The 144,179-nt window shown below is 41.1% G+C and overlaps 2 protein-coding genes across 2 annotated transcripts; one reads left to right on the forward strand and one right to left on the reverse strand.

Annotated features, from left to right (window-relative positions):
- Positions 1-4,281: 4,281 nt before the first annotated feature.
- Positions 4,282-6,644, reverse strand: GSX2 (GS homeobox 2). The gene is made up of 2 exons (XM_082726807.1): positions 5,791-6,644; positions 4,282-5,128 (listed from the first exon to the last, which is right to left on the reverse strand). The coding sequence occupies exons 1-2, from the start codon at positions 6,362-6,364 to the stop codon at positions 4,788-4,790; spliced, it is 915 nt and encodes a 304-aa protein (XP_082582933.1). The 5' UTR covers positions 6,365-6,644; the 3' UTR covers positions 4,282-4,787.
- A 33,413-nt stretch (positions 6,645-40,057) lies between these two features.
- Positions 40,058-100,104, forward strand: CHIC2 (cysteine rich hydrophobic domain 2). Its single transcript, XM_082728679.1, has 6 exons — positions 40,058-40,706; positions 64,166-64,220; positions 64,364-64,519; positions 94,874-94,930; positions 95,097-95,156; positions 98,645-100,104. The coding sequence occupies exons 1-6, from the start codon at positions 40,588-40,590 to the stop codon at positions 98,693-98,695; spliced, it is 498 nt and encodes a 165-aa protein (XP_082584805.1). The 5' UTR covers positions 40,058-40,587; the 3' UTR covers positions 98,696-100,104.
- Positions 100,105-144,179: the final 44,075 nt, after the last annotated feature.

A 144,179-nucleotide genomic window follows, 5' to 3' on the forward strand; every position in this document is an offset into this window, starting at 1 on the left:
TTTGATATTTCCAGCTAGCTTAGAATAGCAAGTTTTTGGATTCTATTACATCTAATTTAGGGGAGAGATGTGGGCATTTTTTTTTTTCGGAGAAGCTTCATTTTCAGTAATGTGAGCCTAAAGATTTATAAAATAGATTTATATTAAATTATGTTAATAGAAGCCTAGTAAATGCACCGTTTAATTGCATGGAAAAATGTTCCCTTTTAAGAGGTCTGTCACCTTAACAGGTACATTCAAAGATTCCCTGTGAATAATGAAAATAGGAACAATTGCTTTGATGCACTGAGCTGTATTCATCGTCTAGGACAGCTTTAGGCTGTGTTTGGAGAGGGTGGGAGGAGTTCCTTTTAAAGCAGTGATTGCTCCTTTAAACCCAATTTCCTCTAGCAAATAGGTTCTATTCGGAGTGTCATTCTTCTCTCTCCCATACCCTTAAGATCTCTCTCCCGGGTCCCTCTCCTTTTTCTCCTCCCCCCCCCCCCATAGCTCTAAATACCTTTCCACCTCCCTCAAAGAAATCTCCCAAGGAGTGCCATGAAAAGTGAGTAGAACCTGCAGGAAAGGTAGAGATGGGAGGCAAAACGAAACAAAATAAAATAAAATCTGGTGCAAATAGCTCTTTCCTTTCCATGTATATGACCACCTCCCAGTGGAATTCTCTCTCTCTCTCTCTCTCTCTCACACACACACACACACACACACACACCCTCTTGCTTTCTGTGACCACTTTCACTTAGAACAATCATCTTCCTGGCAATTCTCTGACCAGTCAGAGCAAACCCAGCGAGCTGCATTTCTAATACTGATCAGAACTGGTAGACAGTGGAGGTAAGAAAAGAGAAGAGGGAGCCAAAAATCAAAGACTTCCCATCCTCAACTTTTTCTTTCTCTTAAAATACCTTCAGATATCCTTAGGGGGAGTAGGGGAGATGTGGTGTAAGGGGGAGGAGAACCAAGCTAAGATGATCAACTTAGAATACTTCTGAATAAAGGAAGTCTATCATTACCTGCATTTCTATCATCTGGGTCTGTGGATACCCCAAGGATAGGATGCTGGGTCCCTTCTGCCCTGAGCATGGTTTGCACTCAAGAAGCCTTGCCAAGAGGTGCCTGGGTAAGTGGGTTAAGCTTCTGCCTTCGGCTCAGGTCATGATCTCAGGGTCCTGGGATGAGCCCCGAGTCCGGTTCTCTGCTCAACAGGGATCCTGCCCCCCCACCCCCCACCCCTGCCTGCCTCTCTGCCTACTTGTGATCTCTCTCTGTCAAATAAACAAATAAATCTTTAAAAAAAAAAAAAAAAAAAGCCTTGCCAAGTGCTACAATCAATGCTAAGTCCTTGGCCTTGGACTTGTGTTGGTCACTGAGTGGGAGGGTGAAGGGGAAAGGTCTCTGTTCCTCCTTTTCTCTCAGAATGTCAGCACTGGGCTTAGGGCACAAGGGCAGGTCACCCTTCCCACCCAGAACCTCTTCCCATTTGAAACCATCACGAGAACTGCTTGCCAAGAGTTGGATTCCAGCACACTAATGGCCCCTGCTGCTGACTTCTTTTCTCTGTACCAAGATCCTAATTTCTAATTCTCATTTTCATTCTCTCTCTCTTTCCATGATGTGTTTATAGGCCCCTAAGAGGCCATGTTTTGGGAAAAACTACTGAAAAGCTACCATCTGGTGCTTTCCTAGTAGAGAAATTGTCAAGAATGACCCCACACATCTCTTTAAATAAATCTGTGGGTATTTCACTTAAAGTGTTTGATTGATATCAAGATTGCTTAGCAGACTATGTCCTATATGTTGCCCTAGGAACTCTTAACGTGAGGTCAGACTGTAGATCTTTAAAATCAGAGATTCCCAAGGACTCCTTAGGATTTGCAAACTTCAAAAACAGCAAATGATTACCTTGGGTGGACGGAAGGGTGTAAAACCTACCCTAGTAGACGGGAGACCTCATGGTTCACCGTGAAAGTGAGACGAAGGTCCACTGGGCGCCGAATATCCTAGAACCTCCCTGAAACCCCCTAAGAAGTTTTTCTCAGGAGAATGTCCAACGTCTAGCTATGTATCTCTGTCTGAAACTTTTTGCCTCTGGTCGGAGACGAATTGTTAATTGTCTCTCCCCTAAGGAACTTCCCCCCTACCCCCCGGAGACAGAAAGGAGGGGGACTGACACCATCCAAGCAGCCCAAAACCTGGCAAGAAGGGCTGGTGCCGCGTGTCCTTCTCCCGTGGGGGCGGTGGGGCTGGACGCCGAGCTGGGTCGGGTGTGGCAGGTGGGTGGTTCCGCGCTCCGGGCGCAGGGCCTGGGGTGCGCGAGCCAGGCGAGGCACAGAGACACAGAAGCTCGGGTTCCGATTGGGCTGGGACTCGGGGAGGACCAGGGCCCAGCGCTGGGCGACGTAGGGGTGCCCACCCCCAGCCGGCTGTGGTTGGGAGGAGGACCAGGGAACAGAGGTGTCGGCCCACCGCCCAGCTGAGGATTCGCTTTGGGCAGGAGCGCGGAGAGCTGCAGCCGGGGCTCTTTGTCCTTCGCGTGATTTCCCGAAAATGAATTCTCTGTAAATGCTCTCGTTCTTTGCGCCTCAAAACTCCTTTCCTCCCACCCTTATATTTGTGGGCGGAGAGTCCTGTTTATTGGGAAGGGGGGAGAAAAGCAGCGGGAAAGGCAGGAAAGGCAGCGGGCGGGTTACCTCCTCCCCTTTGCGGCGGGAAGCGCGACGGGCCCAAGGCTCCGCGCGTGAGAGAGTCCGGGAGGCTCAGCCTCCCAGGCCGGGGTAGGAGCGAGCTGGATGCCTGTGACCGCTGCGTAGGACCAGGCCCAGACCGGTGCACAAAGCGGCGACAGCTCCCTATTCAGTCCCTCCCGCCTGCCCTGGCCGGTACCGGAATAGGAGTTGAAGACCAAAGTCCTTCTCTGAGCCTCCCGTGTGTGTGTGTGTGTGTGTGTGTGTGTGTGTGAGAGAGAGAGAGAGAGAGAGAAAGAAACAGAGACAGAGACAGAGAGAGGAAAGAAAAGGAAAGGAAAGGAAAAGAGAAGAAAAAAGAAAAGAAAAAGAAGAAAAGAGAAAGAGAAAAGAACTAATGAACTCTGGGTAGGGAAAAACCATAATCACATCCTCCACCCCACCCCCACCCAACGTTCCCCTTTGCCCAAACTAGCTTCCTGACCTCAGTTGTAGAGCCCCATCTCACCTGGTAAGATTTCAGTTCCTACCTACCAAAAGTAAATCAGATCTAGAGAAACCTGTGTGTTGTAAACAGTTCCTATTAGCTTGAACCTCTTGGGTGGCATCTTTACAGAAAAATAATCAGAAATAATACCAGTGAGGGTTAGAGGGCTCAGCTTGCCGGGAACGAGACCCAGTTTCCACATTTCCAGCTTCACTTGTCTTCCTTAGGTGACAGGCCCTGGCTGCACAGAGCAAAGAGCCAGGTTGCCCTGCTGAAGGCAGAGTAAATCTCCAGGAACAGGTTTGCAGCAATTAACTCTGCAAGATGAGGGAAAGAAAGGGATCGGGAGGGAACAGATTTAGGTTAAAGTTAGGGAGACCAAGGAAAACTGCAAGAGTCCGAAGGCACCTCTGAGCTATTTTGGAAAACTGAGAATATAAATCTTTGGGCAGAATAATCCCCTGTCCCTGCCCTCATGTTTTCTCAGCACTGATGGTATCAGCTGATTTCTTCAGTAGAGGAACAACCGGGAACTAATGTTTCCAGTCACTTGCAGCATCATTTGTAAGTTTCCTTGTGGATTGCTTCCAACCTGTTTGATAGATTGTTGCTCTTCCTAAAACTGTTCGAATTCCATCACATAATTCCGGTTTTAGTACTAAAAGAGCTTTAGGGGAAAGGGGACGAAAGGAGAACTGCCACAGAAAATAGATACTAGGTAAGGAATATTGACATTTCCCTGCTAAATAAATCAACAAGTTTGTCATTAATTGTCAGTGTCACTTTAAATGGAATGACTTGTCCTTTCAACTGTGAGCAGCTTAGCTTTTGAGAATGGGGAGTTAGTATTCCGTAGGCAACATCATCACTGAGGGGGTGCCATGAGCTCCCTCAACCCAAGCCCCACATTACTAGTTTTTAGTCAACACTTCCCTCTATATTCTCAGACACCTTCCCTCCCCCCATCCGTGCTTTCTCTAGGTATTGGCAAGGGGGAGACGGGGAAAGATGGTGAGAGCAAACACCACAAATTGAAAACCTTGATTTTGTTTCATTTATTTAAATAAATATAAATATAAATTTTATATAAAACTATTCACATACAAAGGGACTTCTGCAACTTGAATTCCAATCTCTCCCCAGGCAAATTTTCAGGAGGTGAGACCTACAGGATTCAATTCTCTAAATTATTTGCAATTGAATACTTTCATTTAAAAAACAACAACAGAAAATAATCAAGAAACCCCCGTTCTCTTCTTAGGTTCTGAAAGACAGTGGGGAAGGGGAAAGGACATGCGCTTTCAAAAACCCTCATACAGTGTTAAACTTAAACCAACCGTGTTTTTTTTTTTTCCCCCTGCTACTTGACAAAGCAGAGTTGAATCTAGATTATTTACATTAAAAAAACAAAGACCTATAACTTTGAGTGGAACTTCAAACAAACAGGTCAAGGATGAGACCTGAAGGGTCAGGCCGGGCATGTGCGCGGGGAGAATGCTCAACTCCGTCCTTCTGCAGATGGGACCACAGCATGGGTGAGGATTTGGGCCCCTGGGTACCGGTCACCTTGGTGTTGTGGGGTGGCCAGGAGCGTGTGGTGAGAGGGACGCGGGCCTTCCTCATAAGGGAGAAATCTCCTTGTCATCGTTGGCCGAGGCCGGAGACAAGGAGTCTTCATCCTCGGAGCGCGCGTAGTGCGCCTGGCTGCCTACGCACTTGCAGCCCGCGTGACTGTTCCTCTGGGTGCCCTTCCCTTCTTTCTTATGCTTCACCCGACGGTTCTGAAACCAGATTTTCACCTGCTTCTCGGACAGGTTCAGGTATGTCGCGATTTCGATCCTCCGGAGTCGAGACAGGTACATGTTGGAAGAGAACTCGCGCTCCAGTTCCAGAAGCTGCGTGCTGGTAAACGCCGTCCTCATTCTCTTGCCATTGGGTACCTGGCCGGCGTCCGAGCCCCCTGCAGACCGGCCAAGAGAGGCAGAGACGTAATTCTCGGGTGAGGCGATCCCACCCCACGTGCCAGCCCTTGGACAGGACGCCTCTCCAGGACCCACCCGCGAAGCTCAAGCACCTGTCCCCATCCCTCTCCCTTTCCTATTTCATGGCACTTCGTTACTCAGCGGGGAAGGACAGAGACCCCCACAGCAAGTGAAGGCCTTTGATGTGTGAGATGTGAAGTCAGAAGCTTAAAGAGGGGTGGGGGGCATTGTCCGGTCGTCTCCCTTCAAGCCTAGCAGAGAGGCAGGCTGGCTTGGCCAAAAGCATGGACATGCTTTAGCTAGCCCCGACGACGGAATGCCACACTTAAGTTCAAACATACCCACCCCGAACCTCAGCCAGTTTAGCCTTCGGTTTCTCAACCCTCAAGTTTGAGGTCCCAAAGGCCCCGATATTACGCAAGACTGGTCCCCGGAGTGCACGGACGAGGCTGCTTGGAGAGGTTGGAAAGCTAACTTCCACCTTGGTGGAACTTCTGGGGACGACTCCACAGTTACACGAAAAGCCCCTCCTCCCACTCACCCCCCGCCCCAGGCTGCCACTTCCTCCACTGGAGGCGGAAAGTTTGCTCCTGGGAGCCGGGAAGGCGCGGCGCGTAGGTGCCCAGAGCCCCCGCCCTACCCATGGTGAGGCAGTGGAATCTCCGCGGGTCCCCCACGTTGTAGGTGGTGGCGGCGCAGACAGGTGCGTGGTGCTGAGGATGCCCCAAGGCTGCCGCGGCTGCCGCCGCAGCCGCCGCGGCCGCTGCAGCGGCGGCGGAGCCCGGCTGCTGGGGCTGATGGTGGTGATGGTGGTGCTGCGGCGGGTGGTGATGATGGTGCGCGTGACTCACGCGAGGACAAAATTGCGCGTCCCCGGGACCCGAAGAGAACTGACCCTTGAGCAGGGGCAGGGCCCCTGCGCCCCCCGGGGCCCCCCCACCGCCGGCCCCTGTGCTCCCGGCGCCTGCGCCCCCGCCGCCGGAGCCCGCGGGCCCGCGAGAGGAGTGCAGGTGCGAAGTGACGCAGAGTGGGCAGACACAGAACGCGCCACTCTTGCGGGACGGGCAGCCGGGCCCAGACACAGACATCACCAGCGGGGACGGCATGCCCAGCGGGATGAAGAAATCTGGCCCCGGGTGCGGCTCTGGCAGCGAGGGCGCGGGACGCGAGGAGTCCTTGATGATGAGCGAGTCGACATAGAAGGAGCGCGACATGTTGGGAGGGGGGGTGGCTGGAGGGCCGGGCCGGCGGTGGCGCCCCCTCCCCTCCTCTCCGGTTCTGAGCTCTGCCCCGGGCGCGGCGCGGACGCAGGCGGTCAAGCCCTCGGGGACGCGGAGGTGTTCGGCGTCTGGGCTGCGAACAAAGGGGTCCCTGGAGAGGGCTGGTCCTCACGTCCCCCGCCCGGCGCCCCGGCTCCGGGATTTTATAGCCCCCACCCCGGCACGTGATGCTGCGGAGTACCGCTCGGCTCAGGCTCCTCAGCAGCTCCCCACCCTCGGGATAGGCTGCCCGAGTCACAACAGAGGCGGCGAGGAGGGGCGGGCGCGCGGCAGGGAAGAACTCGAAGGAGGGGGATGGGGGAGACTTTGCAAAGTGTAGGTTTTGTTAATTTCGCGGGGAGGCCGGCCTCCTCCCCCTCTTTCTCCACGCTTTCTCGAGAAATCAGAGCTGCATCCTCCATCCTACCCCTTTCCCTGGCCTGGGCCCCAGCCAACTCTTACCCACTCCCGGCCGAAAAGGACACCAGGTGGGGACCTTGAGGCCTTTTTAATAGGGATGCCCAGTGCTCCCTGCTCCTCTGTACCAGCCGCGGCTGAGGCCGGGAGAGTGTGAGGCCTGCTGTTCCCAGCACGATTGTGTGGGCGGTGGACTGGCTCCAGCCCAGTCCCGCACCGCGGTTTGGACCACGGACACACACACACACAGTCCCCCCTCCCCCCCCCCCCGCCGCCCCGCCAGCATTTGGACTTGGCCAGAGTCATTCAGGTGGTTAGTTCGTGACCCATCCGACCCGGGGCGCAAGAGTGAAGCCTCCTACCTAAGAAGCTTCAGAGAGCTTTTCATTCTAATCCTTGAGACGCTCCAAAATGCCTTTGCACTTGGGGCCTTCCTGGAGCTGCTTAGATCAAGGACACTTCCTTGTGCTCCTTTATAATCGTCGATGTAGCCTTCGGCGGAGAGACCCGTCCAGGAGTCACTCTCCTTTCTCCAAGCCAATGCAATTCCAGGACAACCCTGGAAACTCCATCCCAATGATTTTGGAGAGAGGACCCAAACCCCAGCCCTCCTAGAGACGGAGCAGGCTTGGGGAAGGCTATGCTCTGGGTCCTGTGATTTTCTGCGCCTGTTTTACAGACCTTGAGCAACTGGCAGGCTAACCGGGAAGCACTCCCCCCCACCCCACCCCGCAACTCTTTAAAAGCTGAAAGAGGCTGAAGGAATTTGAGCCACTCAAGGAATCCTGCCTCAGGATACGGAGAGGTGGTTTGGGAAAGGAAATCCGAGGGGCACAGGCTCCAGCAGAAGACTTGCACCTTGGTGGCTGCCGAGATAGAGGTTATTGATTTTTGGAGAAGGTGAGAGGGCAGAGGTGAGAGCTTTCCCTTTTTTGCCCCTGTAGGGAAGTCCGGTTGGAGCAGGGAGGGTGAGCAAACGCTCCATACAAATCTGACCCTTTTTCCAAAACAGCTGACTTCAGGCCTGCGTTCACAATGGTGTTAAGAAACTTGGGGACAGGACTCCCTCCACCTCTGAGAAACCAGTGCCCAAATCCTAGGGGAGCATCAACTTCTCAGTGCAAGGCATAGGCTCTCTCTCTGTCCTCTGTCTGTCTCTCCCTTCCCCCTTTTCATCTCTGGGACCATTTCTTTTGCCTACTAGAGAGGTGTAATTGGGTTGTAGGGACGCCCCGCTCTGGGGAGCCCAGGATTTATGGATGGCAATTAAAGTTTTATGAATTGCAGCTGAGGCTGGTTATTGAGCTATTTGAATGTGATTAGAATTCAATTAGAAAGCGGTTAGTGGACGGTGGGTCTCCAGAGTGTAAACAGACAGCTATTCCAGAAATGTGCTAATCCAACATCTTGTGACAACAATTAAGGAGTCTCAGGGCTTAACTCAGGGCAGCTCAGCTGTAACTACTTTTGTACCACAAGGTTTGCCGAAGCAGCCACCCCAGACACTCAGCCTCAACCCGGCCTGCCCACCCATCCTCACTCGTGTCAGGAGAACGCCCGTAGTCCCAGAATCACTCAAGCCCCAACAAGAATGGGAGCTCAACCACTAAGAGATGCTTAAAAGCTGGGTGTTTTTTAACAGGCCTAAATTGTGCAAACAGGTGACATGATTTCCCCATTCACTTTGCAGATGCGTGTGTATATGTGTGTGTAATTTATATACTTTATGCTTATGTGTATTTATTCACTTTGCAAGTGCTCAAAGAAAGTAATAGCTTTCCCCTTTCCTTTTTCCCCTTCTGGATTGGGTTGAAGGTCATCAGAGGAGGTCTGTTTTCGGCTTACAGTTTGGGTCACTGTGTTCCCAGTGGTTCTGGGTATGCTCACGGGAAGAGCTCCTATGCTAATTGCTGGAATTTGTGCTTATGCAAGGACCATTTGGTTTTAGAGAATCCTAATTATGAAGCGTGAGCAACTAATTTATGTCTAAGTATGGAAACGTCCGACTGGAATGCTAAGGAATTTTGAGAAACGTGAGAGGCCCACGGGGTGACTTAGGGCTGCAGGGGAGCAGTGGCTTGGGGCCAGATTTGAGGCGGAAAGCAGACCCTGCCTGAGAAACTCGCCTGTGTGAGAGGACTTGGTACATTGCTTGAGCCATGGTGATGAGCACAGGATGACATATGGAAGTGTGAAGTCACTATATTACACACCTGAAACTAACATAACATTGCATGTTAACCAAGTGGAATTAAAATACAAACTTTAAAAAATTTAAAGAATAAATTGCTTGAGCCCACCAAGAGCAAAAATCTGGGGGTCACGTTCTATATTGAGGCTCTCCTTAGAGTCTCCTCATTAATTCTCTTTGGATCGCTTTCTTTCTTTTCTCCACTCCAGCCCCATCTTCAGAAGTTGGCTCCACTGTGCCTTGCCACCCCTGTTCCCAAAGGAAGCCTACCCTCCATGCCCCTGAGCAGCTATGTGGCTGGCCTGCCCAGTCAGACCCTTCCCTAGGACAGCAGCTCCTTGAACCTGCTCAAAGCCAAAGGGGACCCCTGAGCCGTCTGTCAGTGTGCCCCCACAGTGCCCCCGCTGCCACGCAATTTTATTTCTCAGTGATTCTGTCCGATAAAATTTCATCGTCCATTAAGTAATCCCTGAAATGAGAGCTCTTATGAGCCTATAATGAGCTCTAATTGCCACGACTCGGGGAGCCACGTGGAAGGATTTATTCGGTATTAAGCAGTCGGGTACAGAGTACAGGCTGTTACCTAAGCCATTACTTTCATAATTCAAGGAGAAAATTAGTTCTTTTAAGGGGCAGGGGGATCCTTTGATTTCCTCCTTCTTGCTGGGATGACAGAAGATGGCTTTGTCTTCCTTGAGTGCAAGGCAATGTCACAAATATGAAGGTAACAAAATTGTCCCCCCCATCCACCTGAACACATGCCCATGGGGTACCCCACCCTTACCCTCCAAAGAGAAAAAAAAAAAAAATCAAAGCATTTCAGAGGTGCCACTTTCTTGCCCCTGCACTCTCCCACTTGAGCATGGATGAGCAGTTTCCTCCTACTCAGTCTTGAGATTTGAATCTTGGTTGTAGCTTTCAAGAGGTCTTCCAATACTTCCCCCACCCGGGATCACACCTGACCTGGACCCCACATTCCCCTCTTGCTTCTCACTCTATTTCCTTTCATGGGCAAAGTCAGGGAAAGCAAAGGATGTGGACTTAGTGTAGCTTATTCCGCAGTCCCTAGAGTTCTGACCTATTGATGTGCTTAGCTGTTTTACGAGCTGTAACTCCCACATTGCCCTTTCCTCTGCGCACACCCCAGCCCCTGGAACAGCACCCCCCCCCCCCAATCCCTAGTCCTTTTTCTCTTGTTTTTAGAGTTTGCCCACACGGTTCTCCTGCCCCAAACGGAGGCGGCGAGCAGGGCGGGACAGCCCAGGAGTTGGCGGGGCGGCCTCGGATTTATTTGCTCCTCTTACATTGATTTCATATTAGTTTCCAAAGCGATGAATGATCTCAAAGCTGGGTTTTGTTAGCCGAACACAAACAGGAGACAGGACTTACTTGCCCCCAGCTCCCTTTAATGAGGTCATTATCAAAGCGTGAACAAGTCTATGAATGTTTTATTGAAAGCGCATCGTTAACTTGTATCCATCCTTTTCTCCGAGTGGCATTGTGATATTGCTGTCTGTGGCACATCTTACCCGATATAGCCCGAGATTTCCCCATTCTCTGTAACCAGGCAACCCTTTCTGAATACCCAAAAATTGAAAAGAACCGCTTAGTCTTCAAGAAAGTCCTCAATAATAGTGGAAAAGAACAAAGATCCAGGAGACAACAAAATGCCACAGGGGTGACTTTTCATGAGCAATTATCTCTCATTAATCAGAAGAACAGCTGCAATATTAATTTTCTCTCTTTCTTCCTCTCTTTTCACAGTCCCCAACATTTGAATAATCATAAATTTTGATTTTATGAAGGAGTCACATTTTCAGGGGCTGGAGAAAAGCAGCTACCTAGGTGAAGACAAGGAGAAAACGCTCTCGTTTTATTTATTTATTTATTCATTTTTGTTTGGGTAAAGCTGCCAACAAAGCAAAATGAAAAAAAATTAAAAATAAAAACAAGAGGGATATACTAGAGAAAATGGTCCTCCCCCCTTTCTTCTAGATGGCGGCTTAGAATCGGGTCTCCTTTCCCGCGCCGCTTGCTGACAACTCTCCCTCCCTCCCTTGCCCCCCCCCTCCCCCGCCACCCCTGCCCAGACCCGTTCCCCAGTTCTGCTCTGAGCAGGGCGGAGGGAAACGTCGCCGGCGTCTGGCGTGGGAGTTTCAGCCGGGTTTCTGCCGGTTTAACTTGCAAACGTGAAGCCAAGCGTTGTCGATCTGACCAAAGAGACACTCTTTGGGCGTAACTCGCATTGTGGCCATCAAAAGCCCGCCAGCCTCGGATGAACTGAGACGTGCATTCCGCAGAAATGGGGCGCTCGCTCTCTTTGCAGGGGCCGGAGAGGCGATTGTTCACGGGATGTGTAGCCAGGGTGGAAAACGAGGATCCCCAGATAAGGCTGTAACCTGCAAACCGGACTGGGAGTGGGGGAACTAAAAGAATCTCATTAAATCCGAGGTTGCCATTAGCAAATACACACTCTTCGAGAACCCAAGCCCTTCTTCGAAAGCCTTGAGTCGGGATGAAAGCAGGGCCGTTCCGAGTCGGTCCCCGCATTCCTGCGCTGGCAGAGGGAAGAGGGGCTCTGGCGCCCGGCTCTCCCGTGTGCTGCCCGAATACTACTGTGAGCGCGGCGCAGGCGAGCCCGTTCCGCCGAGAGGGCAGCCGGCGGGCCCCGTGCTCACCCGCCACCAAAAAAATGGTCTTGCTTCTCCCTAGTGTTTATTCAGAGCGGATGGGCCTTTGAGAAACCTCAATTCGCCTTTGTGCTCACGACAAGCGCCAGAGTTCAATACGGCCCTCGGAAGAGGGGGCTGGGAGGAGGCTTCTGGGAAAGGAGTGAGGAGTCTGGCTCAGAATTTCGGGAACAGCCTGAACGGTTTTGATGACACCGAGTCCCAGCCACACAGCCCCTGTGCTCCCCACTTCCCCTTAATTCATATTCGCCCACTCCCAAATCCTTCAGCCTAACAGGGCATCCCTCCCCACACCCTTAAAGCGCTCCTCTGTCATCAGAATAAAATTTATTGAGAGCCTACTCAGTGCCCAGCGTGTGCTAGGCCCTGCGGGGAGCACGCCTGAAAAGGCCGAGACTGTATCCAATAGAATATTGTTTCATTTCAGTAACAATGGCCTGAGGTGCAGAACAATTATCCGGATAATTGAAGCAAATGCTCCACCTCCCTCCCTCCCTCTCCAGTCCCCTTGGCGCTGGCCTTTTTTTTTTTTTTTTTTTTAAACTACCTTCTTCAAAGTTGGTGGTTTTTGTTATGTTGGGGAGGGTGTTGCTGGGAGCATAAGGGGAGGGCTCAATCGTTCACACGCAGATGAATTCCCCACTTCCCTCCGTCTAAAGTTTGTTGAAAGCCATGTCCTGAAATAGCTGCTTAGTAATGGAATTCAAGACAGTCTTGGGTTTTTTGTTTTTGTTTTTGTTTTTGTTTTAAATGCTATGAAAAAGAGAGTGAACCTTTGTAATTTTTAGCCATCTAGCCTTTTTGGTGTTCGACCTTGGTCATCTACAAAAATCACCCGGACAGTGCTATAAAAATAGGGATGCTTTCGAGATTTTGATTTAATGGTAGGGGCCCCAAGCTGAAGAATTAAACAAAAATGCTTGCTATGATTCTGATGCAGGTAAGCGTTCAGAAATAAATGATAAATCCTACCCCCGCTAATCCTGGAACCTGAAGAGAAGAACTTAACCCTCTCTAAGGCTGGTTCAGCAGTTGGTCTTTGGAAAGTGTGTATGGTGCACCTACTGTACGCAGGCTCTTGGCAGACAGGGAATGCTGTTGCATGAGACAGCTCCCTTGGGAATTTCAACAACTCAACTCAGTGGCGGTCAATGGCAAAAGGTCGCGTGAAAAGGAGAGAAACTACCATTTGGCTCTAGGACTGGGTAGAACTGAAGCCTGAAGGTGACTGGCAGAATGAGTGGCAGTTGGCCTGGGAAAGAGGGTTGGGAAATGTGTTCCGGGCCACCGAAGGGCACACACAAAAGCTGGGAAGACTTTCTCTTGGTTAATTGCAAGAACTGAAAGGAAGCCAGGGAGATTGGAAGAATCTCAGTTTCTGAGCCTGTGAGATGGGAAAATGCCCGCCACTTTCTAGTCCTTGTGAGGACTTGAGGACTGCTTGGCGCTGGGCCTGGTGCCTGGTAAGAGCTGTCAGTGGCTCTGGTTTTTATTATTATCTGGGATCTGCAGGTCCATGTGCCCTTGAGGCCCGGGAATGAAGTATCAGAATGCTGGGCTTTGCAGAGGGAAACCAGGAGGCTGGAGTAAGCGACCCAGCATCTCTCTGAGATGGCGCACCTTTTCTGAGCTGAGTTTCTACTTCCAAGGCTCCTTTACAGCCTGGAGCCTGCACCCGGAAGGTGCCCAACTCCGGGTTCCTCTAGCCTTCAATTTCTGGGCGAACCTGTCTCCTTCAGCAGCCCCATCAACCTGGGCCTGCGAGGGGAATTTTCCCACGTCCCACTCTCCAACCCCTTTGAAGGCCTGGTGTACTGGAAGCACCTACTTGGGACCTTGCCCTAAATTTCAACACTCCTCTGGCCTGGAGAAACCTTCTGGCATTGCTGGTCTGTTTGGTTTGTTTGTTTGTTTGTTTGTTTGTTTGTTTTTAACGTCTATTTATTTAGTAATCTCTAAACCCAACGTGGAGCTCGAACTCAGGGCCTGGAGATCAGGAATCTTGTGCTCCTCCAACAGAGCCAGGCAGGTAGCCCCTTTGTCGTCTGTGCCATTTCAGTATGCCAGTCTTCATAGCCACCATTTCCTGAGCTCCACGGTGTGCCTGGCTCTGAATGAGGAGCCTTGCCTGCATGATCTCATTTGATCTGACAGGTAAAATGCTATTATGATGGCTGTTTCTTGTATGAGAATCCTCAGTCTTAATGAGGTTCAAAGACTGACAAGGCCAGATAACTAAAGATGGTAGAGCCAGGATTCAGATGCTGTCTATCTAATGCAGGAGTTTGGAATTTGGGGCACTAGGTAATACTGTCTCCTAATGATACTTAGCATTTATTGAGCACCTATTATGTGCCAGGGTATCAATTAAGCTTTTTAATGTATCTTTAAATATTCACAATGACCTTGTGAGGTAGGTACTTTTATTATTTACTCATTTGGTTTTTGTCCACTTCTTGGTTAGTGTGGTTTTCCTATATAGTGAAGATCACAAAGGCCAGTTTAATGTGGTCCATATGACGGGGCACAAACTGGTAGTGGGGTGAGGACAGGGAATGGGATTGTTTTTATTCCCCTACAACCTGAACATAGAAAGTGCTGAAAGACATTTAAAGTGGGTAAATGAAACAGCTTATTCCTTTACTTGAAACGCTTTGACTGTAATCAATACATAGGTCCACTGATTGATTGGGTACGTGCCCCTCTGCAAATGCCTGCAAGCTGCCCCTGGAGAGAAACTGGGTCTGTTTTGTTTATTCACCGTCTGTGTCAAACACCCAGCCTAGAGCTGGCATATATCAGGAAATAAATATTTGTCGAGTGATTTCTCATTTTACAGATAAGGAAACAGGCTCAGAGAGGCTACACAAATTGTCCAAGGCGCAGAGCTTCCAGGTGTCAGAGGAAGGATTCAAACTGACGTCTTTCTCATACGAAGACCCTGCTCTTCTTTCTACCCCAGCCCACAGCGCCCTGTGCTGTGCCCCCTGGACCACGAGGACTGAGCGGGGGAACCCGGGCTGCGCGTCCGGGGGGCCGGTCTGAAGTCGGTCCTCAGTCAACCCCGAACTCCAAACGTGGGTGAAGCCGAGGGAGATCGCTACCTAGATTGACATAAATAGCGCTGGAGGCGTTCCCAGCGCTTCTGCCACTGGGCGCTTTCGCTGCGGGAGCTGGAGACCCACGTCGTACCCCTTCCTGGTGTCTTGACCTCCTGGGTCCCGGTCTCTCCTTCTCCCTGATTTATTTCTCATTGGAAAACGAAGCGACTCTAAGGCATCCTACTGAACCCACAGCCGGAGAACACCGCGACCAGCCGCGGCCCCCAGGCAGACACCTGGCATCCACGCTCTGCGCTGCGTCCTCGCCGCGACAGGCGCGCATGCGCGATCGTGTGTGCGCCGAGGGGAGATTTAGCGTGAATCTGTGTGCGCAAGCGCGTGGGAAGTGTGCGTGAGCGTGAGAATGAGTGCGTACGTGGCAGTGGGATACGGGGTGTGTGGAAGCGAATGCGTGTGTCGACAAGTGCGTGAAGAGTGCGAATATGAGTAGTAGTGTGTGCGTGTAGGTGTGCACTCGTGTAAGTGAAGCGTGTAGGTGTTTCAGAGCGCGAGTGGGGATTGTCAGCACGACTGTGGATATATCAAGGGGCGGAGAAGAGAGGCTGCGTGTGTGAGAGAGGGTGAGTGTGAGAAAGCGTGTGCTCCTGTGAATCTGTGCGTAGGCGTATGTGTAAGGACGTGCGCGCACCAGGGTGTGTGTAAAGAGTAAGAGCGGGGGTGTGGGAGACCGCGCGCATGAAGCTTGCCTGTGAGTGTGCGTGCGTGGGCCACGGGCGTGGCGCGGGGCTCCGGGAGCCGGACCTCCTCCCGCTCACGCCCACCCTCCCAGTGGGCGGCCGCAGCAGCACGGCACCTCTCTCAGCCGAGCAGCGATGCCACCGAGAGATGGAGGGAAAAGGCGGGGGGCAGGGGTGGCCCCTCCCGGGGGAAACCTGCGAATAAGTGGGAGGGGCTTTGGGGGCATCACCAGGAGCCCCCTTTTCACCTGTCCTCCAGTTTTCTTCGTTCACCCTCTGGATCCTCTTTCTGGCCATTTACCCAACAAGTGTTCATGGAGTACCTACATTAAACCAGGCTCTGCTTTCCACGCTGGGGACACCAGAAGAACCAGACAGCTTAGGTCTCACTCATCACGGAGCTAACACGGGGCTTTCTGTTTCTGTGTAACTTCTTTGCAGAATGCTGGTGTTGTACACATAGATTTTGGTCTCTGCCCTCAAGCAGAGGGGACACGGAGAGCTTGGAAGAGAGATTATGATAGCAGTGAGACAGTATGTTCAAATAAGTGCAGAGGCATTCCATCTCCTCCCAAACCACAGCCCTTCCACTGCGCTCTTGAGCTTGGGCTGGAGGCTAGGCAGTCCTGGGTGTGAATGCTCCTCCTTGACCATGGAAATTATAAAGGCACTTTTCTTATCAGGTAGCTCCCTGAGGTGAAGGAGTTGTCATGACAACCCTTGGCACAGTGCCTGGCACAGGGTTAAGACTCAATACGTACAAACTTCAGCGATGCCGTTGCTGATGTTCTGTTGGCCTGATGGAATGCTGTGGAGCAGGGAAGATGTGCTGTAGCTTTGTTGTTGTTGTTGTTGTTGTTAAACATTTATTTATTTGTTTGAGGGGGAGGGGCCTCCATCTCCCTACTCTGAGATCATGACCTGAGAGCAAATCAAGAGTCCCGTGCTTAGCCAACTGAACCACCCAGGTGCCCCCATGTGATGCAGGTTACACAGTTTGAGAGATTATCTACAGATTCAAATTAATTTGTCCATATTTATGTTATATCGGGCTGTGAATATCAGATGCTTGGTCTTTTTTTTTTTTTTTTAAAGATTTTATTTATTTATTTGACAGACAGAGATCACAAGCAGGCAGAGAGGCAGGCAGCAGAGAGCCTGATGTGGGGCTCCGTCCCTGAGATCATGACCTGGGTGGAAGGCAGAGGCTTACCCCACTGAGCCACCCAGGCACCCAGATGCTTGGTCTTTATTCTTCTCTATTAACTTCTTACCCTCCTGAACCAATGTTATTACTCAATGCTGTTGTTAAGGGGAAAGAAAAAAGTATTGGGAGAAGATGGCAAGAACCTGTCAGAGCCAAATGTTCTTTCAGGCAGCCTTAGAAGCATTTTTTGTCCACCCATGTGCCATTACAGTGAAAGGGAATATTTTCACAGTGACAAAATCCATGCTGTAGTTAAACCTTGTAAATGAAACTTCCAATTAAGTATGACATAGGAAGTATGTTTCCTGATTAGCTATGTGCCACCCTGGAACAAGGTAATTTATAAACAATTACGGGACATGGTACTTTTGTTTTGTTTTTAATGTCATAATGTCTTACTAAGTTTTGTTTTGTCTTGTTTTGTTTTGGCATTCAAACTAAGACCACAAGTTAATCTTGTTTTAAACCCAAAAGGAGTCTCTTTAATGACTGAATTTCCTTCTTGAGACTTTTTTAAAGAAATAAATATATTTTTAAAAGTGTTGAGAAAAAGAAGTCTTGAGAAATATGAGACTTGGCTGCAGCATTGAGGCTCTCAAACTTGGCAGCTGAAAATGAATTTTGCCATTATCTGGCTGACCCATCCATCTTGTGTTACAATCAGAGGAACTGAGGTCGAAAGAGAAATAGTGTTACCAGTGGTCAATCCCTTCCAGCAGTCACCTAGTAGGACCATCTCAATTTTGTTCTGTCCACACTATCCACACTTACACATTTGTAGGAAGATGTCCTGGCCATTAGGAAGAGAAAAGTGAGAGGATTACCAGCTCCCTTCCAGACTGGCACATCCCTATTGTGGTGTCTCAGTCCCAAACCCTTGGAATCCCCCTCAAATCCTCTCTTTTTCTCTGTACATTTAATTTGTGGGGAAGGCTTGATGGTTCTGCCTTTAAACACATGCAGAAACTGACCACTTCCAACATCCCCACAACTATCACACTGGCCCAAACCACACTCTGGTCTCCTGCAGAGCCTTTTGACTGGGTCCTTCCATCCATCCTTGCCTGTACGATCTGTTTCTCAATTTAGCATACAGAGGAAGCCTTTAAAAACCGAAGTTAGATTGGGTCAGAGTAAGAACCAAAGACCTCACAATAGCTAAAAAGGCCCTCCCTGGTCTTAACAGTGGCTATCTCTCCGAACTCCTCTCCCATTGACCCACTCCCTTGTCCTGCTTTCCTTTCTTGTCTGACCCTCTCCTGCACTGGCCTTCCCCTCTGCTGAGAACACTTCCCTACAAGTCCCCTTGCTTACATTCAGGTCTTCCCTCAAATGTCACTTGCTCACTCTTTTTAAAATATTGAAGCCCCAGGTGCCTGGGTGGCTCAGTGGGTTAAAGCCTCTGCCTTTGGCTCAGGTCATGATCCCAGGGTCCTGGGATGGAGCCCCACATTGGGCTCTCTGCTCAGTGGGGAGCCTGCTTCTCCCCTCCCTTCTCTCTCTGCCTACTTGTGATCTGTCTGTCAAATAAATAAATAAATAAAATCTTAAAAAAATATATATCGAAGCCCCTACTATGCCCTTTGCACTCCCAACCCCCTTACCAGGCTTTTTTTTTTTTGTTGTTCTCCATAGCGTTTACCACTTTCCAACATATTATATACTGTATGGAGTTTATGTGTTTATTGTCCGAATCTGCCTTTGAGAATGAAAACTCCTGGAGGATATTTATGTCCCTGGGGTCACTAAAGACAGTGCCTGGCATAATAGTTGCTCAGTCAATATTTGATGAGGATTCAAAAGAAGAAAGCCAGTGTTCTTGGTAGATGCCTGAACACAATTCTATCTTAGCTCTACGTAGCACTTTGGTGTTTACAAAGACTTTAAAATCTGTTATGTCATTGGATGTGCATAGTTATATAAACCGGATAGGACTTTCTTATTACTGTTATTTCCATAATGAGATATTCAAAGGTTAAAGGACTTGTCCAAATCAGATCTAGGACTGGGAATTAAATCAGATTGCCATTTTTGATAGAAGACAAGTTCTCTATTCTAAACCTCTTGGCTAAATGAGGAAAATATAGGTTACTGGATTTACTCGAATCCTAAATTCTTGCCCTGGGATGAGGGCTGGGTCCTTCTTCCGCTGCTTGCCTTTGGGATTATGTTCAATTCCCAGCTAAATAAGTGATGTTTGGGGGAACATTCCACAATGGCCTCATCCTCTTGTTTTTATAATTTGCACAGGGTTGAAAACAAGAGATATTGTCTTGCTGTTAGCTCAAGCTCATTTGGAGTCTGGCCTGAATCTCTTGACTTGGCTGGATGCCCTCCCTCATCTGACTGCTCTGGGCGAACCAACATACTGTCTTAGTCAGTGCATTACAGTTCCTTCCTCATGTTTGTGTTCTCTGTCAGTCCATCAGATTTAGCTGATGAGCTCATTGACTAAAAACTGATTGAGCAAGACAATATCCCTCATTCTCTAGGCACACACAGCACCATTGTCTTCCCCAGATACTAGTAATAATTGACATCCTCTTATGAGGACATTAAAATCTCAAGAGTCATTCATCAATGACTGCTGTTAGAGCAAGAATTTATCATATTGAACTATAAAGGTAGCAGAAAGAGGTTATATGATTCAGAAAATAGATATAAATATGTAACTACCAATTCTGAACAAGTTTTTAAAAAAATATTTAATTTATTTATTTGACAGAGATCACAAGTAGTCAGAGAAGGAGAGAGAGAGGGCAAAGCAGGCTCCCCACTGAGCAGAGAGCTCCATGCGGGGCTGGATCCCAGGACCCTGAGATCATGACCTGAGCCGAAGGCAGAGGCTTAACTCACTGAGCCACCCAGGTGACCCTCTGAACAAGTTTTTAAGATAACATATTTTCAGGGCATCTGGCTTGCTCGGTTGGAAGAGCATTTGAGTCTCGATCTCAGGGTCATGAGTGTAGAGATTACTAAAAATAAACTTAAAAAAAAAAGATAACACCATTTCCTCAAGGATGTTCACATGTAGCAAAATATATGCGTTTCTTCTCTATTATCTTTCAAATACCTACCATGAATTATTACCTTTTTATGTGAATAAGGAAAATTTAAACATTTTAAGATAAGAAAAGGAATAGAACAATTTGTTTATTGAAATATTAATTTGGTGTTTGGTTATTCGTGGATTAACCCATGCCATCTCCACTTAGAATGTAATACATGTCTCGATTTTACACTGTTTTTCTGTTCCAGGTGCTCTAAAGCACCAGAGATGTTTATTACAAATGCAGAAGGCATGGCTCAGAGAGGAGCAATGGCAGCCAAGTTTACTGCATCATTGCTGTTCTCCAGGGGGCTTTTTTCTTTTTTTTAACCTTGGGGGGTGGTGGTGGTGGTTGTTTGAGACTAAGCAAGTTACTGGAGTTCCAAACAATGTACCTAGGGACGATCATAATACCGTTTATATTTCCAGAGAATGACCCCTAGCCAGAGAAGTATTTGTGTATTTAGTTGCCAAAAAAAGGCAAAGCATATCAGATGAATGGCTACTTTTAAAGATATGGCCTAAATCATACCGTTGGATGAACTTCTGGAAAGCTCATCATAGAGCTCATGGGGCTACAGGTGCTATTGAAATGTACCATTCTTTATCAAGCGCCTGCATGAGCTAGGTGTTAGGGTCCAAAGATGACTCAAGCCTCAGCACAGCCCTTAATGAATGCTAATAGGTGTGTGATAATGGAATGCAATAACCTATGGACTCATGGAGGAGAGAGCCATTCTGTCCTCCAGCTGGTATCAGGAACTCCAGGATTGGGCCTTGGAGCTGGGTGTAGGGTACATTCAGATTAAAAACAACACAACAACAGCAATAGCACAGCAGTGAGAGATGAGACTTCTAGGCCCAGGGTCCATGAACGAGCACAGACCTGGAAGGTACATTCTTTGGCGATGCAATGGCTGCCTGAAGCTGGGAAAACAAGCAAGGGCTGCCTAGCAATAGAAGCGGAGGGTTGGGGCGGTTGGTGAAGGAGCAGGAGATGGGAGTAGATGGATAGTCTTTGAGGGATGCTAAGTAGGAAATGGAAAAGATTAGATTGAAATCATCCTACAGGAGGGACTGGAAGAGAGAAACCTCAGAGGCAGTTAAAGTCTAGGAGTCAGTCTCGGGCACCTGGGTGGCTCAGTAGGTTAAGCCTCTGCTCTCGGCTCAGGTCATGATCCCAGGGTCCTGGAATCGAGTCCCGCATCGGGCTCTCTGCTCAGCAGGGAGCCCGCCTCCCCCCCCCCCCCCCGCCGCCTTCTCTCTCTCTCTCTCTCTGCCTGCCTGCCTTTCTGCCTACTGTGCTCTCTCTCTGTCAAATAAATAAATAAAATCTTAAAAAAAAAAGTCTAAGAGTCAGTCTCAAAATGATGAGGGTCACACAAATCACTAATGGTGGGAAAGGAGAGGAGAGGAAAGGATACATTCAAGACGGCCAAGGGTCCTCGGTTGTTCTTTAGATGGGACGCGGGTATAGAAAGAGTAACGATTCAGTGGGGAGCTGGATTTCTGGCTCAGGTATCTGTGTTAGTGAGGGTACTGTTAACAAATAGAGCGGTTACAGAAGATAAGCACGTTTCATAGTTTCAGATGGGCTGGTGGGTAGAATGGGTGAAAGGGAAAGGAGGTGAGGTTTTTGATGCTTAACACCATTTTTAGTGTGTAACAGCAGTTGGAAATTTTTGATTGTGTAATAGCAGTTGGAAATATAGAGCTGAACTTCGCAGAACCTGGGGTTGGAAATAAACATGACACCAGCCTATAGTATTTAAGCTATATATAATTGTTGGAACCTCAAGGTGAGATGACATTACTGAGGGTTGAGGTGATGGTTAGGACGGCCAAGCTCATTGTCTTGTCATAGTAACTTTCTGAGTAATTGGCACATAGTAGTTAATGTTTTTGTTACATGCGGACTCTGTTCCAGGTCTCACTTCCCTGCTCTCGGGAATTATCTAATCTCTTGGTCAGTCTATCCAGAGGTAAGCAATCGAGTACCTACCACTTGACAATGGTTCTGGAATATAGTGGGTTTGGAAGGCAACCCAGGTTGGAAGGCAGCTTGGGGTGAATACAAGATTAGAGTTAAAAATAGCCTCATTTAGGGGCGCCTGGCTGGCTTAGTTGGTTAAGTGTAGTGTGTTGCTCAGGTCATAATCTCAGGGAATGAGCCCCCACATGTGCTGAACAGGGAGCCTGCTTTTCCCTCTGCCCCTCCCCCACTTGTGGATGTATGCTCTCTCTAATAAAAAAAAAATCTTTAAAAACATTTTGGGGCATCTTGGTGGCTCAGTCGGTTAAGCATCTGCCTTTGGCTCAGGTCATGATCCCAGGGTCCTGGGATCAAGCCCCACATTGGGCTCCCTGCTCAGCAGGAAGCCTGTTTCTCCCTCTCCCACTTCCCCTGCTTGTGTTCCCTTCTCTTGCTGTGTCTCTCTCTGTCAAATGAATAAATTTTAAAAATCTTTTAAAAAAATTTAAAATAGCCTCCATTAGCCAACCAGTTGCCTTAGAAAGTTGGCCTGAGCACTCAGTCCCCATCCGATCTAATAGAAACAGAGTGAAGTAGGGAAATCTTGATGTTATCTTCAGGTATCCTGTCTTGTTTTCATTCCAAAAGACTTCTTTTCCTACGCACACCTGAGATATTTTCTGATAGATTCAACCTTATCTTCACAGGACCTGCTGACAACATGCCATGAAGTAGGGCTGACAGCAAGGATCTATCAAGTAGGGCAGCCAGATGTTTATGGCCTGGTTCTGGCTTATTAGCACAGCATTGTTCAGATTCCCAGTCTGAGTCAGAATCCTAAGTGACTGTGCCAGGTCACAAGATGTTTGTGTTTCCTGAAGGATTTAAATGCTTGCAAAATAGCCTGTCATATATCCACCTCCAGAAGGAAGACTGCTCATCTTTGAGATCCTATGAAGATGGGAAAATGAGGGAGAAATGGCAAATCGATGCACCAAATCATATACAGTGTTACCATTTATCATCAGCTAGAATTTGGTATTTGTTCTATTAATTTTCCTATCAGTTACCACATCACCTTACTGCCCTCATCCTGTGACATTCTAGATCAACTCTCTGCTTCCACCAGGCAGACCTGTTTGTGGTCATAGCACACACAGCCCCTTACATGGGGCTTCTTACCCACACCTTTCCCCACTTTAAGTGCTTCTATCTTTTTCTCACTCATCCAGTTTTAATCTTTAAAATGCTCCTCAAGAGACTCCTGGGTGGCTCAGTCAGTTAAGAGTCAACTTTCAGCTCACGTCATGATCTCAGGTTCCTGGGATTGAGTCCTGCATCAGACTCCTTGGTCAGTGGGGACCCTGCTTCTCCCTCTGCCTGCCCCTCCCCCTGCTTGTGCTCTCTCTCCAGCAAATAAATTAATAAAATCTTAAAAAAAAAAAAAAGAACGGTTCCTCAGAATGGTAGCTTCTTCATATGACTTCTTCCTAATGGTAACAACTCAAATTATCCAAAATTCCTCAATGTTTACACATATCCTAACTATAAGTTTTATCTCTACATAGTATATTCTATTTCTTTAGGACTTATGAATACCCTTAATTTTTCCAAAGCAATTTTTTAAATTAACATATAATGTATTATTTGTTTGAGGGATACACGTGTGTGATTCATCAGTCTTACACAATTCACAGCACTCACCATAGCACATACCCTCCCCAATGTCCATCACCCAACCACCCTATCCTTCCAATCCCTTCACCTCCACCAACGCTCAGTTTGTTTCCTGAGATTAAAAGTCTCTTATGGTTTGTCTCCCTCTCTGGTTCCATCTTGTTTCATTTTTCCCTCCCTTCTTTTATGCTCCTCTGTCTTGTTTCTCAAATTTCTCATATCAGTGAGATCATATGATAATTGTCTTTCTCTGATTGACTTATTTTGCTTAGCATAATACCTTCTAGTTCCATCCACATCATTGCAAATGGCAAGGTTTGGGTTGTTTTGATGGCTGCATAGTATTCCATTGTATATATATACCACATCTTCTTTATCCATTCATCTGTTGATGGACATCTAGGCTCCGGAGCAATATTTTATAGACTAGCCCTCAGAATCACCTGGATAGATTGTTGAGTTGAGTGGACTGTTCAACAAAGTCAATTTGAAGTTTTTTGGATGATGGGAGTAATAATGACGATGATTCATTCACTGAGTGGTGTGGCAGACACCATAGTAAGCATTTTGCCATGTTATTACATTTGATTGTCACAATAAAGAGTGAGGAGGAGATCATCGTCATTTTACGGATGAGAAAATTGAGGTTCAAAGAGGTTAAGCATTTGCTTGAAGTCACATGATTAGTAAAGAGCATAACTGGATTCAAACCCCAGTCTTTGAGGCTCTACAGTTCATAATCTTGCCATGTTTTCAGTGTCTGTTTTTTAAAGGACAAAAACAGTTTCTGGTATTTTCTTCATCTCTCTCCATTCCTCCTTGTACAGGGCTGTGTACCGAATGCTGTAATTAAATCTGAGGTTTCAGGAACACATGGCTGCTAATTTCCTTCAGTGGATGAGAGTTTTGGTAAGCACAGATGAGGAAGTAAAGGAAAGTAGGATCTGCCTCACCAACTGTTAAGCCAGATCTCATGGAGAATTGAAAAAAATCACTGCTCTTCATGCCCATTTCCTCAGAACGGCCTTACTTAGAGTTTTATGGCTCCTCTTTCCCTGTGAGAGCAAAGCTCTCAGATAAAAGGCCCTTTATTAGAAACCAGTTCTTTCATTAATTCAACAAATATTTGAGAGCTTACAATATGTCAAGCACTCTTCGAGGCACCAGGGAGAAGTGGTGAGCATAACAGATAAATTTTGTCTTAATAGGGCTTCTGTTCCAACAGTCTTATATTAAGTTTTAGTGAGAGTAATTCTCATGTGGATGTTTTCTTCCTGATGCTTATTCCCTGGTTTGAAGACTTCCTCATTTTCAGGATTGTGCTTGAACTAGAAGTGGGTATAAGCCAGTATTTTCCAAATTTATTTATGGTGGACACCTGTTATTGCTGCTGCTGCTTTCTCCTCCTCCTCCTCCTCCTCCTCCTCCTCCTCCTCCTCCTCCTTCTTCTTCTTCTTCTAAGATTTTATTTATTCATTTGAAATGGAGCACAGCAGGGTGAACAGCAGAGGGAGAGGAAGAAGCAGGCTCCCCACTGAGCAGGGAGCCCAATATGGGGCTCCATCCTATCATGACCTGTGCCAAAGGCAGTTGGTTAACTGACTGAGCCACCCAAGCACCCCCTGTTAGTTGCTTCTACAGCATGAATAGTGTATGGTTTCAGCCTTGGAATTCTGGGGAAGCTGACACTATCTATGGCTCCATGAAGGAACGTATGATCCAGGTTAAGCCAATCAATATGTTATCCCTTCCACAATGATCAGCTTAGTGAATAGCATGTGACCTGAGAAGGTCCAATAAGAGCAAATCTCAGAAATTTTAAAGAATACTGATTCTTTCTAATGCTCAGGAGATTGTGATGTGTACATATAAGAACTGGATCTTCTGCAGTCATTTTGCAGAGAAGAGGGAAGAATCAGTTACACAGATGTAAGCAGAGTCCAGAAATGGATCTGGAGGGCTCTAGACTTGAGCCATCAGTGAAGCCAATAAACATCTTCATTTTTTGAAACAGTTTGAATTCCCTTTCGCTAACTGCAACTTACAGTATAGCTGTTTATACTAAAACAAGAGAAAAAAGAATGGAAAATGAAAAAACACTTACCTTTCCCTATTTTTTTTTCTAGAAACATTTTATAAGACTAGGTTTTCTCAGAATAAAATCACATTGGGAAATGCAGATTTTGACAGTTGATAGCTATTAGCCAATGTCCTAGAGAGGATAAAATATGCATCCCTTTAACCCTCCTACGCTGTTGGTGGGAATGCAAGCTGGTGCAGCCACTCTGGAAACAGCATGGAAGCTCCTCAAAAAGTTGAAAATAGAGCTACCCTATGACTCAGCAATTGCATTACTGGGTATTTACCCCAGAGATACAAACACTGTGATCCAAAGGGGTCCCTGAAGCCCAATGTTTATAGCAGCAATGTCCACAACAGCCAAAATATGGAAAGAGCCCAGATGTCCACAGCTGAATGGATAAAGAGGACATGGTTTATATCTACAATGGAATACTATGCAGCCATCAAAAGAAATGAAATCTTGCCATTTGCAATGATGTGGATGGAACTGGAGGGTATGCTGAGCGAAGGAAGTCAATCAGACAAAGATAATTATCATATGATCTCACTGATATGAGAAATTTGAGAGGCAGGGTGGGGGTTTGGGGGGGTATGAATGGAATAAATGAAACAAGATGGGATCGGGAGGGAGACAAACCACAAGATACTCTTAATCTCACAAAACAAGCTGAGGGTTGCTGTGGGGTGAGGATGGTAGGGATAGGGTTATGGACATTATGTGCTATGCTGAGGGCTGTGAAATGTGTAAGCCTGATGATTCACAGACCTGTACCCCTGGGACAAATAATACATTATATGTAAATAAAGTAATGCATCCCTTTGACTAAGTTTTTTCTTTTTAAGATTCATTTATTTATTTGAAAGAGAGAGAGGGTGCAAGAGGTGGAGTGGGCAGAGGGAGAGGGACACAAATAAACTCCCTGTTGAGGGGGAGCCCAGCAAGGGGCTCTATTCCAGGATCCTGGGATCAGGACCTGAGCCAAAATCAGGAGTCAGATGTTTTACCAGCTGAACCACCCAGGTGCCCCTTGACCAAATGTTTTTGCGAAATAATTGTATCTACTATTATGTAGTCGAAGTGCAAAGAAATCTTCACTGCTAATCTTCAAAAATGGCATGTGGTAGAGGTGCCTGGGTGGCACAGTAGGTTAAGCATCTGTCTTTGGCTCAGGTTATGATCCTAGGGTCCTGGCATCGAGCCCCACAATGGGCTCTTTGCTTAGTAGGGCATCTGATTCTCTCTCTCCCTCCACCTGCTGCTCTGCCTACTTGTGCTCTCTCTCTAATAAATAAAATCTTTTAAAAAATGGCATGTGGTTAAATTTTTTAATATGGTTGTTCAGTCGGTGTTTAAAACACCTTTCAGATAGTTAAGGAAAAGAAGAGAGGAAAAAAAGAGGTCATTATGATTACAGTTGATAGAAATTATGTATCTCAGGAAAAAGAAAAGATGGAAGAAATCAAAAGAGAAGGTTAAAATCAATAGTCTGGAAAGGGAGCCGAGCAGAGAACCTGATGTGGGGCTCGATCCCAGGACCCTGAGATCATGACCTGAGCCAAAGGCAGAGGCTCAACCCACTGAGCCACCCAGGTGCCCCCACAAGGAGATTTCTTACGTTTAAGTGGACAGAAAACTGAAAGACAGGCTCAATACAGACGAATATAGTCCAAACTATATTAATGAAGTTGTTTCTATGTTATTTTAATTATGGTCCAGAAACAAAAGGGGGATTAAAAAGGATTGAAGGACTATTCCCTAATGGTATGAGCCTAATCTGGCTCCATTAAATCTGACTGAATTGCTCTGATCAGCATGACCGTCAAAATGTTGTTTTTGATCATTTTAGGAATGAGAACAGAAAGTAATCTGAGCCTTTGGCAATGGCATTTATCAGAATGGTATTTGACGCGTGTGGGATGTTAGGGTCCTGAGCTATCTAACATTTATAAGCTCATTTCAATAAGCTGAAAAACCCCTCCATTAGTGAGCACTAATTATAAAATCAACATGTGAGAAATATTACATTCCTGGGTTGATTGGCACCGCTTGTGGTTGAGCTAAGATTATCATCTAAAGAGCTTTTGATTTTGGGTTCATTTGCCAAGTTACATCATTCTTGAAGCATCTCAAATTGGGCAGGACAGGGTAGACTCGCATGCTGATGCCGCAGGGTGTAGACGGATCCCGATGGCCCTGGTTTAGTCTACAGTCATGCTCTAATCATGAATGATCAGCTGCTCTGTGATACCAACAAGAAGGTACCCCTGCTTATGTGACATGGCCTTAAACATCAGTTCTTCATGGTTGGCAGTGGGGTGGCAGGAAGGATGCTGTGGGAATGAAATCACAGAGATCTAACAGACCACAGGCAGAATAAGATCTCCCAGCCCAAGTGGGATCACTTGGCACACCAGCCTTGCAAGGACATTTGGAGGAAGTATCTCCTTGTGGACAAACCTCTCGCAGGCTAATCACTATGCTAATCCACAACAAAATCATCTGTCTTTTCCTTAGATGATACATGTATTGCCCCCGCAGTGAACCTCTTATCAATGATATGTACTGTTCCTTTGAATCTCAGAGAACAATAAGTCAAATTGACTGTTCTTTCCAGCTTGGCCATTGAATTTTTTTTTTAAGATTTTATTTATTTATCTGACATACGGAGAGAGAGACAGCGAGAGAGGAAATACCAGCAGGGAGAGTGAGAGAGGGGGATGCAGGCTTCCTGCTGAGCAGGGAGCCCAATGTTGGGCTCCATCCCAGCACCTGGGATCATGACCCGAGCCAAAGGCAGATGCTTAACCGACAGAGCCACCCAGGCGCCCCTTGGCCATTGAATTTTTAAGTTGCCCAGCACCTGCGTAGGTCTGAATGAATGACTACTCATAGACCCTTTCCACCTCCTTCCCATATGACTTTGCTCAGAAGGGCAAAGAGAAAAACAAACAAACAAACAAAAAAACCCAGGAGAGAAATGGTTGCCATATTTTCTTGTCTTTCTATGTGGATCTATAAATGCTCAGAACATGACCCGGCATGATGAATTGTTCCTGTGAGTGAGGCAGCTAGACAGGAACACCGTCTTCATTTTCTAGATAAGAGAATTGAAGGAAGATAATTTAGCGTAGGCTGATTACAATGCAGCCTGAAAATGCATATCTACCGCTCTCTATTCTAGCATTCCATCCACCCTGATTGAAGTAACACTGTCTTCAATAATAACAACTAACACTTATTGAATACTCACCATTCTTTAGGTGTATTATCTCATTTAATCCTCCCAACAACTCTATGCAATAAGGGCTATAATTAGCTCCCCTGCACAGAGGAGGATAACAAGTATTGAGTCAACCCAATTTCCTGTTGCTTAAGTATCATCCTGGGAATGTTAAGTGTTTGGGGAGGTAAATGAGCTTTTTTATAACCACTCAGCAGTTCCTCATTATACTGTGTAAAAACAGTTAGCCTCATTTTCTCATTAGTTTATATTTTTTCCTTCTTATTTATCTTTCCTTCCTGGTAGTGGAAACGTACCCACAGAAATAAAAGGAGTCTTTCTTTGATCTTCACTGTATCTCAGCCTTTCAAGAGCCACTTGAGCTCGAGTAACTCATTTAACCTGTTTCCTCTTAAATTTATAGAATAGAAATAATATCCCACTGTTTATTTCATTGAGGTGTTATGAGGGTGAGAGGAGACACAGATGAAAATGTTTTGTAAATTGTTTAGCACCATGTAAACACTGATATGGATACTCTTTTTCTGTGTAGATGGTCTTTTCTCTTTGCCTCACTTTTCCCCTTATTTCTCTGAACAGAGATTGCATTCTCTTAACATGTTTGTATCTGAATGTCTTCCCATGGTGCAATTAACTACAACAATAAAGATAATAGCAAGATTTCTGAGGAAATTCACTTACAACTATTTTGTACCTCTAAGTATGTTAGTCTCATGGTAGTAAGGCATATTTCATTTTCTGAACCTCCACAATAACTTACAGCTCATTACATCTTCTAAGGACACACTGGTATCTTTATTTATTTATTTATTTGACAGAGAGATCACAAGTAGGCAGAGAGGCAGGCAGAGAGAGAGGAGGAAGCAGGCTCCCTGCCAAGCAGAGAGCCCGATGTAGGTCTCAATTCCAAGTCTCTGGGATCATGACCCAAGCCGAAGGCAGAGGCTTTAACCCACTGAGCCACACAGGTGCCCCTCACACTGGTATCTTTAAATACACCATGCCCAGAGTTATTAGTTAATCTCCCAAAGCCTAAAATTGTTCATGCATCTTCTTAAGTGCTTAATGTCACTAGGCGCAACACAATACCTTGCATATTGAAGCCCTAAAGTTAATTTGAGAGGATTCTACCTCCAAATTTTAGTTCCATGTAAAAGTAACTCACATTTTTTTTTTACAAACATAGTTTTGCTTTTTATTAAGTTTTTATTTATTCATTTGACAGAGATCACAAGGAGGCAGAGAGGCAGGCAGAAAGAGAGAGGAGGAAGCAGGCTCCTTGTTGAGCAGAGAGCCCGATGCAGTGTTCCATCCCAGGACCCTGGGATCATGACCTGAGCTGAAGGCAGAGGCTTTAACCCACTGCGCCACCCAGGTGCCCCAGTAACTCACATTTTAAGAAGAGGTTGAAACACAGTAGCCAATGACTAGAAAAGAAATAAACTCTGAGGAGCTCCCGGGTGGCTTAGTCGGTTAAACAGGTGCCTTCCCCTCAGGTCATGATTCCAGGGTCCTGGGATTGAGCCCCGCATCGGGCTCCCTGCTCAGCAGAGAGCCTGTTTCTCCCTCTCCCTCTATCTGCTGCTCCCTCTGCTTGTGTTCTCTCTCGCTCTCTGTCAAATAAATAAATAAAATCTCATAAAGAGAAAGAAACTTCAGAAGTGTGAGTGTAAAAATCAGACGTTCAGAAAGAAAATGGTATGAGAAAATATTATAAGAAAAAAATCAGAATGTGACTGAAAACACACCATAGCAAGGCTGGTGTATATGTGTTGGGGTGGGGTGAGCAGTGAGAGAGAACACAGAGGCAGGCTGTCCCCCACGTTCCCCAGTGTCCCCATCCAAGTACGAACCAGGCCTGACCCTGCTTCGCTTCCAAAACCAGCCGGGGTCAGCGCGTTCAGGGTGATACGCCCCATAGACCCCCATTCCCACATGAAGCTGGGTCCTGGCTAACTTCGATCATGTGAGAAGTCCAGCCTGACTCTAACTACTAAATCCAGCTCTTCACTGTACCATGTTCGAAGAAGTGTAGACAGCTCTAAACATGGGTGAGTAAGAAGGCCATTGGCTCCCAGTAAGAGTTCCAAAATGATGGAGAACAGGTTATCATCACACCCATTCAGGAGCAAAAATTGGTTGCGCCCCTCAGGCCTTAAAGGAGAAGCACAATATTTCAAAAGTTATGTACTGAGTGTCTATATAAGTATGGAATTATGGCATCGCTACAGAGGCATAAAATAAAACAACTTAACTAAAAAAAGTACCAAGGAAACTTTGGCACATGGACACACACACACATGCACATCTCCCCCCAAACCTTCAAAATCAATATTTTGATCAATCTATTCAATCTATTTTTCTTTGTCTTCCTACCATTTCTTATGATATCCGGAAGGAATCCAGAAGGAAGAGCGAGTTCCTGTTTCTTCTGAGTTGGCTATAATAATCATCTCTTACTACATAACTGAGTACCTCAAAACTTAGTGGCTGAAAGAAGAGTAAATAAATGCTGGTTATTTCTGGCAGTTTCTGTGGGTTAGGGATTGGTAAGTGGCTTAGCTGGGTGTCTGGCACAGGGTCTCTCATAATATTGTAGTCAGCATGTTATTTGGGGCTGCAGTTGGGACTGAAGGCTTGATTAGGGTTGGCGAATCTGCTTTTAGGATGGCTTAATTCACAGGAGTGTCAAGAGGCCTCAGTTTCTCTCCCTGTGAGCCTCCCGGATATTTGAGTATCCGCATGACATAGATGACTTCTCTCCAGTGGGAGTGATTTAAGGGAATAATATGGGGGTGCCTGGGTGGCTTAGTGGGTTAGAGCCTCTGCCTTTGGCTCAGGTCATGATCCCAGGGTCCTGGGATCAAGCCCTGCATTGGGCTCTCTGCTCAGCAGAGAACCTGCTTTCTTCTCTGTCTCTGCCTGTCTCTCTGCCCACTTGCGATCTCTATCAAATAAATAAATAAAATCTTTTAAAAAAAGAGAATAATATGGATACCTTTTATAAGGTAGACTAAGAAGTCACATACTCTCATGTTTACAAATCCTATTGGTCACACCAATCAGCTCTATTTGGAGTGGGAGGGAGCTACACTAGGGGGATACTAGATGATGAGGCTCAGTAGGGATCATCTTGGAGGTTGGCGGTCACACTGGTCAAATCACTGCTTTTGAACCCTAGATAATAAAAGGGCTATTCGCCAAACAAGGCTGGTAGGAGTCAGATACAGTCTTTGCAAACAGTCACGAACTTGAAACTACCTTCTTGAAAGAAAAATGGTTGAAATAAATAGGCATGTTTGGCTCAAGTAAAAAAGATTTCAGGTGGGGACATTTTCATTTATTTGCAGGACTATCATCTAGAAGAAAGAGTAAACTTGTCTTCCTAGAGATTGGAATGAGAATTAACAGATGAAGAGGTATTGAATGACTCTTGGATTCCAGGCAATATTCAAGGGATTGGAAGGAAAAAAAACAAAAAAAAATCCAAGACATGGTCTTAGACCTTAAAGAATGCAATCTTTAAAAACTATGGAAGAACATATTTTTGCATATGCTCAATATATTATAGCTATTTAATGTAATTATTGAGATGTTCAATAAAGAAGGAAACACCACATGATTTAGCCTGAAGCAAGTTTTGGAGCCAATGTGGACAAGATGACTTCTGGGCTGCATTCTGGTTCTGTGAGCCTATAATTTTAGAAGTCTCCAGACACTTGTGAATTTTAAAAATGGCAATGGAGAAAACCCATTAGCACTTGTATGTCATGTTTACAGCATGGCTTGTTTTTTTTTTTTAAAGATTTTATTTATTTGACAGAGAGAGACATCACAAGCAGGCAGAGCAGCAGGCAGAGAGAGAGGGGGAAGCAGGCTCTGCTGAGCAGAGAGCCCGATGCATGTCTGGATCCCAGGACCCTGAGATCATGACCTGAGCGGAAGGCAGAGGCTTAAGACACTGAGCCACCTAGGCACCCCTACAACATGGCTTTAAATCAGATGAGCAGCCATAAATATTATTCTAGGGTAATCTGAGAATCCATATGGATTTTAGTTTATTATAAAAATATTTGGGGACAGACACAGTAAATACGTATATACAGTATGAAATCATCAAGGAAAAATGGAAACAGGATGATTTCATACATGTAGCCATCTATTTAATGTTTATAAGGCACTAACTATATTTATAAGGCACTGTTGTAGGTATTGCAAAAATAGAGGGAAATAATGTGAATATTTCTCTGCTGGTGTTTAAGACTGTAGAGCAAAATGATAAGCTCATGAGATAAAGAAACATACTGTTTAGGCTCAAATCCTGGTTCTACCATTTTCTAGCTATCTTGGCCCAAGTTACCTAATTTCCTTTGCCCTCAGTTTGCATATATGTAAAATAGGGATGAAGATGGTACCTATGTTATAAGGATGTCTGTGAGGCTAAATGGGTTGATAAGTACAGAATTCCAGGAGAAAAATTTTCCACATTGCTTCTATGGGCCCATGGCAGAGTTTTTCTGGTTTCTGTTTTGCAGCTCCTCCTGGTTGGATGCTGTGCTCTTGCCTTAAATCTACCCATGGCCAAGTCTCTTATCACGTGAGTGTTAGAACTCTTGCCTTCAGCTCTTGAGAATTAACCTCTGGTCCAATAACTCCCTCCCTACCCACTTCTCTCTCCCAGCTCCATGGTATAGGCTATGAATCTGTCAGTCAAGCTTTAGGCTTCATCTTTTTTTCTGGCAGTAAAACATTTCTCCTCTCTTTTGAATTTAATATTTACTCTATTACTATTTTTTACAATAGACTATTTTTTAGAGCAGTTTTAGACTTTAGGAAAAATTGAGAAAATAGTCCAGGCAGTTCCCTATACTCTCTATTTTCTCTGTTATTCACATCTTCAGGTATGTTTGCTAAATTTAATGAACCAATATTGACACATTATTATTAACTAAAGTCCACAGTTTATTTATTTTTTTTTAAGATTTTATTTATTTATTTGACAGACAGAGATCACAAGTAGGCAGAGAGACAGGCAGAGAGAGAGAGAGGAAGAAGCAGGCTCCCTGCCAAGCAGAGAGCCCGATGCAGGGCTTGATCCCAGGACCCTGGGACCATGACCTGAGCGGAAGGCAGAGGCTTTAACCCACTGAGCCACTCAGGTGCCCCCATAGTTTATTTCTGATTTCCTAAGTTTTTACCTAATTTCCTCTTTCTGTTCCAGCATCCTGTTCAGGATACCACGTTACATTTAGTCATCATATCTTCTGTGGCTCCTCTTGGCTCTCACAGTTTCTCAGACTTTCCTTGTTTTTGATGACCTTGACAGTTGTCAGGAGGACTGTTCAGGTATTTTGTAGGATGTCTCACTATTGGAATTTGTCTAATGTTTTTCTCATGAGTAGAGTGGGGTTATGGGTGTTTGGGGGTTAGATCAGAGAGGTTAGGTGCCATTTTCACCGTATCATAACAAAGGTACCTATTATCAACATGACTGACAGCTGTTTTGACCTTGATCACCTGGCTGCCATCGTGTTTGTCGATGTCACCACAGTGGTTAGTCTTCCTTAATTTCCATACCACAATCTTTGGAAGGAACCCTCACCTAAAGAGTGGGGAGTTATGCTCCCCTTTATTACTGCTTTTTAATGGCTATATTTGATTTAGGACTTTTTAAAAAGATTTTATTTATTTATTTCAGAGAGAGAGTACGTACGTGTGAGGGTGGAAGGAGCAAAGGGAGAGAGAGAGAATCCTGAAGCAGACTCCCCGCTGAGCACAGAGCTGTTAAGGGGCTTGATCCGAAAACCTTGAGATCACAATCTGAGCCCAAACCGAGAGAGCCACCCAGCCGCCCCTATTTGATTTAGGATTTCTGTATGTTTGCAGAGTCGAGGGGTTCTGGGTTGGCTCTGTCAAATTGCTGGTTATAGAAATTGATTGAGTCCTTCTCTATGATACCGTGACACTCTACTCTTTGGTTCCTATCTTGCATCATTTCTGCAGCATCTCACATGGATGATTACTACCTCCCTCTTTTCCCCCCTTTTGTTGCACTTGTAACACCATACTGTCTCAGTTTGCCTTTTGCCACTTTGGCTATTTCCTTTCATTTTCCCTTGTCAGTCCCTCCTCCTCTCCCTATCTGGAATCAATCGAAATTCCTTCATTCTAGATCCTCATACCTTCTCACTCTCTCCCTAGGCCATATCACCTCTTGGCTTTTGAACCATCTCAGTGATTTCTTTCTTTCTTTTTAAGATTGATTGATTGATTGATTGATTGACTGATTGATTTTAGAGAGAGGGGGGTGGCGGGAGGGGCAAATGGAGAGGAGAGAATCTCAGGCAGAGTCACCACTGAGCGCTGAGCCCAGCATGGGGTTCAATCCCATGACACATGAGATTAGAACCTGAGCCAAAACCAAGAGTCAGTTGTTCAACTGACTGAGCCACGCAGATGTCCTGCCGTCTCAGTCATTGCTATGGGACTTTTATCGTCTATTGACTGATGGATCCCAATGTATTTATTTCCTGCCAAGACTTCTGATTTGAGCCTCTTGCTCCCCTTTTCTGTTCTCTATATTATCTGTCTAACCATTCATGCATGCACACTTCTATCCATCTATCTTTCTAATATCTTTATCTATGTTCTACCAGTCATCTCCATTGGGTGTCTCACATTCCACAAACTGAATCCATTATCCTCTTCTACAAACCCAGGAGATCTTTAGGTGTGGCTGAACTCAGGGTACTTAAACATGATCATCAAGACAAAGTCATGTTTGCTTCATTCCTTGGCTCTGCTTTCCTCAGGGTTGGCATCATTCCCAACCATTTTCTACCATTGCAAGAACAGCACAGATCCTGGTAGATCCATAGAAAAAGAGTTTTTTCCCCTTCCCCATAGTCCTATTAAAAGTCCTGGTACTGAATCTCACTGGGTCTTCTGAATTGTGTGTCCAAACCAATCACTGTGACCCAAGGTTATCCTATGCTCTCTGAATTGCTAGCATTAGGCCATGAGCTCACTCTTATGATTGGGGATATGGTCAGCTTAACCCAGTCACATGTACTGAGAGTGGGGGAGGGAGGTATGATTTACCACAAGTCATATTGGGAATGTACTGTTTCCAAAAGAAGTAGGGGATGTATTCTGGGTAGGTTGGACTACTGGCGTCCCATTTGGGAATTTTAAAATGCACTGGCTTTCTTAGGCACACTGCCTCCCTTCACATATGAACTTCAGACTCTTTACCAAGGCCTTCAAGTCTCTCTCAACCTCCTTGACCCCATCTCAGTTTGGCTCTGCCTTCCTTACGATGGTCCAACCATGCTGGTTTTAGTTTAAACCTGATTTAGGTCATTCTCTTTTCTGCCTTAGAGTCTTTAAACATTGTTATAGACTGGATGTTTGTGTTTCCCCAAAATTCATAGGTTGAAATCTTAACTTTAGTGTGATGGTATTGGGAAGTGGGGACTTTGGTAGACGATTAGGTCATGCGGGTGCAGAAATAAATTTCTGTTGTTTATAAGTCTATGATATTCTCTTACAGTGTCCCAGACTGTTGCTACCAACATGCTGGTCCCACTTCCTGGAGCTTTCTCTTCTCCTCTATTTCCTCATCCTCATACTTTTGAATGAATCATCAGGTTAAATGTCATTTCTCTAGAGAAGAGTTCCTGGTTTCTCAGAGTGAGTTAGGACCATTAACTATTCTCATGGTCCCCTGTACTTCTGCACAGGACTGACTACAATTCTAACAGTTAATCATTTTTGTAATTACTGGTCAGTCCTCCACAATGGGCTTTATGCTACACGAAGGCAGGAATTGTGTTTTGTTTAATATCTTATTGCTAAGCCATAGTTCCTGGCAGAGAATATAGCACATGGGAGTCATTCAGAGCATATTTACTTAATGAAGGAATGTGTGGAAAAGTGAGGGTTTACATGCTGTCAGAGTCAGCTTGGGCTGTCATGACAAAATACCATAGAGTGGGTGGCTTGAACAACAGAAGTTGATTTCTCACCACTCTGGAGACTGTAAGTCCAAGATCAAAGCCCTGGCTTATTTGGCTCCTGGTGAGAGATAGCTTCCTGTTATGTAGGTGGTAATCTTTTCTCTGTATCCTCACATCAAGGGGGGAGAGGTGGGGAGAGCAAGCTCTTTGGTCTCTTCTTATAAAGGCACTAATTCCATCCTGAGGACCCACCCTCATGACCTCATCCAAACCTAATTACCTCCAAAGGTTGTACCTCCCAATACTGCCATCACAATGGAGGTACCTCCACATATAAATTTGTTGGGGACACAGTTCAGTCCATAGCATTACCTCATTTGACCTTTGATAACTTCACGACATAGATTCGATTTCAGGATGAAGAGAAGGAGGCTTAGAAAGTTGAATCTGGTGCTTGCTTCGGCAGCACATATACAAAAATTAGAACGATACAGAGAAGATTAGCATGGCCCCTGCGCAAGAATGACACGCAAATTTGTGAAGTGTTCCATATTAAAAAAAAGGAAAGGAAGAAAGAAAGAAAGAAAGAAAGAAAGAAAGAAAGAAAGAAAGAAAGAAAGTTAGTTGAATCTGCCCAAAGCCACTTAGTTAGGTAGTGACAGAACTTGGAAGTTTTCAAATCTAGGAATATCTGCCTTAAAAATCAACGGAAGATCTGTTGCCTCCTGAGGCTCCTGACGCATAATTATTGTTTGCTTTTGTCTGAAGGGAAATGTGGTAAGTGTGTGAAGCAGGAATGAAGAGGGGACGGGAAATGGAGAAGAGTCTATACGGTAGAGAGCAGGGGAATGCCTGGACACTGAGGGAAAATCAACTGAGAAATGGGAGTTTGTTCCCAGGAAGAGACTAGAGCGGGAGTTTGACAGGAAACTGGACCCTGGAGGGTTTGGGGTGGAGTTTGGGATTATGATGTCAACCATCATCAGGGAAATATTCGACTCATCTTCTCTTATCGTCTCCCCCTCATTCCCAGGTCCCACACCCTTTTGCTAGCTCTGACAGGTTTTTGAGAGCAGGGAAAAGAAGAGCAAAAGAGGAAGAACAAAAATAAGACAGCCCCCACCTTACACTGAGGCCGCAGGAGATACAAAGACCACTCTGTTGAACAGATCTTAGAATAAGAACATTTCTCCCACACAGAACCAGTGTTAAGATAAAAGGTGACATTCTCACAGTCCTCAGAAGCCTAACTAACTCGCGACATTCTGGAGCTAGCGCTAGTAACAACACACCTCAATTCAGAGAACATGGATTGGGCTCCTTTTCTGAAGCAGGAACTTGGGAAAATGCTGAGGTGGAAGGAGCTGTGGGTAATTTCCTCTGCCCTTGGGAAGTTGTCAGCTATGTGATGATTTAAATACTTTGGGGCACCAGTCCCTTATCTTGGCCACTGCTTCCACAGAAAGGTGAGTTCCAGTTACCACACCACGTTGGATGTAGGCCAGGCCTGGAACATACTGATTTTCCTTCCTCTTGTTCCCTTTTCTTACCTCCCATTTGCATGCTCTCCTTTAAGAGAATGGGGCCACTGGCCTCTTGCGTCCTGCAGAGAAGGAAATTCAGGAGCTTGGCTTACCAGTGCATTGAAGTCGAAGCCCTAAGTTTGACTTTTAGATAGCCATTTGGCCATGAGAAAGTCACATAGCGTCTCTGAACTGAAGGAAGAAATTACATCCTCCTTGGTTACCTCACTGGGTTCTTGGGGATTATTATATGATTTGTTAGGTATGTGCTTTACCATAAAGCATTAACCGTAAAGCATAAACCGTAGAGCATTAAACAATGCAAACAATTGTGCTCATCCTCATAGAGCTAATTAGGGACCCTAGACATCGTTTATTGCTACCCCATAGCTGCTGTGTGCCAGGCCCTCTCTAAGCATTTTATGTATTTGCAGAGCAGACCAGTGGGGCTAGGTTCTTTTATCCTCATTTTACACATGAGGAACAGAGAGGTTAAGTGACATGTTCAGGGTCACATAGTAAGGGGCAGAGTTGAGACTCAAAAGCAGGCAGACACACTTTGGAGCCCATTGCTAACCACCAAACTAAACTGCCTTCTGTGTGCTTTGTTAGTACCCTCTGTGAACTCCTCTGGGACCACTTGACGGAATTATAATTGCTCACCTCAGTGATAAATAAGCTACTAGATTAGAGGGACTGTATCTCATTCACACACACAGTACCTGACACATAGTCAGAGCTCACTAAATATTTGTTGAATGAATGAATGAATGAATGAATAAATGTCCTCTGGGGAGGCATACAGCAAGTCTGATACAACTCTTGTGCTTTCGCTTTGTCTTTTCTTGGCTAGCTACCCTCATTTCCTTCAAGTATTTCCAGTAAGAAAATGGTATTTCTTGCTATCTTCATTGTCCTCTTTTGCATTTTCTCAAGGTCAATACTGACCCATCTAAAGGGAAAAGTTAGAATGTGAACACTGTACTTGGAGAATGGTCTGACCAGCACTGGATCCAGGGTGGCTATCCTCTCTGGCCTCCATCGTGCATAATCATTATCCAGGACTCTTAGGAGCTCACTCTGGCTCCTGAAGTTTTTGTATGTCTGGACAGTTTCTTGACTATGAAACTTAGTATCCAAAGTGACCCCTAGGCCTTTACTAGTGGTCTAAACAGGTAAGTAAAATCTGTTATACTCGTCCTTTCTTCCCTTCCCCTGTTCTCCCCTCCCCTCCCTTCTCCACTCTTCCCTTTGGTGGGAGGAGCTGTAAGGAAGGAAAAGGGATTCCCTAAAGCTCTAACGGAAGCGAACAGGTTATGGTTGTTGAGGGAGTTGGGGCAGAAGACTGCATCTTTTAATCTGGAATCCAGAGAATGTGTCAATTTTGTTTCGTGTCATGACTACAGTGAGTTTTCTTCTAAAAAACCATAGTATCACTGGCTTAATATATTGGACTATATTTAAGGGGATGATAAGACACAAGGTTTGAGTTTGGACATGTTTTGAAAATTCCTGTATTAAAGTGAACAAACATAATTTGCAGTGTTTCTGTTGGGCTCCTCAAACTGGGAAAGTGCAGACTCTGGTTCTCATCAAGACTAAGGAAACTGACAAAAAGCGAGATTCAATTATTAGATAAATAGGCAGACACACACTATAAATTCTCTATTCCAACCAGTGTTTTTATTTTTAGTTGTTCTGATCAGAGATTACTTGAGGTGACTAAGCGCTTCATTGGACACTCCGAGCTCCGTCCTTTGAGTCGGGGTCAACGCCTCCAAGCTTTCCAGCCCTCCCTTGAGAGACCTCGACCCACTTGGTGGTGGGCGGGACCTCGCCCGCGGGAGCGCGCTCCCGAAGCGTCGTCGGCGGCGGCGTGGGGAGCGGAGGCAGGAAGCAAGGCGCCCTGGGAGCGCGCGAGGCCTCACGTGCGCGCTCCCGCCCGCCAGCCTGCGCACACCGGCGCCCACGCGCCCGCCCGCTCTCCCGGGAAGTCTCGCGATGCCGTAGCCGGCTGCTCCCGCTGCGGCTGGCTCTGACTGTTGCTGTGGTTGCCTGAGTTGCTGCTGCTGCGGCGGCGACGGCGGCGGCGGCGGCAGTGGCAGCGTTAGCCGCGGCGCTGGTGGAGGTGTCGGCCTTTGGGCGGATGTTGACATTGTGTTGTTGTTATCGCTGATGATAATGGCGGCGGCGGCGACGGCCGGGACCCCATCTCCTCTGTAGCCGGAGCCGAGGCAGCCAAGACCGATTTCCGCGGCCTCTGAGCCCGCGGCAGCGACTCCCCTCAGCCTCCGCCGCCTCGCCAGCCCGTACCCCCGGCCCCAGCCCTTGGAGTCAGGCCCCTTTGAGTAGGGGGTCTTGGAGGCTCAGGATGGCGGATTTCGACGAGATCTATGAGGAGGAGGAGGACGAGGAGCGGGCCCTGGAGGAGCAGCTGCTCAAGTACTCGCCGGACCCAGTGGTGGTCCGCGGCTCCGGTCACGTCACCGTGTAAGGCCCGGAGGAGGGGAGGGCGAGGGCGGGGAAGTGCAGGGCCGGGGTGGGTCCCCCCACCCGTCCCCCATGGTCCTGGGGAGCCCTCTGTCCGCGGTGTCCGTCTTGTGTCGGGGCCTTCGGGAAGAGTAGGCTACCAGGAAGTGAGAACTTGCTTTAATTTTATTTGTTTCGGTCTCCGAAGTGGGGACAGACACTGCCCTTTCTCCCCAACCCCCCAACCCCCTTTAGCGGCCCTTTTAGGCCCGGGCGATGTCACGGATCCCAGGAGGGATGCTTTTTCTTTAGGGTCTGCCCTTTGGGCCACCCCTTCAGCTGCGGAGTGGAAGTACACGTATTTATGAGGTGCCTCCCCCTTGATGTCTCATCCACTTACCCTGTGGTTCTCTCTCCTCGTCTGTGCCTTTGAGCCTATTGACACCGGGCTGTGGCCAGATCTGGGCCATATGAGACCCCAGTGACAATTGGTAATGAGTGGTTGACTGTCGTGCCTGTGCCTTACAGCACATTCACAGGTCTTCCCAGTTTCTTGCAGAGGCAATTTCTGCGGAAGTAATGCAGGTTCCTTTGATCGTGTATGATAAGAATGTTTGAGATATGCAGAGCGATGTGTGTTTACAGCCAGTTTTTAAAAAGAAATCTATGTGATGGACACGCACTGCTCAGGTTACCGAGGGCTCTCTGTAATCTAAGTCTCCTCTGGGCATGAACTCTCGGATGGTTTCTTCATTCGATAAGGGTTCCTGTAAGTCTGATTTGCAACATTTAAAAGTCCAGCATTATTCAGACAATAAGGAATGAGAGCTTTGTAAAAGGTCATGACTAATAGAGGAATGTGAAGACTTGAACCAAATAATGAGCTGTCCGGAAGCAGGAAGTTTTGTAATGTTTCTGTGAGAAGTCCAGAGTTTTATGCAACTTGAAGTGTTTATATTCTTCATTTTAGATCTCCTGTTCAAATCCTAGATCAAACTTCCACGCTTGTCAGGTATCTCCACACTTCTTTTTAGTAAAAAAAAAAAAAAAAAAAAAAAAAAGGCCAGCAAGTCTGAGACTGTCTGGAACAGTTTTCATTATACTTTCGGTGTAGGGTGAGTGGGATGTGCAGTGAGTAACTTTCAGTGAAACGGTCTAAGACTCTCATATGAGATTGTCAGCAAAATCCTTGCATTTCTCACTACGTGTTATGACCAGCCGTATTGTTGTTTGGATATGCTTATGTAATGCTTTGATTTCTTTAGCACCTGTTAAGTTTATGTTCAGGTGACTTACAGGGTAAAAACTGCACTGCATAATCACAACGCCATGGGAAGACTGTGGGATTTATCACCACAGTAGCAGTTACTTAGTGTTTTAACTGTCACCTCCAGCAGAATTCAGAAAGATCATGGATATTAAATCTCTTTTTAACATATATCACGGAATTTTTTTAGTCTCATAGCCTGCCATGTAATTTTTAAGTTTGACTCTTAGGACCTTTTTACCTGAGGAGTATAAGGATGCTTAAAGAAGGGGGTTTTCAAACTCTTTCATGCTGTCTCGCTGCCTTTCCTCCTGCATTCCTCTTGTCAAAGAACAGCTGGCAAAATTTTGTTATTTAAAAGGTGCAGGTATAGTTCTAATGTTTCCTCTGTTTAAGGAAAAGAAAAACTAAGCACTTGACTGGGAAAATAGAATATATAATAGATGAAGTACTCAGAACAAAATAGGTGATTAGTAAATTTGATTGTAGTTGAGTACTTAGGTTGACAGGGTGGGGAAGAATTATTAGTAGTTTTCAGTCTTACTGCCCTTTAGAATTACCTGGAGAGATGAAAAAAACAGAAGAACAAAAAATGTTCTCCCCAGGCCAGGCCAGTTGAATGCCAGTTATCTAAGTGAGGGCCCCAGGCAAGGATACCCATCCCCCCAACCCCCGCCCCGCAAGACAAGTCCCACTGGTGACTCTCCTGTGTAGCCAGGGATGAAAAGCACTATTCCAGAGTATGAGGAGGAATTATGTGTCATCAGTAAGCAGTATGCCTTTCTATATTGGAAGTTAATTCTGTGATCTCTCAATCACTACCTCTCTTCACCATTACGTTGATTTGAGGCTCTGGGTTCAAATCTGCCCTTTGCTACTTGGGTGGATTATTTATAAGTCTCAGTTAAGACAGAGATTATAGTCCTTAACTTTTAAGATTATTGAGGATTAAATTAGACAGTTTGTACCAAGAATTCATCATCACATTATGTGATACTGTGCTCAATAAATATCAACCTTTATTAATTATCCTCCACACTTAGTTTTTCACTTTGAGAAACATAAGTATAAGGCATAGAAATAAAAAATCAGAACTACCATTTTCAGACCTAACAGTGATGGACTTTAGTTCTGTTTTTCCATCGCTAAACAGCTTATATATTTAAATTGGTAGGTGGAGTATTTTGGTGAAAATTAGTAAGAATCTTTATTGAAAACCTAACCCTGTTTTGTGGTGATATAGATAAGTAGAGTAATAGTAATACAAACTTTTTTTACATGACTCTGTCATGTATAATTCACAGGTATGCTATGCCAATTGGTAGCCCAGTTAGTGCCTAAAAAGGTTTTTGAAATTGGTGTTTATGGATTACTATAACTGTTGAGCATGGTCATTTTTTCTTGCCTCTAAATATAAATGGGAAGAACTAGTAAAACAGTTACGGTAAAACTGCTACTACCCCACCTGTTTTTTTGTTTTTTTTTTTAACTAAGGTGCTCTTTAACATAGTCGTCCCTTATTGGTCTGGAAGTAAATGATAGTGCCAACTGAATCATCTGTAATCCAGATCAATCTGAAAAGATACAGATTCAACCACTTATGTTTTTCATAGATTTCTACTTTTGAGTGGACCTTTATAGTTGAATGTTTTTGCTCTATTTTCCCTTCCTACTTCAATGTATCCTATTATAGTATTATTTTATTTTAGAAATCACTGTATTCTCATATGACATGATTTGGCATGTCATTATAGTGTTGTGGGAAGTAAGTTTCTTTCCATTTTCTACTACACAAGCAGGTCAGTTTGGGGGCATAACCAGATTTTATAGATATGAAGATATAAAATAATAATTTGTCTAAAAGTCTGCTTTAATGTGTGTGGGTTTTGTTTTGTTTTGTTTAAGATTTTATTTATTTATTTGAGAGAGAGAGAGACATAGAGAGGGAACACAAACAGGGGAGGTGGGAGAGAGAGAAGCAGGCTTCCCACTGAGCAGGGAGCCCAATGCTGGGCTCCATCCCAGGACCCTGGGATCATGAGCTGAAGGCATACAGACGCTTATCGACTAAGCCACTCGGGTGCCCCATTTAATGTGGTTTTTAATACAGATATTTTCATTTTAGTTATTTATTTTTAAAGCAGGCTCCATGCTTAGTGTGGAGCCCAATGTGGGGTGTGAATTTATGATCCTGAGATCAAGACCTGAGCTAAGAGTGGGATGCTTAACCACGAGCCACTCAGGTGTCTTGCAAATATTTTTATATTGGCTGCAAATGAGACTTATACTTTGTACTTCCATCATGATCAGTATTCTTTTTTGACATCCATTCTGGGTGAGTTTATTAATTTTCTTTGTTAGATTTACATGTAGCAGTATGGAGCAATGTGGCAATTCCAGCAGGGAGATAAACAGAAGCATATTTTGAGAAAAAGTAGTATTTGAAGGAAGAAGAAAATAAGTTCCTTTATTCCTTAATATTTATGTACATGTAATTTAAAAGACTTCAGTTCACACTTCAGTTAAAAGATTTCCTCTGTGTGTGTGTGTGTGTGTGTGTGTGTGTGTGTGTGTTTGAGAGAGAGAGTCTTACTATGTAATGAGGAGGGGAAAATTGATTAACTTATTAGGTGGTGTAGGCCAGATTGGTTAATATTTTATAATTGTGAATTTTTCTTAACCTCTCAGTAAATTTGTACAACATATAGTGATCATTATTGAAGACTGAGTTTTCACAATGATGATAGTGCTAAAGGATGTTAATCAAAATATTAGAATTTAAATCTGGTTTTTAGGCCAGTATTCCCTCTCTGATCTATCACTATAACTGACATTATTTATTTCTGTATCACTTCATGCCCTCCCATATCACGGTCACTCTTGGGGCTTTCCTTTGACTTCTAACTTAAGCCCTGTCATAGAGCCATGTTACTTTGCTAGGGTTTTTTTTCTAATAATGTTATTCTCTTTTAATTTCACTAAATTATTGTATCTTCATGTACTCTCTTCTGAGATATAATCTTCCTACCATCTCCACAAATAATTCCTCATCCTTCAGCACAAGTTTTTACCAATGACTGTGGAACTCACTCTCTTTGCTTGTCTTCATCTCAGGTATGCTGTGGAAAATTGAAAGATTTAGAAATGTAGCTTAAAATGAAAAACTAGGAAACTACTTTGGGGTACAATAAGATCTTTACATAGGAGATATCACAAGAACACCTTGACCTTTCATATGGTAGATTTAATAAAAAATGGTCTATCTTGAAATGTATCAGTATTTCAAGATGGCTATCAGATGCTGTACTTAGCAATAGGAGATCTGAACATGAATCGCTTTGATTAAACAGTTTTTTTAACTTTACAATTTTTACCCCCCTCAGCATGATAGAAAAGACATATTCCATTTTTAAAGATTAAAGTTTTTGTTTTAAGGAATTTTAAAAAAGATTTTATTTATTTATTTGACAGAGAGAGAGCAGAAACAGGGGGAGCAATAGGCAGAGGGAGAGGGAGAAGCAGGCTCCCGCTGAGCAGGGAGCCTGATTTGGGGCTTGATCCTAGAGTCCTGGGATCATGACCTGAGCTCAAGGCAGATGCTTAACTGACTGAGCCACACAGGCACCCCATGGTATGAGATTTTTGAAGACCTTTGATGTTTCTCCAGAAAGCTGTAAAGTTATTTGAGGGCAGGAATTGTGTTTATTGGTCTTATTTCTCCGCTGTTAAATACAGTGTCTGGAATATTGTAAGTCCTAAAATGTTCTCTAAATAAGTGAGGTAGTTGCATACATCTTTGGATCTTGTCAGAATTGCCAAACGAGCAACTGTTTTCCTCCCTTCCTGCACCTCCTACTGAAGGTAAACAATATTTTACAATAGAACTCTTATAAAATCATATTCAGAAGATAAATGAGTTCTCTTTTTTTTAAAGCAAAACTTGATAAATATAGGGAAATTGTAAAATTAAGACTTTTCCCCCCAGAAATTTTTCTTACTTTTTATCATTTGGCAGGAAATTGGTTTGATTTAGAATATAGCATTGAACGTACTTTTGATAATACAAAGAAAAAAATGATTAATAATTGGATCAACTACTAAAATTTCTCAGTGGGTAAACTTTCTTGAAGAAATGAGGAATGTGGTAATAAACTGAAGTTTCAAACTTTTACTGTATTTGAGTTTGAAATTTATGTGGTATTTCAGTCCAAATAGTTCAGTGTTGGATTTCTGCCCATTAACAGTTGTAAAACTGACTAGTACTTAAAATTGTATGTGACTAGCTAAGTGGAATACAGAGACTAAATGGTGAAAAATAAGTTATATGAAATTATTTATGATGGTAATTACTCAAATACTATTATTCCAAGTAACACTGCTCTGAATAATAATATTTCTCTAAAGAATAGTATTTTTTTTTTTAAAGATTTTGTTTATTTATTTGACAGAGAGACAAAGCAAGAGAGGGAACACAAGCAGGGGGAGTGGGAGAGGAAGAAGCAGGCTTCCTGCGGAGCAGGGAGCCTGATGTGGGGCTTGATCCCAGGACCCTGGGATCATGACCTGAGCCAAAGGCAGACACTTAACAATGAGCCACCCAGGCGCCCCTAAAGAGTAGTATTTTTACTTCGAGATCTGCTCTTGAACTCAAATTTGAGTTTATATTCCTAATAGGTAAAAGGCTCAGGATATTAGACCAAGTGTATACTCGGAAGGGAATCTTTTAAGTCTCTATAAAATCTGTGATTTTGTTTTCTAAACTAAAGCTATTTAAGATTTTATTCTGAATAAAATTATGCTTTAAATATAACATGTAGCAGTAGATACTTGTAAGTACCCTTTAGTATCTTTTGTGTAAGATTTTTTTGTGACTTTTCATTATTTGTTTCAGAATCCATTTATAAAATGAGATCTTTTTTTTTTTTTTTTTTTAAAGATTTTATTTATTTATTTGACAGACAGAGATCGTAAGTAGGCAGAGAGGCAGGCAGAGAGAGAGAGAGGAGGAAGCAGGCTCCCTGCTGAGCAGAGAGCCCGATGCGGGCTCGATCCCAGGGTCCTGGGATCATGACCTGAGCCGAAGGCAGCGGCTTAACCACTGAGCCACCCAGGCGCCCCTATAAAGTGAGATCTTAAACCAGACTTTCAGTATTCAGGCAGTCTAGCTTAATCCCAATGCAATTAATTTCTTAAACTTGCTTGATTACTAGAATCAGTAAGAGCATTTTAAAAGATACACATTTTAGATTCTTAGCTCTGACATCCCCAATCAGAATTTTTAAGAAGAATTTAGGAATTTTTATTTTTAATAAGAGCTTAGGCAATTCTCATATCATACCGGACACATTTAGAAGCAATTGATGGTATTTGGAAAGAGCATGGTCTTTAATGTTAAGCAGATTAGTTTTAATTCTCAGGTACTTCCCTAACTGTAACCTAATTGTAACCATTAACCTTCTGAGCTTTAGTTTTCTCATCTGCAAAAGGGATAATGTCTACCTCAGAGATTAGGTGAGGGAGTAAAGAATAATTTATCTAATGTCATGGACCCACAGTAGACATTAAGCAAATTATTACTTATTACATATTTTGTTGTTTATTCCTTCATGCACAATTTTTGGCTAGTCTTGACCAGTTTCTTGGAAATCCATCTAAAAGGTAACATATGTTTCCTGCTTTTAAATAAGACCCTGAGCATAAGTCAGAATTATTCGATTGAGTTGAAACATTTAATGAGAAACCAGTATTACCAGGTTGGTATACAGTGATATTCTTAGGGATCATTGAGGTATTTTGGGGTTTGAAGATCTCCTCTAAATGTCACTTCCTTTTAACTTTCACATGTGTGGGCTTTTCCTTTGTTTTACCTTCTTCCTATCTAATGGATGAACCATAGGTTGGGAATGAGGCAGCCGGCATTATTAGAACTGCAATAAAGTGAGAGAAGTTGGTTCTGAGTACTGAATTTAGATGCTTGAATTTTAATACTTGGGTTTTAAGATACTTGGTTCCTCAGAGAATTTTTTTTTTCTTTTTTTTTTGCGTAATCCTTCCTTATCAGCTGTCTTACTGAGGTTTCCTGGTAAGTATTATAACAGGCATTTACTAAATTTTATGTTAAGTATTATTTGAGACACAAGATACACATAGTTATGAATAAAACAAACATGGTTATTCTGCCCTCATAGAGCTTATAGTTAAGAGACAAATTATGTTTGAGCAAATTGCTTCGAAGGAGCCTGATAGAGTTCTGTGACTGAAAATAATGTGATTAGATAGAAGCTCTCTGAGGAGTAACATTTAGGAATGATGAAAGGGTTCTGTGAAGAGCATCCCAGGTATGGGGAACAGCAAAATAAGTCTGGCTGGCCTGAGGAACTGAAAGTCTGCTTGCGTGTTGTGGCCAGACTATAGTGAGTAAAGGGAATAGTGCCTTGACATGAGGTTCATGAGCTCAGTAGGGCAGAAAGGATTGTCGAGAGAATAGAGTGAAACTGGGGAGAGGAGTTAGGAGGCCGTTGAATGGTTTAGAGAAGACGTGATCGCGGTGTTGGTCTTTAGATAAAGAAGATGTTCTAGTTCTGTCTGTAAGTCATCAAATTTCACAGCTTTCCAGTGAGGTCTGGAAAGACAGCAGTGGCTGCTTGTGCCATCCCTTTCCCATTTCCATCTCATTCTCATTCCCATCTCATGTTTTGTTTTGTGTTTTTTGCTTTGGCATTGTAGGGAGTCAGGTCTAAGAACTGTGGCTGCCCTTACTGTTGACTGGAGACTGTCTCCATGACATACCTGCATTTCCTGTTCTGCTACCATAGGGCAGTTAGCACGCAAAGGAACAGCGTGTGCTGGAAGTGGAAAGGGTCTTTCCCCCAAGATCAGACATTTGAAGTGAGGAACTTTGTAAAGTCTTACCCTTTAGTTACAAGATGTGTGGTGTTTAACAATGATCTGTTTATTAGATTTGAGGGAGGGGCTGTGCTTTTTAAGTCTTTACACTTTAAAACTAAAGCGAATACACAAGGGCTGAGATTTTCTCACAAAGTCCTAGACAAATGATTTTTTTCCGTAAGCTCTTCTCCATCCTGCCATCTACGTAAAATCCTACCATCTAAATAAACCTAAACTTATTTAGGTTGGAGTTGGTTTGACTTGGGGTAACGTATCTTTGTTTTTTTTTTTTAATTGTGTTTGTATGTATGCTTCCTGCTAGAGCTTCTTTTTTTTTTCTCTTTGATCTTGTGTTGTAGTTGTAGTGGAGTCCTTGGTTAGTGTAATAAAGGAATTACTGTGTACTCAGCCTTCTTTTTCTGCCCTTTCTAAACTATTGTAGATGTCTCTTAAAATTGGTATTTTTGGTAGCTTATAATCCAGTTCAACCATTTATTATTTCTTAAATGAACATAAGTAATCATTATTGTGTTCCTCATAAGACTAATGTAAGTGTGAAGAATATTCTAATATGCATATAAATTAGATAGTTGAGTTAGATTAGTTGAATTTGTATGTCATCAGAGGTTAATACCATGAACTTTAATCAGTATATATTTACATAACTTCCATTGTTTAACAACATATGTAATCATCTGTAAATACTTGAAAATAAAATCTTAATAATTGAAAATTAGTAAAATTCTAATGTTAGAATATTATAGAACTGTATAGTGATGAGGTTTATGATAGAGTGAATTAATAAATGATTTAAATAATTAAGCCTTTGATTTCACTAGTTTATTAATAAGATTGTATTTTCACAAAGCTGGATGAACCCATAATTTCAGAATTTGATCACACAGTTAAAATTTTTAGATGTGTTCTGAGATTTATATATATGTCTCCAACTTTAGGGGTTCTGTATCTTCGGGGTAAACACAGGTAAACACTTTCAGTTCTAGCCTTTCTTCCGTTAGCCACATTGATACTCAGATGTATATTGAGGCAGCCAGTTGAATTTAAAGTGTGGCTTTTATGAATTGATACCTTAATTTCTTCTATATGACTTCATCAACCAAAATAGCTAAAAAGCTGATTCCATTGAGCTCAGAGTTCAATATTAGGAAATAAGTGCTGTCTTCACTTGTCATCTGCACAGCTGATGTTTTTATTTTGAATCTGAAATTTCTAGTTCATGTTTATAAGTCTTGTCATATCTGTAGGAAGATAAAATCGTATGAATCTAGATTTGTATAGGTTGAGTATCTCAGGATCCAAAATACCCAAAACTGATTTCATAATCTTTTCCCCAAATCAATTTCAACTGCAGCCTTCTAATTCTCAGTTGATGGCAGATCTGGCATCCTATTTGCTTACACTAAAAACATTTTGACACATAAGGTCTCTCTTTCTCTTTCACTGCATGCGAGCTGTCAAGAAATCACCCGTTCATGATGCCTGGGTGGCTCAGTTGGTTAAGTATCTGCCATGGGCTCAGGTCATGATCCCAGGGTTCAGGGTCCTGGGATCCAGCCTTGCACTGGGCTCCCTGCTTTGAGGGAGCCTGCTTCTCCCTCTCCCTCTGCCTGCTGCTCCTCCTATTTGTGCTCTCTCTCTCTACCAAATAAATAAATAAAATCTTGAAGAAGAAGAAGAAATCATCCATTGATTTTGCTTCAAAATGTTTTCAAGATTTGGCTACTTTTTATCATGTCTGTTACTGGTGTGAGTTATTACCATCTCTCTTCTGCTGTACCCTTAATATTCTTCTTCTCTCTTTCTTTTGCCTCTCAACTTTTACAGTCTTCTTAGTACATCTCCCATAGTGATCCTTTTTAAAACATAAATCAGATCCTGTCTCTTTTTGTATCAAGCCCCCCCAAAGCTTCCCATCCTCATCCTTTTTAGTGGCCTACACGGCCTTATGTTATCTTGACCCATTGTTACTTTTCTGACTTCTTTTCTACTATTTTTTATCTTTTTTTTCTTAAACAGTTTTATTTATTTATTTTCGAGAGAGAGAGTGTGAGAGAGAGCACGAGAGAGCATGAGTGGGGAGTGGAGAGGGGCAAAGGGAGAGGGAGAGAGAAATTCAAGCAGACTCTACACTGAGTGGGGATCCCGCCCGAGGTAGGGCTGGATCCCAGACCCTGAGATCATGACGTGAGTGGAAATCAAGTCAGATGCTCAACTGACTGAGCCACCGAAGGGTCCCCTCTACTATTCTCTGATTTGTTTACCCCGCTCCAGTCACACCACCCTCCTTTCTATTCTCCAGGCACACTCCTGGCTTAGGACTTTTGTACTGGCTGGTTCCACTTCCTGGAATATTCCCTCCAGATAGCCAACTGGCCAGTTCATTCACTTTCAGATCTTTCACAGTTATTTTCTTTTTTCTTTTCAGAATTGTCTTCTTAATAACCCCCTCACGTTTTTAAAAATTAAAACTCATTCATGTCCCCCTACTCTTCCTTTTTTTTTTTTTAAAGATTTTATTTATTTATTTGACAGAGAAATCACAAGTAGGCAGAGAAGCAGGCAAAGAGAGAGGGGGAAGCAGGCTCCCTGCTGATCAGGGAGCCTGATGCGGGGCTCGATCCCAGTACCCTGAGATCATGACCTGAGCTGAAGGCAGAGGCTTAACCCACTGAGCTACCCAGGCGCCCACTCTTCTTTTTTCATAATTGCTTTCTCAGAAAGGTGAGATGAGGCATACTTGATAAAGAGTACAATCTTCTCTTGAAAGGAGAAAAACAGAAACTTTTTGACAAGAATCATGTTTTAAACTTTCTTCCTAGTTTACAGCATCTGTCCCACCTGTAAAATGTGAATTCAGAAAGCCTTGCTAGTTTTGTTTTCTTTAAAAACATTTGACCTTTGGGCTATATATGACTCTGAGAGGCCAGTTTGTCTTACTTGCAGCAAATTAAGTCAGACGGGAGATTTGTTTTCCTAAGACAATGTACCCTGCTGCTTTCTGAACCAGGATTAGAACTTAGGCATATGTCACTCCATTGTATTTTTCTTCCATCTGTACCATAGTAACTTCTTTGTGCTTTTCAGCCTTTGTCTCACCTGCCTGGATTTGTGGCCCGATGCTTGCCCGTATTAGCTTGCAGGGTTTGTAACTCTTTAGTTTTGCCTGGCTTTCCTTAACATAGCACCTCCCTGGGTACCCTGTTTACTTCATACCACCCCCTGACCTTAAGAGGTTGGCAAAAAGTTGGAAAATCTTTCACAGTTAACACTAGCCAATTTAATCATTGGCTATTCTATTTGCTAAGCTGTTTGAAGGGGATATTTGTGAAGTCATTGGTATTAGGGCATTCTCTCATATATCAAGTTTTCCATAGTGCCTGTGAAATGATATTGCCCACTTTACTAGAAGAATGATAACCATGATAAAAACACACCAGACATTTATGTTGTTTTATAATAATAAAAGCAGTTGCTGCATACAGCGTTTATGCCGTTCACTGATGGTGCTTTATTATATTATTTAATGAGTCAGGCGATATTATTATCCCTGATGTATGGATAAGGAAACTGGGCTCAGAAAAGATAACTCAGCTTGCTCAAAGTGGCACATCTAGGAAATGGCAATGTCAAGATTTCATTCCAGGCAGTCTGCCTAGTTCCAGAGTCTGTTTGCTTAATTGCATCTTTTATTTTATTGAACCAAAGCAACAAATTTATGCATTCTCTGTATTATTCATCAACACAAACATTTATAAATCCTATATATCTTGGGATTTTAGGTACAAAAAAATCCTATGATTTTCCTGTGAAAAGCTGAAAAACATTTTATTTTTATTTTTCTAGATCCATATAAGAATGTTAGCATTTATTTTGTGCTAATTGTAATTTTATAATTTGTTTGATGGAAAAAGAACTTTTCCCCCCTCCAATTCTCAAATATTTTCTCAATCTAGAAGTTTCTTAACTAGAGCCATTGTCCTGTAGTAGAAATTGTCCCAGGCATGGGTTCAAGAGAGTAAGGCTCTAGACTAGGTCCTACATGTTAAGTTCCTTCTCTTACGCATTAGTTTTTTCATCTGTAAAATGAAATATTTGGACTATGATAACTCTTTTTTTCTAGCTCTCAGATTCTGAGATTCTACTCTTGTGAATTAGAAATTATTTTTTTCTCTTTAATTTCTAAATTCTTTATGATATACCTATTATATATTTAAACTTACTTTAAAAATCCTAAAGAATGTATGCTACAATATACTTTAAAAGTAGAATTATTTTGAAATCTAGGCATGCCAGTTGTACATGTATTTCTTTAGTCTGATTTAAAAACAAAACCCCTTTTGGGGTGCTTGGCTTACTGGCTCAGTCATTGGAGCATGTGACTCTTAATCTTGGGGCTGTGAGTTCAAGCCCCATGTTGGGTGTAGTGATGACTTAAAAATAAAATCTTTAAAAACAAAACAAAGTTTCTTTAATCATTGGTTTTTTACTTTAGGTTTAATCCTTTTTCTTTTTCTTTCTTTTTTTAAAGATTGTATTTATTTGTCAGAGCAAGAGAGAGCACAAGTAGGAGCGACAGGCAGAGGGAGAAGCAAGCTCCCTGCCAAGCAAGGGGCTGGATGGAGGACTCGATCCCAGGACCCTGAGATCATGACCTGAACTAAAGTCAGATGCTTAACTGACTGAGCCACCCAGGCATCCCTCATTTTTCTTATTTTAGAAAAAATCCTTTTTCGGGGCATCTGGGTCGCACAGTTGGTTAAATGTGTGCCTTCAGCTCAGGTCATGATCCTGTAGTCATGGGATCAAACCCCGCTTGGGCTCCCTGCTCAGCAGAGAGTCCGCTTCTCTTTTTCTCTGCCCCTCACCCTGCTCTAGTCTGCTTCTCCCTCTGCTCCTTACCAGGCTTGTGCTCTCTTGCAAATAAATAAAATCTTTTTTTTAAAAAAAAAAGCTTTTTCTAATTATAATGAAAAACAAAGATTATTATAAAAACAAAGATTATTTTAAAACTGGGAAGTAGTACTCTCAGTGAAGCAGAAAATAAACTGTCTATAATCACCAAGAGACTAAGGTCATTTTAATATTTTGGTGTATTGTTTCTCATCCTTATGTAGTTTTTCTAGGGATTTTTTAAAAAGATTTTATTTATTTGAGAGAGAGAGAGAGCGCAAGTGAGAGGGAGTGGGAGTGGGGGCTGGGGGGGAGGAGCAGAGGGAGAGGGATAAGCAGATTCCTTGGTGAAAGCGGGGCTCATTCTCACATCCCCGAGATCACCACCTGATCCAAAATCAAGAGTTGGACACTTAACCAGCTGAGCCACCCAGGAGCCCCTGTTTAGTTTAAAATAGCATAGTTTTGGGGCGCCTGGGTGGCTCAGTGGGTTAAGCCTCTGCCTTCGGCTCAGGTCATGATCCCAGGGGCCTGGGATCGAGTCCCGCATAGGGCTCTCTGCTCAGCAGTGAGCCTGCTTCTCCTCATCTCTCTCTCTGTCTGTCTCTCTGCCTATTTGTGATCTCTCTCTCTGTCAAATAAATAAATAAAATCTTTTAAAAAAAAATAATAAATAAATAAATAAATAAAATAGCATAGTTTTCCTGGAAAACCAGGAAATAAATGAAATATCACCCATTAAGCTTATTGCCTATGATTAACCATGATTAATATTTTGATGGATTAACTTTTTAAATTGTTCCATGCATATATGTAAGTATTTTTGTTAAAAAATTGAGACTGGGGGCACCTGGGTGGCTCGGTGGGATAAAGCCTCTGCCTTCGGCTCAGGTCATGATCTCAGGGTCCTGGGATCGAGCCCGGCATCGTGCTCTCTGCTTGGCGGGGAGCCTGCTTCCTCCTCTCTCTATGCCTGCCTCTCTGTCTGCTTGTGATCTCTGTCTGTCAAATAAATAAATAAAGTCTTTAAAAAAATTGAGACTGTACTTATTTTGTATTCTACATTTTTCATTTAACATATTGGGAACAGATGCCGGTATCATTATGAGTTCTTAAAGTATGAAATATAAGGCTCTATTAGATTTCAAAGAACAGAACCACTCAGGGGACCTTAAGCAGTAGAAGTTTATTATAAGAATGCATGGATACTAAGGAAGACAGGAAGCTTTGCCATTGTACAGCCAGGCTTCAAGGAGCCGAATATTATTGTTTATGGACGTAGTGCAGTCTGGTTATGAAGTTCTTCTGTTCACTTTTCTCAACAGCATGTGTCCTTTGCTCCCTGATCTAGTGTCTGTCACAGTGACTTACTAACTTTCCGTTCCAGCTTTTGCTGTTGCAGTATGAACTGGCAGACTGCTTTTCCCCTCTGTCCATAGTGTCTGCTTACTGTTGGTTTCAGCTTATTCTTTACTTCTGCTATCAGATTGAGTTAGTTAATGTTGTCCAGGTTGGATGCCGTTGTTGGGCCTTGCCATCCCATATGCTGCTAACCAGCCCAGGTATTAGCTGTTCTTCGATGAGATTCCCATTTGTGGTCAGATTCACCCCAGCACCTGGGAGCTCCCAGTCAGGCACTCAGAATGACAGGCTACTCTCTAGTATACTTGGTTTTGAGTTGTACAGTGTCTTTTCAAATTGATGTATTATAATTAGTATAATTGACATTTTTATTGTTTTAGAACTTTCACTGTTAAAAATAGCACTGTAACTGAGAAGCAAGAGAAAATAAGCACAAAGCAAAACAAGTTGAAATCAAATTCTTGAAGTTCTGTATTTAAAAGGTAAAATTCATCATGAGAGTGCAACATAATTCTGCTCAAAATTACAGTGCATTAGTGAATTATAAGAGGCATTAATATGAGGAGATACATGGAACATGGAAGAATTAAAAAGGAAGTAAAGAGGACTAGAGATTGTATGGTCTTGAATTGTAGAAAAGGTTGAAATACATTCAGGGGAACTATTGATTAGTGAAACCAAACTCCCTGTTTGTTTATGATAAATTACCTAGTTAATACCAAATAATAGATTCATATAGAAGAGATTATGATAATAATAATTTTGTATATTATAAAATGCTTTAAAAATATTTATTTAGCAACAGTTATACATGTGAAAATTAAATCTTAATTTAAAGAATAACAAATAAAATGTATAATACTCCCTTACCAAAATAACATTGTAGAAGACTTCATTATTCATTAACATATATGTGCCAACTGTAACTATTTTTTTCTGATACATTCCTAGAAGTAGAATTGACCCACTAGTACCCGGGGTCAAAAGGTATGAATTTGTTTTGACTTTCATATATTATCAAATTGTATTCTGAAAATATCTGTTATTTTGTAAGTTTTCTTTTTTTACAGTTGAGATCCCACTGTATGTGCAATTTTGTGTTTTCTTTTTTACTTAATACTATAGTGTATGTATACTCTTTGTTATTAGTTTGCAAACTTCATTTTTTTAAACAATTTATTTGTTTATTTGAGAGATTATTTTCTAGGCTGGATTCCTGAGAGAAAAATTACTGTGACAAAGGTCTAAATATCTGTAATGCCAAATTGATTTCTGGAATGTTTGTAATAATTAAAAGTTCCATTCACAATGCATGATATTTTCCATCGTAAGATGTCCTGCCAAATATTTTTTAGTTTTATTTACAGATTATTCTTTGTAGATAACTGAATTAAGATTCTACTCACCTTGAATCTTCTCTTTTGAAATTACTAAGGGCTACTTGCCGCTTTTTGGATTAATGCAATGTTAGATTATTAAGTTTGAAGAGAGTTCGGCTTCCTACCCATTACTCTTCTTTCAACCATACCAAATTATCATTTTATATGATAAAATTTGTTTTTTTTGGTCCTGTGCAGGGATAATTGTACTTTGATTTAGAATAAAGGAAGTTATTCTTTGCCATATTTAAAAACTTTAAACTTGGAGAGCATAATAGATAAAAGTAGTTTATAATGCTGTCAAATTACGGTAAATCGTACATCTCATTTTCACTGCTAACAGACCCCACTTCCTGCCAAACTTAAAACAAACAAACAAACAAAAAAAAGCACTCCCCAAACTGAGACTAAGGTAGTATCAAAACTAAGTAACCTCTGTGGCATCAAAACCATTTAAGGTGATATTGGAGTTACGTTAACCAATATGAAGTATGCCTTTCCTTATACATTTAATAAAATAAGATGAACTTCTTAAAACTTTATCTGTCAGTATTGCTTTCATTGGCCTAGAGTTAAACAAATAAAAGCTCTCTCAATAAAATAAATCTTTAAAAAAAATGAAGTTTGCAAACTGATAACATAGGAGATACATATACTATACAAAAAACCTGGCAGAAATCAAAGGCACTGCAAGGGAGGTATTTGCTGTATCCTGTGCCAAATAAGACATTCCCCACTCTCAATACTGAAGCTCTTTGCTGGGAGAAGGCGTGCTCTAAGAAGGAGGACCTGCTGAAAGGAGTTGTTTTCAACTACCCTGTTGAGTGGTCTCATGAGTAAAGAAATGTAGATTAAAGTCTGGATTGTGGTAGTTTGAATAATGAATGGAAGGTGAGATAAAGATAGTAAATGTGAGGACTCTTTCAAGATACTGGATGAGGAGAAGAGGTAGATACCCTCATCCATTAAGGGAAAAAAAATAGAGCTTCAGATTCTCAAGCTGGGTAGACTTACAGGTTGGTTTGTAAGGAGCCAAAAGAGAGAGATCAAGATAGTGGATTGCAGAGGAGACTGGAGGGGATGCAACCAGGAGCAAATGGTTAGCTTTTAGAAAGCTTGCCTCCACTGAGAAAGATGGTAAATATACTGAAGACACAGGTAATTCTAACTGGGGTGAAGACAAGAGTCTAAACTGTCCTTAGAGAGTAGGAAGGTGTAGGAAAAAGAGTTAACATAGCAGGCTCCAGACTGCTGCGCTTAGACTACTTGTTTGCAGTGTTGGCTCTTGGCTGAAATCTGGGAACTTAGACTTTAGGAGAGTCTCCAGTATTCCCAAAATTGATAAGAACGGTTCCCTGAGCCTAAACTGTTTGAACAAACCATGTGATTTATACTGAACATCTGTCTTCCTTCTGGGAATCTGGAATTTTGGTATAAGTTAAATAGAGGATGCATGTTTACCAGTTCCTGTTAAAAGCCTTGGGCACTGAGTCTCTAATGAGCTTTCCTGGTAGACAGTATTGTATTGTACATGTTGTCAAAACTAGTTGCTGTAAGGATTGTTGTATTGCATTGTACATATTGTACATGTTGTTGTATTGTACATATTGTACATATTGTCAAAACTAGTTGCTGTAAGGATTAAGCACCTTCTTGTGTCTTCACTGAGAAGACACTCTCATAAGCTTGCTCTTGGTTTCCTCTGGACTTTGCCCTATGTGCCTTTTCCTTTTGCTGATTTTGCTTTGTATCCTTTTAACTGTGGATACAACTATAGACTGAGTCATGTGAGTTCTCCTAGTGGATCATCAAACCTGAGGGTAGTTTTGTGGATCTCTGGCACAGAAGGAGTGATGTGGAAGGCTGAAAATGATGGTTGAGATTTGAAACAATGTGTTAGAAACAGAAATCATGGGCATCAGAGGAAGAGAGAACAATGGGGTGGAAATTTGCAGTGAACTGTTAGGACATATTTTATGTTTTGGAAATTGATTAATTTATTCAGCAAATATTTATTGAGTATCACGCATTGGGCCAGATGTTTGGGGTATAAAGATAATTAATATACCATACCTACCCATAAACAACTCATTTATCAGTAGGAAGGTAGGCTTGTAAACATAATTATGATACGTGATAAGGACTGTGAAGTAAGTCTTCTGTTGTAGGATCTTGTTATCCTGAAGTACTATGTAGAAGGTGTTCAGCAGTTGTGATTTGAATGAATTCTCTTTAAGTACTAGTATATTTGAAAACTTGTAATAGGTAAGAGTAAAATATGTTTAGCTTAATATATTTTATCTTGTCATATTTGCCATTCTTTGAAAAAAATTTAAATCTTTTATCATTTTTGAAGCCATTAGTGTTTTAACCATAATTGAGGAAAGGGTCTTTGAGGTAATAGGTGTGAATATAGATATAACACACGTCTACATGTCTTCATTTTCTTTTATACCATCTAATGGATTGAGAGTAGGTATTGAATGGTAAATGAGACAACTGTTGGTAGCACTTTGTCAGTGCTTACTTTCTTCTTTATTTCTTCTCTCCCTCTCTCTTTCTATTTCTCCCTCCCTACTTTTCCCTACGGTTTTCCTTCTGCTTTTATTGCCTGTGTGTACCTAGGAGACCTCTTAAAATTAAAAACCATTGCTCATTTCCACTAGTATCATTCAAAGCTAGGAAAAAAAAATATTAAAATAGTATATTTTGAAGTTAGTTTTTAAGGCATAGGTGGTGACTCAAATATTTTTAAATGAATCATTTTTTTCTTTAGTGCTGGCTAACTTTCTGCCTCTTATTATTTATTCATTATTTATTTTTAAATTTTTAAAAAAGATTTTATTTGAGAAAGAGAGGGCATGCATGAGCAGAAGGGCTAGAGGGAGAAGCAGACTCCCCGCTGGGCAGGGAGCCCGATGCGGGACTCCGTCCCTGGACCCTGGGATCATGACCTGAGCTGAAAGTACACTCTTAACCAACTGAGCCACCCAGGTCCCCTGAACCTCTCACTATTTTTTATAAATAAAGCAAGACTGTCATTTCAAGGAAAACAGTTGATAGCATTTGCTGTCTGTAATGAAATTCTAACTTTCAGATAAAAATTAGAATTTTGGAAAAGTTGTATTTGTCACCATGAACTTGACAGCTTCCCATAGTAAAAGACCTTTCCGATGAGATCAGTTTCATGTTAATGAATGTGCTGATTCTAATATCATCCAGTGAAGTGTGTCAACATTTTTGAAAATCTGAATAACTCAATTTACTTATATTTTCAAGGGATGGATGTATGAAGTTAAAAATCAGGTATAGGTAAAACCATTCAAAATGCAAGATATACCAATGAAATTTAATTTAACACAGTATTAATTATTAAAGTTCATTGATGTAGTTTCAGTTTCCTTCCTTGTAATAAACAGTTAAGACACTATCCCTTGTCAAGTTTTATTATATTATCAAGAGTGATATACATGAATTTCTAACTACATACCTAGTGAGGCCTAATTTTCTTTATAAAATCAACCAGAGAGCATATCACAACAGATGGAATGCACAAAGAGATTTGAGAACCCAGCTGTCTTCCATTGTCAGACATTAAGGAGGTGTGGAAATGGAAAACAGTATTTTTCTCTAAAATATTTTTGTTTGAAAAAGTTATTTCTCATAAAACTGATATTTGTTAGCATATACCGGGCTCATTTATGAATAAGTTTTTTTTTTTTTTTTTAATTAGGGGGAGAGAGAGTGAGCTCAGGGAGGGCGAGGGAGAAGGGGCAGTAGAAGAAGAGAATCCCAAGCAGACCCCACGTTGAGCATGGAGCCCCACATGGGGTCACGACCCTGACATAACAACCTGAGCCAAAATTAAGAGTCAGTTGTTTAACTGACTGTGCCACCCAGGCACCCCATAAATAAGTTTTTTTTTTCTTTTAAAGATTTTATTTATTTGACAGAGATCACAAGTAGGCAGAGAGGCAGGCAGAGAGAGAGGAGGAAGCAGGCTCCCTGCTGAGGAGAGAGCCGGATTTAGGGCTTGGGATCATGACCTGAGCCAAAGGCAGAGGCTGTAACCCCCTGAGCCACCCAGGTGCCCCCCCTGCCATGAATAAGTTTACAAAGTATTTTAGGTGTCTCAGTTCTAATGTCTAATCCAAAATATTGATAAATATAAACCACATAAGCTTATCGAGGTCCTCAAGGATTTAAGAGAGCAAAAAGGTCCTTATGCCAAACCTTGGAATCCCCCTTTAGGGCCGAATTGTATTCCAAATGGAGGTGAAGAAAGAGTGCCTGATTATCATGGCTCACTCTGTCAGTAATCATGAGTACTTGATTTGAATATTAAATGTCTTGTTTAGAGATTTTATTTATTTATTTGTCAGTACAAGCAGCAAGAGAGGGAGAAGCAGGCTCCCCATTGAGTAGAAAGCCTGTTATGGGGACCCTGGGATTGTGACCTGAGCTGAAGGCAGACACTTAACTGGCTGAGCCACCCTGGTGCCCTGTTGTTTGGATTTTTTTAAAAAAGATTTTATTTATTTATCTGACAGATTGCAAGTAGGCAGAGAGGCAGGCGGGCGTGGGGTGAGGTGGGAGAAGCAGACCCCCTGCCGAGCAGAGAGCCCAATGCTGGCCTTAATCCCAGACCCCAGGATCATGACCTGAGTCAAAGGCAGAGGCTTAAGGCACTGAGCCATCCAGGCACCCTGTTTGGAGATTTAGAAGAGGAAGCGGAGTACAGTTGGGGTTCGCTCCTGTGGGCTGGGGAGACCTTAAGGACTTTAAGTGCAGCATTATCTTGACACTTGTTCCCGGTAATTCTTGTTCAGTGGGTGGAGAAGTGCAAGTAAGGGGAATGGAAAAATCATTAGCACCAAGTTAATGGCTGGTGGAAAAGCTAAGCACTTTCATATCGTGATAATCTTGTCACTAGATAATCTTTCTTGGGACATTTTTTTGGGGGGCGAGATGAACAAAGTGGAAGGTTTACTATCTGTTCCTAAGATACAACTTAACAAAAAAGTATAACTGAAGAGGAGTTGAATAAATGTCCTTGGAACCTGACTTAAAAGGAATCCTGACCTGCAGGACTGACAGGGCAATTAATTAGCTGGTTGTGCTCCCTGGGTAAGGAATTAAAACTCAGTCACATGGCCAATAAGGAAATATTGAGGCTCTAGAAAGAAAGGAAATTAGGGTTTAAGCTCATCCTGGACTGCTCCCTCAGCATATTATATGGTGGCAAACAAAATAATTTAACCTGTGTTAAGTGTCTTAATGGCTGGAATGAAAGGGAAAGACTTTTCTAGTTAGGAGACTTGGTGGGGGCTCCTGGGTGGCTTCGTTGGTTAAGTGTCTGGCTCTTCTTTTTGGACTAATTCATGATCTCACAGTCATAAGATGGACTTTGTACTGGTCATGGAGCCTGCTTAAGATTCTCTCCCTCTGCCTTTCCCCTGCTTGGCGTGTGTGTGCGCTCTTTCTCTCTAACAACAACAAAAAATAGAAAGGAGACTTGGAGATATCTGGTTGTTTTCTAAAAAATTTCAAAGACCAGTTGGAAGGAGATGGTTAATTGGAATAATAAACATGGTTGAGGAGCACCTGGATGGCTCAGTTGGTTAAGCGTCTGCCTTCCGCTCAGGTCGTGATCCCAGGGTCCTGGGATTGAGTCCCACATTGGGCTCACCCTCTGCCTTTTCTTCATCCCCCCACCCCCAGTCATGCTCTCTTTCTCTTTTTCTGAAACAAATATATTCTTTAAAAATATGGTTGAAATGGAAACTATTAATTGAAAGAGAAAATCTTCAGACTAATGGACATAATACTTTAAGAGATAGAATTTAAAATTTATACTCCATAAACATTTGCTGATTGTCCTCTTCCCTAAGGGAAATAGATGAAAAGGAAGTACATTATCTAGAGACCTCACTGAGAGCTGTCCTTCTAGCATGTCACACCTCTTCCTCATTTCAGGAGTTTTAAGATTGGAAATGAGTTATCTCTTGGGGCAAGTAGAACCATGTTGCACTGAGGCATATAGACAGAAAATGGGTTTAAGTGAGTCTGTCAGTCTTAGAATGGCATTAATGCCTGAATTACATAGAACAGTAATAGTTGCCAGTGTGTGTTTAGTGTGAAAAGAACTTTGCATTGGACTTAGGTAGTTGCATTTTAATCTTTTTGATAAATAGTATCCATTCTTTATAAAGACAGATAATATCATTCAATGTCAAATTAACATCATTCAATGCTGCAATAAAATAATGTATAAATCACTTAAGATGAAGATAAAATGGTCTCCAGTGCCACCATCCACAGGTAGGAAAGTCTAGATAATGATGCAGACCACAGCCTGACCTCTGAAGTGTTCTGTTTGCCTTGCACAGTATTTTAAAGATGGGAAATTTTTATATAGAAATCTGGTTTCCCAGTTCCTCTTAGAGAAAAAAAGTCATATCACTTCTGAGATATGGGCCTGTATTCTAATATGATAGTAATCAGCCGGATCTGACCCATGACTCACCCCCCCCCCCATTCTGTATACCCTCCACTTGGCCAGCCTCCACCATTCCTTACTGCTTTCATGTAGCCCATATTACTCGATTTCCCTGTTTAGCTGTACTGATGGTTGAGTAAAGAGACTCCTGACCTGGCCAGCTGTTTCATGCAGAATATCTCAGGAGATACCTCTTGCTCTTGCAAGTTACCTAAAGTCCAGTACTATGTATTTATAAGTGTTATTAAAACAGTGAATGTGAGGAGATGGATGTTAACCAAACTTAGTGTGGTAATCATCTCAGTACATACATGTATCAAATCATTATGTTGTATACCTTAAACTAATACAGTGTTGTATGTCAAGTATATGTCATTAAAACTGAAAAAAAGTTTGGCTATTTTTTTTTTTTTTGGATCCAACAAAAGTTATATTGAAGTAACTCAATTTTTATTTCTAGGTGCAATGAGCTATTACCAATGTGTCCTTGAGTATTTTGTTCTTTCCTAATAACTTACACAAAGAAATAGTCAAGTGCCCAATCCATCCTCATGATTTTTACAGACATTTAAAAGCTTAAAGATACTAAAATGTACTATGTCAGTTCCATTTCTTTGGGGTTTTGTATACAACAAGTGTTGTACTTCTAAGTTAAAGTAGGCAGGCAGGCAGCTATCACCTTGTTCCAGATGTTTTTTTTAGCATTTTCTGGCTGCAACAACAATATGCTGGTCTCAGAAAATGCCAGCCGATGAACTTGCATTCTTAGATATGTTACAGCTTTATTGAGTGTTAACACAGGGTCTTGACCTAAAGAATAATCGGTGGCAGAGATCGTAGCTTTCTGGTACTTAGTTGGAAGAATCTCAGTAATTTTTACAAAGTTGAATAATTGTATTGTTTTCCATTACATTAATATTTTGTTTATAAACAGAGTCCCAAAGAAGTAATATCTTTCTGTATTTTCAGTCTCTTATACAAAAGTTTTTATTCAGCTGCTAAAATTGCTTGTTACATTTCATACATTGCAGATTACAGTGTTTTTGTGTTTCAAACTTCCATTGTTACTCTGTATATGGAGTTGCATCTGTTTACTTGACCTTTGATTAAGTTAGATGGCTTTTTTTCAATGTGTGTATGTAATGACATATTTTTCTTCTTTTTTTAAAAATAGATTTGGACTGAGCAACAAATTTGAATCAGAATTCCCTTCGTCATTAACTGGAAAAGTGAGTGTCATTTACTTAGGTACTATTTATATACTTCAAAAGTAAAGTCTTTTCATAACAAATTATAAAAACAATTATATTAATGAGACATGCTTATTGACATTAATATTGCAGTGTTGTTATTTCTTAAAATTTTTCTTTAGGTAGCTCCTGAAGAATTTAAAGCCAGCATCAACAGAGTTAACAGTTGTCTTAAGAAGAACCTTCCTGTTAATGTACGTTGGCTACTTTGTGGCTGCCTTTGTTGCTGCTGCACATTAGGTTGCAGTATGTGGCCAGTTATTTGCCTCAGTAAAAGAGTAAGTTGAATTAATATATTTTAATTTAAATTTAGAAGTCGACAAGCAAATCTTGCATTCATCTAGCTTTTATTTTTTTGTATTGAACGAGTCATACCATGCTAAATACTATAAAAAATGGTCTGATCTAGTAGAGGAGTGATAAAGTAAATTATGGTATGTCCACATGCTGTTACATTAAATTTAATTATAAATTTCATTCATAATTTTTATGACCTAGGAAGTTATATAAGAGTAGAAGAGAATACAACATTCTCTCTCTCTGTATACGTTCATGGTGGTATAGCATGGAGTTTGAGAATGCTGGGTTCAGATCTATCAGTTATCTCTGTGACTCTAAGCAGGTTTCCTAACCTCTTTAATCTCTAGTTAATTATCTGTAAAATGGCAGTATTCATCCACCTGCTTGAATAAGATTGTTGTAAGTATAAAATGAAATAGTGTATGTAAAGCTATTAGCAAAATAGCTCAAAGTATCTAATAGATATTGACTAATAGCATTGTTACTAATATTTATGGTAGTACCCCTAGAAGAAATAACATGGTTACAGTGTTTATTTCTAGTTGGTAAGATTATGGGGAATTCTGGTTTCTTTTTAAGAAATTTTTTCTTTTGTATTTTACAAATTTTCTGAGATGAGTGCATAATGATTCTGTAATCAGAAAAAATGATTTAAAGATTCATAATTTTGATTGCTTATAATGAAAAATTTTCAAGATATGGGTAAAGATATGGCAAGTTGTTATAGATGGAACACATTACATTTTTGTTAAGGTTTTAAAAATTGTGGTAACGGTATGTATAAAAATGAAATACTATGAATGATTTGTGTGGCTCCATTTCATTTTATCATCAAATAATGATAGGAAATATGGAAAAGCAAATTCTGTTTGTCTCTTGATTTCTGTAAGTAGTATATTTCTACTGAAAAAAATTTCACTAATACATTTTATAGATAAGGAGATAATGCCTTTGTAGTAGGATTAATTTTGTAATATTTACTTTAATATTCATATTTATTTTTTCTCCAAAAAATATTTCTTCTTTTTTTCCTCCATATTTCTGACCACATCATCTTCAGACCACAAAATTTTTTTTCTTTTTTTTTTTTAATTTTCAGTTGTCCCTTGAAATTTGCCGCTCTTGGAGTTATAGATCCTCTCACTCCCTCCTATTGTTAGGGCATTTTCATCGTTTAAATAACTGCTGTCTTAGAGTGCCTAGACTGGAGAAATATACTTGGTTATATACCTGACAACGATTTATATTCAGAACATGAGAAGGACTCTCAAAACTCAACAGTAAGAAATGACTATTTTAAATGGGCAAAATAGGGGCGCCTGGGTGGCTCAGTGGGTTAAAGCCTCTGCCTTCAGCTCAGGTCATGATCCCAGGGTCCTGGGATCGAGCCCCATGTCGGGCTCTCTGCTCTGCAGGGAGCCTGCTTCCTCCTCTCTCTCTCTCTCTGCCTGCCTCTCTGCCTACTTGTGATCTTTGTCTGTCAAATAAATAAAATCTTATAAAAAAAAATAAAAAGATTTAAAAAAATTAAAAAAAAATAAATGGGCAAAATAGGGGCACATGGGTAGCTCAGTTGGTTAAACATCTGCCTTTGGCTCAGGTCATGGTCTTGGGGTCCTGGGATCGAGCCCTGAGTTGTGCTCCCTGCTCAGCGGGGAGCCTGCTTCTCCCTCTCCTTGTGCCTCTCCCCTCTACTTGTGCTCTCTTCTCTTTCAAGAAAATAGACAAAATCTTAAAAAAAAAAAGTGACTTCTGTATCCCTTGGTTATTACTTAACCTGAGGAATCATAAGAATCTTATTTTAGAAATCTGTGTGATCTAGTTTTTTTTTGAGGTTTTGAGATCCTTTTTTTGTTTGTTTGAAGATTTATGTATTTGTTTATTTAGAGAGCTAGCAGGGGGAAGGGTAGAGAGAGAGAGAATCTCAAGCAGACTCCCTGCTAAGGGCAAATCCCAGCATGGGGCTCGATTCCACAACCCTGAGATCACCACCTGGGTGGAAATCAAGAGTCTGATGCTTAACTGACTGAGCCAGCCAGACGCTCCTGTTTTTTACTTTCTAAATGAGAAAACAAGATATTGCAATATGTGCACAACATAGGATTTAGAAAACAAAACTTAACTTTCTATTCCTCTGTAAGCATTTTTAGCAACATAAGATCACTTTTCAAATGATTTCATTGAATTCCTTTTTATTTGAATCGTAGGTTAGATTGATTTTTTTAGGCTATTCTCTATAGTTTCGGAAAGCACATTTCATTTAACAGTGTAGTATTCAGTTTGTGGTCTCTCTTTGTATGTATATAATTAAAATTTATGTGGACTTTACTATCTAGTGAATGCAAACAAATAATGATTATTGTTAAATAAAAAGCTGTGCATTTCCGTGTCTTGGGTGTAAACTATTATATACCCATGGAGAGAGTGACATTTCATGCATGTATGAAGGTGTTAGTTACCCTGAAAAAAGTAGTGCTGTGTACAGTGGGAGCAGGATAATTTAGAGCAGGAATTTTTAACTTTCTTTTTGTCATGAGTCCTTTTGGTGTTCGAGGGATGCCTATGAACCCTCTCTTAAATAATGTTTTATTTGTATTTTAAAAGGTTTAATGTATTTTATTTATTTATTTTTTAAGATTTAATTAATTTATTTGGCAGAGAGATTACAAGTAGGCAGAGGCAGGCAGAGAGAGAGGAGGAAGCAGGCTCACCACTGAGCTGAGAGGAGAGCCCGATGCGGGGCTTGATCCCAGGACTCTGAGACCATGACCTGAGCTGCAGGCAGAGGCTTAACCCGCTGAGCCATCCAGGTGCCCCAAAATGTTTAATGTATTTTAAATGTGTTAAATGAAATCCACAAGATTACAAAAGAAGCCAGTTATATGAAATAAAGTTAATCAAAGTACTAAAACCCCTCAATTAGGGGCGCCTGGGTGGCTCAGTCGGTTAAGTATCTGCCTTCAGCTTGGGTCATGATCTTAGGGTCCTGGGATAGAGCCCCACCTGCGGCTCCCTGCTTAGCAAGGAGTTTGCTTCTCCTTTCCCTCTGTGCTCTCTCTCTCCCTTTCTTGCTTTCTCTCAAATAAAATCTTAAAAATAAGACCCCCTCAAATATATTATTTATAAATGTTTATTAATGCATACAAAATAAGATAGCAGAGAATCTATGGTAATATGATGTGATAGGAAGTGATAGAGATAGAGGTCCAGTTTATTCTACCACAGTTAGCTGCATACATTCATAACCTAAGGAAACTATACCACATTCCAGTTAGAGGTTAGTAAAAATGAAGATGAATTTTTGTTTCATCCACTTTCATAGATTCCTAGAATTTTATCTAGGTATTGCATGTTAAGAGTAGGAACCCTTGACTGAGAGGTACTAGTATAAATAAAGGCTAAAACCCTGCCTGATCATTAGCCTCTGAACTGTTCCTTTTTCCTCATTTGTGATGTGGAGTATGGTTAGAATTGTCTCAGAGTCTTAAGACAAATCAGGACCGAAAGCATACTTTATATGCAGATCAGCATTTTCACCTTCATGACATTATTCAGGAATTTGGGTAACTAGATTTCTGCCTTAATTTTGAAATCCATCTCCCCACTGAGTGTCCCTTTTTATGAACTGATCCTGTTCTGGAGACATTGTTTTTAAATCTGTATTATTATTATTGTTCCTTCCAAATTACCTTTCCTTTTTTAAAAAATTGCCATAAACTATTTTTAAAAATTATTTACCATAAAGCAAAATCCATTCTTTTTGGTATATAATTTTATGCTTTTTGACAAATGCATATAGTTGTGTAAAACCACAACCAAGATGTATTACTAATCTCTCCAAAAAAAACTGTACTGTCCCTTTGTAGTCATACCCTTTTCAGCTCTTAAACCCTGACAACCACCGATCTATTTGCTTTCCTTACAGTTTTGCCTTTTCCAGTTTGTTATATAGATGGAATTATACAGTATATATAGCCTTTTGAGTCTAGCTTTTTTTTTTAATCTAGCTAGTGCATTTGAGATTCATCTATTTTGTTGCATGTATCAATAGTTTATTCTCTCTCTCTTTTTTTTTTTTTTTTGTCTGAATAGTATTCCATTGTATGGATGTGTTATAACTTGTTTATCCACTCACCAACTGAAGGACATTGGGTGGTTCCCAATTTTGATGATTTTGAATAAAGATGGTATAAATGGGGCTATAATAATAATCTTTGAATAAAGATGCTATAAAGGGGGCACCTGTATGGCTCAGTTGTTAGGGATCTGCTTTTGGCTCGGGTTGTGGTCCCAGGGTCCTGGGACCGAGCCCCCCGTCGGACTCCCTGCTCAGCTGGGGGGCCTGCGTTTCCCTCTCTGCCTGCTGCTCCCCCTACTTGTACTTGCTCTCTGTGTCAAATAAATACACAAATAAAATCTTAAAAAAAAAAAAGGTGCTATAAATGTTCACATGTATGTTTTTCTGTGAACATAAGTTTTTTGCTTTTAGGAGTCAGGTTGTTGGATCCTATAGTAACTGTATGGTTAATTTTCTAAGAAATTACCAAATTATTTTCCCAAGTGGCTTTCCAGCCAACAGTGTCTGAGAGTGACAGTTGTTCAGCATCTTTGCCAGGACTTGGTATTGTTAGTTTAAGAAATTTTAGTCATTCTGATAGATTTGGTGGCATCTCATTCTGGTGTTAATTTACATTACCCTCATGACTAAGGGTATTGAGCACTTTGCCATTTGTAAAACCTCTTTGTTAAAGTGTTTATTCAAATATATTCCCTTTTTTTTTTAAGATTTTATTTATTAGAGAGAGAGAGAGCAAGAGAGCGAGCGAGCACAAGCAGGGGAGTGGCAAGCAGAGGGAGAGGGAAAAGCAGGCTCTCTGCCAAGCAGAGCCTGAGGCGGGGCTCGATCCCAGCACCCCAAGAACATGATCTGGGCCGAAGGCAGATGCCCAACCGACTGAGCCACCCAGGCGCCCCTATTTTGCCCATTTAAAATAGTTATTTCTTACTGTTGAGTTTTAGAGTCCTTTTCGTGTTCTGAATATAAATCTGTTGTCAGGTATATAACCAAGTATATTTTTCCAGTCTGTAGCTTGTCTTTTTATTCTCATAATGTCGTTGGCAGAGCACAGTTTGATTTTGATGAGGTGTGATCTATCAGTTTTTAAAAAATAGATTCTGTGTTTGGTGTTATATCTAAGGATTCTTTGCCTAAACCAAGGTCACAGACTTTTTCTCCTATGATCTCTTCTGCATTTTACTTTCAGCTCTGTGACCCATTTTGAATCAGTTTTTTGTATACTTGAGAGGCACAAGTTAAAGTTCATTTTTTCTGTAGATGACTGTGGGTTATTTAGCACCATGTGTTGAAAAGACTGTTTTCTTCTCTCATTAAATTGCCATTGGATGTTGACAAAAGTCAGTCAACCATATTTATGTAGATGTGTTTCTGAACTCTGTTTTATTGATCTCCATGTGTGTCTCTTGATTTTAATACCATATGGTCATCTTTACTGTAGCTATATAGTAAGTCTTGAAATCACGAAGCGTGTATTCCAAACCTGTTCTTATTTTTCAGGATTGTTTTGTCTATTCTAATTTGTTTGCCTTTCCATGTAAATTTTAGAATCAGCACACCAGTACTATGTCTAAAAATTTTTTTTTGATTAGGATTGAATCTACAGACCAGTTTTTGGGAAAATTGACATCTTAAGTCTTCCACATGGCATATCTCTTCAGTTATTTAGGTTTCTTTGATTTTTTTCATCAGTGTTTTGTAGTATTTCCTGTAGGATACAGATCATGCACATATTTTATTAGCTTTATATGTATGTATTTCTTTGTGCATAGGGCTTTTGTTAATGGTAATGGTATTTTTAAAATTTTGATTTCCAGTTCATTGCTTGTACATAACAAGTACAATTGATTTTTACATATTAACTTTGTGTTCCGTGACCTTTCCAAATTCACTAATTAAATTCCAGAATGCTTTTGTAGATGCCACAGGATCTTCTATGTAAATAATAACCATGTTGCCTGAGAATAGTGATAGTTCTATTTCTTAGTTTCTAATCTGCATACCTTTTATTTATTTTTCTCTTTTTTTTCCACTGGGCAAGACTTCCAGTAAAATATTGAATAGGAGTGATGAGAGTGGACTCTGCTTCATTCCTGATTTTCTCTGTTGTTTTCTGTTTTGAAAAACTTAATTGACTTTTTTGCTCTTATTTTTATTATTTCTTCTTGTTTTGGATTTCATGTACTGTTTCTTAGTTTCCTTAAACTCATTGAAGAGGATATTGATGTGAGAGTTTTCTTTTTTATATGCTGGTATAAGCAGAGAAAGCTAAAATTTTTCTCTAAACCACTGCTTTGACTGCATTCTATATTTTATTTTCATTCAGTTCAAAACATGTTATGATTTTCCCTGAGACTTCCTCTTGATTATGTGTTATTAAGAAGTGTGTTATTTAACCTCCAAATATTTAGGAATTTTCCAGACACCTTTGTGTTACTGATTTCTAGTTTAATTCTATTGTCAGGGAGTATACTTTGTGTGATATCATTTTTTAAAATGTGTTGTTTCATTTTATGGCCTCAAATATAGTGTATTTTGTTAATGATGTCTTTACAGTTTTTGTTTTTATTTCTGCAGCTTTATTGAGATGTAATTCACATACAGTATACTGCACATATCTAAAGTGTACCATTTGATGAGTTTTGTCTTATAATTAACATCCATATACATGTATACATCAATGTATACATTTTCTAGAGTTTTATATAAATGCAACTGTTCAGTATGTATTCTTTTTTGTTTCTTTCACTCATAATTATCTTGAGATTCATCTGTGTTGTTAAATCCATGATATTTCCTTCCCTTTAATGCTGAGTGATGTTTTATTGTGTGGATATACCACATTTATTTCCTGGATTGCCATATGTGTTTCCATTTTTCATCTTTATAAATAAAGCTGCTGTGACAATTCTTGTTCAGGTCTTTTTGTAAACATATACTTTCCTCTTGAGTAAAAATTTCTAGGAATAGAGTAGCTTGATCCTGTAGTGTATATGTGTTTAACTTTTTAAGGAACTGAGAAACTATTTGCCAAAGTGGTGGTATTACTTTACATTTCTACCAGCAGCATATGATAGAGTCTCTTCTGCTGTATTCTTTTCTTTTTTTTTTAAAGATTATTTATTTATTTATTTGATAGACAAGAGATGACAAGTAGGCAGAGAGGCAGGCAGAGAGAGGGAGGGGGGAAACAGACTCCCTGCTGAGTGGAGATCCTGATTCATGGCTCCATCCCAGGACCCTGAGATCATGACCTGAGCCGAAGGCAGAGGATTGACCCACTGAGCCACTCAGGCGCCCCTGCTGTATTCTTGTCCACATTTAGTATGGATAGCCTTTTTAATTTTAGTCATCCTAATAGGAGTGTAGTGTTATCATTATGGTTTTAGTTTGTATTTCCTTAATAATAAATGACGTTGCACATCTTTTCATGTTTATGTAACATTTGTGAATGTTCTTTGTTGAAGTGTTCCAACTTTTTTGCTTTTTTTGTTACTGAGTTGTTTCTTTATTGTTGAATTTTGAGACTTGTCTATATATTATGAGTACAAGTGTATACTTTAAAAGATTTATTCCAATTAGTGGTTTGACTTTTTATCCCCTAACAGTCTTTTCAAAAGCAGAAATTTCTAATTTTAATAAAATCCAATTGGTCCATTTGCTCTTTTATGGATTGTGCTGTTAGTGTTATACCTAATAGCTCTTCCTCTGCCTAACTACAGAGATTTTATTCCTGTGTTTCTGCCATAATTTTTATAGTTTCAGGTTTTGCTTTTAGGCCCAAGATTCATTTTGAGTTAAAATTTTTGTATGGTACAGTGTTATCAATGGGAGGATTGAAGTTAAAAATTTGTGTGTGTATGCATGTATAGAAATCCAGTTGTTCATTCACATTTGTTATAAAGGCTATTCTTTCTTCATTGACTTGCCTTTGTACTTCTGTTGCAAAATAGATACACACACACACACACACACACACACACATATATATTTCTTAGCTCTGTTCTGTTCTTTTGATGTGTTTGTTTATTTTGATGCCCGCACCACACTGTCTCTTGAGTTGTAGCTTTGTAATTACATCTTATAATTGGGTAGTGTTAGTTCCCCAACTTTGTCCTACCTTCCCAGTTTTGCTTTTTACATTGTATTCCATTTTTTTTTTTTTTTAGATTTTTTTTTTTTTTTAAAGATTTTATTTATTTATTTGACAGAGAGAGATCACAAGTAGGCAGAGAGGCAGAGAGAGAGGAGGAGGAAGCAGGCTTCCTGCTAAGCAGAGAGCCCGATGCGGGACTCGATCCCAGGACCCTGAGATCATGACCTGAGCCGAAGGCAGCGGCTTAACCCACTGAGCCACCCAGGCGCCCCTATACATTGTATTCCATATGGATTTTACAATCAGTTTGTCAGTTTCTACAAAGGAAATCCTGTTGGAGTCTTAGTTTGGATTGCATTGAATCATGCATCAATTTTGAGATACTGATAACTTAAAAATATTTAGTCTTTTGACCAGGAAACAGTGTCTCTCTCAATTTACTTAAGTCTTTAACATTCTTTTCTGAGCAATGTTTTAAATTTGAGTGGACATGTCTTGCATATCTTGTATAGATTTACTCAAGTATTATTTTTTATACTCTTTCAAATGGTATGTATTTTTATTTTTTATTTATTTTTAAATTAAAAAAAAAGATTTTACTTATTTATCTTGACAGAGAGCGGGAGACAGCACAAGCAGAGGGAGTGGCAGGCAGAGGAGAGGGAAAGGGAGAAGCAGGTTCCCAGTTGAGCAGGGAGCCTGATGTGGGGCTCAACCCTGGAACCCTGGGATCATGACCTTTTTAGCTGAAGTCGGACGGTTAACCGACTGAGCCACCCAGGCAACCCTATTTTTAAATTTTTAAATTAAGTTTTAATTCCAGTGTAGTTAATATATCGTATTTATTAGTTTCAGTGGTGATGAGTATCTTTTCATGTGTCTGTTGGCCATCTCTGTGTATGAATTCTTCAGAGAAATGTCTGTTCATGTCTTCTGCCCATTTTCTAATTGGAATATTTGCTTTTTGAGTATTGAACTGTTTATGTTTTTGATATATGTTGGGTATTATCCCCTTATTGACTATGTCATGTGCAAATATCTTCTCCCACTTAGTATGTTAGTATGTTGCCTATTAGTTTTGTTGATTGTTTCCTTCACTGCACAGAAGCTTTTTATGTTAATGTAGTCCTGATAGTTTATTTTTGCTTTTATTTCCCTTGCCTCAGAAGATGTAGATAGAAAAATGTTGCTATAGCCAGAGAAATTACTTCTGTGCTCTCTTCTAGGATTTTTATGGTTTCAGGTCTTATATTTAGGTCTTTAATCCATTTCAAGTTTATATTTTTGTGTATGGTGGAAGAAAGTAGTAGTTTCATTCTTTTGCATGTAGCCATTCAGTTTTCCAACATCGTTTATTGAAAAGACTGTCTTTTTTCTATTGTATATCCTTTTCTTCTTTGTTGAAGATTAATTGATCATATAATAGTAGGTTTATTTCTGGATATTCTCTTCTCTTCTGTTGATCTGTGTGTTGTTTTGAGCCAGTACCACACTGTCTTGATCACTACAGCATTGTAGACTTGAAGTCTGAAATTGTGTAGTGTATATTTTTAAAATTTCAGTTATTTTTTTCTTGCCAAGTGTTTAGTTTTGCTAAACGCACCTTTTCCATTAACTTATTAGTGGAGTATTGAATTGAATTTCTTTATAGACAATCATATCATCTGCAATGAAGACAGTATTGCTTTTCTTTGTAATAGAGATGCTTTTTTTTTGCTTTTCTTTATTGGAGTGACTAGAATCTCCAGAAAAACATTGATTAGAAGTAGTGAGGATAGATATTCTTACTTTGCTCCTGATCCAGAAGAAATGAATTTACACTTTCTTCATTTCAGATCTTAATTGCAGGGTTTTGGGTTTGTTTGTTTGTTTGTTTGTTTTAAAGATTTTATTTATTTACTTGACAGACAGAGATCACAAGTAGGCAGAGAGGCAGGCAGAGAGAGAGGAGGAAGCAGGGTCCCCGTGGAGCAGAGAGCCCAATGTGGGGCTCGATCCCAGGACTCTGGGATCATGACCTGAGCCCAAGGCAGATGCTTAATTAACTGAGCCACCTAGGTGCCCCATTTGTAGGGCTTTTGTAAATGTTTTTTCTTATCAGCTTGAGGAAGTTTTATTGCACTAATTTGCAGAAAGTTTTTATTCGGAACACATGTTGGATTTTGTCAAATGCCTTTTTCCTCTTTAGGAAGATTTTTAAATTAGGAATATGTTGAATTACATTTATTGATGTTAAACCAACCTTATATTCCTGGGATGAACCCAATTGGCTGGTTATATCTATTTCTCTTTTTACTTTTCTTCTGGATTTGACAGAATACAACTTTGTTTAGAAGTTTTACATCTAGGGGCTCCTGGCTGGCTCAGTTGGTGGAGTATGTAACTCTTGATCTCAGGGTCATGAGTTCAAGCCTCACATTGGTGTGGAGCCTACTTTAAATAAATAAATTAGTTTAAAAAAATTTTACATCTATGATCATGAAGGATACTTTCCTATAGTCTTTTCTTGTAGTATCTTATTTCAGCATCAGGGTAATGATAGCCTCATAAAATGAGTTGGGAAGTGTTCTTTCCTCTTCATTTTCCTGGAAGAGTTTGTGCAGAATATGCATGGTTTCATCTTTAAATTTTGGAAGAATTCACCGATGAAACCATTTGGGCCTGGAATTTTTTTTGTTAGAAGAGTTTAAGCTACAAATTCAATTTCTTAAATAGATACGGGACTTTTCAGGACATCTTTTTTATCTGGGTTAAGCTTCATAGTAGAATTCTTAAGGGAATTGTCCATTATATCATAGTTGTTTATAATAGGCATAATATTTACTAATTACCTTTTTAACCTTTTGTAAAATCTCTAGTGATAATTACTTTTCTTATTCCTAAAATTTTTAATTTATCCCTTGTCTTCCTTTTTTTTTTCCTGGCCAGTTTGGCTAGAGGTTTATCAATTTTATTAATTGACTCAGAGACCAGTTTTTGGTTTCATTATCTATTCTTTTGATTCTGTCTTATATTTAGTTGGTTTTTAGTTTGACTTTTATTATTTCTTTCTTTGAGCTTAGTTTTTTTTTTTTTTTTTTTTTTCTCGTTTCTTAAGGTGGGAACAAAGGTCATTAGTTTGAGACTTTCTTCCGGTGTTTAGTATTACAAATTTCCTTCCTAATTTATGCATTCATTGTATTGCCCAAATTTTCATATGTTGTGTTTTAATTTTCATTGAGTTCATTTTACTTTTATAGTTCTCTTTTGATTTCTTCTTTGACCATTGCATTATTTAGAAATATTTTATTTAGGTTTTAGATATTTTGGCGACTTCATAGAGATCTTTTCTTTACTGATTTTTAATTTAATTTGTAATAAAAAACTAACAGTTTGGTTATATAACACTTTGTTTTGAATCCCTATAAATTTATTAAGGATTGTTTTATTCCAAAATATGAGCTATCTTGATAAATTAATTGATTATTGTGCACTTGAAAAGAATATGTGTTTATCTATTACTGGAGGGAATATTTTATAAATGTCAGTTAAGTTTGTTGATATGTTTAGATCATCTGTATTCTTACTGATTTTCTGACTGTTCTATCAGTTAACAAGAGAGTAGTATTACAGTCTCTGACTATATGTGATTGTGGATTTATTTATTATAGTTTTTGTTTTATGTACTGTGACACTGTAATTAGGTACATAAACTTTCAGGTTTTGTATCTACTTTGTGGGTTGACCTCTTTATCATCGTGAAATTGGCCTTATTTATCTTCACTATTTTTTTAAAAAAACTACGTTGATATTAATTTAGCCATTTCTACTTTCGTTTTATTAATATTCGTGTGGCATATATTTTTTCAATTTTTTTGCCTTTAACTTATTTGTGTCCCCCTATTTAAAGTTCATTTCTTGTGTGCCTGGGTGGCTCAGTTGGTTAAGCATCTGCCTTCAGCTCAGGTCATGATCTCAGGGTTTTGGGATTGAGTCCCACACCAGGCTCTCTGCTCAGGGGGGAGTCTGCTTCTCCCTCTCCCTTTCCCTTTGTGCTCTCTCTCAAATAAATAAATAAATAAATAAAATCTTTAAAAAACCAAATAAAGTTCATTTCTTGGGATGCTTGGGTGGCTGAGTTGGGTTAAGCATCAGCTCAGGTCTTGATCTCAGGGTCGTGACTTCAAGCCTGGTTTGGACTCTACACTGACCATGGAGCCAACTTAAAAATAAATAAGTAAAGTAAGTTAATTTCTTATGGGCAGTGTTGATTCTTGCTTTTTCAAAAATTCAATCTGTCAGTCTCTGCCTTTTAGGGATTTTGGACCATTCACATTTGTTGTGACTAGTGATAAGGCCAATTTAAAATTTCATTTTACTATTTTTTTTCTACATCAATTTTTTAGTTTCCATTTTCATTTTCTGCCTTTATATTTTTCCAAGTAATAAGTTATTGAGGTGAAATTCACATAACATAAATTAACCATTATAAAGTGGATGACTTAGTAGCATTTAGTACATTCACAGTATTGTATAATTATCATCTCTACCTAGTTTCAAAGCATTTCCATCACTGCAAAGTAGAACTCATTACCTTTTAAGCAATTTCTCTTCATTGCCTTCTCCCTCCAGCCCTGGCACCCATCATTTTGTGTTTTGTCTCTATGGATTTATCCGTTCTGGATATTTCATATAAATGGAAAAGTGTGACGTTTTGTGTCTGTCTTCTTTTACTTAGGATAATGTTTTTGAGGTTCATCCATGTGTCAATACTTTCTTCTTTTTTATGGCTAAATAATATTCCATTTTATGTATATACCGTGATTAGTTTATCCATTCATCCATTAATGGACATTTAGACTACTTTCACCCAAAAGTGATTAGTGCTTCTATTAACATGGGTGAACATGTATTTGATATCTGTTTCCAGTTCTTTTGGGTATATACCAAGAAGTGTGGGATCATAAGGTACTTGTATGTTTAACTTCTTTTTATTCTATATGTATATTTTATAAAGTTGTTTTAAAGATTATTTATTTGAGAGAGACAGTGAGATAGAGCACCAGTAGGGAGGACAGAGAGAAGCAGGTTCTCTGCTGAGTGGGGAGCCCAACATGGGGCTCAATCCCAGGACCCTGAGACCATGACCTGAAGCGAAGGCATACTCTTAACTAGCTGAGCCACCCATTACTTTATCTTATTTTTTTTAGAGAGGGGTGGAGAAGAGTAGAGGGAGAGTGAGAGGGAAAATCTTAAGTAGGCTCCATGCCCAGTGTGGATCCCCAGACAGAAGTCAGTCTCAAGACCCTGAGATGATGACCTGAGCTGAAATCAAGAGTCAAACACTTAGCAACTGTGTCACCCAGGCTTCCCTTTATGTTTAACTTCTTGGGGTAACCAAAGGAGGGTTTAATCTAGGGCTAATTATTCCCTACCAGGGAGACAAGACTATCATAGATACTTTTCTTCTTCTCTTTTTTTTTAATTTTTAAAAGATATTATTTATTTATTTTAGAGAGAGAGTGCAAACAGGGGTGGTGGGTGGGGAGGGGATGAGCAGACTCCCTACTGAGCATGAAGCCCAATACCAGGCTCAATCTCAGGCCAATCTCAGGACCCTGAGACCACGTCCTGAGGTGAAATGAAGAGTCTACTCCAATGACTGAGCCACACAGGTGCCCCTATCCTGGATAGTCATCTTAATTGTCTATGGATTGTGACATTTCCTAGTGTGACTGATATGTGAGACAATTTTGCTGCATCTTGGTAAGCTTTGGAGATTGTTACCTCTAGTCCTTTCTCATAGTTCTTTTTGTTCCTTCTTTGCTAGTGTCTTTACCTGCATGCATTGCTCAGTACTCACCTTAATACTCCTTGGGACTGCCTGCATATCTTTGGAGTTCATTCTCTGTGTATCACTCTCTTCTCTGGTACTCTTCTGTGGCTTCTAGCTGCCCTGGTCTCCTCAGACTCTCAGCTTTGTTTCCTTAACTTAGGGAGTCCCCAGGTTTTGGGCTGCATTTGATGTGGCCTGGAAGCTCTCTTATATCAATAAGCTTGGGAAATCATGGGTCCGATCTCGTTTCTTCCTGATCTCTCAGGAATCAGTGTTTTTTGTTGTCTGTTGCCCATTGTCTTTGAAAGAGCCGCCCCACCCTTTTTTATCGTGTCAGGCCAGAGGGTAAATCTGGTACCTGTTGCAGTATTTTTGCAGAAAATGAAAGTCTGAATGTTCTCTTTTTATAGAAGCATTTTTAAAATTTTATTTTATTAACATGTAATGTATTATTTGCTTCAGGGGTACAGGTCTATGAGTCATCAGCCTTTCACAATTCACAGCACTCACCGTAGTACATACCCTCCCCAATGTCCATAATCCAGCCACTCTTCCCTCCCCCCACACCCCTCAACAACCCTCAGTTTGTTTCCTAAGATTAAGAATCTCTTGGGGTGCCTGGGTGGTTCAGTGGGTTAAAGCCTCTGCTTTCGGCTCAGGTCATGATCCCAGGGTCCTGGGATCGAGCCCCATCGGGCTCTCTGCTCAGCAGGGAGCCTGCTTCCCTGCCTCTCTGCCTACCTGTGATCTCTGTCTGTCAAATAAAATCTTTTAAAACAGAAAAAAAAAAAAAAAAGAATCTCTTACAGTTTGTCTGCCTCCCCAGTCCCATCTTCTTTGATTTTTTTCCCTCCCTGCCCACCGCGACCCCCTGCCCTGCCTCTCAAATTCCTCATATCAGAGAGATCATATGATAATTGTCTTTCTCTGAATGACTTATTTCACTTAGCATAATACACTCTAGTTCCATCCATGTCATTGCAAATGGCAGGATTTGGGTGTTTTTGATGGCTGCATATATTCCATAGTATATATACACCACATCTTCTTTATCCATTCATCTGTTGATGGACATCTGGCTTCTTTCCTTAGTTTGGCTGTTGTGGACATTGCTGCATAGACATGCATTCTTGACATGAAAGTATTTCACTAGAGGCTGGAGATAGAAAGATGTATATTAATGCTCTACTCAGATGGCCTGTAGTCTGTTTGGACAGTTGGCTCGAGGGCAGAGGTAATTTAAGTTTGTAAGTACTTGTCATATTTTTCATGAAGTACCTAATAATAAAGACAATAAGTATATGTCTTTTGGGCCTAGAAATACGAAATGGCCACATAATCACAAAACATATTTGAAGTCTTGTCTTACATCTCAGATACTCATTTTAACTTTTTTTTTTTTTAAAGATTTTATTTATTTATTTGACAGAGAGAGAGATCACAAGTAGGCACAGCAGCAGGCAGAGAGAAAAGGGGGAAGCAGGCTCTCTGCTGAACAGAGAGCATGATGCGGGCTCAATCCCAGGATCCTGAGATCATGACCTGAGCTGAAGGCAGAGGCTTAATCCACTGAGCCATCCAGGTGTCCCTCATTTGAACTTTTCCTTCTGTTATACAACATATATTTGTTTTAATGGAAAATGTCTAAAATTACTTACTAAGTCAGTACTGTTGGAAAAGAAGTATATCTGTCTTACAAAAATGCATTTCAGCTGCCATTTCTTTTTTCTTTTTTTTAAAGATTTTTTTTTTTATTTATTTGGCAGAGAGAGATTACAGTAGACAGAGAGGCAGGCATAGAGAGAGAGAGGGAAGCAGGCTCCCCGCTGAGCAGAGTGCCTGATGCGGGACTCTATCCCAGGATCCTGAGATCACGACCCGAGCCAAAGGTAGCAACCCAACCCACTGAGCCACCCAGGTGCCCCAGCTGCCATTTCTTGCTGCTGCTCTTGTGCCATTTTCAGGCAATTATTACTCAATTCAACTAATATTTCTGAAACCATACTATGGGCTCAATACTGTTTTAGATGCTGTTTAGATACTATTTAGAGGTTATGTGGTTCCTCTCGTGGACTTAAAAGGTAAACAAAAAGCAATGAGGTGATTACAGATAGTGGTAAGTACTTGGAAGACAATAAAACAGGAAACCTCAGCCTGAGGAGCTTCTGAGTGAATAAAGTGCTTCAGTTTTATTAAATAGATTTTATGGCATTTCCTTTGCAAAAGCTTATTTTTGTTTGTACATTTGTTTATACTCTGCTTCTTGATTATATTATAATTTTAGTATTAGAGTTTAGAAAATTAATGTCCAAGTAAGTGAACTCTTTATGACTTGTATGTGCTTTTAGCTTAGCTGATTTTTTTGAGGAAACAAGTTTCATAATTTTACTGTATGTTGTGTTACAGTATATTTGTTTTGCTTTGTCTTTCGTATTGAAGCAACTATTAGTTTTAGTTTTCTGAGATTTTGTATGTATATATATCCTATCCCAACTTCAGTGACTTTATAGACTTTGTATATGCTCTCAGCCATTATCCTTTTTTGACTGAAAACTTTAGATTGTTGACTGTTCAATACATCAACTTCTTAACCTTGTTTGTGTCTTACCTCCTTCTTTTTAGTATTTCATCTCTCTTACGTTTGATGACCAGAATTATGTGGGTTTCTAAAAGTGCTCTCTATATGGATTTGTTGTATATAGTGTATTTTTCCATTCCCTTTATATTCTTTTGTTTATATTTAGTCTTATATCAGGGGATCATTTGCTTAGGAATAGGGAAGTAGGCTACATCATGGGGTACCTAGGACTTGCACTTTGGCATTTGGAAAGTGGAACTTACTCTGAGTAAACTTCAGTTTTCACCTGTCCGAAATGCTATTAATCTCTTACAGTGTTACTTTAAGAATTAGAGCAAGTGCATATAAAATACTTACTATAGTATTTTGCCTGTAGTGGGGGCTTAATTAATGGCAGTTGCTATTATTATCATTTATTATTATTCTTCCTAGTTTTTGTCTTTCTATCCCCAGTGTCTCTCCCGGTACCTCACATCTACTTTGTGTTCAATAAATATTTGCTAAATGAATGTACTCTTTGGCTTTTGAAATCCTTGAGTAGTAAGGTTATAAGATTTCAGAAGATAATAGTCCTTGCTGTTTAAAACAAGATTCCTGAGAAGATAAAAGCATTTTCTTTCTTAGAGTAAATAACAGACATTTTTCTTCTGCAGGGACAATGTGACAGTGTATAATAGGTAGTAAATCACTGTTTGAAGCTGGGTGAACTTGAGCGAGTCACTGAAAAACCTCTCTGAGCCTGGAGTTTTTCTGCCTCCTACTCTTCTCTTTCTTTTAATCTGAGAAAAAGAGAGACTAACTGACCTCTCAGGTCCTTTATAGCTCTGAAAAGTCTGTAATCCTTTGAATATTGAGAGTTGTATTGGTCTGTAAAAACATTTGTATTTCTAAGCTTTAAGTAAAGAAGTTTTCAATGTTGATTTTCATTTCAAATCTAAAGAACTAACATTTTAGTTAAAATTTTCAGTTTTTTGTTTGTTTTTTAGTTTTTTGTTTTGTTTTGCTTCTCTGAGTTTCTTTTTTTGTAGATTTTTTTTTTTTTAAGATTTTATTTATTTACTTGACAGATCGATCACAAGTAGGCAGAGAGGCAGGCAGAGAGAGAGAGAGGAGAAAGCAGATACCCTGCTGAGCAGAGAGCCCGATGCGGGGCTCGATCCCAGGACCCTGGGATCATGACCTGAGCCAAAGGCAGAGGCTTTAACCCACTGAGCCACCCAGGCGCCCGGTAGATTTTATTTTTAAGTAATCTCTATACCCAACGTGGGGCTCAGACTCAAAACCCCAAGATCAAGAGTTGCATGCTCCACTGATTGAGCCAGCCAGGCACTCCAAGTTTTGTTTTGTTTTTTAAAGAAAATTGCTATTTAGTTCTTGAAACTTTGATGAAAAGGATACAAAGCCAGTCTAACTGCATTTCTCTTACTTTAAATTTAGTATAATGCTTAGATTCACTTTTGGATATCTTTTCTCTCAACCCCGGTTTAGTTATCTAATAATTGTGAGTTACTTTACTTGGGATGTTATAAGAGTTGAAAATCCAAATGGGAGAGGTCAGGAGTAGAGTTCTTGAGTGAGAATGTACCATTCAGATTTAAAGAAGTTCAAGGGAAAATCAACCTGGGGAAATCATAATTAGGAACCTACAAATATTTATATATGGGAGGAACTTGAAATATACTTACTCAGTTATACAGATAGTATTGGAAGTTACCCACAACTTTTAGATTTCTCATTTACTCTGTAATTTGAGTGTTTGTAGTTGGTAACCAGATCATAAAATGAGAGTGGCATTGAACATTTGGATGAAGAGTTAGATAAACAGAAATGCCTTTAACATATTGTAGATAATGAAACAAAGCAAAATAAGCTTAAAAGCCTGTCTTTTTAAAGTTTATTTTTTTTGGTAATCTCCACACCCAATGTGGGGCTTGAATTTAGGACCCTGAGTTCAAGAGTTGCATGCTCTTCTGAGCCAGACTGGCACCCCCAAACTTAAAAGCATCTTAATTAAATTTTATTAAAGGGGAACCCTGAAAAGTTTCTAGTGAACATGGGATGATGAAAAAATGTGTTCTTATGACAGCCATTATTATTAATTGAAGATGCAGAAAAATCAATGCAAATTTTTTTTTTTTTATAGAATGCTATCCAGTTTGCTTTGTTTCTGTAAATATAATAAATATTCATAAGGGCTTTCATGCAGTCAGAATGTTCTTAGTCTTCAGTATCCTTTTTACTTGACTTTAAATGGCCTTATTACAGAAGTTTTTCAGGAAGCTGATCTTTGTTGTGAAGGAAGATTTAATATTGTTCTACTATACAGTGATAGACTTAGCAATATAAAATATGATTTATAGCAATTTCTGTCCTGTAAAACAGGAGAAACAAACTTGAATTATACATTTGTGTGTGTGTGTGTGTGTGTGTGTGTGTGTGTGTGTATATATATTAGATTATTTATTTATTTATTTATTAGACAGAGAAAGATCACAGGTAGGCAGAGAGGCACGCAGAGAGAGAGAGAGAGGAGAGGAAGCAGGCTCCCTGCCTGCCATGCAGAAAGCCCGAAGTGGGACTCGATCCCAGGACCCTGAGATCATGACCTGAGCTGAAGGCAGAGGCTTAACCCACTGAGCCACCCAGGTGCCCCTAGCAAACGTTTTGTTTGCTAAATTCCTAATACATGTATAACTGAAAATGTTTTGCTAAAATATAAAATCTGTAGTGATACATAATGGAATTAATAGACCCCAAGGAACAAATAAAAAGAAAAATAATTGTATGTATCCCCTGCTTCTTGAAAGTTCACATTGTGACCACTCCAATTTTATAAAAGATCTATATTATTACTTGTTTTTGTTAACTGAAGGAAGTCTGAAGAGGATTTTCGCTTTTAGGAAGAAAGGCAAAAAGCAAAAAGAGCATTTAGTGTTTGTTTTGCAGCCAGCTGCTAAAGAGGCAGTATGCACCTTGAGCAGCAAGAATGGTCCCACCATACTCCTTCCCCAGGAACTACACACTCAGCATCTCAGCATCAAGCCCCCATAGCTTTGAACTGTGTCTGTGAACATCTGTGTTTTATCTTTTATTTATTTTGTACACTTGTTAGCAAGATTGTCCTGGAATATCAGAAAAGCCTAAGAGGTTATTTTTTGGGTCTGGGAAAGCTAAAAAAAATTTCTGTATAAATTAATTGTAATTGCTTCTTCATGCTGTTTCAGTTTATGAAAGGTTTTGTTAAGAACACTCTTGGATAGGGGTCACTGGTGGCTTGTTTGGTTAAGTGCCTGACTCTTGATTTTGGCTCAGATCATGATCGTCAGGGTCATGAAATCAAGCCCTGCATTGGGCTCCGTGCCAAGTGTGGGGGCTACTTAAGTTTCTCTCCCTCTGCCCCACTCCCTTCCTGCTCCTGCGTGCTCTCAATCTCTCTCTCTCTCTCAGAAAAGAAACAAACAAACAAACAAACAAACGAAAAACAAAAACCACTCTTGGATAGCTGGGGAAACCCGTATTGTACATTTGCTGTTAGCAAAGCATTTTATATGCATGATTCTCTTTGGATGCTTTTTGTCTCCTTCTTTATTGAAATATGATTGACACACAGAGCAGCTGTATGTATTCATGTATACAACTTGATAGATTGGAGCTAAGTATACACCTGTGATATTGTCACTATAAACAGTACCATGAACTGACCATCACCTCTAATAACTTCCACCTTCTCACCCTCTTTTGTATGTATTTGTGTATATGATAAGAACATTTAACATAAGATCTAGTCCATACATTCTTTCTAATCCAGCTTTGAGATACAGTTGACATGTGTAAATTTAAAGTATACAGCATGATGATCTGATGTATACTTATGTTGCAAAATCCACTTATCCTCTTTCAATCTTTACCACAGTCCTATATGGCATTATTATAACATCTAGTAATTATTGAATGCTCACTGTATGCCAGGGATTGGCTTAATCAGTTTACTTGCACCGTGCCATTTAATCTTCCCCAAGTTCCAAGAGTAGATGCTCATATTATTCCTTCTTTAAGGATGAGAAAACTGAGGCTCAGAAGTTAAGTGATCTGTTGGAAGCCCCACAGTCCTAAAGCTAAGCCACAGGTAGAATCCCGGGCTTACAGCTCCAAACCTCATTTTTTTTTTTTTTTTTTAATTCTTCAGTAAGAAAAAAAAATCAAGCTTTTAAAAAGTACTTATTATAATTTGATTTTATACCTAGAAGCAGGGAGATTTTAGAGGTTCGAAAGGAACTTAGAAGATCATTATTTCACAAGTTAGGAAATTAAGAACCATAGAATGTATAATTTACCTAATTTATCTGGCAAAAAGAATTTACCTAAGTTTATCTGGTAATAATGTTACCATTGATTTATATATAGTAATAATGTTCAAGCATTTATATCAGCATTTATAATACTATAGTTTTCCAGCAAATTTATTTTTCCAATTAATTTTTTTTCTAATATTTAAATAAATTTCTTATATCTTGAAGATAGAGTCTCAGTTAAGGAAGGAGGCTGTAAAGCAGATAAAGTGAACACAGGAGAGAAGTACATTTTGATTGACTTTTTTTTTTAAGATTTTATTTATTTATTTGACAGAGAGAGGTCACAAGTAGGCAGAGAGGCAGGCGGTGGTGGGGGCAGGGGATGGTATGGAGGAAGCAGGCCCTGCTGAGCAGATAGCCCGATGCGGGGCTCCATCCCAGGACCCTGAGATCATGACTGAGCCAAAGGCAGAAACTTAACCCACTGAGTCACCCAGGTGCCCCTATTTTAATTAAATTTATACAGCCTTCTGGTTGGACAATTAAGAGTTGATACAGTGCTTCTGGTTCTATATTACTTTTATAAGAACAAATAAAAATCAATATACCTGTCTTTGAAAAATTACTTATGAAGTTCTCACTTACTAACAAATAGGTATACATGTTTTCTGGTAAAGGTTTTTTTTCCCCCTGATATTACATCCTTCCTTGAAACTTACATATTTTAGAGAGATTTGGGGATACAGTATAATGATTTAATGCAATGTAGGCAGGACAAGGACTCTCAGAGTTGTGTTTTCTCTGTCCAGCCCTAGGTATTGGGTGTTTGGGTTGTTGCCCCTTCCTCAGTATCTCCCATATGTTAAAGTGCAGGATAAAGAAATAGGTGTCATCTCTTTGGAACGTTAGCTCAGTAGCTTTGGAAAAGGATGTAAAAGATTTCACATTATGAGGAATAGGCCTGAAACTTAGAAAACTGATTCCTGCATAAATGAAACAAACTATGGCCCTGGTGTGAATAGTGCTGATAAGTAGTTTTTAACTGGAATAAAAGCATGTTACTAAATTCTCATCATAAAAGAAGATACTAAAAAAAGTATCAATTTTAAGCCTTAAGTGTACAGAGGTGGCACTGGGTCTTCAGAGAAAGATGTTAAACAACTTAGAAAATGTATTTTTGCCAAAAGCTGGCTGACATTCAGTTCTCTTTGAATATTCATTTATTCGTTCATTCACTCACTCATTTTTTTAAGATTTTATTTATTTGACAGTGAGAGAGGGAACATAAGCAGGGGGAGTGACAGGGAGAGGGAGAAGCGGGCTCAGCGCTGAGCAGGGAGCCTGATGGCAGGCTCAATCCCAGGACCCTGGGATCCTGACCCAAGCTGAAGGCAGACACCCAATGACTGAGCCACCCAGGCACCCCCTTTGAGTATTTAGAACATAGTATTGGTGTGGTTTGTAAAAAAAAGTTTGCTTTGCCTGCCTTCTTCAGTGTCCAGTCTGCTGTTAGCCATCCAGTGAGTTCTTTCAGACATTGGACTTTTAAATTTTAGAATGTCCATTTGATGTTTTTAGCGAGTCCAGTTCTCTTTGAAATCTTTTTACAAGTATTCGTCCATCTTTTCCTTTTACTTCATCAAACATATTAACCATACTTAAAGTTCTGTCAGCTAACACCAATACCTGGATTATTCACGGTTCTGTTTAAACTGTGGTATTTTTCTTTCTTAATGATGATTATTCACATTTTCCTGCCTTTTATAATTTCTTACTTTATGCTAGATATCATACACAAAATGAGAAGCTCCAGGTGAAGTCTTTCACAGTCAAGGGTCTCCTCCTTTCTCATCGGCAGGGAGGGTGAGGAGAGTGATCACTTTGGTCTAATCAGGGACTGAGCTGGGTTGGCACCGGTTGCAAGTTTAGTAGGAATCAGTTCACCTTTGGATTTTTCCCTTTTTCTTGGGTCTGGCCCTTCTTAGACTTTCGATGAGGTTTGGCAGGTCTTCTCTTTTTCTCTTCCTTTTTCTCCTAAAAGTTGTACCCTTAGGATATTTTGAGTTTGGCTTTTTAGCATTTAGTCTCCTGCAGGTTCACATGTCTTGAGGGAGAGACCAATCAAATGTTGGATTGCTGCAGAGCCTTCTCCGTCCAGCAGAATTTTTGTGTCCTAAGCCCTGGGAGACTGTGAGTAATTTTTCTCTGTCTTTCTGGCTTGGTCCCTGACCCTTCCATTCTGCCAGGAACTCAGTAATGTTTCTAGGGAGAACTGGCTTTGCATTTTAGGGCACATCTGATTTCCAATCTATTGAGCCAGCATGCACAACCTGCAGAAGCTTTGTTGATTTTCCTTTCCCCCTATTGAGTCCCACTGGTTGTTGCCAAGTCGGATCCTCAGCCCACCCCAGGAATCAACAAACAGAGAAAGTGGCCAGTAATCATCAGATGATTTAAGAAAGGCTCTTCTGGTCCCTGGATTTTATTTCATGTGTTTTGTGTTGTTTTCAGAATTTTCTGATGTTTTAAAAATAATGGTGCTTTTTTTTTCTTCTTCTTCACTTTATTCATTCTGTTGGCAGTGGAGTGTAGAAGTCTCCAGCTACTTTTACTTGGTGTAAGGAATGATGTTTTTTGCATGATTGAAAGAAAAGAATTAGACGATTGTTTTTATCTTGTTTCTACATTTTATTTGAAATTTTAAAAAATTCAGATGCAAGTAGAAATAGTTATCCAAAGTGGAAAGAACATTGACTTTAGGGATGCTTGGGTGGTTCAGTTGGTTAAGCATCTGTCTGTTGCTCCGGTCATGATCCTGGAGTCCTGCATCAGGCTCCTTGCTTAGTGGGGAGCCTGCTTCTCCCTCTGACTGCCCCTCCCCCTGCTGGTGTGCACGCTCTCTCTTTCTCTCTCTCTCTCTGACAAACAAATAAAATCTAAAAACAAACAAACAAAAACCATTGGCCTTAAAGTTTGGAGATCTGAGCTTGAATCCTGTCATTCCCCTGAATGGTATGTGTGACCTTGGGCAAACCATTTAAATTCTGTAAGGCTGTATACTTAATGTATAAAATAGAAATATACCTCAGGTCGTGCTTTATTGCAGGAGGCAAGGTATAAAAAATAAAACACATTTTGGATGAATCTCACTGAGACTGAGAATAGAGTAATTGAATGGGTATTTTTCAGACCTTAGAATCACAGAATATTAGAGGTGGAAAGAATTTAGTTTTAGAGTAAGTTGGATGATCAAGGCCAATAGCCTCGTTAGTGGTTTAGATACTTTTTGCATGTCATAGATGTGTTATTTGACAGATTCTTTACAAATTCATAGCGCTGGTGTATAATGAAAAGAGCATTATATTGAAAGCCATATAATCCTGGTTTCATATCCTGGCCTCTTTCTAGTGTAGCTTTAAGTTTCTTAACCCCTTTAAGCTGGACTTTTCATATGTAAAATGAAGGTAAATCAAGATGCCTTATGGATGCTTTGTGAATATTACATATGGTAACAAAGGGAAGATACCTAGTTGGATGTGAAGATCAGGAGGTACTATTCTTTATCCCTTTTTGTTTCTCTGGTTGTCCATTATAATCACTTAGCAAGTGACTTTTCCTCTCACCTGTTGGTCCTAACCAGTGTTTCATTCTTGTGTAATTACATAGTTTTTAAAAATCCCTGATAGTAATATTTAGGTTATATTAGCTTAGTGAAATTCACTTGTCTTTATGAACAGTTTTTCTAATCTGATGTCAGTTAAAATTCAGTTTTAGCTTTTAAAAACATTTATTTGAGTATAGTGGACCCACAGTGAATGCAGTTTCGTTTTTTGAGATGTTACCCATATTTACTGAAATATTATCAGAGGTAGGGAGGGGATAACTCTCTTAATATCATGTGCAGCATTTTGTGTATTTATGTATATATACCTTTTTCATCATTCACCTTATAGTATAGTAGAGTAACCTATAAAAGGTATGAACCACTAGCCTACGTCATAAACTCTTGATGAAATTGAATTTAAGCATACCGTAGTTACAGTCTTGGTACACAAATATCTGTAGTTGCCTAGCTTATCTTCATCTCAAAATACTACTTTTTACAAATAGTACTAAAAGTGTTGTTCTGATGATATTTTGGTGGATGTTTTAGTTTATCTGGGTTATTTAAAAGTTAATGTTCACATGCAGTTTTTAAAAGGAGCCTTTAAATACAGGAAGGGAATTTGTTTAAACATCCTTTTGAGGAATCTGATCATATTCTAGTTTGTCTTTTTGCTGAATCCAGATTTTTCATGTGTCACAATACCGAGGTGTGCCATTTAATTTTCTGCACATCACTGCAGTGTAAGACTTACTTTAATCCAGAAGAAACAGGTGACTCAATTAATTTTTCTCTTGTTAAAATAATTCATTTAAAATGTCATATGGTTTCCTTCTAATGACTCGTAACTAGAAACATTGTTGTATCACTTATTTTAGCAATTTCAATTTGTACAGATGTCAAAAGAAAGTATAATTCTTACTTGAAAATACTTTAAAATACTTTAGAAAATGAGATTATGCATATATTTGAAGCATTGTTCTAGTTAAAGCTTAATGTATTATAAATTTAGGAGTTTAAAATTAAAATGTTTTAAAGAAGAAATTGAGCATTTGAAATTGCTCTTTGACATTGTGATATTGTGAATAAATCTCATTCAAATAAAGTTTGAGTTTATTGAGTTAGGTATTTTAAGTTTAAATAGCTGAACTTCTATAGTTATTAGTGAGATATTCTATTTATACATCTTGTTAACATATTTTAGCATCTTTATGTTTTCAAGACTGATAAGAAGGCTGTTTCCTTGGGAAAAATTCAGAGAAATTTTTGTTACAGCTTCCACATTTAACATTTTTTCCTTTGGCTTTGAAGTACTTTAAAATTCATGAGATTTCCATTGATTTTCGTTTTTAAACTTCTAGAAAACCACTTTTTGAAGAACCACTTTTCAAACGATTGTGATAAGTGAATCATTGGTAATGAGTATAGTATTAAGTAATAGTGGTAACAAAGTAGAGGAATAATACACTCAGGGTTTCTAAATACACTGAGTCCTTGCTGCCCCAAAATACTTATATACCTAATGGCATGTAATTTGCTTATAAGGAATAGTAATTTATTCCTTAGAAAGTAATAATATTTAGAAAAAATGGCAAAAATGCTTCATAATAAGTCAAATTTGAATTTTCAAGAAACCCTAATTTTTAGTTGTGCTAACTTAACTTTTTCTAGTTCCTTTATAGGTATTTTACTATTGTAAGTGTACTTTAGATGCCTCTTTGAAAGTTGATAATGCAGTATATCTAATGTAAATTTTTAATTAATCATTATTTAATTAGCCATTTTGTGAATTATCCAAGCCATTTTACATCTATTACGGTTTTCCTGTTTTCACTTATTTCCACAATTCTATCAAAAAATTAAAAGGAATCAAAGGCAATAGAAATAGAAGCCAAAGTTTCTATCCTTCTATTACTATTAGTTACTCAGCAGTCTGTGTAGTAAGTTTATTTAGAAATTGAAATGTTTTTGAATCTCTATTATTTTTTACTTTAACATTGCCAAATGGCTATATCATAGTTATTCACATGTGAGAAAAATGTAATTAGCAAGGTGTTGAAATGAAGAAATATGTGGGGGAAAAAAAGTGAGCTCTGTGATAAGGAAGATAGGTGGCAGTCCAGTTCTTGGGGCTGTCCTCTTCCAGACCAGGTTAATGGCACGACATTATTCTCTTAAAAACTTGTTTTGCTTGCATGGTGTGAGTTGGTGGTCTTGGTCCTTTTAATTAAGAATCCATGATAAAATTAGATTTCTTGTTGATCATCTTATGCTGCGGGTCTGAGGATTCATTGGTAAAGAACCACTAACCTGTCCTCTCACCCCAGGGTGTGAACACTGAAAAGGATTAAGGCCCACTGTAGGGAAGCTAGCACTGAAGCCTGCACTGCCCTTTCCCCTGTTCTTTTCAGTTAAATAGAAGATTTTTAGTTCCCATGACTATCAGTCTGGTGCTTTTCACAAGGACCAAATTCTTTTAAGAAAATTAAGATGATTTATTTTTAGAAATCCACTGGCCTAGAATACTGAAAGATAATTTTTTTGGTATTTTGTGTTGACAGGCCCTGTACGTACTATTTTTTTTCTGATGCATATTAGTTTACTTTAATTTATATTGAATTTGATGATTGATACAAACTTTTAAAAATCAAGAACAGATTTTTGTATCGTTAGATTTGCTTGACTAGTAGTAATTAATAGAGTTTGGAAGTGTTGAGTCTTAAATTTCTTTAGAGATAGCTGTCTAACAAACCTGTGGACCTAAACTTTTCACTGTTATTTCTAGATGACTGCAATTATAAGATGCTTTCTTTTCATGTTGAAAGGCTTTTAAATAGCTTTTATAAATGCTGAGGTGTCATATATTTTTTTCAGTATTTGCTAAATTGGTATTTAAGCTTAAAAATATATTTTGGGTTTTTTTAGCTAAAATAATTGCAGAGTATTAAACATTCTTGGTAGTTAAAGCTTTTTTTTCTTCCATTTAATTTGAGCTTTTGTTGTTACTAACAAATAATTTGTGGCACAGTCTTTCTTTCTTTTTTTCTTTCTCTTTCCTTTTTTAAATGACTGCTAGAATCTATATACTTGTCACCTTAGTGTCCTAGAAATGTTCCACTTAGATCAAGGGTTCCTTTCTGGTTTTGTATGTTCTCACCTGCTCCTCACTGTAAATCATTGAGATGTCAAGTGCAATGATTAATTAAGCTGCACGTGCAAGTGCTTTTTTTTCACCTGTCAAGCAGGAAAGAAGTCTTATCGCAAGATTAGATGCTGCTAATTCACTGCTTTTTCTCCAGACTGTCAAGTATGTAGAAATATTTTATATTTAGATGCTTATTCAGAATATTGCATATCAGGGTTCGTTTTGTTTTGAGTTCTTAAATATCGTAAGATACAATTATCGTACCAAACCCTATCATTAAACTCCTAATTAGAGGCAAGGAGTAAATTCAGATTTCCTACATAAATATTTTGGAATTTTAGGTTTATACTAAGTAATTACCTTTTATCCAAAAACTGCTAGTTGACTTAAGTTATTTAAAGTAACTATTTTCAAGTTCTAAATTGATTTTGTATGTATCCTATACACCATGAGATCCATTCCTACTGAGATCCATTCTTATTATAATATAGCCTAGATTTAAATTTGTGATGAAATATGATGATGGTTAGCTACACTTTTTTCTTTGAGTAATGAATATTTACTGAATGTAAGGTTAAGCTTTTACTGTTTTACATTGATACAAAACCTTGGACTTGGATGGCTTTTTCTCCCCACCCTAGTTATTTCATCCTCCACCCCCCTTTTTAAACATCAGTAAAAGTAAAACCTCAAATTGTATAGTAATCTTAATCTATTATTAAAAAGTCCTAGAAAGGAAGATTACAAGGTAGATTCAGGTTTTGAATCGGTTTTGCCATTGGTTTAGCAGCGGGTGGGCAGGCAGATGCCTGCTCAGAGTAGAACCTATTGCCATTTTTCACCATTGATAGAGTAGCCTTTCAGAGTCAATGAGCTCTGTCAATGTGAGCTTGTCAAGGCTACAACTTCATAGACCTGAGAGGCGGTTTGAGAGGTCAGCCCTTTTCAGGTTCGCTGTGATGCAAATGAACTTTAATGCTTAAACAACTATTGGAATTTTTATGTCTGCTCCTTGTTCTTTTTTCTTCACAAAGTCATTGACGAGACATTCAGTGCTTTTTAAATTGGAAGTTGCATTGTGCTAAAGACCTAGTACAGATTTACGGAGGGCTGAAAGCAGTTAGATCATGTTCTTTTCATGGTGCGATTAGAATCAAATCGATTTCCCTACAGCCTTCAGCATTCAGATGGCAATTTTAACAAAGCTTGGGGGCTAGACAAGGGACAAAACGACTGAACTGAATGTTAATTACACTCTGCAGCCTTATTTTCTTTTGATTTGGGGCTGACTGGCAACTAAATTAACAAAAAGTGTGACCATAACTGCTGCCCTATTTTCATTTAAAAGGAGAGCTGCCTCTAAAAGGCTATCTTTACAAAGAAACAAGTGAGGTCTGCTGATCATTGTTAACAAGGGCACTTTTTCTCCCTTAAAATTCTTGCCAAAAAAAAAAAAAACTGTTCAAAAAAAGTAATGTAATAAATTAGTCATTGGCGTGTTATTGCTCAGAGTTAGGTGATTTTCTGATTTTTATGACATAAGCTTGGAAAATGGTAATAGTGGGTAATTCATTGGTAGTTATGAATTATAATTGGCACCTCTGTGACCAGTATATCTTTTGTACGTGCAACATGCTAAAAGGTAATATGGTAACTTAGATGACAGTGGATACTTTAAAGAAATATTAACCATTTGTTATGTAACATTAAACTATTTAAAACCAGCTTGATCCTAACAATTTTTTACCTCTCTCACCCTTGCTTGACATGCAGATTTTCATATTTGTTAGTACTCAGTTGTACACATTAATAGCACTAGATGCTTTTCTCCTTCCCTTGCAAGGAAGCTGCAGCTGCGCCAAGTTGCAGTTGATTCTTGCAGCAACACTGTCCCTTTTGCACCTGCAGCTGTGTCGGTCTCATCCTAACACCTGGCATCATGAATTACCCTCTCCTTTATTCATACTTCCAGGCAAGACACATTTCCTGCTGCACAGTAGATATTGCAGAAATCAAGTGAACTTACATTTCTCAGTTGATTGCTTTAACAGTAGTATTGACTTGGGCATTTGATTTTAGTATTTGATTTTAGTATCATTTTTGTGGGCTATATATATTTTGCCTCTGAAAATCTTTATCTGTGGAATAATTAATAAACAGGCTTTTAAATATGGGTATTAGGTGTGATGTGAAAATTTGTTTTGATAGCTAGTGGATTTTTTAAAAATTTGTGAATGTTTAATTATTTTCTTTTTGATTTTACCCTGAAGTCATTTGCATTTTGTTAACTAATATTTAAATAACTTGTTTTAATATATGAGTGAAGGAACTTTTATCACTAAGTACTACAGAAATATTTTTGAAAGAAATGGGCATTAAAATCTATATCATTTGGTAGATGATGTTAACTTTTTATTTTTTCATTCTTATTTATATTTTTGATATTAGCTTTTTAAAAGACTTCAATAACTTCATATCAAAGGCTAGTAAATTTGAAACAGTTAAAAAAAGATACAGTGTTGAAGAATAAAACCATATCTTTATTATAATAGTACCATTTCTGTTCAGGGTACTACTTAGTACACAAATGTTGAAAGTGTTATAGACCACCATGTGCTCACTCAGTCACTGTCTTCTACCTCTCTCCCTTTCACACAAAAAACAGCTGCAAAACAAAGTTTTTCTAAAACCAGTCAAGAGTAAACTTTTTTCTCATTTGTCTTCCAGACACGAAGATCGATTGAGAAGTTATTAGAATGGGAAAACAATAGGTTATACCACAAGGTGAGTACCACAGGGAGCAGCTTCGTACTGTTGGGGTCTGAATTGCACAGTATGGAAACAGATGCTTTTGTTGAACTAAAAATATGAAAGGTGGACAAATGGGTTAGTCTGTGTGCTGCAATAAAATAGGGCTCATTTTTCTTCTTTTACTCTCCTACTTGTCTAGCTGTGCTTGCACTGGAGACTGAGCAAAAGGAAATGTGAAACGAATAACATGATGGAATATGTAAGTTAAAGGGCTGTTTTGTGAGTTTCTCTATTAAATGATCATTTATTTTGCTTCTGATCTTATTCTTTCCATGATTATTAATCAGCAAAGGTGTCAGGAGCTTAATCTCCTGAGCGCAGGGATTTTCTACGGTTCACAGATGCATGGTTTCATGTGCAAGACTGATTTATAAAGTTATGAATGACTTGAAAACAAGGCTTCACTGTGTTCTGAAAAATAATAAATTAATTGCCAAGATAAAATAGCCTGAACATGTGTTGATGGAGTGTGAAATTTTAGATGCTGTATAAAGAATAACCACAACTTTGGTTACGCAGCAAGTCAGATATGGCTTTTTTATATAATGCTAATCAAGTTTCCAAGTATGGAAGAAAACCTTTCAGCCAAGCCGTTGGAGCTTAAGAAACCTTTAGCCTTTATAGATTTTAACTGCCCATACCTCAGTGGCCTTTAAAATCTTTTGAAATCTTATTAGAATATTGTTTTGTAAAAATTATCTTTAAAGCAGGAGATGAGATGTTGCTCATTCTGTATTCTTTAAAAGAGACCTAATTGGCACATGTGTACAATGAATTTTAGAGTTTATTCAGTATGGGATATAATTTACTAAATCCTTGATTTACTTGAACAATTTTTCTCCTTTTGAAAAGTTCAGAATACTGTAGAAAATCATGAATTTTTATTTATTCTTCCCTGAATTTGGGTGTTTTATTTTAAATATGGAAAGATTGCTTTATTAAAAAGCTTTGTGGAAGACTTATTTGTTGAAAAAGAAAGTCATAGTCTTTGTGAAGTAACCAGGCACATTTCTGGCAGATTTTGTCTATTCTCTGAAACAATATAGTCATCATAGATAGTATATGTATGGGTGTGCATGTGTGTGAGAGCGTGTGTGACCAAGACATTGATTAAAACAGTGCTTAAATAGTTGAAAATTATCATAAAGTCATTTTTCTCTGTAGCATTTTCCCTTTCTTTCATTATCATACAGTCAAATCCCATTTCTAGCCTTGAACATAAAAGACATCTTAAAAATGTCTTTTTTCATAGAACAGCTCTATTCAGTGAATCAAAGAATGTAGATTTTATCATTATCTATTATATCAAACATGTTAATTTATGATGATGAGAAAGATACTTGATACTTTTTTTTATTAAAAAGCATATTCAAAGAACTTGTTTTGAGATTGACCTATGAAAATGCTAGTCTTGGCTTTCATCATAGATGGTAAGAGTTTATATATTTTGGGGGGAGGGATGATTTAAAGGATTTGGGGGAAAAGATACTCGCTATATTTATGAACCAAAATACTAATACATTTCTAAATTTACTTTGGGAAGGAAAACATGAAAGTCATTTCCAGTGCTGTTATTTTCAGATAGAATTTTAAGAATGTTATTCATTCATAAAATGCACTCAAATATTCATGTTTATTTTTATGATGTTCTTTTATTAACTAAAAATAATTTAACCATTCAAAACATTCTGAACTTTGTACTTTGTAAAATAGTTTAATTTATTATGAATTTTTAGATAAACACTTTTCCTAAAGCCATATTATTTCACATACCATTATGGGAGGTATCCAGAAGAGATGTCAAAAGGAAAAATATTGGGGTGCCTAGCTGGCTCAGTCCATGGAGCATGTGACTATTGATCCTGGGGTTGTGGGTTCGAGCCCCACTTTGGAGATAAAGATTACTTTAAAATACAAATTTTTTTTAAGAAAAAAATATATAAAAATTGCTACAAAAATGTATTTTTTCTAAATTTTCTCAGAGTATGTATATTTGTGATAGTTGCATGGGAGAATAACATAATTTCAAAAACTCCCTACGAAATAATTTTCAGAAGTTAAGATAGCAAAATAGTAGGAAGAAGAGTGCTCCATTTTTCTAATGAACTGGGGCCTTTTTTACCACACCTCTCTTTGACCTCATCTTGTCTTTGACTTATAGAAATTTCATTTGTTAGTTAAAGGAAAATTATTCTCCCGATTATACTTTGAATATTGGGGACAATTTAGAAGAAATACCAATTTGATACCAACTTTTCTTTTATTCAGATATAGTAAGATAGTGTGATTTCGAAGAAATAAGACAAGTGGCCAGTTTCCTTCTGAAGGAAAAGAAGTTGTAGGATATATTCTATAAAAACTAACGATAATTCAAATATAGTCAAGGTAGCTTTTATTTTGCATTAGGTAGTAAACACTGTAAAATGTAATGCATATACCTAAGACCTGAAATTTATAAAAACTGTCTAATGAGGGCAAATTTGAAATATGGAAGTGTTTATTGAATGTTGACTCATGAGTAGTTTAAACATCAAATCAGTTAGTTTAATAATCAGATTTTAGAGCTGCAATGAATTTTGTCATCTACTCGAATCCCTTTATTTATTACATGAGGTAACTGAGAAACAGGGGAATCCAGCTCAAATAAAAAACTGTAGGAAGTTAGGGAACATTTTGTCAGCAAATACCAGGTCAGAAGAGTGGCAGAGGGTGCCGCTGAAGACTTAGTACAGGGTTATAACTCAAGAAGGAGAGAAATATTTTTGAGTTGTGTGCAGAAAAGCTTGCTTTATTGAGGCAGATCAAAAGTCAGGAGAATTGAAGAGTGAAAATGGAAGTTTCTGGCCCAGTTGCCTAAATGTGGAAGAGTGTCCAAGCCTGGAGGTTATATCAGGGCAAGTTTCTGAAAGAAAAATGAGGAGCTCATCAAACTTGGAAGCTTTTCAAATAATATTTTGTTTAGCATCGGTTTCATACAGAGCCTGGAACAAGGGAAAGAATTGATTGTTATTTAAGACGACTCAAATTTGGAATAAAAATTAGCTCTGGTCAACTTGTGTTTTTCTGTATCAATGAATTTTGGTTTTCCTTTACTTTCATAGTAAAAGGTCCTTTGGAACAAATTTAATCTTTATTATTGCTGACTTAAGATGAAAAGAGCTTTTTAAAAAAATTAAAGAGATAAAGAACCCATTATCAAGAGATTATGTATCATGGTAGGGTAAAGTGAGAGCAGATCTAGAACCTAAAGAAAGACCCATGGAATTGGGTGATACAAAAAGGAGGAAGGCGGAAGAAGTAAACATTGGGTTGATTGTAACCAGAAGTGTAGTAGGAAGGGCAAAGCTTTGGAGTTAAGGTAGTCCTTTGTTCCAGTACTGACTCCAAAGTGCTGTGGTGTTATAATTACTTGGATAATGAGTGTCTTGATCTGTGAAATGAGGGTTATAATACTTGTCTCATGGAGAAGTTGTTAGGGTTAAATAGATCCACAGTGTATGAGACACTTGGTATGTAGTCATTTCTCAAGAAATGCTAGCTCTGACGCCCTTCCTCATTCATCCCTGCATGCGTTCTCCTTCAGGGGCACTGTCAAATTGCCATAAGTGATGGAACAGAACTGAATTTTTTTTTAAGATAAAAATTTATTTATATCTTTTTAAAACTTTTTTTTTTCTCCTTCTGCAGGTCATCCTCATAGAATTTTTACCAAAGACACCGATTTTTCGACCAGATTAGCATTTACTTTATTTATAGAGACTTTCCAAGTATGTTGTCTTTCCAATGGTGCCTTGCTTGGTGCTCTCCTGGTGGTGACATAACATTGGTTCTACAGAATCGTGTGGTGTTTTTTTCTGTTTTTTTTTTTTTTTGTTTGTTTGTTTGTTTTGTTTCGTTTTGTTTTGTTTTTAAAATAACCGCATGTTCTAAGTGTGCATTTTTGTCAAACTTTGCAAGTTATTTCATACAAATGTTTAATACTTAAGTTATTGTGCTCTTTTCTGTTATGTATTCTGATTTTCAAGGATTACTTTTTTGTATTATCGAAAAAATACATTTGAAATTAGCATAAAAAGTGGCCAGCCTTTTTTATTTTATCACCAAGGTACACACAGTCTTTTATTTATTAATGCCATAATATAGAAGAACACTTTTGTAAGGCTCTACTTACCTATTCTAGCAAGCACACTCTTTGTATTATTTTTCTTCCTTTTAAAATTTAAAATAGTTATTATTTTAAAATAGTAAGTTTTCTTTACTAGCTTTTTGGAACCTAATATATCCTTTCTCATACAATTCCTAACGCTCTGTTTACAGCAGAAATATCTGTAACATTATGAAGACCTATCAAATTTTTGAAAGTATTTCTGTCTTCAGAGGTAGTAAGGCAGGATTAAATTATTTTTATTAGAATAGACAAATAACAAATGGTATGCATGCACCTAATGGTTTCTAGAGCTCAGGATCACAAAATATAGTAGCATTACAATCTGTGTATATTTTTGATCAAGATAATAATGGCCTTACTTGTGTTATTTTTTATTGTTTATCAAATCTTATATAGAAAAGTATGGAAATACTCCTTTTAAAGATTTCTAAGGAAAATATTTCTCCCAATCTAACATAATTGCAGAATGGATATATGTTTCTGAAAGGTTTTTGAAAGAAAGCAAAAGTTCTTGAATTAAAAGTGAGCTGGTGTTTAATACCCCATTGATATTTAGAACAGATTATTACTAAGAAATGGAGGAGAGATCTAGTACTGTTTTTATCCACTAGTTTGCTTTCAGTCCAGTTATGTATACTTTTTTGATTAAGAATGTGACATATAAGTATGAATCAGATTAGCTAGTTTCTTTTAAACATAGACAAACATACATATTTTTTCCTTCCTTTTGTTGTACATATCTCCATGCATTTTAAAACCTTCTAAATTTCTGAATGGCCTATGTGTAAATTTTTGTTTTTATAAACGTGAAATTATACAAGTTTTAATGTGTGTCAAGAACTTGTTCCATACAACTGTGGTATCTAGCAATAATGTGAATAACTTTTGAAATTATATAAACTATGCTTACTAATTTGTATTGAGAATTGGTACCACTATACAATATCTTTTCTCCTTGTATTAAATCTTTTAAATACCAGTTTCATTAATTTATATACCTGTATTTTTTAAAAGTATTACTCTGTACTTCTCCAAAGTACTGTAATTCTATATCAATTCGAATAGTTGGATTCTAGTATCTTAAATCCTACATTCTATTTTGGACATGAGGAACTATCTTAAAAACTAGAGTTTTGGTGGGTTTTTTTTTTTTTTCCGCCTGAGAATTATTTCCATTACCCCCCAAAACACTTAACAATTTGAATTTATAGACCGCTTTTCCTCGGAAGAGCTGAAATTCAAAACTTTTCTCACTTTATTGACCTGGTGTCCAGGGTGTGTCCTACCACCTTAAAGTAGTGGAACTTAAAGGTAATGCTATTACAAAAACTAGTATTCCTATATGGTTTCAGTGTGAAAAATTACTGTCTGGAGAAGGCTAAATCTGCCTCAGGATTTAGAGAGATCAGGAAAATAGAACTGTGTAAACTCTGCAACACAGCATTCTATATCTACAATTCTGTAAATTTGTAGAGTACCATATTGATCAGCTTTTATAGGAATAACTTTACTTATTTAGACAATTTATTTTCTCCTGTTACTAGTCTTCTGAAAATTTTAATTTAAAAATTATTCCCATAAGACTAATTTAACATAAGATAATTTTCACAATTGATAGTATTTAGGTATAGGAATCCTTTTAAAGCTTTTCTGATTTTGAGAGGTATGTCAGTTACTTTAAGTTTCCTTAGAAATGTGCGCTCTTACATTTCTGATGAGTATGTAGAAAAGAACCAGGAATGCCTAATATGTAACATTACGATTAGCCAGTTACGCCTTGAGCAGTTCGAGTTCCATGTTTGGGCTTTTATTAGTGGCCCCCAGTAAGCCCTCTGGCTTATCCTTTCTTGATTCATGAATCTAAGTGCCCATGTTACTAGAAATTAGAAATGTCAGAGATGCCTATGTTGTGTGAACATTAGGAAACATTTCCAAAGGAAATATTTAAAATGATAATTGTTCTTCAGTTCCTGTTTTTTTAGTATATGTGCTGCCGAAGCAAGCACCAGTTCCTATTTTTTGACTTAAAATTTGTGAGACATGAACCATAGGTACTTTTAAAACTGGCCAAGAAAAGATACTATTAGCAGAAAATCTAGTGTATAGATTTTACATAGTCTAAGTGAATAACTTATGGTCTTTGTTTATATATTACGGGCTTTTTATAGGTAGTCCATCATTCTTGTGTAGAAACATTTACTTTTCAAAGCTTACTATATTTTAACACACTGTTGTTATATATCTGAGTTAAAATACATACATACTCTACCTAAAGACTATAAGTAAAATTCAAATGACACATTTAGCTTCTAAGGCCCTGCTCACAGGGGGGTCACCTTACCCTACATAAAATGGTCCTCAGATGCTTTATTAAGACTCTTTAATGACTAGGTTCCATTCGTTTGAAATATAAACATGTAATTTTGGCCTAAAATCAAGAAGTGTTCAAACCTTTAATAGTAAGCAATAATTTCCTTTTCGTACTAGAAAAACTACTTTTATAATTGAATAATTTTAAATCGGGAAGAACTACAATTTTCTCCATGGCTGTGTTTTCATGGTTCTTCGTAGACAGCCTCTGATTGCATCTTTGTATTAGTAGACACAAGCAAACTGTATAAAACTTGGACAACATTCAGTACCAATCTTGGGTTATGAAAGAATGATAGTCATAGTAACACGTACGGCTGGGTCCACAGTCACATGCGTCCAGACCACAGTAGTCTTACATAACGTTATGTACACAGACTGTTTTAACTCTTACGGTATTTTGCTTCACAGTTACAATGTTTAGCTGCATGCCTGATCTTCACTGTTAATACTTGCTTTGGCTCAAGTATCGGTTAGTAGTACTAAATCAGAAGTACAATCTGTTCAAAACTGTCTTTGACTGAATTCCAACATCTAGTCCTGGACTCTCTTTCTTTCCCTTATCCTGCTGAAGCAGTGTGAGTGCTTTTGCTGCCCTCCTGACATAGGTAGAGAGTCTTCATCTATATGCGGACATAGTTCACCACTGTCTTTTGTTTTCCTTCCCTAGAGATCGCAGTACAAATAGTCCATTCTTTTGTATTCTTAGCTAGGTGTTTAGAAGGCCAATGAAAGTGCGTTAGTCATATTAAATGATTAATGGGTGACACTCTCAATTCTGCTAAGGCGGTACTTGGATTTCAAAAATTTCTTAACTTAAATTTGCTGTGGGAGCCATGGAATAATCGGTATTTTCCTTTTCAACAGACCTTATCCGTGCAGACTTTGCAGGAAAAGAATAATAGGATGCTTGCATGTGGGGCTTCTCAAACCACCATTTCTGAAGAAAACTGATCTGTATCTCATATGATGGCAGAAAGAATAGGCTCAAGACCAATCCTAAACCAAACTATTAATTATCCTATAATAGTTGTATAGTTGTGTTAAGTATACTTTTAGATATAATAGTCAGCTTTATGTTATTTTTAGGAAATTGCCTTTTATATAAGTTGAGGTGTGAAGGTGATTTGTCTTTAAAACTTGAGTTATTATCTTGTTCTGTTCATTAGGTAGTAATGTAAGAGAAGCCTAAGTATTGTTTAAATTATTAGTCATAATTCTGTGTACTAGGGAGCAATATTCCCCTTCCTCCCACAGTGGCAAGTTGAAACAACAGAGGTTGTTTGTAGCTTTAATAGACAATACTGAAAATAGAAGTTCAGAATGCTAATCCTGATTTTGAAGTTATGTCTGCTGTTCTGCAAAATTATCAAATTACATGGCTTCTTTGCATTTATCTTTTTCCACAAAAGGAAAATACTGTGACTACCTCATATTTTTTAATCATTTTTTTGCTGTTATTTACTAAGACCTGTATAAAAGTAGAAATGAATGAGTAGCTTTTTTGACTTATTTACAGAATCAGCAGAAACCTGAGTTACTATTAAATTTTGCATTTAAAATTAAAGAGAGTACTCTTTATATATATTTATAGTAATGACTTGCATGTTTAAAAATCACAGACATTAAATATAATACTTGAGAAGAGTTTCTTTCTAGTAAGACTCTTTAAGATATAATTACCTTTCAGATACTTAAGCAAAATCATGCCCCCACCCTTTAAGTAACATCTCTACTTCATAAACATGGTGCTCTGAATTTAAGAGTTGACTGCTTTTTTCTCTTTATGAAAGATAGATAGATAGTATATCGCTTTCTCAGCTTTATCTCAGAAATATTTCAGTGCTCTAACCATACCAGGCATCCTTGATTTTGTCAGATAGGTAAAAATTGTATGTATGTATTTTTAAAGAAAATCATCCAGCCTTTAAGAGAATCCAAGTAACAGATCAGTCTTTTGGCTACTCTGTTAGACCTTATATAACCATACGTAATACATTCTCAAACTGCAGATTTCCTGTTATCTCTCCTGCTGGTTCGTTATTTAGTATAACTGGTTCTAGTTCTTTCTTGACATAAATACTGTATGGATTTAAAATGTTCTAGAGGAACGAATGAGCATTCTATTCCCTGAAGAAACCTTTTGCACTAATAAAAGACCACCTCCTTCTTTCTCTTCTAGTAGCAGCTTATTTAATTAGGTAATCACAGTAATCTCATGGCATTGCTATGAAGTCTTCATAAACAGGAGTTTGAAGTTATCAAAGCTCTTTTAAAGTCTCTATTTCTTTTTACATCTGTTGGAGCTAATGAATGACATTTTGTCCCCTCAGAAGAGTTAAGCATTGTGAAGCTGGGATAGAAGCAAGGTAGACATTGGAAAGCGGTATGCAGAATCTTCTGGCTGAGAGAAATAACTACATTGTTATCTTACACTTTGGTTTACAAGAGGCAAAATTATGCCATGGTGGGGAATTGCACAGAGCTTTATGCTTCCTTTTATATATTCTTTATATAATATAATGGAACTTTTTTTTTTTAAAGAAAAAGTATTGTTCTAGATAGAGTTTTTCTCTACTATCATGTCCTTTGAGAAGGTAACGGGAAGCTACCTTGAATAAAGTATTCTTTTATCTTTTATAATGTAAGTGTGACAATTTTTTAAAAAAACACTAAGAAGTAAAGGATTTTAGGAATTTATTCCTAAAATCCTTAGTAACCATGGAATAGTTCTTGAATAAAATAATCAGAAACTTATGGTGTGTGAGCAGTTATGCAGACCCAAGTCAGGGTTGCTATTACGTTTTCAGGTAATTCTAGTTACATAAAGGTAAGTCTAGTAACATTCTAAAAAATGAAAATTAAAAAAAAAAAAAGTAAAATATACAGTTGAATTTTAAAGATATGTATCATGTTTTCTTTCATTATTAAGAAATTAACACCATTGTCAAACATCTGTGTTAAGATTTTGGGGGGTAGCTAAGAATTTCTTGGCCTTCATAATTGTGAAGAAATGTGTAGATGGGTTATGTTTAAGGTGGTTTGGTTTTTGGTCTCAGGTATGTTGCAGTATGTTTAGTCTTATAAAATCAATTCTTAATTGACAAGGTTTTTCTAGTAAACAAATGGGTTTCTAATTTGAACTAGGAGAATCTTTTTTACTTTGCTTGATGACTTTGGCTAGTTGAGTTTTTGTTGTTAAGTGAGTTGGTTGTAGTGTGTGACTTCAGTACATGGTTCTGTGTTTGAAACTAAAATGAGGGCTAATTTGCAGCATTTGGTCTTTAACGACTGTATTAAATAAAATGTTAAGCCAATTTAGTTGAAGTTGGAAAAGAGAGCCTGGTACTTAGAGAACAAATCACTTTTAAAGAAATTGGCCAAAATAATGATGTCTGTTGAAATGACCATATGAATGAATACACACAGAGATACTTCTTCTGTAGCGAGGATCTCTACAAATATCTGGGAATAAAATAATTGACATTATGAATATAAGTTTAGGAACCATGAATAATAAATTTTTGTATTTGTGTATTCATAAACTTGCACATAGTTAGAAAAAATAGAAAAATGGTACAACTTACTTTTTTTCCTCCAAAGATCTTATTTAAGTTGTCCCTAAGTTTTAAAAGCCAATACAGCTTTGAAAATAGGGTTCTCAATTATCTTCTTTAGGTTTAGCATTGGTTTTTAAACTTTCAGGGGGAGGCAGAAATAATTCTAAGCATTACTTCTATAAATACACATTATTTAGCAGTATTTAAAGTTTATCTTTTGTATTCTTTCAAGTAACTTTGTCACACATACTTTTACTTTTTCAAAAAAAGTTTTACTTGATTGACTCAGATTCTAGTGCAAAACTTTTAAGAAATAATTCCACATATATGGGGGAAAATACATGTATGTGCAACACAGACACATGCACACACACTTCATTCTAAGATAAATTGTAACTCAGTTTTTGTTAGGCAGTAAAGATACTTTCATCCCTATCACCTGGATTGCTTTAGTTAAAATACAAAAGGACAATCCTATTTGAAACATTTAAAAACTGAGGGAAATTTTTGTGTTTGTGAATGAATTTTTTCCTTGAATCATCTCAATATTGTAGTTTTAAAAGAATTGATTCCTTATTTTCTGAATTCCTGTTCTTTCATTCACTTCTCTTTTTCATTCTGATGAGAAAAATATGAGAGTTCTCAGAAGTGCATTCAGTTTCCTTTTTCACAAATGGAGACATAAGCAAAAATACCATTACCGCTGTCAGGCATTACTATCTTAGAACCCAGCACAGAAAGCCTTAAAAAGATAGCCCAACCTTTTGTACCTACAGTCTCAGATATTGTTAGGTAGCCATTCAATTTTCTTTGCATTGTGTGTGAGATGAATATTTCTTGAGACTTTTTTGTTTGCTTTACTAAAGAAATCAAGGAAGAAAAAAAAAACCCTCAAAAAACAAAACAAACAAAAAACACCCTGTAACTCATGTGAAGCATGCAGGGTGTTGTAATTTCAGTTTGCAAAGTGGTGTGATACAATGTTGCTGAGCCAAAAGCACACGATAGATTTAATGTAGCCAATTGTGTACTTTTGAAAAAAAGAGTAACTGTTCCCTGTGAGTTAATTTTGGATTTTTTCAAAATCTCTCTTTTAGGCTTTGTGCTGGATTCTTCCAGACAAATGCGTATTCCATGTGGGCCACTGTTCTGCTAAATGCTCTCAGTTCTCCTTTTGCAATCAAGATTATGTTGCTAAGGAGATTTTGCTTTTATTGGTGCCATTGATTTGTGTTAATACGTTTTGAATACCTCTCCGTATTCTTCCGTAGACAAGGCCAAAAGAAAAACTTCCCCGAGTTTCCCAATTTACATTACAAATGGAGCGGTGGTGTAATGAAGCCGATATAAAGTGGGCAGTTGAAAGGGAACTAAAGAAGGGCACTCAAGTGAGAAATGAAGAAATGTGCCGAGTGTAGTCTGTGGGCTGCCTTCGGTCCAGCTGCAGGAACTGGCTCTGGCCAGAGGTAGAGTGAGTGAGCACCTCCCTCTGCAAAGACCACCCACTTTTTGGAGCTCAGGCTGCATACCATAGATTACCTCATTGACTAATACAGGGCCCTTAAAAAAGTGAAAAACTCTTTCTCAACTGGCAAAGACATGGTTCTCTCTTACCGCCCCCCCATCCTCTTTTTGAATTCTTCTAGCACTGTACTTTTTATACCTTACGACCTTGCGTTGTCCCTTAAAGGAGGCCCTGTGGATGAACCAGTTCTTTGGTGGTGAGGATTAGTGCACTCAAATTTCCTTGCTGGTGTGTCACTGGGTGCTAAGGATGTTAACTGGAGTGTCAAGTTGAAGGTTTTAGTTCTATGCTCCTTACTTGGTATCCCATTCTAGACTTTGAAGACTCCCTTTACTATAAAGTTCAAATATCCTGTCTGAGCAGAAGGAATTTGACATGTCTTGAACCAGTGAAGGGATTTGCTTAGTGGCAGTACCTCGAAGGTACTAAGGAGTACCTTTGTGGCCCAACCATACATACGCTTTCAGCAGTCTGCAGTATTCTGACAGTCTGCGATTTATGTGTATGGCTTCGCTCTGTTTTGTTTTTTAATCAGCACGAATACTGCACTGATATAACTGGAAGAAATTTTGGGCATTCTAAATAAGAAATGTCAAAAATAATATGGAACCTCTGAAGAAAAATTGCTATCCAAGTCTGAGCAGATTTAAAATTGATCACTAGAGAGGTATCTCAAGTGTTAAAAGGACAAGCCTGCATTATTTGGAGACAAGGAATGACTGTTTCTCTCAAAACAGTTAATTAGTTACATCAGTAAAAACTCTAATAGTTCTTTAATGTTGAATGATCTGGACAAGAAGCATAAATTCCAAAGGCATTCTGCTACCAGTGGGAAATATGAAATTTATAAAGAACATCAGAAAAGGAAATCCTTAATTTCTGTATTTATGGTACCTTTTCATTAGATGGTTTTCCCAAAAGATGCTTGTCAACTACTGTGCTTCATAGATAAAATCTCAATTTCCACACCACATCTGGTAAGAATTTTTGTCTTACATTCCAAAGTCTTGGTAAACCCATATTTCTGGGTGGTTTTTTTTTCCCCCTGTAATATTTTTAAAGCTTTTAAAATTAATTATCTATAGCTTAAAGACTAAAGTCAAAAAGTATAGGAATGAATTTGTATCTTTTTTTTTTTAAGATTTTATTTATTTATTTGACAGAGAGAGATCACAAGTAGGCAGAGAGGCAGGCAGACCCGGGGTGGGGGTGTGGGGGGGAAAGATGCAGGCCCCCTGCTGAGCAGAGAGCCCGATGCAGGACTCGATCCCAGGACCCTGGGATCATGACCTGAGCTGAGGGCAGGGGCTTAACCCGCTGAGCCACCCAGGCGCCCCAGAATGAATTTGTATCTTCAGCCTGGCATATCTGTTTTTTGCAATGGTTTCTTTATAAATGCTATGATTTTTTCATGCCATAATACTAAAATTGAGAATTTGTAAGAATGAGGAAAATAGATAAGAATTAATTATAGGTAAAAGTTAGTGAGAAGTGAGAAACATAATTATTTTTGTATTATATACTGAGAGCTTTTCTTTTTTCCCCCCAAAGTGGTATTAATCCATTGAAAGTGACTTTTACATTACTTTAAACTTTAGGATTCCTACACTTGGACACCCTGACCTGAAGAGGTAGGCAAACCTGCTCTGTTCATGTAAGCAAAAAATAAGTAGTGTAGTTTTACTTTGAGCATCCAGAATGGACTAAAAACTTTTGTGAAATTATTATATAACTAAAATTTAACAAAAGTATTCTAAGTTTTATAAACTGATAAGCCAGCTCTCATTCAAAGTTCATCTTCTGTGTAAAATACATTACTACCTGCTGGAAGGTAGTTTTGTAACAGAATGTAAGTGTAAGAGATCAACCCCTCTGCCTTGATTGACTAGTATTTGTTCTGTATACTGCTTAGGGCAAAGATGAGATAGCTTATTTATAAATGCTTGGCATGCTTGTAAATACTATCAAAATCATCAGCATTGAGGCTAGAAAGAGCTTTAAGAAAGGCTGTATATAGAAAAGCACTATCTTCTTTTCCAGTTCTGTCAGTAATGGGTCTTGCTCTTTACCCATACCGCACATCCATTGTTTAAAAATGTGGGATTTCAGAGCTGGAAGAAACCCTAAAGGTGTCCTATGGGAATATGCATTAGAATCAACTGGGGAGTGTTTCTGTTTTTTCAAATATACATGACTATACGCCCACCCCCCCCACCCCCACCCGTTAGAACTGGGAGGAGAGGAAAGAACATGTGTTTTGAAAAACTGTTCTCAATTATGATAAGATACCTTCCCTTCCCATTCTAACCTCTTATACACACCTAGATGGTTAGTGACAGTAGCAGGACTAAAACCCCAGTCATACGATCTCTCATTCACAAATGTGGGTGGGGTCTTTCCTGCAAAAAATGCTATAAATAGAGTTTTTTTGCAAACTTAGCGATAAAAAAAAAGTCCTAAAAGTAATTATTTGAAATCCAGAAAGCATTATCAAGATTGGTTTTGTGTAACTGAAAGACTATCACCCAAAGTGAACGAATTTTGGGGCCAAAAAAATCCCCCAAATTTCTTATCTCCAGGAGTGAGGAAATCTTAGCTCTGTCTACTGCCTAACCTGAGAACTGTGACTTAAACGTTTAATTATTTATTGCTGGTCCGTGTGAAAACATTCAGAATGGCTGGCAGCCTACCAGGCCCTGAGTTAAACATTCTACAGCCTGACTAGACTGCTGGGTAGCCAACTTCACATCAAATTAAACACATTCTCTTCATGATAAATAGCTTGGAACCCAAAAACTTGATTTTGTTACAAAAAATGCTAGGGGTGTGTTGTTTTCTAAATTAAAATTATTTTATGTTTTACTGTCACCACTCTGATTGTGATTGTCAAGTGTATTTTCTTTTGTGGTGGTGAGATGGAAGAGAAATGGACAATGAGGGACTTTCGGTACTAATAAAATAAAAAAAGGACTCCAACAAGGTTGGACACAATGTAGCTTAGAGATGAACATTCATGAATTTTGTATTGAAAAAATTTACATTTCATTAACATTTTAAATTACAAAGGCAGGTCTACAAATACCGATTTGTATGTGTGTGTTCTCATTGCATTTTCCAAGCAAACAGTGAATAATGTAAGGCTAACTTAACTATATCCTGTTTCCTTACCATTAATTTCCCTTTTTATTTAAAAGCGTGAGCTAACTGTAATGTGTAGCAACATTAATTTCAGCGAACCCGACTTTACATTTTCTATAGATCTGTGCGCATAAACTGCACGTAATGTTCCCTTACATAACAAATGCTTGGGGATAATGAAGTGTAGTCTGCGCACCATTGCTCAGCTATGTGGCAAACCAATTCTCCATAGACTTGCCACTCTAGTTCTGCCTCCGCATGGATAGCAAGTCTTGATAATGAATGACAATATAAAAATGGAATGTTTGACAGTTAATATTCACTAGAGATCAGAATTATTCAACTTCAATTTGTCATTCTTTTAAACATGTTATACTTTGGGAAGTTCTGTGAAGTTACAAGGAATTTGAAAGGGTCGTGGAGGAAATAGTGGCTGGCTGATGTAATGAATGGAAATGTTGGAACTAAAAACTCTACGCTCAAGGAGCTGGCCGCCCAGCAGGCTGCCAGTTGAGGGTAATTGACAGGCAGGTGCCTGAGAAATGACAGGAAAGACCCGAAGTTTAGTTATTGGCATCAGTAATAATGGCATTATGGCTCTAGACTGTGATTGCAGAAGAAAATTGTGTATCATATGAATTTCAAGTGTGTTCACCATTCAATTGCAGGAAGTTAGAGGGTCTAAAATGGTTTTTACTGATTGAAAGCCCTTTAACCAGAATCTCTCATTTAAGAACTTGTTCTTGCATAGTTTGAAAATTTAACACTTTAAAGTATCAGTTTTAGATATATCTTTGATAAGACTATAAACTTTAAAAATCACAGAATTTTAAATACTTTTATGAATGTGCTTTTCCTTCGAATGCCTGGAGCACTGTCAGAAACTTAAATTAGTTTGGAGTTCTCTTCTTGAAGAAGCGGCCATCAGTGAAGATACAGCATTTTGATGTTGTAGGATTACTAACTCTGACAGTTGTCTTAACTCTGTTCTCCCAGCAGTGTGTAGCCCCTATCCATGTGCTTCGAATGTGTTATAATTGAATGCCATATTTCCAGACATAAATGGGTGAACACGAAGAATTTCTTGGTTATCTCTGTGGTTCCTCCATTAAACTACTCTGATTTACGTATCACAGTTGCATTCTTGGGATGAATTTGTATTAACACCACAAATGAAATTCATTAAATGAATCAAAATCCTCTGGAGAATGTTTTTCATTAAGAAGATGAAATACAGGAGCTGCCAATGTTGAAATCTAGAAGTTTAAATAATATGTTAGAATGTATTCCAAGTATGCCTTTGGGTGAAGTCTAAAATTGATTGGGGGAATATTGAAATAGTCTAAAATAGAAGGAATAAAAAATGATTCTTGCTTTTAAATAATTCAGAGTGTTGATCAGAGATGGTAGTAGTTTTGCCTTGGAATAACAATTTAGATTTCAGAATTTTATTTTAGATTTCAGAGTTTTATTTTCATGTTTGTTTTGACAAAATGCTTATTTTGTTTTCTTCAACATGAAAAGGCTTAAGCCTTTGAACTTTTTGAAACTGCCAGATCTAATTGTTGAAGTCTTGAAAGCAAATCCAAGGGAATGTCAAAAATAATTCAAGTAAGGTAGAATTTACTATCACAGCAAATCCATCTACTCACAAAATTGCCTTTCAAAGGTATCTTTTTCTCAAAAACAAAAGAGGGAAACATTTTACAAGTTTATTATTGCCATTCTAATGCCAGGTCAACTGTGTTTTCTTTGGTTCCAATTTTAACAGTTTAAAATAGATGATAACTGAATCTGTTTTCTTAAAGCAAAGGAGTCCAGCTCAGTATGTTAAATCTACTATTAAATGCAGCCCTGGTAGTAGACTTTTCTTCATAGGATTGTCTATTAACACTTACGCAGGTGAAATAAGTTTTTCAGTTATCTCATACTATCTATATGACTTTGTTACTTCCAACAACTATAAATTCGGCTTTAAGAGATACCTCCTCCTCCTTTTTTTTGGCATCAGTTCAAAGTTCAGAAGGCACGAAAGAAGTTGCTATTTTTCATTCTCTTCAGTTTGCTTCCATAGAGTAATCCTTATATTGTGAAACTTCTTTTGTTTTTGTTATTAGTATTTCCTTTCCTGCTAGTTACTGAAGAGATTTGTTATTACAGTGTCCCCAAATCATGTAAGCTGTGGCCTGGAATAGCAGACGAAGGCTTCCTTAAAAAAAAAAAGTATTGAGGGGCACCTGAGTGGCTCAGTTGGTTAAGCATCTGGCTTCATGTCAGGTCATGATCCCAGGGTCCTGGGATTGAGCCCTGAGTCCTACTCCCTTCTCAGCTGGGAGTCTGCTGCTCCCTCTCCCCAGTCCCTTCCTTCCACTTGTGCGCTCACTCACTCTCTCAAATAAAATCTTGGGTTTTTTTTTTTTTTAAATGCATTAAAAAAGTGTATTAAAGGGTACTTCTAAGAGATGACACTGATGTAACCTAAAGACCTGTTAAGCTTCCCTTTCTGAGTGAGACAAAAAAATCCAGTTGAGTTATCTTCCAATCCACCAGTAGATCTTAGGAGAGTAGTCTGAAAACCAGTTGCCCCTCATTGGGCTAATGCACAGTTTACTAAATGATTAATGTAGATTTGCAGGTAAGAGAGCTAGAAATATGATACTAATGAAATTGAGTTATTCTTCTTAATACACCTGGGTGGCTCAGAGGGTTAAGCCTCTGCCTTTGGCTCAGGTCATGATCTCAGGGTCCTGGGATTGAGTCCGCATCATCAGGCTTTCTGCTCTGCTTCCCCCTCCTCTCTCTGCCTGCCGCTCTGTCTGCTTGTGATCTCTCTCTCTCAAATAAAATCTTAAAAAAAAAAAAATTGGTTTGGTGAAGAAAGGGTTCAAACAATGTATGAAGCTGGCCCATTCCCAGATATTGTGCCAAGGGCAAAGGGTATTAAAGGAAATACCATCACGCCATGTCACGTGATGGCGGTAACAGCCAGGGGAATTACATGGCCTGGCCGGGCTGCAAAAGAGCAATACATCTTGTATTGAGTGGGAAGTTAAGTGAGGTCCGCAGCAGAGAGAGTAAAGGTGATTTTGAAGGATCAGTTGAAACTTAACGGACATGCGCAGAGACGGTTATGAATACGGTGCATTAAAAAACCAAGAGGTTCTGAGAAATAAGGGAACAAATAGTTGACATAGAGGTCAGAGGTGGGGGGATGGGCACAATCCGTGAAGGGAAGTGGGAGGTCCAGGCTTCCAGTCAAGAAACAAGTCACTGGGATGGGAGGTCCAGCACAGAAAATAAAGTCGGTGGTATTGTAGTAGCACTGCAGGGTGACAGACGGGAGCTGCGCTTGCTCCTTGCTGCTATGTTCATAGCATCACAGAGTTGTGAGATCACTACGCTGTACAGTTGGAACTAATGCAACATTGTGTCAACTACAGACATACAAACACACGCACACACTGCCAACCACAAAAATGGGTTCTCCATGATGGAAAATAGGGGGAAATGGTCTGGTATACAGTAATTAGATGTGAAATTAATAGATTATGAGGAAGCATCAAGAGAAGGCTAGGAAAGGAAGAAGAGACGTGTATCATGCTGAAATTTAAACTACAATCGGAAGCTACTGAAGGGTTTTTGGAAAAGGAATGGACCTGAGCAATCTGTCATTGATAATGCTCCTTCTGACCCTGAAATCATCCCAAATAAGCTCTGTTGTTATTCCTTAGTTTAGTAACTCATTATTCTAGCAGTAAGACCAAATAATAGGTAAGAGAGAAGGAATGGAGGTGTAGAAAAATGGTTTTGCCCTTTAACGGAAAGACTAGCATTCTAACAATTTTGAATCAAAGAATTTCTGGAATCAAACCTGGAATCTAACTCTGACATCACCTTCTAGCTGTGTGACCTTGAGGATGTTACCTAACAGCTCTGTGTCTCGTGTAAAATGGATTTTTGAGACCACTTGTTTCAAGAAAGAGCTCTGAGGATTAAAGAACATAATACATGTGTTCCCCTGGCAATGCCACCCAACCCAAAACCACCAGGATGAGTAGGAGTTGAACAAAATGGGGGTTGTTGCTTGTTGAAACTAGAGCACGCACAATGGGGAATCAGTGAGGGTATTTCAATCAGACAGCACTGAAAGGACTTGAATAGGATTTGGACTCAGGTAATTTGGAAGAGGTCAAGGAAGCAACAGTTTGCTCTGGATTTAGATTCCCTCAGGAAGTGGGGTGATACTATGATTGGATCTTGTTTAGAAGGAGGGAAGAATGAAGCAAAGTTAAAGCAGGAACAGGTTAAAAAGCAGCAGTGACCAGTAGTAGGGGAGAGAGGGGAGTGTTTGGAATTTGTGCTTTGCACTGTGGCTTTTTGTCCATCCTTAGACAAGATTATAAAAGGTGCTTATCTGTTGTCTCATTGCATCAGGGTCACGGATGCCTAATAGTGGTGTTCTGTGAGATTCAGTTTATGTTCAGCAGGAGAACACCAAGGTCTCGCCGATAGTAACAAGCCAGCCCCCACATGCCAGGGGCTGTTTTTGCCTTTTTCATCACTTAGCACACGATGCCTGGCATAAAGTTTAAGCTTAAAAAATATTTCTTAAGGAACTGTAACATTGAGCCCAACTCTCAAAAAAATGCATTCTGAATCTAGCAGAGTAGACAGTGTGGTCTATTTTTGGAATTAATATAACAGTGTTTTCCAACTCTGTTGACCTCTTTTATGTGAATAGACTTTTCTTGTGTTTTAGATTTTTATTTTGAGTTAGTATTTTTTCATACTCAGGAAGAATAAATCAGAATGTTAAACTTCTGATTCTTTTAACATTTTCACAAAAGTTTAACTGAAAGTTTAAGAAATCGAATTCCAACATCTCTATTTTGTATAACACTTTATAGTGTTTATTATGACTGAACTTAAATATTAAGTGTAGTTATTTGTATGATTTCTGTGTTCCCAGATATGCCTTCAGAGCATCCCCCTGTTTGCCTTGTTATTTTTTCTCTAGCACTTGGTACAGTGCCTGGCACAGACTGAGTGTCGAAGAAATGGTCGTTGAGTCACTGGAGGAGGAAAAGAAACTGTGCTTCGAAAGTGGAACTGAAACTAACATGCATTGAGTGGTTATTCATCGCCAGGTGCGATTTTACACACTTGACAAAAGTTATAATGAAAACCTGAACATAAAGGATCATTTCTCTATTTCTGCCAAGGACGCTGAAGAAACTTGCTCTTCTAGGAAATGATTAAGCTCGATTTCAGATCTGTGTTATTCATCAAACATTTAATAAACACCCGTATTGCATAGGGGATTCAACTTATCAGAGCCCGTCATTAGCATCTGCTGCTTTGTAATTACAGCAGCTCCTTCATCTGCTCTCCCTCTGTCTTAGTCACCCTGGAGTCTCAGTGTGTTTTAAACATAGCTGTCCCCAACTGCCGACACCTAGCAGCTGAATGCGGCTGGAGAAGAACCTACAACCAGTGCTAATTTCATTTTTAGCTCATTCCCACAAATGTCAAATTGTCAGCCACTGGGAGTTGTGACTCTGCTTCAAACGTAACCTGTGTTCTCTTGCTGTCCAAAATTTCTTTGCCATACCTTCACGTCCCTCTGAAGTGTCCGGCACTGGCCGCCTCTCACGACCAGATCTTTTCATCAGTGTACACGCATTCACATCCTCCTCCCATGTTTAAACAAAACGAAATCCTCCCCGGACCTCATATCCCTTTCTGGCGCGTCTCTCATCTGTCACAAAATGCCTCTCAGAAGCTTGCTCCCATCGCAGCTGACGTCCACAGACCCTAATAAGGTTTTGGAGCTCTCCCTGCTCCTAGGTTACCCACACTGTGCCCAGTCAGCGGTTGGTTCTGTTACTCTGGGGCAGGGACTCAGCCGACCATTCCATGCTCTCTGCGTTGTCCTTTCCTGCCTCCTGACCTCGCGCTCTTCCAGTTACTGGATCTAAAGTTGATCCTTTGGCTCCGGCTCCTGCCCTTACTCCCCAGACGCTGGAAGGCTTGGAGGAGGCTTCAGGTCCAGGACTTGACTCATGCCCTTCTTTTTTCACGCCCGCTCTCCTCTAATCCGTGGTTTCGATGCAAGTTCACATGGCCAGCTCTGACCTGGCCACTGAGCTGGAAGTGGAGACAGCCACATGCCAGTTTCACACGTCTCTGCTTGAATAACAAAACAGGCATTTCACATGTAAAATGACCAACGCAGGACTCTCGGTCTTCTCCCTGTGAGACTATCCTTTCTCAGTCTTCTTCCACAGTCAGTATGTGGCTTCTCCTTTCACTCCGATATCTGAGACAAGAATGCAGGAGTGGTTTTCCCCCTCAGTTCCCCTACTCCCCATACACCCCCTTGGAAATACATCCTCCCTACTTGAATCTCTCTCCATATCGTTGTTTTCACTTTTGTCCAATTACCTTCTGTCCATTACCTTCTGTCAGTTCTTAGGGGAATCACTGCCCTTAACCTGTTTCCCCAATTCCTCTGTAAGCTGTTCTTTGCCTACATTTCACCTTCACTTCCTCCTTCCCAGTGCCTGGTCTCACCTACTCCAGTCTGAATACCTGGTCTTGTCTTGTCTTTCTTTCTTTTTTTTTCTTAAGATTTTATTTATTTTTATTTGATAGCGATCACAAGTAGTCAGAGAGGCAGGCAGGGAGAGAGGAGGAAGCAGGCTCCCTGCTGAGCGGAGAGCCCAGTGCAGGGCTCCATCCCAGGACCTTGAGATCATGACCGGAGCCCAAGGCAGAGGCTTTAACCCACTGAGCTACCCAGGCACCCCTACCTGGTCTTTTCTGGTTATTCAAAACGGCAAATTTTAGTTCTCCTCAGGGGCCCTTTATTCCTGTTGCCTTTGCCTGGAATGACTAACTTTTCTTGTCATTCAGCCCTCAGCACCAACATCTCCATCAGTGAAACCTTTCCCAACAACTCAGTCTGAATTAACCCCGCTATCCAGTCGGTTCCCTGCTGTAGTTTCTTGATTATACTCTGCAGTGTCTGCATCAATCTTATTTATATTTTTGTCATTTGGTATGTCTTCCATTAGATTTTCAGCCCCATGAAATTGAGGACGTTGGCCAATTTAAATCCCAGCACTACATTCCCAGCACCAAGAATATTGCCTGACCCATGATAAGTCCTCGAGAAATATTTGTCAAGTGAGTAAGTAAATTTTGTAGCCATATTTGTTTTAATATATGGCTGGCATTACCTGGCAACTTTGACCCTAGGAAATGTCCCTTGTTTCTCCCATGGTTCTGTGTGTCCACTGAGAAGCTTGGCCACTCCTAACCAGCCACTGTTAAGAAATTACAGTCTCCAAGGGTGCTTGGGTGGCTCAGTGGGTTAAAGCCTCTGCCTTCAGCTCAGGTCATGATCTCAGGGTCCTGGGATCGAGCCCCACATCGGGCTCTCTGCTCAGCGGGGAGCCTGCCTCCCCGTCTCTCTCTGCCTGTCGCTCTGCGTACTTGTGATCTCCCTCTGTCAAATAAATAAACAAAATCTTAAAAAAAAAAAAAAAAGAAGGGACGCCTGGGTGGCTCAGTTGGTTAAGCAGCTGCCTTCGGCTCAGGTCATGATCCCAGCGTCCTGGGATCGAGTCCCATATCGGGCTCCTTGCTCCACGCTCCACAGGGAGCCTGCTTCTCCCTCTGACTCTGCCTTCCACTCTGTCTGCCTGTGCTCGCTCTCACTCTCTCTCTCTCACAAATAAATAAATAAAATCTTTAAAAAAAAAAAAAGAAAAAGAAATTACAGTCTCCAGACCCCTTCAGAATGAAAAGAAGGGCAGTGGGACCTTTGAACAGACATCTGTGAGGGAACTCATCAGTAGATTATAAATGTAGGCCAAAACGAAAAATAGAGACACTGTCATAAAAATCTCTCACACATTCAAGTATTGAGCTTGACCCTTGATTTCAATAAAGTAGTGTACTTCCCGGATGGGGCTGATAAAAGGTAATAGTATTATGGGATGGGAAGAGAGATAGACAAAGGCCAGAGTCTACTTTGAAAAAAATATGTAAATCTCTGGCAGGTCATGACTTTAGACCACACACAGTTCGTCCTAAGAGAAAAAAACACAGGAAAGAAAAAAACAGCATCAACATTTCTATCCTTTTTGTGTTCGCTGGAAATAGAGTTTTGAAGGTAGTCTGGAGAGTACAATGCTCTTTTCCAACCACAGACTATTCTTTCCTGGAATTATTGAAGGGTTTTTGTTTGGTTGGTTTTTTGTTTTGTTTTGTTTTTGTTTTTGTTTTTGTTTGTTTGTTTTTTTCATTTTTCAAGTGAGTGTAACAATGAAACTTCGTCTTCATTAATCCAAATTTATGTCGTAATGTGAGAATGTGTGTGTGCTGAGTAACTTGACTAGGCGTTTACTAGTGGAAAGCGGAGTCTGATGACCAGTATTACATATTTACCTCATCTCTTTTCTCTTCTGCAGAACTTGTTTTCAAATGTGGAAACTCATCTGTATCCTAAGATAGTTAATGTTAGAAAATAGGGAGCATGCGGGCTACATTAAAGTTTTGCAGCTCAGAATTAAGGTTTGTCTCAGTGTAATCTGTGACCATCCTCACTTTGACATTTGAGTTTTACTAGATTTCTGCTTCCTTACCTGTAGAAGGGGATGGTGTTCTAGTCATTCTTGTTAGGGTATGAAGCAAATGGTACCAAGGCAGGTTAGAAAAACTTTAAACACTGGCCATTTGCAATTGGTCTACTCCCTTGATTGTTACCTGCATGCAAATGATGTTGAAAAGGAATTTTACTGTGTGTTCAAAGAACGTTTTTGCCAAATAGTTTAGAAGTCAGGGTCATGCCAGAATAAAAAAAAAAAGAGGGATAAATATTAACAATTAGTCATGAGATTTTAATTGAAATGGAACTTTTTTTCTTTAAATAACTACCTAAGATAAAATCTGTTTTTCTTCTTTTCTCTGTTGCCCATTAGTAATGATTAGAATATACCAAAGGGAGATTTAAAATAATCCTGAGTGTCATTATTACCTATCACTGTAGTTCATGAGTGGAGTTAGCACAATTTACCAAGTCCTACTCTCTAAATGATGCCTCCAGTCTGAGTTGCGCGGGACCTGTTCTACCTGGTGCCCGAGCTGTGGCCAGCTGAGCTGTTGCACATCATCTTTATTGGAAGCTAATTGGGCAAGTTCTGGTCCTTATTTTGTACTCAGTCTGGCAAACACAGCCCCTAGGACACTTAATAGTGTCATTGTCCATCAGTCTGTCAGAGTGACTGCCTTCAGGGCTGTCTGCTATGTGCTATGTCCACTGGGCACTGCAAGAGCCACCAAAGAACAGAGGCCATTTATGGCTCTGTTGAGGGTAAATTGAATTCAGAGGAATGGCTCAGGGAGGAGGGCATTGCATAGCATGGAAAAGCTTGAAACATTCTCCCTTTCAGTAATGGGGGAAAAAAAAAAAAGAGCCCATGGTATCAAAGCTTTCCCCCAAAGGAATGATGCACAATGAATGATAATACACCAGTCTGAAGAGTGGATTTTGAGGGGTAAGGGAACCCCAGCCCCGTACTTCTTTCTCAAGTAACAAGTTGCATGGCCTTGCTGGATGTGAGGAATGCGGGAAAGAGTCGGGGCTTGGAGGAGATGTTGACCTACTTCACTTCTTTCGCTGCAATTTTAAATGGAACAGATAGGATGGAACAAATGAGCCAAATCAAACTTTTTTTTTTCCTGTTTTTGCAATGAGGCAGGTATACATTAAAAACAACAACAACAACAAAACCTGGAGTTCTTGAAAACAAGGAAACATTAGGAGGAAATGAGGCAGGGAGAATGTAAGAGAAAGGGGGCGACATCTTTTTCTTTAGGGTAATTCCCCTTTTTCCTGGAAATGCAGAGTATTCAGGCAAGGCTGTATGACTCGGGGTCCACGGCTCATGACGGACATGCAAGACGCAGAGGAGCCTGGAAAGTCAGGAAAGCCACGGAGGTCAATCCTATAGATTCTGGACACTTCCATCTTGCCGGCAGTCCGCGGCGACCCTCCTCTCTGAAAGCCTCCACTAAGGGCACAGAGAGAGCAAAGGGGAAGGGGGGGGGCGCTTCCTTGAATATCTGCTTGTGGCATTGTCTTCAGCTCACCAAAAGAACTCTGAACCAGGCATCCTATTAGAAGCGAGAACAAGTATCTATTGTTTGGGCTTAAATAGCTCTAAGTGTTTCTTCTAGAGATAATTAATTTAATTAACATAGTCCCTGAAGCCAAACTGAGCCTCATCTTGAGCTCTACACAGATTCCTTCCGAATTCCAGCACAAGGCTATTCAGAATGAGCAACTGATGGACCATGTAACTTTGTAGACCCATCGGGCCCTGCCCCTGCCCCCCACCCCGGCAGACTTGCCTCCTTGACTCTGCTGTGGATGGAGGCCTTAGGACAGGGGTGAGACCAGGGGGCTCTTCCTGGGCTGAGGAGAGCGCCATTAGCTCTGATAGATTTAAAGGAAGGATCATCTTTCATCTGTGGATGGAGTTCCAAAAAAGGACAATGGCATTTCTTCCTTCCTGGTGGGTTAGAGAGAAATTTGGTCTACTGACTGCCTCCCCATCGCCAGTGCTCAGCAGGACAGCCTCAGTAGGTCGGTGCTCAATAAATCCATGCTGAATGAGTGAATACATAAATGAGTGAAAACCAGTCCCTTTGGTTGGCTTTTTGGCCTGTTGTCTTTCAAGTATGGAAGGAAATTGAGTAGCATTTGATCTTAGATTGAAAACTACCTACTGTCGTTTGTCCCAAGGGGACATAAGATGGTGGCTCTGGATGGTGGTTTATCTATGGTAGAAGTAAATTCAACACGTATTCCAAGCTCCGAGGCAGGCACAATGTAGGAAGGCCACATGGTAGGGCCATTTGGGAGTCAGACTATGGAGTCAGAAAGACTGGGTTCTTCGCTCTCTCCCCTTTCTTGTGGTGTGACCGTGGGCACCTTTCTAAAACCTCTCTCAGCCTGTATCTCTAAAATAAGGATAATATAAAACCTCGCTCCTAAGGTTATTGTGAAGTTTAAGTACAATGCCATTTTCATTCAACATGTTCTGAACACCTACTGTGTGCCAGACCTTGTTGTAGGTGTTTGGGATACATCGGGGAATGGAATGATGCCGCTTGGCTTTGTGATGCTTGTAGTCTAGCAAGGGTAGAGGGGAGGGGAGCGAACAACACACCAGCCACACAGTCAAATCAATATATGCTCTGTTGGCGTTCTATGTGCCAACAGGAGGGCAGGGTAAGAGTCCCAAAGGGGATCTGTGAGGTGAGAATAAGCTGCAGTTCTATGTAGTGTAGACAGAGGCAGACAGGGTAAGCCTCATTGAAAAGGTGATGCTTGGGCAAAGTTTTGAAGTTAGTGAGGGAGTGAACCGTGCAGATATCAGGAGACAAAATGTTCCAGGCAGACGCAAAGGCCAGTACAAAGGCCAGAGGGCAGGAGTATGCCAGGCATGTTGGAGAGCCAAGAGCAAAGGAGCTAGCGTGGCTGGGAGGGGGAGAAGTGACTGCAGAGCAGGCAGGACCTTTGGGCTAGCGCCCAGCACCCACAGCGAAATGGGGAGCCTGTCTCACCATTATTTTGAAGGCTCGCCCACGGGGGGGGGGGGGGGCGGAGGGACACGGCTGTAGGAGGGGAAACAGGCTTGTGCGCGGACGCCCCAGCTGTGTAATGATCTGGTGAGTGAACCTTGCTGATGCGCGAAGGAGGAGAGATCGTTGCCAGGAGGATGTGCGAGAGGAGCGCGAGGGATCCGCTCTGGGTGGGTGCACAGGGATCTGGGCCAACAGGCCAAGGGCAGAGAGGTGGGTGCGGATGCCGGCAGTGGGTCGATATGGGGGCGGGAGTCCGTGGACATCTGGGGCTGGTTCGCTCGAATTTCTTAGAGAACGAGGAAGCCCAGTGAGCGGCCGAGAGGTGGTGGGGCGAAGAGAGTATGAACTCGCCCAGGAGAGCAGGAGAGTGAGTGGACTTCGGGAACATACTGTGACACGGCAGGTAACACGAAGGGCCCACGTAAGGGTTAATGATCACGAACTCAAAATGAGGCCAGTCAGCACAGTTGGAGGTTTTCGCTAGACACAGTCGACCGTTCTGATATAGGCAGAGGCTTGTGGTTTTGCTAAGCAAGAGTGACAAGGCGAGAGGGGCAAGGGGTTTCAGGGGTTCTGAAGTGAGTCATTACAGCATGATAGTTGAAGAATTTAAGCTGGGTGAGGAGAGAAGATAGGGCCGCCAGTAAAAAGGGGAGAAGGATCCACTCCATTGATTGGAGGAATTGGGGTACTAGAAAGTGAGCTGAAAAGACAGGAGGTGGGGTCAAGCTTGGACAATCTGTCAAATTAAAATGATGAAAATGCATCTAAAATCTTAGGACTCTATCTGCTGCAAAGCAGATGCCCAAAACTTGATAGCTGTTGTTAAGAGTTTATAATAACTTATCCAAAACCTTTGAGACCAGATATGTTTAATCATCCAGAATTCTCCAGATTGTAGAAAGGCTGTGCATTTTTTTTTTTAAAGATTCCATTTATTTATTTGACAGAGATCACAAGTAGGCAGAGAAGCAGGCAGAGAGAGAGGAGGAAGCAGACCCCCCCCCCCCAGCAGAGAGCCCGACAGGGGGCTCCATCCCAGAACCTTGGGATCACAACCTGAGCTGAAGACAGAGGCCTTAACCCACTGAGCCACCCAGGTGCCCCAAGGCTGTGCATTTTACATCTCCACTGAAGTATTAGAAAGCTTTCTGTAATCAAACACATTGGTATTCCTTCAGTGAAATATATGAGTATTTGTATTCAGTGGGATAAATAGCCCCATGTTAGCTTAGGCCAGGTTTTGCTACTTAATAAGTTTTGGCACTAAGGGGCGCCTGGGTGGCTGGGTCTGTTCAGCAACCCGTTCTTGGTTTCAGTTTATGTCATTAACTCAGGGTGGTGAGATTGAGCCTGACATTGTGCTCTGCACTCAGCACGGAGTCTGCATGGTTCTCCCCTCTCCCTCTGCCCCCACTTCTTAACTAAATAAAGAAAATCTTTTTTAAAAAAGCTTTTGTTAGTGAAAATAAACTTTTGGGACTTCATCAAAATCAAAGGCTTCTGCACAGCAAAGGAAACAGTCAAAAAAACAAAGAGGCAACCCACAGAATGGGAGAAGATATTTGCAAATGACAGTAGAGACAAAAGGCTGATATCCAGGATCTATAATGAACTCCTCAAACTCAACACACACGAAACAGGCAAACATATCAAAAAATGGGCAGAAGATATGAACAGACACTTCTCCAATCAAGACATACAAATGGCTATCAGACACATGAAAAAATGGTCATCAATATTTGCCCTCAGGGAGATTCAAATTAAAACCACATTGAGATATCACCTTACACCAGTTCGAATGGCCAAAATTAACAAAACAGGAAACAACATGTGTTGGAGGGGATGTGGAGAAAGGGGAACCCTCTTACACTGTTGGTGGGAATGCAAGTTGGTGCAGCCTCTTTGGAGAACAGTGTGGAGATTCCTCAAGAAATTAAAAATAGAACTTCCCTCAAGCTTAAAAAAAAGTAAAATAAAAATAAAAATAGAACTTCCCTATGACCCTACAATTGCACTCCTGGGTATTTACCCCAAAGATACAGATGTCGTGAAAAGAAGGGCCATCTGTACCCCAATGTTTATAGCAGCAATGGCCACGGTCGCCAAACTATGGAAAGAACCAAGATGCCCTTCAACGGACGAATGGATAAGGAAGATGTGGTCCATATACACTATGAAGTATTATGCCTCCATCAGAAAGGATGAATACCCAACTTTTGTAGCAACATGGACGGGACTGGAAGAGATTATGCTGAGTGAAATAAATCAAGCAGAGAGAGTCAATTATCATATGGTTTCACTTATTTGTGGAGCATAACAAATATCATGGAGGACAAGGGGTATTAGAGAAGAGAAGGGAGTTGGGGTAAATTGGAAGGGGAGGTGAATCATGAGAGACTATGGACTCTGAAAAACAGTCTGAGGGGTTTGAAGTGGCACGGGGGTGGGAGGTTGGGGTACCAGGTAGTGGGTATTATAGAGGGCATGGATTGCATGGAGCACTGGGTGTGGTGAAAAAATACTGAATACTGATTTTCTGAAAATAAATAAATTTAAAAATTTTTAAAAAAAGCTTTTGTTTTTAAGGGCCTTTGATATTTCAGACAAGAGAAAGTGAACCTGTAGTGCTGTTTTACTAAGAGTTGTTACTAAAAGTTGTGAATTTAGGGGAAACCATTTCATTTCTCTAGACATTAGTTCTTTCCGTGGGAAAAGAGGACTTTGAGTCTGAAAAATTTCTAAGGAACTCTCTAGCTCGACATTTTATGATGTTTTGATACCCTTTGCCGGATATTTAAAAAAATTGTCTTACTAATAAATTGTCCATAAGACAATTAGATAAAGAGGCTGGGTGCAAGTTTTATGTTAATAAATAAATATATATCAGTTGGTTACTATAGTCCTGCTTATACGGTTCCTATCAGAAGAATTCGGAAACTCTCCTTTCCATAATGCAAGGCTATGAAAAATGTAAGTCAGGAACAGGCAATCCAGCATCTATCAAGTTTGGTGAAACCTCATTAGTCAGATAAACTAGAGAAGGTCAGGCTGAATTCATACAAAGTTTTAATAAGAGTACTTATGAAATGCTGCACTGTATAATTAAATTCAAGTTCATTTTATAAGAGCTAAGCATTTCCCCATAGATGTTAAGCCACGGCTTGCTTTGATGACTAGATGAGGCTGATTTTTAATTGAATGCATAGCATCATTTGCATATAGTGTACTTCACAAAATGCTGAAAGAAAAAAAAAATGTGCCCTTGAAGTAGATGAAGTACATTTTCTGCTTGCAGGGCCTCTACTCATTAGCTTAGCAAATTCTTCCTTTGTAGGTGCAGCCAAGGTAAATGTCAGAGCCGCATTGTCCAATTATCAGGCGCTCCCTGGGGAAGCATTCCAAGATGGAATTCGCTTTCTAGAAGTAAGCACGCACCGCAAAGAATGGAGCAACACTCCAAATGCCAAGAAATAGAATGTTCTGCATTTCTTTCCTTTCTGTAAATAGTTTTTTTCTATAAATAATGATAATGTATACTTGTTTTAAATTGAAGAGTCCCCAGGGACCGGCTCAAGTATGTTTGCAGCCCAGATGCTGCTTCGAGTCTCTCCGTGTATCCAACTGCGTTGGACTTGGACTTGAGTTTGAGTCAACGGTGTCTGTGACCTTCTCCTACACAATGGCTTTCCTCCTTCAGGATGCTCGTACCACCCTCTCCTTACTTTTTGTTCAGCTCAGTTGCTGCTCGTTCTCTAATACTTGGCTTGGGGTGATAACTGCTTCGGGCCATCCTTCCTGCCCCCCTCCAGCCCCATCCCCGAGAAATAGGGTGGGTGTCCTTCTTAAGTGCTCCTGTGGGAACAGGAGAGGTTCCTTCTCCTAGTGTGGATCTACTTTATGCCCAAGTGCCTGTGTCTGTCTCTCTCCAGGCTCGACTCTTGGTTTCAGCTCAGGTCGTGAGATCGAGCCCGACATCCGGCTCTGTACTCAGTGTGGAGTCTGCTTAACACTCTTTCTCCCTCTCCCTCTGTCCCTAGCACTTCCACCCAGATGCTCTCTCTCTCCAAATAAATACATAAATCTTTCCTCTGCTTTTCTAGAGGAAAAGAAAAGAACTAGATCCCTGGCTGGAGAAAGAAGTTAAGAATTACGTTTCCTGGGGCGCCTGGGGTGGCTCAGTGGGTTAAAGCCTCTGCCCTCGGCTCAGGTCATGATTCCAGGGTCCTAGGATCAAGCCCCGTATTGGGCTCTTTGCTCTGCAGGGAGCCTGCTTCCTCCCCTCTCTCTCTCTGCTGCCTCTCTGCCTACTTGTGATCTCTCTCTCTCTCTCTCTCTCTCTGTCAAATAAATAAAATCTTTAAAAAAAAAAAAAAGAATTACATACTGTGCCCGGCAGGGGCATGAATGTTGATATCGGAGGAAGATGGGGATGTTCTTGCAACTGATCAGTCCCGAGGGAGACGAGGTCCTTCGTCTGGTCAGAGAGATAGCATTTGTCCTAGGAGGCCTCAGCAGGTAAAAGAGGAAAAGATAAAGATTCAAATTCTAAGGCATTCATTCAATAATATAACAAATATTTTCCAAATATTTTCGATGCCAAACATCGAGTAGTAGTACTAAGGGGACCCAAGATATTCCCTTCTGGGGGGCCTGTACTTCCAAAGCAAAGACTTCAGGGACTCAACAACTACCTGGCCTTATTTATGGGGTCACCGGTGTACATCCTTGATTCTTATTAAGAAAGGGGTTGATCTGCCCATGAACACATTGTTTTGTTTTTAAGAGTTTTTCTTTATTCATCTGGGAGACAGAGCACCAAGGGGGCAGGGGTGGAGGGAGAGGGAGAAGCAGACTCCCCGCTGAGCAGGGAGACCCACTCTGGGCTCGATCTAGGACCCTGTGTGCGTGATCATGTCCTGAGCTGAAGGTAGATGCTTAAGCAACTGAGCCCTCAGGTATCCCTGATGCACACACTTTGAAAGACACATCACTGCTCTACATACAGTAGCTAAACACCATCTCCACTCTGACATTGCCAACGTCCCATTTACTCCTAGACTACCGCCACTGGATCACAATGAAATTGCATCAGACAGCATTCTTTGTAAAGCCCATGGCTTCAGCTAGTTCCAAGGACTGTCTGGTGACTAGAGAAAAGCAGTGTCCTTGTAAAATGTTGTTTGCATAGGGGGTCTGGGTCCCCGGAAGAGGATGTTCTGGGGTACCCCACCTAGAGCCTTTCACATCCTGTGTGCAACAGGTGCTCGCTAAATACTTGTACTACTGAACGAAGGCTGTGCAAACGGAATCTCTTTTTTCCATTCTCTCTTTTACATTATTCCCTGGGTCGGGCAGGATGAGTTCATAGCAGCACCTAACTCCACATTCCTCTGTGTGAGGACTGCAGGCGGTGGGCAAGTGCCCAGCCGAGGCTCTCCCTTTGGCTGGAGAGTCTACCCACTCCCCCCTGCCCCGCAGCTGTGGCCTTTATTCCTGGGAATGGTGGAGCTGGGCCCCAGTAGCCGGGATCTTTGCTACTCAAGCTGTGATCCCCAGGCCACAGTGTCAGCAATCGCCCAGGGAGCAGAATCTCAGCTCCTATCCCAGGGCACCAGACCAGAGCCTGCATTTTTAAAAATCCTCACGCTTTTTCTTTTTTTGCTTTGAGGAGAGTTGACACAGTGTTACCTGAGTTTCATACATTGTCCTCTGCTTGCCACTCCCGGGACTCCTAGCCAGGGTCTTGTCCTGTTGCATCCCTGGGACAGTATCTCTGCTGTGTTCTGTGTGCTGGGCCTAATCCTCAGAGGATTTTCAAGCTGACACAGATTTAAGAAACACTGGCCTAGGGGCACCTGGGTGGCTCAGTGGGTTAAAGCCTCTGCCTTCGGCTCAGGTCATGATCCCAGGGTCCTGGGATCGAGCCCCACATCGGCTCTCTGCTCAGCAGGGAGCCTGCTTCCCTTCCTTTCTCTGCCTGCCTCTCTGCCTACTTGTGATCTCTATCTGTCAAATAAATAAATAAAATCTTTAAAAAAAAGAAAGAAAGAAAGAAAGAAACACTGGCCTAGAACGTCAAAGGATGACCCGACCTCAAACCTCACGTGAAGATTACCAGGAAGAGAGCTCAAAGAAGAGCGGAAGGCACAGTGTTGAAGGGGAGTGGAAACCAGAGAGAAGGTAAGGAAGGCAGTCCGTCCACGACACGAAAACCGGTAGTGACATGTGGATTATACTAGGCCCGAGGGGGGACTCAGAATAAGCAGGACCAAGCCCTGCCATGGCGCACCAAGTTAAGGTTTGGTGGGTCCTGACTTTGGGCCCAGAAGGGGTTTAGACTCCAACATCCTTGGAACTCAAATCTTGACTCACTTTCCTACTGTCATGTAACAAACGACCGCGTGTGTTTTCGTGGCTTAAAAGAGCAGCTCTGTATTTCCTCATTGAGGCTGGGCTCAGTCGGGGTGGCTCATCTCGGGCCCACGAGGTGCTGGCTGGGCTCACTCACAGCTGGCAGATCCTGGGGGGTGTCCCAGTTGGCCTTGCTGGCCTCCTGGGTCTATTCACTGGAACAACCAGGACAACTGGCCTCCCTCTCCGTGAAGTCTCTCATCCTCAAGGAGGGGAGGTGGATTTTGTTCACCAGGAAGCTGTGGTCTAAAATGGCTGGAGCAGAAGCTTCAAGAATCCTGAGGTCAATGCTTGGAAGTCACTCCTTCTTCTTCTTCTTCTTCTTCTTTTCCTTCTTCCTCTTCTTCCTCCTCTTCTTCTTCTTCTTCTTCTTCTTCTTCTTCTTCTTCTTCTTCTTCTTCTTCTTCTTCTTCTTCTTCTTCTTCTTTTCGTCTTCTTCTTCTTCTTTCTTCTCCTTCTTCTCCTTCTTCTCCTTCTTCTCCTTCTTCTCCTTCTTCTTCTTCTCCTCCTCCTCCTCCTCCTCCTTCTTCTTCTTCTTTTAAGATTTTATTTATTTATTTGAGAAATAGAGAGAAAATGAGAGCAAGAGTATGAGAAGAGGGACAGTCAGAGGGAGAAACAGACTCTCCACCGAGCAGGGAACCCAATGGGGGACTCGATCCCAGGACTCCAGGACCTGAGCCAAAGGCAGTCGCTTAACCAACGGAGCCACCCAGGTGCCCTTGGAAGTCACTTCTGCTACATTCTATCAGTAGGTAGAATGATACATCCTGCTATTATTCTATCTTGTTAGTCACAAGGCCGCCTGGTAGAATGAACTTCAAAGAGTGTCCCGATGAGCTACCAGACGGTCCTGCACCAGCTCTCTGACCCAGGGCAAGTTACTATAACTTCTGAGCCTCAGAGTCCTCATCCCTTAAAATGTACGTAATGACACCTTTTTCATAGGATGATATTGTGTGAGAGAAAGAGCTCTTGTGACTGGATGTAATTAGCACACAGTAAACGATGACTGTTGTTATTAATACATAGCTGAAGTCTGTGTCCTCCCTCTATGAAGCCTTCTTTCCAACTCCACATAGCGAGTACTTTTAAGGTGACTAAAGTATGAGATTTTTACTGGCAGGTTTGAAAAGGGGTAAAGACATAGGGTATGTGTGTGTTGTCTATGTGTGTCTGTGTGTGTCTATGTGTGTGTGAAAGGAAACAGAGAATAAACTGAGGACTGCTGACTGACAAGAGAGAAGGATTTAGTGAGGGGAAACTGGAAATTTCTAGAAATTGGGGGCCAGATGGACTGTTCTGTGGAAATGCCATCAACTATCAAACTCTGTGGGCAAGGTGTAGTCTGAAGACCAAACAGCACTAGGACGACCAGTGGTTGTTAGACATGAAGGGTCGTGGACCTCAGCCCAGATCTCCTGCCTCAGAATCTGCAGGTGAACAGGGTCCTAGGTCATCATCACCCACACGCTCAGGTTTAAGAGGCAGTGCTTTAACAAGAGCCACTTTAACAAGAGCCACTTTAACAAGAGCCACTTTTCACCTGTCTTGGTTTGCTGTGGCTGACCTTGGGTGGGGCCCTGGGGGAACAAAGGGACAATTTCTGCTTGAGCTGGGCCTAATGAAGAGAGGAAGAGCCCACGTTGACCTTCCTGCGTCTCGCAAGATGAGGTGGCTCACGTGAGGGGAAACACTCCCGTGTGGGGCCACCACTTTGGTCAAGTTGTCAGGAGAGCCAGTCAAAGGCAAGGGAGATGGGGAGAATTTTATAGAAATGTCATTTAGATATTTATAAGAGTCACGGCCTGGTCAGACTGGAAGAATAAGAGAAACATTCAGAATAGAATCAGGCATGAATCAGTTACTCTAGGCAATAAAGTGATACACAAATGGACAGGATCTGGAGTGCAGGTATACCAGGGAATATCTCTTTTTACTTTATTTATTTTGAAAAAAATTATTTATTTCATTTTATTTTTTAGAGAGAGAGAGTGCACAAGCAGTGGCGTGGGGAGGCAGAGGTAGACAGAGTGAGAGACTCGTAGGCAGGCTCCATGCCCAGCATAGGGTCCAATGTGGGGCTTGATCTCACGACCCTGAGGTCATGACCTGAGTCGAAATCAAAAGTCGGACGCTTAACCAACCCAGCTACCCAGGAACCTCAGGTCATGGATGTTACATCTTGAAATTGGGAGAGACCAACACCCTCTAAAGGGCATGGACTTGGGAGTTGCTTTTGCTTCGGTAATCATAACAAGAGTGCGCTATGTTGTTGGCCATTGCACTGGGAGAATAAAATCACAGGCCTTGACCAGAGAGCAGAGGGAGAGGGAAAGAGAGAGATCTCAAGCACACTCCCTGCTGAGCTCGGCGCTGACAGGGCAGTCTCCTGAGCTGACGTCATGACCTGAGCCAAAACCCACAGTCTGATGCCCAACTGACTGAGCCAACCAGCGCCCCCCCCCTTGGTGGAATTTTTAATGCTGTTGAGGTTTAGAGTTAACTAGACACATGGTGAACTTGATCAGGTCTATAGAGTTATGATTTTTGTGGAAGTTCAGAAAGAGGGTTTTTTGTTGTTGTTTGTTTGTTTGTTTTTGCAGAGAGTTTAATAATCTTAAGTGTGATGTGCGTTGTTTGGTATTTCAAGTATTTGCAAAGGAGGATTTGGCCTGTTAGAGAATTGCAATCCCAACTGAAAGAGTGTAATTTCTAACTGTTAGTTGAAATGTGTAAAGAGACCTTTAGAAACCATTCTGGAATGCTTAAGAGAACTCGAGATTCACTTTGATTGTATTTTGCTAGAGTCATATAAGCCCTTGAGAACATTTTGCTTGTTAGAAGCATTTGGAGTGCTAAAAATCATCCACTATATTAAATAGAGAGTAGAGCTTGAATTTCCGATAGAATTTAATTAATCGAGTTTATAAATGAGACTCCTTAGGAGAATTCAGTTTCTGTAACTTTAGTTAACAGAGTTTAAATCCCCTTGAAACTGACGGTTAAATTTTTCTCCATTTATAAATAGAATCATTAGGTTTCTACACTGAACTTTATGGTCTAAGGAAAACTAGGTTTCAGAATTAGTTAAAATTTGTTCCTCTAATAAATTTCATATTATTTGCAAACTCAAGGTATCTGCAAATAATCTTCATTATGCTCTAAAGCTATTAAGAACAACAAAAGCTCATGTTGACATAATTCAAAACTGTCACCAGGACATGGTGAATTTAGACATTTTTAAAGCCAAGGGCATTTTTTTGTGGGTGTGTTTTGTTTTTTGTTTGTTAGTGTGTTTGTTTTTTGGACAGTGTGGAACACTCCTCTTGCACCAAGACTTTCAAAGGTAGAACCTTCTGGTTCCCTGGGGAAATACTTCCCCATGCCATCTGTAGGTAACTGGCTAACTGACCACACAAGTGGCCTCAAGGGCAGTTCCTTCACAGTCCCTGGCACCACCAAGCATTTCCCCAAATCCCCCTCTGCTTCACGCCCAGAAACCCATGACAGGCAGAAGAGGAAAGCCACCCAATGAGCCAAAGTCTTCCATGGCTTCTGCTGGTTTGCGCGTTAATTAGAGTCACACAATTTGCTTACTTGCCCTCTCAAAACACCCAGAGCTCAAGGATATATTCCAAATTGAAAATGGTTTAGAAAACTGTTTTCCTCTGTTGGCTCTTCTGAGGACTTGGGGGGGGGGGAATTAAAAATAGCATCAACCTTTCCTATAGAAATGACTTTACCCCTGAGGGTTCCATGAATCAAGCTGCCCTAACAATGGGGTTCCCTTGAAACGGGTCTCCCCAAGCCCCATTGGGTGCTTCTGTGGACAAGCCTGCACCTTTCCCCACCTTTGTGAAGAATTCAAGCAAAGGAGAGGAGGCAGTTCGGAGGAACAAGGTATTTTTCCTCAATACAGAATGGTCAAAGGCAAGCTTCTCCGGCTTCAGCGGCTTCAGCTTCAGGTTCTAAATGGGTGGCGCAGAATCTTTGTTACTTAGTTATGTAACTTTATGTAACAATAGGTCTTTATTTAATGTTATCGCTATATCCCCTCTGCCCTCCTTTCTGACCCTGTCCTAGTGCCTCCTCCAGGACCTTTTCAAGAGGCAAAATACTGTATTTGCTGTGTTCTTATTTCTTTTCCCCCCACCCCAGAACACCTCAGAGCCAAGTTTATGTTTTATTTCCCCTTGTGGCTCCTTCCAGAGCAATCTGCACATTCAGAGTGCTCGCAAACTGTGTAAGCGAACAAATGAATAAGCTATAATATGGCCCTAATTACATTCGAAGTGTTTACCAAGAGAAATATGGAAGAGTTGTTTTCTCAGTTTGTTTCAAAGTTCTGGCTTTTTTTTTTTTTTCCTACTTTAAATTTTAAGTATAGGATTAACCCTAACTTCATGGTGATAGAGCATTATTAAATGTGGGCATGTTTTATAGGGATGGTTTACTTTTGATTATCTGCACGGGGGGAGAAAGAATCATAGAATGTAGCCACAATAGGCCTCAGATTATGTAGTTGGCTAATAATAATAATAATAATAATATCTATTATTAAGCAGTTACTGTATGCAAGATGGTGTATGAAGTATTTATATGCATTGTCTCATTTAATGATTGAAACAGCACTAAAAGGAGGTTTTACTGTTCTCACTTCACTGACTGAGGAACCATTTCCTAGAGGTTGCATAACTTGCCCTGGGTGGCAAAGATCATTCAAATACTTTGATCACAGCACATTTATTTTTCCAATACATTTTATTTAGGAGTTCAAGCTAAAATGGAAATCATCTTCTATTTTTAGAAAAGAGAAATTGATGATGACCAGAAGTGGATCAGAAGTCGTTGAAGCCGGCAGGAGAGTAAATAGAGCTTCAAGTTAGGCATCCGATCTTTTAAAGAGTATCACTGGGGGCAGCACACCGTTCTGGCTACGTGAACAGAGGAGGGAAGCTCGAATGTGACTCAGCGTATGACTCTGCCTTTCAAAGAGCCAGGAAGCCAATAGTGGCTGATTCCCAACAGCAGCAATACAGGGTGAGCGGGTTGAGCCACGAGAAAAGAACAGATGAAATGCCAAGGTTGCCGTGAAGGGAGACCTTACTGGCGGCCGGAGGCATCCGGGGACCTCGGAGAAAGGGGCACATAAGGGAGCCTTGAAGGATGTGGATTCTGGTTTGGAGGTGATGGGGGCGGAGGGACACAGGGGCGCCCTCCAGTGGACAGAAGAGCGCAAGCAGTGGCAAGCATGAAACCAGGCCTCGAGCCCTTCAGAGGCCCTTCCCAGAGCCCGGGGTCGGGGATGGTGGTGGTGGTGGTGGTGGTCGTACCAGTGCCCAGCCGGCAGCCGCCCCTGTGCTCCCCATTACCACCCTCTTTTTCCTCTCGCCCTTCCCTGCCTCTCGCTCATACGCAGGTTCAGGGTGAGACAAAAGTCCTCCCTTCATCCTGCATCCCCGCGTGGGTCTCTCTTTCCTACCCCAGTCTCTACCAAGGCTCTCTGTAGTCCGCAGGCTCTCGGGCTCCGCTCCTCTCCAGGCTGGATGCAGCCTTGACATTGTCCACTCCAGGAACGTGAGGCCTGTCTGGCAGGTGGCACTGTTGTTAATGTCCTTCCTGAAAAATGGACTCTCCACCGGCTTCTGGAGTCTCGGTCTTCTTTGCTGTCTCTTCTTTCTGGCTTTAAAGACTGGCGGCTTAATCCATTAGAGCTGCCGTAGAAGAAACACCAGAGACCGGGCGGTTTTAACGACAGACGTTTCTTTCTTGCAGTTCTGGAGGCTGGGAAGTCTCCAGACTGAGTCTCCACCAGATTCTGGTGGACTCAGAGTCTGGTGAAGGTTTTCTTCTTGGTGCATGGATGGCTGTCGTCCCGTCCTTGCATGGCAAAAATGGGGAGGGAGCGCTTGGCCTTGGGGTTGGGGGGTGTTTTCTTCCCTAAGGTTCTCCTGACCTGATCACCTCCCAAAGGCCCCTCCTCCCGCCTCATAAAACCATCACACTGGGGGCCCCTGGGTGGCTCAGTGGGTTAAAGCATCTGCTTTCGGCTCACGTCATGATTCCAGGGTCCTGGGATGGAGCCCTGCATTGGGCTCTCTGCTAGGCAGGGAGCCTGCTTCCCCCTTTCTCTCTGCCTGCCTCTCTACCTACTTGTGATCTCTCTCTGTCAAATAAATAAATAAAATCTTAAAAAAAAAAACCACACACATCACATTGGAGATAAGCATTTCAGCATATGAATTTGGGGGCAAGGTTAGGGGTAGACCAAACATTCAGTCCATAATGAGTGGTATTCTTTTACCTTGGTTTTGTTTATTTTTTATTTATTTATTTTTAAGACTTTATTTACTTATCTGACAGGGAGAGAGAGATGGTGAGAGAGGGAACACAAGCAGGGGGAGCAGAAGGAGAAGCAGGCTTCCCGCTGAAGAGGGATGTGAGACTCGATCCCAGAGCCAAAGCCAGACACTTAACCGACTGAGCCACCCAGGCACCCACCTCTTGTATGGTTTTTTTTTTTTTTTTTTAAGATTTTTATTTATTTATTTGACAGCTCACAAGTAGGCAGAGAGGCAGGCAGAGAGAGAAAGCAGGCTCCCTGCTGAGCAGAGAGCCCGATGCAGGACTGGATTTCAGGACTCTGAGATCACGACCGGAGTTGAAGGTAGAGGCTCAACCCACTGAGCCACCCAGGCACCCCTTGTGTGTTCTTTTGATGGTTGTCTCCATCTACCTCCTTGTCCCTCAGGAGGACCTAAACATGCCTGAGGCCTCCAGGCAGAGTGGGTGCTCTCAGACTGCGAGGAGCAGGGTCTGTGTTGGGCACACTCTTGTTCATATCAAGGGTTGGCACAGAGAGCCCCTAGGAAATGCCAGCAGAGGCACCAAGAGTTAACACCCCCAGGTCTCTTCCCTAATCCTCCAAGTCACAAGCCTCCAGGACGCATTTGCTTTTCTATTCATTCCAAGATTCCCCCACAAGGATAGGTTTCATGGGATCTAAGACTCACTTTTTCCTCCTGCTAGATTCCTCCCCGGGGCTTGGCATGAGGGAAGTGAGAGTTCACTCCTGGTGGGAACAAGGAGGCTATTTAGGGCCTCCCGCCCTCCTTCGGCAGCCTCTTCAGACTCTCCGGTGCTAGGGCTCAAGGAGCTGGCTCCTCTACCGCTCCCCGCCCCCCACCCACGCCCAGGCATTAGAAAGGGAAGCTGGGAAGCCAGTTACTGACTTTCTTTGAAATGTCATGCCTGTAGCCTGTAGATGATCTGCCACCTTGCAAAGAGATCGCTCTTGTTACACAACATCATTCATGATCCGTGGCCTTCTGGGGGGACTAAACCATGATCGATCTTCCATTTTTCAGAACGCTTTTGACTTGCAGCGTAAAATAGCAAATTTACAACACGACGGAAGCCAAATCAAAGATGAGTATGATTAAATGAAAACCGCCACCAATTAATTTAATCTAGGCTAAAAACTGCTAAATGGTGACTAATGCTTATCATAATTACGATGACATTAAGGCGCCTTTTCGGGTTGTTTTTGTTTCTTGGTAAGTGGGATTTAAAGAACCTACCCCACGAAGAGGAGAAATTTAGCTGCGTGACGGCCAGGTGCAAGAATTCTGTTTGTGTGGCAGGACCGGCACTGCTAATCCCTCACTCGTTTTCTGTTTGGCAGCTAAACATTTCCTGGTGTGCCCCTGTAATAACAGGCAGCTGTCCTGTCAGCTCCGCTGAAAAATGAGATAATAAGGCAGGCAAATGATGTTCGTTATATCCCGGATCCACCACTTCCTGCAGTTTGCTTCTCAGATGCTTTAAGGAACAAGGATCTCTGCAGTTTTCGCACTGTTTCTTCTTCTAAAAAAAGTTTGTCCAAATTCTTGGTGCCCCCATTCATTCATTTTTGCTCACTGGTAAGTGGGATTTACCCTGCTCACTCACAGGGTAGGGATGAGAGAGGCAGACCGGCCTTGCTGATCTGCCACCCACAGTGGTGTGTTTCAGGGGGTGGTGATAGCCAGAGAGACACATTCCAGACATCCTGGACGCGGGTTGTGTGTTCACGTCGGAGGGAGGGCCAACGGCTGAATCAATCAGTAGTGAGCACCTGGGACACAGCCCGGGAGAACAATACGTGTCAATTTATTCCACGTGTACAGACTCTGTCCCAGGGGAGAAGGATCCTACTTCTTGGACAAAATTAGATTCTACTTGTGCTGCCCTTTACTGGAATTTGCCTTGTGGGGACTGCCCGGCGGCTGGGAACAGAGGGTGGCTGCTGGGCAGGCTTTGTCTTGTGGGGCTTGGGGGAATGGGAATGGGGGAATGGGGCAGGACGGGCCCTGGTTGTGAACCGCTTCCACTGGGAGGCGCCCTCTGGGGAAGGGAGGAATTCCTCAGGTGGCCGAAGGAGTTCTGCTGGTTCCCAGATGGTACTCTGTGTTCCCTGCCCTGTGTCTGAGAGTCTGTGGTCAAGGTAGGGTCTCTGCGATGGAGAACCTGTTGAAATTTGCTGCACGGCTGACCCACCATTCCTGACAGAAAAAAGCACCCTTTTATTCATTTGAAAGTACTTCTCTCTAGCCTCCTTTCCTCCCCCAGTGTTTTCCTTTTCCATTCCTATTCTTAGGAAGGAATTATATATCCGATAGTTATTGCACGCGCATGTGTTCGACGGCTTTACAAGTATTAACTCACAGAATCCTCTTAACAGCACAAGGAAGTGTTTCTACTATTATCCTTGTTATACAGATGAGCAGACTGAGGCCGAGAGGGCTTGAATGACTTTCCAAGGTCACACCAGTGGTGACTGGAAGGAATCGTGGTTCAAATCGAGGAAGTCTGGCTTCAAAGTTTCTTTCTATAACTCCTCTAGGAGTAGATGATGGAATCATCCAAAAACTTCTAGAAATGTGCTGTCCGATACAGGAACCACTAGCCTCAAGTCGCTATTTAAATTAGCATCTAAATTGATTAAAATTAAATACACTTTTATTTCCTCAGTAGCACTAGTCACATGTCAGGAGCTCACCAGCCACTGGAGTGGACGCCATATTGGACAGCACAGATGGAGAACATTTCCATCATGGCCGAAAGTGCTGACAGAAGGCGCTGCTCTAGAAAATTCCCTGACTTTCTGTAATTTTGTTCTGCTTAACAAAGACCAAGGGCAATAGCAAAAGCAAAGGTCATCTGTTAAATGTGTAGTAAGTGAAATGTAACTTTTGAAGATTTTTCATGCAATACTCATAGGCTGAAAAAAATGTCTTCTTGGAAAGCGATTCTAATTCAAGTGAAAAAGAAATTGAAAAAAATGGAATATGTTTTTGTTAAAATGTGTGTGTGTGTGTGTGCGCACGTGCGCGCACACACACACACACACACACAGAAACACCTGGGAAGGACGCACCACACTTTGTGGAGGGTGGTTATATTTCTTGCAAGGTAGGGAGGGGATGATGTGTGGGTAGGTTGGGGTTTTATAGTTTTATTTAAAAAAAAATTTTTTTTACAATGTGTATTACTTGCTTTGATGATGGAAAAGATTTCTAGAAAAAAATTCACTGAATGAAGAAAAAAGAGAAGGAAAGGGCTTTGTAAAATATTCTGATTTGATGTTGGGACAATGGGGTCTCCATGGTCACAATTTTGAAAGTGCCATCGCACCCTGAGGACATTCGCCTTTTGAGAGAAGAGAAATTCTACAGCCAATCATGGAGACTATGAGTGGAGAACATTAGGTTTGGGGACTGAGCAGAACCCAGGAGAGAACAGGAGTTCCTTCCTCACGCCTGGGACCCCAGTGCATGGCCCCCTGCCCTGTTCTCTAGAACCCAGCTGCAGCTTTGGAGCCCTGTGACCATCCAGAGCACCCTCGGTCACAGGACCCTCCAGCTTGTCCTTGGAAGTGCGGGAGCAGAGAGGATGAACGCCATGTTGGGAGCAGAGCACGCAGAGAGGAGGTGTGGGGGGAAGGCCCCAGTGCTGCTTCAGACGTAGCCAGCAGACCCCGCGACGTGCAGTCAGGACCTGCACTGCCCCTTGGCCACCCCATCCTTGTCATCCCTTCAAGACTGGGGCTCCTCGGCACTGAGCAGCCCCCCGCAGGACAGGAACCGCTCTCACCTGCTCAACCGAGCACCACCTCCCTCACCCTCCCCTGCACTGAGCCCCTTATCCATTCTGTGGGCTTTTCTCTCTTTCCACAATGAAGAAAGCCAAACCCTTCTCCTCCCCACACAGATTTTGAACATCTGCTAAACATTGCTGCAAATCAATTTAAAAAAGAAAAGAAAGAAGGACTGAAATGTGCGTGGCGGTCACTTCTCTTCAACCTGCGCCTGCTGGCTTTGGGAGGGAGCCCGAGCGTGGCCTCGCTCCTGGTGGACCAGGCCCTTCGTGGCTGCGCGGGCGCTGCTGCCTCCCCGAGGAGCGGCTGCTGGGCTCTTTGTGTCACAGCAACGGCCACATGACACTCCTCAGAAAGGCCCGTGGGAGGTCGAGGCCGCGTCACACAAGCGGGCCGTCCCCGAACAGAGAGTGGGGTGCCGTCGTGTGGGCAGAGGTCTGAGAACAGGAGCCTGAGCTACTAGGTCCTGAGGGCTCCCTGGTGGCCGAGGAAGCTGTCCCCTCTCCTCCCCCACCCGTGCGGGCAGGCTGCCCAAGTGGTCAGGGAGGGGAAGGCCGGGGGGCCGGTCAGTGGCGCGTTCTTTCAACGAGCAGCGCACTTGTGGTTTATGGCTTCTGTCGAGGGATTGAAAGGTCTGAGGTTCAAACCCTCAGGGTCTCCAGGGAAAAGAAAAGGACTCTTGTTAAGAAAACATTCCTAGCAGCTCATCTCGAAGGATGCTTTGCTGAGGCCCCAACTCTTGACCTTTGTGTGGGAAAGCGTGTCACTAAGTAGAAAACTGGAAGGCGTCTGACCCCCGGGGCCCCCAGTTACAAATTCCTCCCTGGACTCAGCCACACAGGCTGCTCAGCCGGGAGCGGCTAAAGCCCGCGAGGAGGAGGCCCTCGAGGGAGGCCTGAGGGAAGCCAGGCCCAGAGGGCGTCTGCCTCGGGGGAAGCTGCACTGAGAGGCCTTCCAGTGCTTTTCTCTGAGAAATTGTGTGTCCAGGATGTGGCGTTGAGAATACGGGGCATTTAAGAGCAGTGAACGATGATAAGTCTCCTTTTTTATTTCATGAATTTAAATGCAAAGACAAGACATTCACCACAACTTTACAGAGAAATACAGTGAGAAGAGACTCCGTGTCACCTTGAAATGCCTTTCCCTCCAGGAAAGCAAACCTTTTGCCAACATTGGAGCTCCTCCAATCCTCACAATACACTTAAACGATCTTGGAAAGTGAATTACCTACTATCATTGCTTAAAATTAAACACAGGATCCCCGCCTTAGGCTGTAAGCACTAAGGATGGAGAACCTTCGCCAGACGTCTGGGTTAACAGCAGTCTGCATGTATTCTCGCCGGTGTTATCAGGTTCCAGTTCTAGTCAGGAAGATTCTGGAAAGGTAGAGACAGCACAGACTAAGGAAGGGCCAAAGCAACATTTCCCTCTGTTGGCGGCTGAACCAAACCCTTTCCCATCTGCTAGAGTCAGAGGAAGGACTCCCCTATGAACCCTCAGTTCACCCAGCTCTGCCCCAGACCAAACTTGCTGCTTAGGACTCCATGGAGAAGCTCAGCATGAATGCTTTTTAGTGAAATAATTCATTATTTAGGAGCCCCATTTCAGAGTCTTATATTCATCAGGTATCTGTGCAGGGGGAAGAAATCTCCTTAAGCTTTAGGACAGTTGAAGAAAATTTCAGGTAGAATTACTACAGATCTGCTTTTTTTTTTTTTTTTTTTTTAGTTTCTGGAACATCATATCCCTAAAGGGGCTATCAAATTCAAGGCTTGTCAATGAGAATTTTTGGCCATGTCCATACAAAGGTTAGGAAGTGTAAAGATCTAGAAAAATGTTTGCGCACACTTTCATTGTAAGTCTTTGCAAGAATCATGCAGGAGGCCTCTGTGGGCAGTTCCCAGACATAGCGTTAAGGTGAGGAAGTGTTTGGAGGGAGACCCGGTACTAAGGGCAGCCCATTCTAATTCCGGGTAGTTATGCCTTATAAAATCACTGAAAGCGATGCTTAGCGATTACTGTGGCTCCTGGGGAAATGCAGGGTTAGCTTCCTCCAAGCTTCTGGTCCCAACTTCTTCATCCGTCCATCAATACACAACCTTGCAGCAGGTGTGTTTCCATTTAAGGACACCTTACTCGGCACAGTGTTGATTCCCTCACCTTGGACCCATGGCCAACAGCGCCAAACTCATGCCTGAAGGAAGCTTCTCTAACACACGTGTTTTCTCCCTAAAGCACATGGCAGCCCACTTGCACGTAGGGCCACGAGGGTCATTGACACCACGTTTGGGGCCATTCAACAGTGAAATCACCAACAGGAAGCCCACGAAACAGGGAACTACGGAGACCAGGACGAGGACAGGTGTTTTCAGTCTGAGAGCTGAAACAGGAAGGCAGAGAGGGTCATTCAGCCTCAGCTGAAAGGAACGTGTTTGCTGAGTGGTTCCAGATTTTCTCCACCCGGTGCATCCGGGAGTGACCACAAAATTCCTGGTTTTGGGGTCACCAGTGAATTTTAGCAGGTGGACAAACTCATGAGTACAGAACGGGTGAAAAACGCAGGTTGGCTGTCTGTCCTTCAGGCTGAGATTTCATCAACCTGGTTCTCATCCCACCGTCTTCCGCTCATGTTCTAAATTCATCGTCGGCTACTTTGCCTAGAAAAAGGCGACAGCCTCCGGGAAGGGAAACAGATTGTTATTTTAGTCCTTTGTATCTTATGAATTTGTTTGTCAGCTTCCTTGCCGGGATGGACCTGAGAGCAAATTGAAAGGGCGGTGTTCAGGGAGTTGATGGGGTTAGAGGGGGTGGGTCAGAACCCTGAGCATGCGCAGAGCAACTGTGAAGGAGCGTGGCCTGATGTGAGAGTGGGGTTCACCCTCCCCGAAGGACGGGAGACCCTAGAAGCCCATCCTTCCACGGCCAGATCACGCCCCACTGTTGACAATTTGCCAGAATTCAACTGCACCTAGTTTTGTCTCCTGTCAGCCAGAAGCATTCTCCCCAAATGCAGCTGGTTTGCTCGTTTATGAAAACATTTCCTGCTTATCACTGGGCCTGGAAACGTCTGTTCCGAGACAGCATGTGCTCCCCCTGACCCCTGAGGTCTTCCCGAATTCAGGTCAGTCAGAGCTTCCCCACCACGCAGGGCGCTGGCTCAGTTGGGTCTGTGCAAGCAAGTGAAAGGGGGGCTGAGCCTCCCCGCTGCTCCCCACCCCGGCTCACAACATGGACCCTGAATCCTTTGTCCTCACTGGTGAGGCCGGACTGCCTTCTTCAGCCTGGCTTGGACCGCAGCTTTCCGGAACAGTCGACTCCTCCGCCTCGGGCTAGACTTCTTGGCTTCCATCCCTGACTTGTGATTGACCTCTGCCCTCAGAATTCTCCGTGGTCCTGTCCTGATTTTCCAGTTTCCTGACCTTTTGCTTGGCTTTGCAACCCTCAGCTTGTCGTCTTGGCAGCTTCCTCACGAAGCTAAGTCCTGCTGGTGTTACACCCTCCCCGTCTTCAGTGTGGGGCTCAACTCCCTCTCTGGGGACGGGGGTCTGGTTTCCAGGCCCACCACCGAGCATTCTGCCACCTGGGTTAGACCCAGGAAGAGCCAAGACGTGGGCACTAGAAATCACCTTGCCGGAGGCCGGTGTGGAATTGCCTCCCGGTGACCTGCTCGAGGAGGCAGTCTGAGTCTCAGGTGTTTCACCTTCTTCTGGGCTGATGAGTGTCAGAGGCAGGCCCCTGGCCAGGGCGGCCTCTGCCATTAAAAGATGGCGCCTGGCGAGTTGCCAAGAAAAGTTGCCTCGTGAGACTAAGCAGAACGCCCAAAGAGGAGGTCAACAGCATTGGTTGCTAGCAAAAGTCGTTCGTTTAGGTGTGCAGCCTGATTCGCTCCCTCCTGTACCCTGCTCGCTGACTGGTCATGTAAGCGTATATAAGTGTGTAGACTTGCGGAAATAAAGAGAGAGAAGATGCATCTGAACTGGGGCTTCTTGTCATCCTTGCGCGTCGAGGGCGATAAATGGCGCCGAAACCCGGGAACTAAATAAAGAAAATTTGCAGGTAATCCACAGGAAAGCGGGGAGTAAAGTTCCACAGGTAAGCGGGGTCATTAGCCACGTTCAAAAGTGGGAATTCTGCGGTAAAGCGGGGAGTAAAGGTCGACTGAAGTATATGCGTGTAAAAGGTTAATGTGCTAATTAGTGTCTTTAACGTCTGCGTCTGTTGTCTGTGTGTTCATAATGGGATCTGAAGTATCTAAAGTGCGGTTGGAAGGGTCTTTAAAAGACCTGCTGAAAGCCAATGGAACTCCACTAAAAGCAAAAACTGCTCGGGCCTTTTTGAATACAGTGGAAAAGGCGGCTCCATGGTTCCTAGATGAAGGCTTGCTAAACATCCCTCAATGGGACCACTTAGGGGAGGATTTGAAGAAACAAGATAATAAAAGGCCTTTGCCACCCGGGACCCTGGCAATATGGACCTTAGTCCGGGGATGCCTGGTGGGGCCGAAACCCAAATGTGAATCAGCTCTACAAGAGGGAGCAGAGGCATTGGAGGAAGTGAAAGAGGAGCGGTCTTCTCGTGCCTCAGAGGGGGGTAGTTCTAGTGAAGAGGAAGAAGAAATGTCAGGGGAGGAGTTAGACCGTAAAATGCACTCCAAGTTTGAACAGTTGAAATTGTCGACTCCAGCGACGCCTAGTGCCCCTCCGCCGTATAATCCTATGGCGTGCCAAGGAGCTTGTAGCTGCTGCACCACATGTGGTAGTGGCAGGGTTTCGAGCTGGAGAGATCATGACCTGGCCTCTGCCTTTCCGGTTTTAGAGGACCAAAACAGCCAGCGGTATCATCAGCCTCTTGATTTTAAACTAGTTAAGCAATTAAAGGAAGCAGTCATGCAGTATGGCCCTCAGGCAGCCTTTACGGTATCTTTGTTGGAGACCATAGCGGGAATGAACTTAGTCCCTGAAGACTGGGGTAACCTAGCCCGCGCAACCTTGTCGGGAGGGCAATATCTAGTATGGAAAACAGCCTGGCAAGAATACTCACAGGACACTGCCCGCCGTAATGCAGCGGCTGGAAATCCTCAGTGGGACCTAGAAATGTTAATGGGAATAGGACCGTACATGGGAAAGCAGGCCCAAATACAATACAACCCTGCGGTGTATCTGCAAATAGCTGCGGCGGCCACTAAAGCATGGAAGACAATTCAAGGCAGTGGGAATTTACAGGGTCAGCTGTCTAAGGTAATACAAGAACCAAATGAAGCATATGCTGATTTTGTACCGAGGCTGATGCAAACAGCTGGTCGAATATTTGGGGAGGTAGAGGCAGCCATGCCATTGATAAGACAGCTGGCTTATGAGCAAGCTAATAAATGGTGTAAAGAAGCCATCAGACCTTGGAAAAGCAAAGACTTGAGTACATATATTAAAGTTTGCAGGGATATCATCGACAGCGTTATTCAAGGGCAGGTTATGGCTGCAGCTATCACTCAAGGTTTACAAGGATTTCAGGGAGCTCAACAATATAAACATAGGGGTACTCCTGGAGTTTGCTATTACTGCAAGGAGCCAGGACACCTTAAGCGTGAGTGCCCCGAGAGAAAGGTGTCTTATCAAGAGCCTAGAAAACCAGGTATCTGCCCAAGATGTGGGAAGGGTGCCCACTGGGCATATGAATGTCGCTCAATAAGGGATATACAAGGAAACTCTCTGCCTCCAAGAGGGTCAAAAAAACGGGAAGCGGGGCCCCACACCCCAGGGTCCTCAAATGTATGGGGTGCTCCAACAGGTGGCTCGCTCGCATTATCTGCCGACGAGCCAAGGCGAACCACAACAGGAAGTGCAGGATTGGACATCCGTGCCACCACCAGACTCATATTGACTCCAGAGATGGGGACCCAGGTAGTCGAATCAGATTTTAAGGGTCCATTACCTGAGGACACCGTGGGCCTCTTGCTAGGACGGAGCTCCACGGCGTTATCAGGACTCACTGTTCACCCCGGAGTTATAGATGCTGATTATAAAGGAACGGTGAAAATCCTGGTATCCTCCCCACGTGGAATTACAGCTATTAGTCCAGGTGATAAGATAGCTCAAATCCTGGTATTGCCTAGTTGTCACAAGCTTTTGGGGAGCCATGAGGTTACGCGGGGACAGAAGGGGGTTCGGTTCATCTGGGGCTCCTCTAGCATGCGTCACGCTAGGCATGGAAAATAGACCCCTTTACTCTCTTTGGATAAGAGACAAGAAATT

This window comes from Mustela nivalis (genome assembly GCF_964662115.1).
Source record: "Mustela nivalis genome assembly, chromosome: 4".
In the NCBI taxonomy this organism is placed as follows: Eukaryota; Metazoa; Chordata; class Mammalia; order Carnivora; family Mustelidae; genus Mustela; species Mustela nivalis.

Bases quoted from the DNA above. Each gene is read 5' to 3' on its own strand.
- CHIC2 (XM_082728679.1), top strand. From the start codon at position 40,588: ATGGCGGATTTCGACGAGATCTATGAGGAGGAGGAGGACGAGGAGCGG. The intron at 94,931-95,096 runs GTGAGTACCACA...CTACTTGTCTAG, and splicing joins ACAATAGGTTATACCACAAG to CTGTGCTTGCACTGGAGACT. The intron at 95,157-98,644 runs GTAAGTTAAAGG...CTCCTTCTGCAG, and splicing joins CGAATAACATGATGGAATAT to GTCATCCTCATAGAATTTTT.
- GSX2 (XM_082726807.1), bottom strand. From the start codon at position 6,364: ATGTCGCGCTCCTTCTATGTCGACTCGCTCATCATCAAGGACTCCTCG. The intron at 5,129-5,790 runs GTAGGGCGGGGG...GCCGGTCTGCAG, and splicing joins ATTCCACTGCCTCACCATGG to GGGGCTCGGACGCCGGCCAG.